The 144,179-nt window shown below is 41.9% G+C and overlaps 4 protein-coding genes across 20 annotated transcripts; 1 reads left to right on the plus strand and 3 right to left on the minus strand.

Annotated features, from left to right (window-relative positions):
- Nucleotides 1–17,810: 17,810 nt before the first annotated feature.
- On the minus strand, nt 17,811–38,601 carry LOC142055210 (mitochondrial amidoxime reducing component 2-like). The gene is made up of 7 exons (XM_075088817.1): nt 38,284–38,601; nt 37,874–38,047; nt 33,277–33,439; nt 28,554–28,694; nt 21,082–21,143; nt 20,925–20,996; nt 17,811–20,384 (listed from the first exon to the last, which is right to left on the minus strand). Exons 1-7 carry the CDS (start codon nt 38,562–38,564, stop codon nt 20,258–20,260), a joined length of 1,020 nt encoding a protein of 339 aa, XP_074944918.1. The 5' UTR covers nt 38,565–38,601; the 3' UTR covers nt 17,811–20,257.
- Nucleotides 38,602–38,778: 177 nt separating this feature from the next.
- LOC142055211 (profilin-3-like) lies at nt 38,779–40,473 on the plus strand. Its single transcript, XM_075088818.1, is given in 2 exon segments — nt 38,779–38,869; nt 39,831–40,473. A coding segment is annotated over 1 exon segment (471 nt). The 5' UTR covers nt 38,779–38,869; nt 39,831–39,907; the 3' UTR covers nt 40,379–40,473.
- Nucleotides 40,474–48,987: 8,514 nt separating this feature from the next.
- C3H1orf115 (chromosome 3 C1orf115 homolog) lies at nt 48,988–53,194 on the minus strand. Its single transcript, XM_075088820.1, has 2 exons — nt 52,817–53,194; nt 48,988–50,498 (listed from the first exon to the last, which is right to left on the minus strand). Exons 1-2 carry the CDS (start codon nt 53,114–53,116, stop codon nt 50,379–50,381), a joined length of 420 nt encoding a protein of 139 aa, XP_074944921.1. The 5' UTR covers nt 53,117–53,194; the 3' UTR covers nt 48,988–50,378.
- A 2,470-nt stretch (nt 53,195–55,664) lies between these two features.
- MARK1 (microtubule affinity regulating kinase 1) lies at nt 55,665–116,232 on the minus strand. Of its 17 annotated transcripts, none has more exons than XM_075088828.1 (18): nt 116,048–116,232; nt 93,263–93,466; nt 92,511–92,564; nt 84,894–84,942; nt 83,692–83,757; nt 82,647–82,717; nt 81,594–81,650; nt 77,574–77,810; nt 77,365–77,484; nt 73,127–73,226; nt 72,436–72,548; nt 71,005–71,158; nt 69,649–69,842; nt 66,946–67,046; nt 63,738–63,896; nt 62,673–62,882; nt 59,896–59,940; nt 55,665–57,761 (listed from the first exon to the last, which is right to left on the minus strand). In XM_075088828.1, exons 1-18 carry the CDS (start codon nt 116,096–116,098, stop codon nt 57,407–57,409), a joined length of 2,340 nt encoding a protein of 779 aa, XP_074944929.1. In that variant the 5' UTR covers nt 116,099–116,232; the 3' UTR covers nt 55,665–57,406. The 17 variants fall into 17 exon arrangements, 15 of the variants coding, with proteins under 15 accessions (XP_074944929.1, XP_074944925.1, XP_074944924.1 ...); XM_075088824.1 differs by having other exon boundaries at nt 62,673–62,924; XM_075088823.1 differs by having other exon boundaries at nt 62,673–62,927.
- Nucleotides 116,233–144,179: the final 27,947 nt, after the last annotated feature.

Consider the following 144,179-nt stretch of genomic DNA (forward strand, 5'->3'; position numbering starts at 1 on the left):
TGTTTTTTTTCCAGACTGAATGCAAAAAATATGTGGATACTTTAGGAAACATTTCACCCTTTATATTGATCTGCATCTATTTCTAGAATAAGGGCAGTAAAAACTACAGCTTTAACAGCATACCTTTAAAAAACTCATTATGTTTCTAGGGTTTGTACTAAGAATTCAGATTCTGGCAAGAAGAGAGTCCAACAGGATTTGAGAGGTGGCATGGCACCACTGTGAAATACGCCCACTGTAAAAAGAAAGACCTCACTTTTTGCATGCTTTTTTAGCACTTTTAAAGAGGCTTTACTTACCCAGCCTATGCATGGTTATTGACCCCACCATCCCTCCTCCACTGTTTATAAAAACAACCAAATAAAACCAGCAAAGCCTAGCACTTACTGGAAGAACAGCTGGGATTGCTAGAGTGCCTCACTAGCCAGGGAAAGGCTTGGAGGGGACCCAGGAGTCCTACTTTTACTTCTTCCCCTGATTATGCCTAGCAATACTGACACTTCAGATAGTTTATTACTAAGTACAGCTCCATCATTCTACTTTATGAGCAAAGCAAGCAATCCACCCATGTCAGAGATAAAATACAGGAGGCTCGGAAAGGCAGCACAGGGTCACTTTAGGCAGAGCTAGGAACAGAATCCCTGTCTAAACAAGTCTCATCCATTTCGCTCCACCACTCTCCTCTAAATGATCGTATCAGTCCTGTAAGCTATAGGCTGACTATAGGTAAAATCCCACCTGTCTGCTTTCACTAACAGACGAATGAAGGAATAACCATTAACAAAACAAAAAATGAATGAAAGTATCGTCTCTTCTGCATTAGCCACTGCAAAGAGGAAATTATGGGGAAATCCTGATTCCCATCGTGCAGCTACAGCCAGAAGAGAGATGGATAAAATGTTCATCACCACTCTTCTAACACATTTACCTCTCTTACCATGAGCTGTTTCTCAAGATCTAATACAAAATAGAAATCAGGAGCTGATCTAAATGAAAACCCCTAACATGAAGTCATGTATTTCTAGACTCTTTTTTTTTTTAAAAAATAATCTGATTTAAACAAACTTTTTAGCATTTCAGTTGATTTGAGCTTTTATACATGAAATGCACTGTAAATATACACCTTTATTGGAAACACTGTTCATTTACACAAGGTCTGAGCTGCTTATTCAGATCAAAGAATGAAGCAGTCATGAGTAAAAAGTGAGAGCTATCACTCACAAAATGTTGAACCTTCCCAAGATCACGTATCCTCAGAATAGTCTCCACCTTTTGAATATCTGACTTCCAGTCCCATCTGCAACAGATGGTATACCATTTTATGCAGTTAGGTGGAAAATTGATCCCATATATTAATTAATTTTCAATTAATTTGTGAATTTCATGAATTTCAACGAATGACTGAAAAATATTATTTCTAATATAATTCTAATAAGTTAATGGAACCCAATAATGCTACAGTAACGTAGCTAATGTAGTAATGTAATGTAGCATGAAGGTAAAATTGCTGCCTTCACTTTCTTTTCCTAAAAAGTCTGACTGGGATAACATAAATTAAATCTTCTTTTGATTTATTTCATCTTGCCATACCCATTTTTGTCACAGATTATTAAACCTCTCTGGTACTCTGACCGCTTTCTTTTCAAGCAGCCCAGTTCAAGAAAGGGCTGACTATATGTGGCACATCAGCAATACAGTGGTAGGCAATTGCTGCCCCAAGATATTCTTTATTTCTGGAAACTGGCACTGACACTCACATCTGCTACCATGCTGTGTGCTTGTTCTGATTTCGGGAGATCCTAAGTGTGTGGCCTCAGTGTGAAGCCTAATTTTGAATTTCTTTCTCAGAACAGTTTCCAGCCCCTGTTTTGATAAAAGCTGATCCTGTAGCAGAATCACTAGATTTCTAACACTGATATAGCATTTCTTGTTTAAATATCCTGTTGCTAAATCACAGTGCCTTTTCCCTCCTTTCTCCTGCACGTGGTTGTGCTCACAGACAGAGCCACATTTGTTGCTTTAGGGTCTTACAAACAGGCAGCGATGAGCATGTGCAGAGGCACAGCAAGCCTCAGCTCACCAAGGCCCTGCCCAAGGATCTGCTTGGTACCGCTAGGAGGGCAGCAGAGCCCAGTGCAGTGACACTTGCTCTCCATCACCTTAGCACTTACAACAGAATCTGCCCCTTTAGGAAACACATAGAAACGAGGTCTAGTTGAAGTCAACAGAAGCCTGAGCAAGAATAATCCATTACATATCCTGGGTGTTATTAGGAAGGAGAGCAAGGGCAGGGAACAATCACATGAACACCGGTGAGCAAGGATGAAATAAAACCACAAGGACAGATTAGCATAGGGAGAGCAGACAGGTGGTGAGGGAAGCAAATTAATAAATACTACTGCAATACAGATAGCGATGCTCATGACAAAATTATTTGCCACAGCCATTTTACAGCATTCCTCCTGCCTGGCGATATTTTTTCAGGACATTGTCCAAGCTATAATAGCATAGAAAAGAAAGCAAAGCCATCCCATTCCTCTCATCTAACCTAACCATGTTTAGTTACATTGGTCTGCTAGAAAAAGTACAGTAAACCATTCATATGGTTTTGCCTGTCATATTCCTTCTGTCTCATTTCTCTGCTGATCAGATAAAACAGATCATCTAAAATATACTTCATTTCAGGACTGTTGTTCTACTAGAAGGACTAAGCTCATGCTGTAAAGAAAACTTGAAGACTGAACGTCAGTATATCACCTGTGACATGACAGGAAAGAATAAATAAAGTTTGGCAAGTCATGAAATCCATATAGGGATAATATTTTTTCCAGAGGTCTATGTGATGCAAACCCCAAATCAGAAGGGAATATGGTAGTTATTTCAGAAACATGGATTCAGAAAAAAAATATTGTCAGATAGCTGAAAAGGAAAGCGGTCAGTTTGTAAGTGGCAGCCTGGATTCCTCCCACCCAACTCCAGGTACGAGATTGTCTTTGTTTTCTTTGTAGTTAGGAGAAAGACAGAGGCACCTATTGAGGGTGGTTTGGCCCAGCTAACACCAGACTCCTCTACTGGACCCTGCAGCTAAGTGGGGAGTTTTCAGGAAGGCCTCTCCACACTGAAATGCATCTCCAAGCAGCCAACGCCTTAAGAAAGACCCTCTCTGGAAGTGAAGCCAGTTTGCTGAGATGTTTCAGAGAAGGATGAAGTTGTACCTCAAGTACCAGTAAAAATTAAACTCACTCAGAAAAAGCAAAAATGCTGTTTCTAAAGTACAGTTCTAAGACTTTTCTTCACCCAGGAATGAAAGAGGGCAAAATATATTGCAATAGAATCATAGAATGTCCTGAGTTGGAAGGGACCCACAAGGATCATTGAGGCCAATTCCTGTCCCTGTGCAGGACAACCCCAAAATTCACACCATGTGTCTGAGGGCGTTGTCCAGGTGCTGCTTGAATATTGCCAGGCTTGGTGCTGTGACTGCCTCCCTGGGGAGCCTGTTCCAGGGCTCCACCACCCTCTGGGTGAAAAGCCTTTTCCTAATACCCAACTTAAACCTCCCCTGGCACATCTTCCTGACATTCCCTCAGGTCCTGTCATTGGTCACCAGAGAGAAGAGATCAGCGCCCTGTGAGGAAGCTGCAGCCCACGATGAGTTCTCTCCTCAGTCTTCTCTTCTCCAGGCTGAACAAACCAAGTGACTTTAGCCAATTCTCACAGGGCTTCCCTCTAAACCCTTCACCAACTTTGTGGCCCTCCTCTGAACACTCTCTAGTAGCTTTATATCCTTAACATATTGTGGTGCATCAAACTGTACACAGTACTTGAGGTGAGGCCACACCAGCACAGAGTAGAGCAGGACAAGAACTTCCCTCGACTGGCTAGCAATGCAGTGCTTGATGCACCCCAGGACACGGTTGGCCCTCTTGGCTGCCATGCTATAGGCTCCTGTTCAATTTGCCATCAACCAGAACCCCCAGGTCCCTCCCTGCAGAGCTGCTTTCCAGCCTTTCATTCCCCAGTCTGTATGTATACCCGGAAGTGAGACTGACAGGCCTGTAGGTACCAAGGTCATCCCTGTTGCCCTTCTTGAAGATTAGGACAACATTTTCCAGCTTCCCACCAACAGGGACCTCTCCAGATTCCCAAGAGCATTGAAAAATCATTGAGAGAGGTCTCGCTATGACATCAGCCAGCTCTTTAAGTACCCTTGGATGAATCTCATCAGGCGCCATCAACTTACAGGCATCCAACTGGAACAGACAGTCCTGCACAAGTTCAGAGCTAATTGGGAGTTTATCATTCCCACAGTCACGGGTCTGTAGCCCAGGGCTCTGGAGGTCCCAGAGCCCATCATCAGTGTTGAAGATGGAGGCAAAGAAAGCATTAAACATCTTTGTTTTGTCTACGTCCCTCTTTGTGAGGTGACCGTGTTCATCAAGTAATGGGCCAATGTTATTTCTGGCCTGTGTTTTGCCATTAATGTATTTTTAAAAAGCCCTTTTTATTGTCCCTCATGGTACTGGCCAGCTTCAACTCTAATTGAGCTTTGGCTGCACAAATTTCCTCCCTACAGTGGTGAACAGCATGTCTGTAGTCTTCCCATGTTGCCTGACCTTGCTTCCATTGGCCATATACTTTATTTTTTTGTGCCTTATTTCAAGAAGAATATCCCTGGTCAGCCAAGCCGGCCTTCTGCATCACCTGCTTGACTCTCTACACTTTGGAATTGCCTGCTCCTGTGCTCTTAGGAGGTGGTACTTAAAAAGTGACCAGCACTGATGGGTCCCAGCACCTTCAAAAGCTTTTCCCCAGGGGACCTTACTAAGTAGTTCCCCGAGCAACCTGAAGTCTGCTCTCCTCATATCCAGAGTTGAGGTCTTGCTGGCAGTTTTCCACCTGTTACCATAGATTTTAAACTTGACAGCTTCATGGTCACTGTGGCCAAGGCAGCCACCAGTCTCCACTTCATCCACAAGACCCTCTCTGTTAATGAGCAACAAATCGAGGAAGGCACTCTTACTGGTCTGTTCCCTTAGTACCTGTACTAAGAAGTTATTTTCCAGACAGTTTAGGAATTTTATGGACCTATTTGTACCAGCTGTGTGGTATTCCCAGTTGACGTCTCGCAAGTGGAAGACCCCATAAGGACAAGGGCAGATGACTTAGAGGCATCCCTTAGTTCCTTAAAGAATAACTCATCAGTGTCATCATCCTGGCTGGGTGGCCTATAGTAGACTCCCATGACATCATCTGCTTTATTTGCCTGTCCCTTAATCCTTACCCAGAGGCTCTCAGCTGTGCCATCTCCAACTGCAAGTTCCATGTTCCATGCATTCCAGCTCCTCCACTACATACAATGCCACCACCACCCCTTGCCTGTTCTGCCTATGCCTCCTGAAACGCTTGTAACCATCTGTCAAGGCACATCAGTCACAGGACTCGTCCCACCAGATTTCACTTATGCCAGTGATGTCATATCTCTGGAACTGGGCCAAGGCTTCCAGCTCCTCTTACTTGTTCTTCACACTGTGCGCATTTCTGTAGAAACACTTCAAGTGTGGTTCATGGTGCTCATTGCCACGTGGAGCACTCTGAATAATCTCAATAGCATGCAGCTCCTCAAACTCTGGCGTGCCATCCTATTGCTCATCACTGACCACCCTGATATTGTCCCTTTCCCCCTTCCAATATAGTTTAAAGCTCTATTAATCAGCCCTGCTAGCTCCTGAGCAAAAACCCTTTTCCCCTTCAGAGAAAGGTGCATCCCATTGGATGCCAGTAGACATGGTGTTGAATAGACCATCTCATGATCAAAAAACCCAAAGTTCTGCCAGTGACACCAGCCTCGGAGCCACGTGTTGATCAGCTGGGTCTATGTGTTCCGTTCAATATTCTTCCCTGCTACTGAAAAGATTGAAGAAAATACTACTTGAGCACTTGATCCTTCAGCCAACCGCCCCAAGGCTCTGAAATCCCTTTTGATTGCCTTTGGACTTCTCTTTGCCACCTCTTCCCTGCCAACATGAAGAACCAATAGTGGGTAATAGTCTGAGGACCTTACTAGATGAGGGAGTTTTCTAGTGACATCTCTTACCCTGGCCGCAGGGAGGCAGCAGACCTCTGCTTTCTCTCCCAGCTCATCATTAGAAACCCTCCAACTGGTAGCGAAAGAGCTGGATGCTTTCTGGATTTGCAAGGAGCAGAGAAGTGTATTTGGGAGAATTTGTAAGGCTACAGGTTGCCTAATATGGTGTCCTCTTTCACCAGTTTTATTATACATTTTTCTTGGGGTTCAATAAGTGAAATGAAAATGCTGTAAATTAAGGAAAGAACATAAAATCTTAAACTGGTAAAGGCCTGATCCGCTTTCTATTGAAAACAATGGTAAAATTTCTGCTGATATGTGGGCCAGGCAATTCCACAGCAAAACAATCAGTGGTGTGCTTGTGGACACACCACAAGCAGCACATGGGAGAGTGAGATCTCTCCCAAGATCCCAGCTGAAAGAATTGCATTTTCAGTAATACCAAAACACCTAAATAGTAAGGGGAGCAAAGCAAAGCTCTTGTAAACATTCAGCCAAGGGTGATCTGAGCTCCAGTAATACCAACAGAGCCCTAACAGGTGAGCAACAGCAACTCTGTTCAAATGTGGTTTTAAAGTGTTTTTATACTTTATCAGTAATTTAAGATCTTAACATTTGTATTTATTTAAAAAGCAGCAGCACTGTCAAACAGCTGACAGTAAGAGTAAAATGCAGCTTTACTTCTTAAACATCTGGAAAAGGATAGGAGTGGAATAGTTTGCTGACAACTGTAGAGCCAGCACAGATTTAGGACCCAGTACTGCCAAATGCAAAGCCTCTCCAGGCAAGAGTTAGGATCCTCAGCTGGATCTGTCCTCTGGGATGCAGCAAAGGACATCGGTCCCTCAAATTAATGATTCCCTTTCCTGGAAGCCTACACTTTGTTATATTTATGGGAGCTTAAAGTTCATGAACAGTCCTAAGCCAGGCTAGAAAGCCCATGCTGAATTCTTTGATTTGGGAGAAGTTTGAGTTTTGTAAGATGGTTGAAAATGGACAGAGTTCAGTTTGTTTGCATCGAAGTCCCTTTAGACACAGTTGTCACTTATCCACAGACAACCTAGCGAGCAGGAACATGGCAGGGGACCACACTGGGACTTCACTTCTTGGATGTAGACTTCAGCTGGAACAGGTCTTGCAACAAAAGTACTATGTTTCCAGTGCTGCATTTTTGTATATAAATAACACGGTAACAAAACCAGGGATGCTTCTGTGTGGAAAGTTTATCAGGCTAAACAGCTCACATAAAAAAATGGAACTCTGAAGCAGCAGCACAAATCCCTGCAGTATTTTTCAACAAAAGCCCCCTGAAGAAAGGAGAAAGGCAAAGATCATCTGTAGCACACTGAGATCTCAAGTCAAATCCTACTCACCTTATTCAGGTGAAATTATTCTTCAATTTCAGGTCTAATTCTCGGAGATGCTGGATGTATGGCTTCTTAGGGCTTACAAGCCCTAACTTTAACAGTTCAAAGAAGATAACTACAAACGCCAGCAATTAAGGCTGTGTGTATTCAAATGAAGAGCTACTGAAATGTGGAACACATCAGAAACCACAGAAAGAACACAAATAAAGAATGAGTCACTCTGAAAGCAATTTCCAGTAGAAATTGAGGGTGAAAATGTACCATATTGCACTGTGAGTTTTGACAAATATAAATGAAAACTCAAGTGAAACCATGCAGTTTCGTTGTGCTCTCTGGATATGAGAGGCTAATTCAGCTTTTCATGGTGTCCACAGATTATATATGCCCTTGGTTGGATTTTTGGTTTGTTTTGTTTTTCCCAGAAGATGCAAAGAGAGTTCAATAACATTCTAAATCACTTTTAGTCTGTCTATTCTTTGTACAGAGTTTTCCATCCAAAAATTATTTATTTCAGCATAAGCAGGAATTAGCATTTGTTTTTAATGACTTAAAATGCCAGATCTATGATGTAAGTGGTTGAACCCATAGGCTACAATGTTTTAAATACTTTTCCAGGCCCTGCCCGCTGTGCTGTACCTATGCATACATTTTACTTACATCCCCCAAACACCATTTCTATTTGGGAGAGTGCATCAGCACAGGCTAACATGTTTTTATCAGCAGGGAAGAGGGAGGTCATAACACATCTATGCTGTCAGCACCCTTGGGAGAAGAGATCAGTACCGTAGGTACTGCATTGGCACATGTAGGAAGAATTTACAGACTAAAGTAGCAATGGAAAAAAAAGCAGAACAAGGGGGTGGAAAGGACTGTGGTAAATTATCCAAGTTAATCCCTTCCATAAGGCAGGATCGGCTACTATGTTATTTCTGGGCAAGGTTTGTCCAATTTGTCTTTAAAGATCTCCAATAGCAAAGCCTCTCCCCATGCCTGCACAATCCAGTCTAACTTCTCCCTCTCTTTGCCACTCAGAAAGGTTTTCCCAGTGCCTAACCCAGATGAGCTCTGCTGCTCAGCTACCCACACACTGAGGGCTGCTGCATGTATCGGTCTGCTTAAATCCTACCCGTTTATGAGGGCAGACTTCCTGGGTGGCAGTAAAGTTAGGAAGATAGGATGCCTTTCAGAGAAGCCATTCCTGTTCCTGTTCAAGCAGGCAGCATTAAATCCGGGATGAGCCTGCTGTCTTCATCCTCGAAGGAGCAAAATGCAATTTTGCCTCCAATGCAGAGAAGCCGTGGATCAGCCCCAGCTGCCCATGACAATAACACACCATTATCACCAGCCTTTGCTTCAGAAAAGTAGTCAACTGCACCCCATACCTCGAGGGAAGAGGAGCCAAAGGTGTCCTCCCCACAAAGCCAAGACGACAAAAATACTTCCCTCTAGTACCAACCCAATCTCCTCAGAGCACAGCTGAGCACCAAGCAGAGCTAGTCCTCAGCAGGATTCACATGTTACCTCCATTCTGGATTCAACCTAGCAAAGCCCTGGGTGTCAGCCTTCACCCATTGCTGCCTTGGAGTTCCTTGGCCTGCCACACCATGGGGCTTCCAGACCCAGATTACATGTGAGCTGCCTGGCCAGAGGCTCCTAGATGCTGCAGGCTCACTGCACATGCCCCGCAGGGCACGCACAGGCTCCTGCCTGTCTCTCAGAAATGCCTGGCAGCCCTCCAGGAGCCACCACTTTCTGACTGCGAAATGCTGGCAGGAGCTGACTGTCATTACCAGTGCATTTCACCTCTTGTGTTTCACTCTGCTCCTCTCTAAGAAAAAGACAGCAATTATTCATTACCCTTGGGGTTTGTAAGAAGCCCAAAGCCTGCCAGGTGCTGAATTAACATGCCTGAGGTGCTGCAAGCCCTTCACAGGGTGGCCACAGGAGTATTTTACAAGTGACTCCTGGCTCTAATTCAGAAGTGGTTTCCTGCTCTTCCAGTTGGCTGCAGAAACAACGCTCAACAACATTTTCGCAAGCTTGTAACCACTGAGATAAAAACAAAGAGAGGCTGGAGACTCCCAGTGCCCTCCACCACCCATTCGGGCCACCTCCATTGCATGCAGCTGATGCAGCACAGCAGGGCAGCAATGTGAAGCAAGCTGGTGCCTGGGGCTGAGCCACAGCACGCTGGTGCTCAGAGGACAGATTTCCCTAGTGGTCTTCCAAAATGTAGTGGAAGTGCACCTGGGTTTTTAGTAACACATGAAGAGTGCTTTTTTCCATTTGTTCTGATCCATCAAAAGGGTGTTAAAAGAATTATGTTAAAAATACTAAACTTCTGGCCAAAAGGAAGGCATATGAGAAGGAAAATCCTTTCCAAGAAGCCATGTTCTGGAAAACAGGAGCCCCCTCTCCCTCCCTCTCCAGTACCACACACCCCAGGAACACCATTATTGCAGCACCCTCACTCAGGGGGTGTTGCCCAGTCATTACACGCCCATGTGTTCACCGATAGCTTCTTGGTTATTTCAACTATTCACATGCCAGTTCAGCAATTGTAGGTTATTACAGATAAATCCTGCCCTGACTTTAGAAAAGACTCCCTGAAGGAACTGTTTTGTTGAATGAAGCATCATTTCTGCGATGCCACTTATGTCTGCCTTGAAAGCAGCTCCCAGAGATTTCCCTTCTAGATGATTATTTTCCCACTTGTTTAGTCCCTGTTGCAGAATTTGCGAGGGCATCTTAACGCAGAGAATCAGCTTGCAAGATTTTGCCTAATGTAATTATTCCTTCTCAGAGGCTGATGATGTGCACAGCATTTTGAAGAAGCTGATTTAAGTGAAACCTTCATGTGTTTGTTGTCACCCTTGTGTTCCTGCCCGGCTTGGGCTTGTCCCATGCAACTGATGGAAGGCTCCTTAAAGCACAGACTGCTGTTCAGCCATGCCACTGGCAGGGACTGGTTCCAGTCACAGATGCAACTGAAACAAAAATAATCATGCACAAAACTTCACTTGGGACAGGTTTGAAAAGAAAATCTCAGTCAATTATTTATTTATTGGCACTACTGATTGCCAAGACCTTTAATTTCAATATGGGGTGAAGATCCAAAGCAGAGAAGCAGAACTCCTAACACCAATGGGATTAGACATAAATACATTCACTCTAACCCAATAAGCCTGGGATGTCCTATATCCCAAACTGATTTTGCATCTTTCTTTTTCAGTGTATCATCTTCAAGAGGTTAGATATTTGGCACGCATCTACAGAAAAGCCAGGTGATACATTAATCAAAAGCTTCTGCAACAGTACAGGCACAATCAACATACAGGAAAGCATATTGCACTGGAAAACCCCACATGTCCCAGCACAGTGCACCTAAGAGAACACTTGGAAAAGATAGTTAGTGAAAGATTTACTGAAGTTGCAAAACCAAGATAAGCAACCTCATTCTCCAGAGAAGGCCAGAAGACAGCCTTCAGCAGAGAGTACCTACCTCCCACTCACAGCAAAAGCTAAAGCAGACTACATGCTGCAGCTGGTCACTAATACACAAGGCTGGATTCCAATTCCACTGGATACCTCAGGGGATGCCACTGATGCCATCCAGCACACAGAGCCTTATTTTATAAGGGTGCACAGATGCACACACAGCAGAGCTACCGTCTGGGTCTGCGGCATGGTGGGGGCTGCAGGGTCAGTTCCACACCTCCCTGCATACTTCCCTTGCAGACGCTGCTGGTGCAGTTGATGGAAACCCTGGCTCATCCCAGTCTTACAGACACTCTATAAAGTGCATATACCTGTGATGCAGCCAGGTGCACCCCACCATGTGCTGGAAGTTAGTGTTTTCTGCACAGGGCTGCATTTATGACCATGCACTGGTCTCTTTAGGAACCTACTGAGCACGCTGGGGTAAAATGTGGAAGCCTGAAAGCAACAGCAAGGGTCCTACGTTCTCACAGGACTTGCCCTTATGCAACAGAAACACATTATACCCTGGGCCTTGGCAAACAAAAATCCCATTTTTTTTTACCATTCTGATGAATTATGATAGCTGCTGTTCTCCCTTTCCTTTCCCAGACCTCACTACCCAGTAAGACTAGCAGAGTCCCGATGCCATCCCATCGTCCACTTCCCATGCTATTTCCCGCTACACCCCAAAGAGCTACGCAAACAACTGGGCTAAGAGCCACTGTAGGTCTAGGAAAGGTGCTCAACCTGCAGAAAACGTGACCAAGTACTCAAATACACTAAAAGATGCACCATCTGTATGGCAGAGAGGGACTTAAAGTGCATCAGGGAGCACTGAGGCTGGACATCTAGAAAATGTCCCTTCAAGGTGCCTTACATTAAGTAATTTTCCAGTCACTAAAGATGGAGAAAGAAAGGAGAAAGAAAACTAAGCCAAGAAGAAAAATAAATAAAGACAAGTTTTAAAGGTTCAGAAGCTAGTTCTCACAACTTCATCCAGGGCTGGGACACTACGTACCATCTTGCTTTATTTCACTGATGCCAGAAGACTTTTAGTCCAGAGGATGCACCAAAAGTGATGCCTCCACTTTTTGGTGGAAATCTGCCAGGGAGAACAAAAAGTCCATGCATGCAGCTGTAATAGGTTGTGGTGAGCATGAAACAAGAACAGCAAGCCAGGGAGCCTTCACATTTTGCAGGAATGGAGCTTCCATTCCCTTACACAAGTTAAATATGTCATTCAAAAAGATTTTCTCATGGGAAAAAGTAAGCAATCAGGAATGGAAATAAAGTGGTCAGAGCTGATTATCTTGCCAACTTGAGATGCCTTCAGACATTTGTTTGGGGCAGGGGAGCCTGACAAAAAGTATTTGAGTATAAATGCAAACCACGCCATTTTGAAACAAAGGTTGATTTCTTATGCATGCAAGGATAAATATGCATACATACATACATATATATACACATAGACACCCACACTCTATAAGCTGACCCCAGTACAAGTTTAAGGAAATTCAATGTCCATATTGCACTACCCAGTAACGGAAATGAGAAAGGACAGGAGGAATTGAATTGATTTTTTGAAAACACATTTGTATTGTGTGAGTTTTGTGGAGAATTTCAGGACTTTGTAATTTTGGGGACAAGGTGCAGGCTAAACATTGACACTCCACAAATAAACCTTAAACAGAACCAAAAGCATTATCTGAAGTCTATTATAAATACTGTACAATCAAATTTTATTTTTTTGAAGAATAAACTTAGTGCATGGTTGTATTCAGACTCACCTGTGGGCTTGCTTCTCTTTCCGCTTTTAAATTTACATAACTTCATGTCTTCTAATCCAGCTCCAAATCCACTTTGACAGCTCACTCTAGATGAATAGATAAAATACAGTGATCTCTCCTACTCAGATTAACAGAGGGTGTATATCAAATAGCATCTGTGGGAGACCCCTTCAGAATGGGCATGCCAGAGGCACATACTTCACCAAACCTACTCCATTTGAAAAGGGCAAACAACCCCAGGGGGACTGGGGTGGGCAGGAACTATCTGTGATGCCAACTAGTAGCTTTAAATATAGTCTATTTTCTTCAAATATAGCTGGCATCAAATGTATTTATGTACATAGAAAGTTCAGTGGGGTAGGCACAGCTATTTTGGGGTTGCAGAAAGGTCAGAGAAATGCAAGACAAGCATTGGTGTTCCAAGGCCTTTGTAAGGATGCTAAACTTGACAGGGCTTTTTAGGAAAATGCATTTTTAGGAGAGAGATGCTGGTAGATGGCTCCATAATGACTGCATGTATTAAGTAAAGGACTGCAGTTGTTGATAAGCAATCCAACTTTTCTACTGCTTGGAGCTGAGGTGTTGGGAATCTTCTTCAAAACAAAAAAAAAAATCCCAGGGGTTTTTGGTTTGGGTTTTTTTTGTTTGGGTTTTTTTTGCATTTTTGGGGGGAGAGGGGGTTGTTTGGGTATTTTTTAAAGTTAAATGAAATAATATTTTAATATACCTGTGCAAATAAAGAAGTGGTAATTTTATGTTACCCTCTTGAAAAGCAAATTTTAAAAAAAAAAGCTTTAATGGCAGTGAATTACATTGTCAAGCTAAGTAACTAAGGCTTTGCATGGAAATAAGATACCATGGGAAGAGGGTGTACCAGGCTGCCCCTTTTTAGTTCAGAGTACAGCTGGAGTTCAGCCTCCTGCCACTCTCGAGGAAACCCGCTGTACTGAAAGCATCCAAAGAAGTCCAGTCCAAAGAAGCCCCAGCCGGGGCTCATATGCACCCTGCCTGCAGGTCCTGTGGCGTTTGGGTCTTAGAAGCTCTCAGCCAGGGCCACAGACACTGAGGCTCCAGAGTATTTCCAGCAGCACCAGAGTTGCAGGCATGCTTTGGAAGCAGAGTGTTTGAGACACACGGCTACCTCTAATCTCTCTGAGTGCAGGAGCTAACTTTTTCTGCTCAGCACGCAAGGAGAATATTTAGCCATGCCATCCATATTTGTGGTTTCTCTACAGTTAGTTAAGTGCAACAGAATAAAGAGGGGAAAAGCAAGCTAATCTTTCTATTTACTCTAGCAGCTTTCCCTTGTCTGCTGCACTGCCTGCCTTCCTTCATGTCCAGCTGCGTGTTCAGATTAAAGAAATCAGATAGACTTTACTCTTGCTAGAAATCTTAAAATAAGTATATATCACTTACCTCTTCATGGATGCGCAACACTGACTCCAGCACTGCCACCACCGCTTCCAAAGATAGACTCCACAAGGCTGAGCTGAGTCCAGAAGAGAAACCAAGCCAGGTTCTCAGCAGCGCCATAGAAGTCCTAGCAAGCTGTTCAGATTGCATCTGTTCTCAGCATCCACCAAGGGGCTGATAAATCACAGTGGCTTCCTGGAGCACAGCAGCTCCCAGAAGAGGTCCTCCCAGAAGGCACAGCCAACATTGCTACCCTACTTAGCCGATGAAGAGTCTTACAATGAGGGAGATCCCAGCTGACCGTTTACACAGATGTTTTGGTCACACGACATGCTACGGTTTGCCCAGTTAGAGAGCAGTTACACATAGGGTTGCATAAAAGTGAGGTTCAGCATAGATCTGCTCCATCAGACACAATGCCCAAGAGCCTCTGTTTTGAATTGGTTGTTGAAGGACTCAATTTGTGTGCCCTTGCATTTCAAGTAAGCTCAGCCTTTTCCTACAGCCACTTCCAGGGCTCAGCAAATAGTTTCCATGGAAGTCTGAAAGGATGAGGTATTTTCCCAGACTTTTTACAACTAAGTTTAGATTGATGGATCTATTTGGCTTCTTGGTGCCCTTCCAGAATTAATTACATAGTCATCCTCACACCCCCAATTAGGATGTTTGTGGCTCACATTCCTGAACACACAAACATGAGTTGGAAGAGAGTTAGTCCTGCTAAAGGCCACACAGCCTGGGATGCAGCAAACCATTATTGGACAGCTTTCGGTCTGTTAAGCAGAAATAAAGGAGTAACGGCGAGCTGAGGGAAACAAAACTTCGTGTCACCTATCTGTTGAGCTAATTGGAAAGAGGTTGATATTCTGCTCTACCTTACATAAATCCAAGGAACAGAGAGTTAATATTGACCACCAAACCACATAACTGTAACCACAGTGGAAGATTAAGATTTTGAGGAGCTCAGTCTTTACCTTCGAAAGGATCTAGGCACTCTTCACCTCTCCCATTATGTTCTTGTAGTCCAACTATCACTGTGGCTTTTGATCTGTTACTAAAAATCTAAAGTTTTCAAAGTGAACAGGAAGCGCCCTGTGGGCCATGTAAGTGAAGACAGATGAAGCAGGTATTCTCCAAATCTGAATTTGATGTCTATAGCTTTGTTTTCTGCAGTTAGAGAAGACTGCACTCTGTGACCCAGCTGGTTTCTTTCAGTCCTACACTTCTATGACTGAAATCTTGATAAAATGAAGAGACTTAGCCATCACCTTTTACTTATGCCAGGGGGATATAAGTAGGTCTGTTGAAAATAACTGTCCATGAGTCAGTGCATATAATCATGCCTCCTACAACTGAAGAATCATCATCCTTCATAATCTCTGGAAGACAAACCTCAGTTAACAGTGAATGCAGTTGGGTTTTGGAGTTGAACAGCAAAGAGGGTATGAGGGTTAGTGCATCAATGAAGCACGATAATTGTTTCACTGTGCTTATTATCCAGCCCCAAGAGAAAGTGAGGTCAGCTGGTAAACATGCAGCAATCAGCCGTCAGAGCAATTCTGTGCACTAGAGGAGAACAACTCTTCTCTACAATACTGAAATTTCCTTTTCCTCCGGGATCAGTCAGCTAGGTGCCTAGTGCTTAATGGTCCAAGAGCAAAGGGGAGATACTTCAGCCTTACATAGGGTCAGAAAAATGCAAGGCTCCCACCCAAACGCTTCACAACAAGGTACCACAGCCTCCTCTGTGTCTACAGTTTGCACAGGTGGAAGATAGTCCCTACCTGCTGTTTAGCTCAGGCTACAATTACTTGTGTTTTGACTTCCTGAAGTCAAAATGAGTTGCTGCCCATTGGGGACCATGGCATTCCTCGGGCCAGGCTACAGGTGGCTGTGACAAATATTGGAAGTTGATGCTACCCCACAACTAAGGCTCATTCTCAATCCATCTGCACAGAAATACCTTCAGGGTGTGCGATCACCCAGTTCTCTGCCTTGATTCACAGCTACATCTCTTGCAGTCCCAGCCCTGACACACACCCCCTACACACCTGAGCCTCACTCACCTCCTCTCCCTTCCAACCATTCCCGTTCCCTGGTCTGCCTGGCCAAGCAAACTGCTACTTGCCATGCTGACACCATCCTTCCCTTTGCTGTAGACGGGCACCTCTTCAGTTCTCTCTGCTTCACGGCTTCGTGCCAGTCTCAGCTGTGGCAGATGATATCCACCATCACCAAAAAGGTCGGTCCAAGCTTCATTGCTATGCTCGACTTCCCACATCCTCCTTGTTCTAACAATACCAGACATGCATTTACCAGCTGAGGAGCCAAGAGGTATTAGCCCCTGCTTCACCAGCACTGACCAGTATTGCATGTTCCCACGCAACATGATGCAGTCACACAGCAGCATCCAGCATTCCCCTCTCCACTGCGGGCATCATCTTCGTAACGCTGTCCACGAAGCAGCCTGGCTAGCAGGCAGGCATGGCACTGTTTCAAGATACTTGGAAAGGAACACTGATAAATAAACTAAAAGGACATCTATAGGTGAAAACCCTTGTCCCACACCAGGTGAGTCAATACAAGTGAAGATTCTGGCTCCAGAATCCAAATATTGTCATGCTGAGCAAGCAGATTTGTTTCAGAAGATGCCCAGTGTATGAAACCCTTACTGACTTCACTAGGGTCTCTGTGTAAAATGCAAAAACAATTACTGGTACCAGTGACATTTTAAGTAGAGATTGTTAACATTAACATGATGGCTATGTAGAATATGTAAAAATAGGAACCTTTATGAGGTATGAATGCTGCCTCTCTTCCAGCTGAAGACTGATACACACGTGGTTTTGATGCCTGCATTATTTTTTAAGAACCTTCTGTCCTAAAGAAAAAAAAAAAAAGACTTCGCAGGTGCTGTCCTCAACCCTGCAGCTGCCCAGTACAGGGAATTTCTTATGGATCTCAAAATGAGAATAAGATATTTTAAAGCGCTAGAATAGACCTGAAATGAACACCCTGTGGCAGCCCTTTTTGAAACCTTAGCCATTTGGAGTGGCAAGGGCCAGGAATCTCTTTTCTTCTTATGAAGAAGTGGAGCAAAACCTGTGGAAGGCTTTTTTTCTCCTTAAGATGCAGAAGCACAGACCTTTTTTTTGGGGAGGGCAGTCTTATCTGAAGGTTTACCCACTTCAAATCTTAAGTAACCAAGAAATTTCTGCCTGCAAGGACTGTTCTTTCACACAATCTTCTGCAAGAGTTATGTCGGTGCAGTAAGTGCTGTAAGTATAAAGCCAAAACTTGTTTTAGAGACCCGAAATAGGAAACGTGACCTTGCGTTGACTTGAGTGTACTAAACTTTCCTACTTTCAAACTCATTTTTTCCTATTTTGATATGTCTGTGGAAAAAAGAAGACAGCCTGTGAACACCTTTTTCATCATCTAGATCATGAGGGTTGTAAAACTCAGTGTGAAGACCACTTCTATCTGATGGTTCTGCTCTCTTACGCATATAGCTTCCTCTGGTTAACTGCAGATTTTCCTGAACTTAGAGATAAGATTTAAAGAAAATAATAATCACTGTTAATTATATATGAGGTCCTGGAAACAGCAGAAGCAGCTTAATGCCGAAACAAAAAACAAAGAAAGAAGATTCACAAATTTTACAGCATACAAGAGTTTGGTCAAAAGAAGTTTATGCTTTTGTTTTCTTCCCCTAGAGTTAAGAAAAGCAATTAACATTTTTAAGTACACAATTTTAAAGAGTGTTTTACGATTGACACATTTTCAGTCAATTTCCTAAATGGCTTTAGCAAAATCAAACACAATTCCTACAGTTACAGCAGTTCAACATTTATAGGAAGATATTTATATTGTAACATTCGTAAGTTATGCTCTCCACTTCCGAGAATGGCCCTTTTTCATCACATAATTGATTTAAGTGTCATTTGTGAGATGTATTGTACTCAGGTGCATACATGTTTTAGGATCCTAGCCAAATTCTTCTAAGCGGCTTTAACAGGGATAAATCAGGATTTTAGATCTATGGCATTTTCTTAACAGGAATGTAGATGCAGTTTCTCATTGGAAAGACAGCCCCATTTCCAAATTAGCCAAATCGATGATAGCCTAACAAGAAGCAACATGACCTATACCACACGATTTGTGTTACGTAAATCTTAATGTGGTGTTAAAGAAACAATGAAAAAATATGTTTGGCTAGAGGCAAAAATTCAGCTCTCTTTCATTCCGCTTCTCTGACTTAATGAAGAGGCACACGCTTAACTAATTGCTTGGGCAGGCCAGCAGGCTGTCTTTGCTTAATAATACCATTAGGAATTCCACCAGGTTTCAGCTTCTAATATTGAGGATCTTCAACATATGCTTTTCAAAAGTGAACCTCAGGATTACTTTCCTTTTAGAAAGATGCTTTTTCTCTCACTTCCTCCTACCAGTAGCTGCATCAGGCATAACAATGCACAAATATGCAACGTGCAGTCCAAACTGGGCGCTTTCTGTCACAGGAAAACTTAATACTCACAGAGCACTCTGCTAATGAAAGGGTATTTGGAGCAACTCTGAGTTCACAAAAAATAGAAAACTACCTTCCCCATGTGCCTGCTTCAGGCTTGCCACACACATCTGTCTGAATTTGCTCAAAGGCACAGCGGCTCTTCATTTTACAGGTCTGAGTTGTGAACATGCAGCAAAACTCCAGTGTCATATTCACAACTGAAAACAAAGAATCTGAACACCAAATTGGGTCATGATTTGTCCTTCGTCACACTTAGACTCCTCTTTTTGGCTAGTTCAACATTCATTCTAGATCTAGTAATCCATAACAAAGCAAGAGGCAGCCAAGCATTTGAAAGATGGCTAGATTTTGTCTTGGAGTCCACTTACTTTTAAAAACAGAAAAATCATATAATATTTAAAGCAAAGATAGTACTGCCAACATGCAACTAGCTTCTTTCCCTGTTTTATACAGTAACAAATATAGCAGAAAATATAATTATCAGCATCATATAAATGGCTGACATTTTGATTAGAATAGAAACAAGGGTGGAGGGCAACCAGAGATCCAAATGTGCAACCAGTAGGATGTTAACATGCTTAGTCTAAAACTGCAGCTTCCGAAACACCTGCTTAGCAGCCTAACTTTCTATAGTAAGAGATTCACTGAGCCAGAGAGGAACTACACATGAACACAGAGCCCTACAATATTGGCCTGGACACCAGCTGGAACAAGGCAGGCTCAGAATCCGATCACTCCCAACAGCTTTTCTTCCCCTCCAGTGTGCATGAAGTCTCTGATCCAGTGAACACCTAATCCTTTTAGTCAAACTGGAAGCTCTACTGATACGTTAGCAAATGCATCACTACTCTACAACCTAGCTGTTACGGTATGCTTCGCGGGAGGAAAAATTGATGGTTCAAACTCTATCAAACAGAGGTCATAAACCAAATGAACCCCTGAGTCTTACACATTGTTAGCCAGTGTTCCCACCTCTAGATTAGAGTAGCATTTAGTCAGCTTGCAACCCTTCTCCTGATATTGCTCCAATCTCGAAAGACAGTAGCAATCTTCAGGAAACAACTGCAGGATAAGAAACATTGCAAGAAAGTACCTCCAGACATAGACAGGGTAAGATGCTTAGGACCAAAGAAGGGTGGAATTTCAGGCAGAGCTTTGCCATCTGCCATCCCTGTTCACCTTTAAAGGCAGCTCTATTACCAACATACTTTACACTTGGCATGACTGTTTTTGCGGTTCTTTATAGGCACTGAATGTACCTAATACACGAGGCAAAGCCCTTGTATGTAATTTTGGATTATGATATCAAGCTTGACATAAAACTTTAGGAGGTGTGAAGTCTGTCTTGGATTAGAGTTTCTTCTATCACAGTCTGCAGAAAACCTAAAGACATGGTTGCTACAGACATGCTAGCAGATGACATGATCTGAAATGACTGGCACTTCATAGCCTCAAAGACCCCCCCCTGCACCTTACAAAGGAACACAGCACAAAAGATATTGCAAGGAATAAGAAAAACTTATGCTGGTGATTCATTGAAAAACAATTTGCATATCAAAGTGAAGATATCTGCTGATCAAAATCCCTCTCATTATTTGACCATCTTGTACACAGGGTCTCCAACTTCAATTGTTCCAGTTTTGTCAATAGCAAAGTATCTTCCAAAGAGCGGGCTGGATTTGTGTATGTGTCGCTCAGACGGATCACATAAGCGGTAACTGCAGAGAGAGAGAGCACTTCTTTAGAATCAGGGGTAGCAAATTCTAAACACTAAGATATCAGTGATGAGAGAGAACACATATGAACAGTGATGGCCTGTTTTGATCACCATATTAGACTAAAACTAAATAAACACTACAATTAAGAGAACCAAGCAGTTGAAATAGAGAAAAAAAGCCTGACTGTATTCACACATCCGTATATAATACACATACGAAAGACTATATAAAAAGAAACGCCAAAGTTGCAAAGTTAGACCTTTAAATACTTTAAATACCTGTTACCGCAGGCATTCACCCTAGCACAGATGAAAGAGACAGGGAATGTAAAGTTTACAAGAAAGAAGGGAGAACTTCCTGAATTTTCTTACCATATAGAATTGCAGAAAGTAGAATGGAAGCCAATATACACAGACCTTTACACTGCATTATTATGTCCCACACATACTACAAACCACTTTTAAAACACTAGTCTAACATCTGTTGGGATCTAGCCTAAATCCACTCTCACAGCCTCAGCAGCACTGGTATTTTTACAACCTTTTCAAGGTTTCCAGGGGCTCCTTCCTGTCCAGGACCCCAGTGTCTGGGTTAACAGTTGTTAAAATACACCTGCAATGACAGACAACACCAAATTAACAAGGGCTTATTATAAATCTCTATACATCTATATAAAATAACTGTCTCAAATGCTTACCTGGCACAACACACTGTCCCTTTCATCTCCGCATCACCAATAAGAATCTCCTCCCAGGTGTCCTGAGGAAAGGTAAACATTATGCACAGATTAGACATATCAACTTGCAATCATTTTTCCATGAGTGGCACAGTCATTCCTAAAAGAAGCAGCGCCATTCCAGATGATCACCTTTACTTGTATCTTCAAAATAAGTACAATTATATTATGGTACTATTTTAACGAAAATTCTATGTCACTGCATTCTTCCAATTCACGACCTACTATATCTGGAAAGAAAGATACGCAAGTAATAAACCCCGTTCCACAGCCTGTGCTTGTCTGAACCTAAAGCAAGTTTATTTTTACTGTATGTGTGATAGTCTGATCTGACCTCTGGTAAGTAACCGTTTTTGCAGAAAGAAAATTTTTAGGGGAAGTAAGTTTTTGCTTCTTGTCTACACAAGCTTCCTATTGCAATCCTTCTTGGAAGACAAAAACCCATTCCCATTTTAGGAATTTCTTAGAAATTATCAGATCTATCCAGAGCAAGTTCTTTGGAAAAATGGCAACATGACTTAAAAGCACTTAAAAGCCACTATCACCAGGTCACTTCACCACCAGATACGTTCCTAGATACTGTTTTTTGAACTACCAGAATATTGTCAGAGATGCAGTGATAGACTGCAATATTGCAAGGGTCAGTTTTACTCTTATGCCAAAGGCTATAAAATATCACACTGACAATTTACAAATTGTTCATTTGTATCATTAATTGATCAGTAATAGCATGCATAGTTGTGCTGGTTTTGGCTGAGAAGGGGTTAATTCTCCTCACTGTGGGGGTCGGCTACCTTTCCAGCTTCCCGCACTCTGCCGCATGGTGGGGTCTGGAAGGGGCAGGGCCATGGTGGGGGCGGCTGACCCCGACTGGCCAATGGCAGGTTCATTCCATACCACGTGACACCATGGCCAATATATTGAGGGGGGGCAGTGGCAGCGGGGATGCGTCGGGTCGGCGGGCGGCGAGCGGCTGCGGCGCGTGCGGTTTGTTTCGGCGGTTCGTTCCCCCTCTCCCCTCCCTTCCCCCTCCCCCGGGGCTTTGTGCCTCTCGTTGTTCTCCTTTACATTGCATTTCTACTGTTGTTTCTTTTAATTTTAATTATTAAACTGTTCTTATCCCAACCCACGAGCGTTACCCTTCTGATTCTCTCCCCCATCTACCGGTGGGGAGTGAGCGAGCGGCTGTGTGGGGCTGAGCTGCCGCTAAACCACGACAGTCTTTTTGGCGCCCAACGTGGGGCACAAGGGTTGGAGATAACAACAGCTGCTGGTCACAGCACCATGTTGTCCTTTTTGCAGTTGGTGTTAAAAATCGGTGTTGGTTGTTTGAGTCTGCTGTGTTCTGCTGTGATTAGTAATGTTTTGCCTACAAGATTTGTTATACAAACACTCGTTTTCAGCTTTATCTGGTATTTGGGGTTTTTGCTGAAACCGTTAATGTACTTCGGATACCACCTTGTTGAGGCGATTAGCAATTATACCTCCTCCTCTGAGAGATTTTATATGGAGGAAATACAGAATAATACCTTTGCAACTTTGTTCTATGATGTCTGTGCCTTTGTTACAACAACGTTTTTGTATCTTGAACATCCTTGGGTGGTTAAGGTGCACTTATTGTTAGTTTTTGGGCATGTTGTTTTGGTTTTGACTAAGCAATTCAAGAATATCACCCAGAAATCTGCCCCGAGGCTTGATAGTTACGAGTGGCAGGGCATGTGGGATAGCATGGGCAAATACCTAGGGCAGTGGGCACCCCCAGTGTTTTGGAGTTTCACCCCCGAACACGTGCAGAATCCTAAAAAACTAGTAGAATATTTGGAGAAAGTATGTTGTTACGCTGGGAACTCCAGAGAGACACAGATAACTGCAACATGCTGGGGTCTGGCCCATGCATACTGAGCCCTGCTCAACAGTATTCAGTGCCCCCAGGGGGAAGAGAAAGTCTCTGGATTGAAATGCAAAGTGACTGGCACTGTAGACAATCCAGTCCTGACAACAGGCACTGCAGCTACTCAAACCCCCACAACAAGTACCGGAGCTAGCTCAGAAAATAAACCCGTACCAGTATCGGTTGCCCCCATACACAAGACAAAATATTGGAAGCGGACATCAACTCGTTTAGAACGGGATGATGAAGAACCAGGGCCATCGCGGGGAGAGGAGGGAGAAGTAATAAATGAAATAGAGACCACCCGATCCCTGTCCTTAAGTGAGTTGCGAGATACGCGAAAAGATTATAGCCGTCGTTCAGGTGAGCACATTGCCACCTGGCTGCTCCGATGCTGGGATAATGGGGCCAGTAGCCTGGAACTAGAGGGAAAAGAAGCCAAACAATTGGGATCCCTTTCTGGGGAAGGGGGCGTTGACAAAGCAATTGGAAAAAAACCACAAGCCCTCAGCCTCTGGAGGCGACTCCTGTCTGGAGTGAAGGAAAGGTATCCCTTTAAAGAAGATGTTACATATCGCCCAGGAAAATGGACAACTATGGAGAAAGGCATCCAGTATCTAAGGGAATTAGCTGTGTTTGAGGTGATTTATGGTGACCTGGACAATCAATGGTCATCCAAAGATCCAGATGAAGCCGAGTGCACACGACCCATGTGGCGGAAGTTTGTACGGAGCGCACCATCTTCGCATGCAAACTCATTGGCAGTGATGTCCTGGAAAGATGACGAGACACCAACGGTGGCAGAGGTGATAGATAGACTCCGGGATTACGACACAAATATCTCTTCCTCGCTTGTCTCTGCTGTGGAGAAACTATCCCAAGAGGTCCAGCAACTCAAAGAAGATCTGTCCTACTCCCCACCTCGACAGAGCAGTGTCTCAGCTGTTAGGAATAAGCGTCCTTTGGCTCAAAGAAGGGGATACACACCACGGGCCACCCTATGGTTCTACCTGCGTGACCACGGAGAGGACATGATGAGGTGGGATGGCAAGCCTACTTCGACCCTACAGGCACGAGTACATGAACTGCAAGGAAGAACAGTCACTCAGGGAGGCTCTTCCAGGAAAGCTGCTGCTCCAGTTTCCAGCGAGCAAGTCCCCAGACAGAGGAGTAGAAGCGCAGATTTTATTTCTAAGTGTAATAGAGGGACTCCTGATTCACATTTACAGGAAGTGAGTTGTGACTGCCATGATCAGGACTAGAGGGGCCCTGCCTCCAGCCGGGTGGAGGAAAGGGATAACCGGGCTTACTGGACTGTGTGGATCCGATGGCCTGGCACGTCCGACCCACAGGAGTATAAAGCTTTAGTGGACACCAGCGCACAGTGCACCTTAATGCCATCAAACTATATAGGGGCAGAACCCATCAGCATTGCTGGAGTGACAGGGGGATCTCAAGAGCTAACTGTATTGGAGGCCGAAGTGAGCCTAACTGGCAATGAGTGGCAGAAGCACCCCATTGTGACTGGCCCAGAGGCTCCGTGCATCCTTGGCATAGACTACCTCAGGAGAGGGTATTTCAAGGACCCAAAAGGTTACAAGTGGGCTTTTGGTGTAGCTGCCTTGGAGACGGAGGAAACTGAACAGCTGTCTACCTTGCCCGGTCTCTCAAAGGACCCTTCTGTGGTGGGGTTGCTGAAGATCAAAGAACAACAGGTGCCAATCGCCACCACAACAGTGCACCGGCGGCAATATCGCACCAACAGAGACTCTCTGATCCCCATCCATAAACTCATTCACCAACTGAGGAGCCAAGGAGTCATCAGTAAGACCCACTCACCCTTTAACAGTCCCATATGGCCAGTCCGGAAGTCTAATGGAGAGTGGAGACTAACAGTAGACTATCGTGGCCTGAATGAAGTCACTCCACCGTTGAGTGCTGCTGTGCCAGACATGCTAGAACTTCAATACAAACTGGAGTCAAAGGCGGCCAAGTGGTATGCCACAATTGATATTGCTAATGCATTCTTCTCAATCCCTCTGGCAGCAGAGTGCAGGCCACAGTTTGCTTTCACATGGAGGGGCGTCCAGTACACCTGGAATCGACTGCCCCAGGGGTGGAAACACAGCCCTACCATTTGCCATGGACTGATTCAGACTGTACTGGAACAGGGAGAAGCTCCAGAACACCTTCAATACATTGATGACATCATTGTGTGGGGCAACACAGCGGAAGAAGTTTTTGAGAAAGGTGAGAAAATAGTCCAAATCCTTCTGAAAGCTGGTTTTGCCATAAAACAAAGTAAGGTGAAGGGACCTGCACGAGAAATCCAGTTCTTAGGAATCAAATGGCAAGATGGTCGTCGTCAGATTCCAATGGATGTGACCAACAAAATAGCAGCCATGTCTCCACCAACTAGCAAAAAAGAAACACAAGCTTTCTTGGGCGTTGTGGGTTTTTGGAGAATGCATATTCCAAATTACAGTCTGATCGTGAGCCCTCTCTATCAAGTGACCCGGAAAAAGAATGATTTCAAATGGGGCCCTGAGCAACGACAAGCCTTTGAACAGATTAAACGAGAAATAGTCCATGCAGTAGCTCTTGGGCCAGTCCGGGCAGGACAAGATGTAAAAAATGTGCTCTACACTGCAGCCGGGGAGAACGGCCCTACCTGGAGCCTCTGGCAGAAAGCACCAGGGGAGACCCGGGGTCGACCCCTAGGGTTTTGGAGTCGGGGATACAGAGGGTCTGAAGCCCGCTATACTCCAACTGAAAAAGAGATATTGGCAGCATATGAAGGGGTTCGAGCTGCTTCAGAAGTGGTTGGTACTGAAGCACAGTTGCTTCTGGCACCCCGACTGCCAGTGATGGGCTGGATGTTCAAAGGAAACATCCCCTCTACATACCATGCAACTGATGCTACGTGGAGTAAATGGGTTGCACTGATCACCCAGCGGGCTCGAGTAGGAAACCCCAGTCGCCCAGGAATCTTGGAATTGATCATGGACTGGCCAGAAGGCAAAGATTTTGGATTATCACCAGAGGAGGAGGTGACACGTGCTGAAGAAGCCCCACTGTATAACAAACTGCCAGAAGATGAGAAGCAATATGCCCTGTTCACTGATGGGTCCTGTCGCCTTGTGGGAAAGCACCGGAGATGGAAGGCTGCTGTATGGAGCCCTACACGACAAGTCGCAGAAACTGCTGAAGGAGAAGGTGAATCGAGCCAGTTTGCAGAGGTAAAGGCCATCCAGCTGGCCTTAGACATCGCTGAATGGGAAAAGTGGCCAGTGCTCTATCTCTATACTGACTCCTGGATGGTGGCAAATGCCTCGTGGGGCTGGCTGCAGCAATGGAAGCAAAGCAACTGGCAGCGCAGAGGCAAACCCATCTGGGCTGCCACATTGTGGCAAGATATTGCTGCCTGGGTAGAGAAACTAGTTGTAAAGGTACGGCATGTGGATGTCACGTCCCCAAGAGTCGGGCCACTGAAGAACATCGAAACAACCAGCAGGTAGATCAGGCTGCCAAGATTGAAGTGGCTGAGGTGGATCTGGACTGGCAGCATAAGGGTGAACTATTTCTAGCTCGGTGGGCCCATGACACCTCAGGCCATCAAGGGAGAGATGCAACATACAGGTGGGCTCGTGATCAAGGGGTGGACTTGACCATGGATATTATTGCACAGGTTATCCACGAATGTGACACATGCGCTGCAATCAAGCAAGCGAAGAGGGTAAAGCCTCTGTGGTATGGGGGACGATGGCTGAAATATAAATACAGGGAGGCCTGGCAAATTGACTATATCACACTCCCACAGACCCGCCAAGGCAAGCGCCATGTGCTTACAATGGTAGAAACAACGACTGGCTGGCTGGAAACATATCCTGTCCCCCACGCCACTGCCCGGAACACTATCCTGGGTCTTGAGAAACAAGTCCTGTGGCGACATGGCACCCCAGAGAGAATTGAGTCAGACAACGGGACTCATTTCCAAAATAGCCTCATAGACACCTGGGCCAAAGAGCACGGCATTGAGTGGGTGTAGGATACACATTTAGCAAAAGCCACGTGGTTAGTCAACACGAGGGGATCTGCCAACCGAGCTGGCCCTGCCCAGTCAGAAATCCTACATACTGTGGAAGGGGATAGAGTCCCTGTAGTGCACACAAAAAGTATGCTGGGCAAAACAGTCTGGGTTCTTCCTGCCTCCGGCAAAGGCAAACCCATTCGTGGGATTGCTTTTGCTCGAGGACCTGGGTGCACTTGGTGGGTGATGCGGGAGGATGGAGAAATCCGATGTGTGCCTCAAGGGGATTTGATTTTGGGTGAAAACAGTCAATGAACTGAATGGCACAATGTGAACTGCTATATAATCCTGTGTGTCACCTCTGTGTTGTATCAATGATATCAGAGTACGAGCCTCCCAACCCATGGAAGATCAACTATGAAACAAGCCGTGCAGCAGTGATGGAACGATGACTGACTCGGTATGCAGCAACCCAACACCACACACCATCTCTCCCACCCAGAAAGACTGATACAACAGATGGAGCCCAGAGTCATGGACTGGGTGAACTCAATGGACATTTTAATGGACATTTTACAGGGAAGGTCCATGAACTAAGGGAATGATGTCTGTGTATTATGTTAAAGGATGGGAAGGGGAGGGGTGGTGGTTGGTACGGTTGTATTGCATCATATGGGACCTGGGCATGGTGTAAATGGTATGGAATAAGGGGTGGAGAATGTGCTGGTTTTGGCTGAGAAGGGGTTAATTCTCCTCACTGTGGGGGTCGGCTACCTTTCCAGCTTCCCGCACTCTGCCGCGTGGCGTGGCGGGGGGGCTGGGAGGGGCAGGGTCATGGTGGGGGCGGCTGACCCCGACTGGCCAATGACAGGTTCATTCCATACCATGTGACACCATGACCAATATATTGAGGGGGGGCAGTGGCAGCGGGGAGGCGGCACGGCGTCGGGTCGGCGGGCGGCGAGCGGCTGCGGCGCGTGCGGTTTGTTTCGGCGGTTCGTTGCCCCTCTCCCCTCCCTTCCCCCTCCCCCGGGGCTTTGCGCCTCTCGTTGTTCTCCTTTACATTGCATTTCTACTGTTGTTTCTTTTAATTTTAATTATTAAACTGTTCTTATCCCAACCCACGAGCGTTACCCTTCTGATTCTCTCCCCCATCTACCAGTGGGGAGTGAGCGAGCGGCTGTGTGGGGCTGAGCTGCCGCTAAACCACGACAATAGTTTTCCCTACTTTACACTTAAAGATGAGCTTTCAGTAGCATCCTGTCATTGAAATGCACTTACTTTATCCTTTGCCAAGCTAAATAAGCATTTACAGACCTGTCTCCCCGCTCAACGTTTCACATGCACTGGTGTGAGCAGAAACTGTATCTCTGGAATCCAGGTGGGAAAAAAAAAAATCAAATCACTGAATTGCAGCTTTCTTGATCCTTGTAGGCACCATCACACAGGGAAATTGAGTTACAAAGAAATATAAACAAGCCTTCAAAAAGACATTTAAGACAGTTATTTTACCTCCTCAAAAGCACTGCAATCTGTCACAAGAATATTTGGCCTGAAGTTCTGTATCTTAACTTTCTGCTCCAGCCTGCTATTTAGATCTTCCAGTGAAGCTTCCGAGAGGATCAAGACTGGGCTACAGTCAGGATAGGCAACCTACATAAACAAACACAAACAAATCCTAAGGCCGCTGTAACAGCACGGAAGCAAAGTTACTGAATGGCAAAACGACAGATGTTGAAACCAGTGGCCACATATTAGCCTGACTGTTAGGCTGCTGCATTCAGGTATTAATTTTCCTGGAAGTAGGTTAACAAGTAAAATAGTGTGCCCTGTCTTATTTCAGTAACCACGGCAAGTTTCATTTGCTTAGATTGTAAAAATAAACTTCTCTTTATAGAATTAAACCAAAATTATGTATAAGCCACCACAACTTCTTACAACATAATACCGTATGCATGGCCCAGACACTTATTCTAGGTGTTACAGACAGGACTAAACTTAACATGTTTTACTACGTTATGAAAGGTACTTAAGATGTTTATGGACCTGCTGAACTTACCTGGTTGACCACGATCAACTAACTGGATCTGTCTATATAATTAACCAGTCTTAACACAACACCAGAGGGAGTTTCACATACAGAATAGCAACACTAAATTGCAACTGTCCATTCATCAGCTTAAGTTTGCTTGGAAGTGGGAGGGCTGCCATTTTAGTAAACCAGGCCAATGAACAGTATTAAAAGAAAACTCCTATACAAAGAAAACTCCTATACATGGTGGTTCCACAGAGAAAAATCTCAAGAGAAATTTTGGCAAGAATTTTAGTGTATAGCCCCCCTCCTCTCTTTCTATTATCCTTTCTGCGTTGAAGTAACTATACAAGCAATTCTGTCCTCTTTTCATGCTACGATTCCTGAATGCCACCCCGTCTAATCCAACATACCTTTTGCTGAAACCTAGTCTTCTGTATTGGTCTCAGTGCCATACATAATAAATGCCTATGTATAAAAGCCCATAATCGTATTTACCACCTTCTTGTTGTGCAACAACAAGCAAAACACTAATGCCCTATAGATAATAACATCACATCAGTTAGGCAAGGTACTCATAACTTGCACTCACTTAAAAAGCTTATGTTCACCAGGTACAGTTCAAATCATCTTCATGTGAGACAGTTGTTCAGACGAAAAGAAGGGCATCAGCGGCTCCAATGATATCAGGATGTCTGAGCACAGCATCTCCTTTCCCTACCTGCATTAGCTTTCCCTAATATCACGCCTTCAAGCCTCTTCCCACAGAAAGAGAGAGAGAGATGAAACCGCTGTAACTGTTTAGAAGGGGGAGGGGAATCTTTGGCAGCAGGCTGGCCAACTTGGTGAGGCAGGCTTTAAACTGAAGGACTTGGTGGGTGGGGTCCAAAGTGCCAATGCTAATGCCATCACATCCAATGGCAGAATAAGCTAGGCCAACCAGAGCAGCGACAAAGGTGCCTTAGCTGCCTCACAAGATGACAGTCAGAAGACCAACCACCTCAAGGGTGTGCATGGCTATACGGGTCCTCGCTGCACCCTACCGTGTGCTCTGAACCTCTCTGAAAAGCCTGCACACCGACACATGCAGGATGGGGAATAAACAGGAGGAACTAGAGATCTGTGTGCAGTCGCAGGGCCAGGACCTCTTTGCGATCACAGAGACACGGTGGGATAGCTTGCATGACTGGAATTCTATCATGGATGGCTAAATACATTTAGGAAAGACAGGCCAACAAGGCGAGGTGGGGGAGTTGCTCTTTATGTGAGGGAGCAGCTGGAATGTAGCAAGCTCTGTTTAGGGGTAGAAGAAGAATGAGTAGAGAGGTTATGGGTAAAAATTAAGGGGCAGGCAAATATGGGTGACACTGTTGTGGGCGTTTGCTACAGGCCATCTGATCAGGAAGAGGAAGTTAACAAGGCCTTCTACAGACAGCTGGAAGTAGCCTCACAATCGCAGGGCCTGGTTCTCATGGGGACTTCAACCACCCTGATATTTGCTGGAAAAGCAACATGGCGAGGCACGTGCAATCCAGGAGGTTCCCACAGAGCATCGAGGATAACTTTTTGACACCGGTGGTGGAAGAGCCAATGAGACAAGATGTGCTGCTGGACAGCACATCTCTAAATAATAACAACAACAACAGTAATAATTAATAATATATAACAATAATACTAACAAACAAAGAAGGTCTGGTTGAGGATGTGAGGGTTGGGGGTAGCCTTGGCTGCAGAGACCATGAGATGGTGGAGTTCAGGATCCTGCATGGTACAAGCAAGGCAACAATTAGGATTACCACCTTGCACTTCAGCAGAGACAACTTTGGCGTCTTTAAAGATCTGCTTGGAGGAATCCCATGGACTAGGGCTATAGAAAGTACAGGGGTCCAAGAGAGCTGGTCAATATTCAAGCCCCACTTCCTCCAAGCTCAAGACTGATGAGGAAGAAGTCAGGCAAAGGAGCCAGGACACCCACATGGATGAGCAAAGTGCTTCCAGAAAAACTCAAATGGAAGAAGGAGGTTTACCGTATGTGGGAAAAAGGACCGGCCACTTGGGAGGAATACAAGAACATTGTCAGGGTATGCAGAGATGCGATGAGGAAGGCCAAGGCCCACTTGGAACTAAATCTGGCAAGGGATGTCAAGGATAACAAGAAGGGCTTCTTCAAATACATCTTCAGTAAAGGAAGACTGGGGAAACTGTAAGCCTGCTGCTGAACGAGGTGGGTGACTTGGTGATGCAGGATGCAAAGAAGGCTGAGTTACTGAATGCCTTCTTTGCTTCAGTCTTTACTGCTTAGGCTGGCCCTCAGGCATCTCAGCCCCCCAAGGTGAGAGAGAAAGTCTGGGAAAGGAAGACTTACCCTTGGTTGAGGAGGATTGGGTCAGAGATCATTCAGGCAAACTGGATCCTCACAAACCCATGGGCCCTGATGGGATTCACCCACATGTGCTGAGGGAGCTGGCGGATGCTGTGACTAAGCCACTCTCCATCATCTTTGAAAGGTCATGGAGGACAGGAGAGATGCCTGAGGACTGGAGGGTAGTAAGTGTCAATCTAGTCTTCAAAAAGGGCAAGGAGGAGGACCCAGGGAACTACAGGACAGTCACTCTCACCTCTACTCCCAGAAAGGTGATGGAACAGCTCATTCTGGAGGTCACCTCCAGGCATGTAGAGGAAAAGAAGATTATCAGAAGTAGTCAACATGGATTCACCAAGGGGAGATTATGCCTTCTATGATGGCATAACTGGCTGGGTAGATGGAGAGCAGTGGAGGCTGTTTACCTCAAGGCTTTTGACACTGTCTCCTGTAACATCCTCATAGGTAAGCTTAGGAAGTGTGGGTTAGATGAGTGGGCAGTGAGGTGGACACAGAACTGGCTGAACGGCAGAGCTCAGAGCATTGTAATCAATGGCGTAGAGTCTGGTTGGAGGCCTGTAACTAGCAGTGTTCCCCAGGGGTCTGTACTGGGTCCAGTCCTGTTCAATATATTCATCAATGGCCTGGACAAAAGGACAGAGTGTACCCTCAGCAAGTTTGCTGATGACACCAAGCTGGGACGAGTGGCTGATATACCAGAAGGCTGTGCTGCTATTCAGCGAAACCTGGACAGGCTGGAGAGCTGGGCCAAGGGAAACCTCATGAAATTCAACAAAAGTAAATGTAGGGTCATGCACCTGGGGAGGAACAACCCCATACACCCTTACAGGTTGGGGGTTGACCTGCTGGAAAGCGGCTCTGTTGAGAAGGACCTGGGAGCGCTGGTGGACAACAAGCTGACCCTGAGCCAGCACTGTGCCCTTGTGGCCAAGAAGACCAACGGTATCCTGGGCTGCATTAAAAGGAGCGTGGCCAGCAGGTAGAGGGAAGTTATCCTCCCCCTCTACTCTGCCCTAGTGAGGCCACATCTGGAGTACTGTGTCCAGTTCTGGGCTTCCCGGTTCAAGAAAGACAGGGAACTACTGGAAAGAGTCCAGCGGAGAGCTATGAAGGTGACCAGGCAACTGGAGCACCTCTCTTATGAGGAAAGGCTGAGAGACTTGGGTTTGTTCAGCCTGGAGAAGACTGAGGGGGAATTTCATCAATGCTTATAAACATCTAAAGGGTGGGTGTCTAGAGGATAGGGCCAGACTCTTTTCAGTGGTGCCCAACAACAGGACAGGGGGCAATGGGCACAAACTGGAACACAGGAAGTTCCACCTGAATATAAGGAAAAACTTGTCTGATTCTTTGGATTTTAATTCCTAGGCCCACAACTATAGAGCCCTGGGTTAAGCATTGTTCCTCTAAGCAAAATACAAGCTACACAACTCATATCAGTACACTCCTAGACCTAACAGGGATAGGGAATGGAGGTTTTCTATGCAACACAGATTCACCATCAAAACATCTTTAAAAATGTAACTTTTTTCTATTCACTGAGGCACAAAAGGAATGCTGCTCTGCAATGTAATAGTTCCTCTTCAAATATTGGTATCAGGCTCTAGCTGTGAATAGTCAATAGCTTAGAACAGATTTAAAGTAAATTTTAAGCAAGTCACCTCATCATAGAAGAGGAGAATATTCACGTGGTTTAAGTACATGACTAGACACCTTGCTAAACTGGGCTCATTCACCAGTGTTGGAACGGGGAGGTTTTTGGTGGATGGGTGGGAAATGGTTAAAAGAAAACTCTTCTGAGAAAAAGAACATTCATTTACCTCATCTGTGGTTCGGAAAAGGCTTATTATGTCCTTTGACTTTCTTGGCAGCATGGAGGGTTCAAAGTGCACCAGTCGATATGGCTCTGAATTTAGGAAGGTGGTGATCCACTGAGCCACTTCATCTCCACAGTCCCTGCCTTGGATATCCAGTCCAAACACTCTGAAGGATCACAAAACACATCAGCAAGTTAGTTGGAAAGCTGGAGGCTCAAGCATGCTTATTATTCAACGGCAAACATCTTGCTTTGAAGCACTACTGTGCTGGTTTTGGCTGGGATAAAGTTAATTTTCTTTACAGTAGCTACTATGGCACTATGTTTTGATTTGTGCTGAGAACAGTGCTGAATAATACAGGGATGTTTTTGTTACTGCTGAGCAGTGGTTACACAAAATCAAGGCCTTTTCTGTTTCTCACCCCACCCCACCAGCGAGCAGGTTGGGGGTGCACAAGAAGCTGGGAGGAGACACAGCTGGGACAGCTGACCCAAACTGACCAGAGGGATATCCACACCATATGATGTCATGCTCAGGATACAAAGCTGGGGGAAGCAGAGGGAAGGGGGGGACGTTTGGAGTTATGGCATTTGTCTTCCCGAGTAACGGCTATGTCTGATGGAGCCCTGCTTTCCTGGAGATGGCTGAACACCTGCCTGCTGAGAGGAAGGAGTGAATGAATTCCTTGTTATGCTTTGCTTGCATGCCGGGCTTTTGATTTACCTGTCTTTTTCTCAACCCACAAGCTTTCTCATTTTCACTCTTCTGAATTTTCTCCGCCATCCCACCAGGGCGGAGTGAGAGAGCACCTGTGGTGTGCTTAGTTGCTGGCTGGGGTTAAACCACGACAAGTAGCAAGATAAGTAAACAAACCACCTGAATTATAACAAGGTGGAATTTGGTTTCTGAATTTGGCGAAGGATCAGTCCCAGTGCACAATCTCCTTATGGTCACCTTGTTTTGGAAGTGCAGTAACATGGACATGGCCTGACAATACCAGCTGGTGAAAGAATGAGCCATGAAACAGCCTTTAGGTGCCCAGAGCTAACCATCACATCAATGACCAGTAACAAACCTCCCTGTTTGCCGTACTTTTAAGCCAAAAAAAAGGGTCTACTCTTGCATTTGCATGCAACTGCTACACCAAAAGATTTGCCCAGAAATCAACTGAAAGGTAATTAATTTCAGAAAATGAATGATAGTTTGAAAGGATGTGGTTAGTTACTGTAATTGACAGTTACAAATGTTATTAATTATAAGTGCCACTGATTGTTAAGTGAAGCTTGCCTTCAGATTTTAGTGCTGTAAAATTTTAGTCAGAGCTGAGTGAAACTCTTAAGCTCTAACTTAAATACTAAGCTATTCTATATGCTAAGAGAGGTTAAAGATTTATAATGGAAGCAAAGTCCATAGGGCAGAAAGAGCCACTAGCAGCAGAATACAAACAAGTTTACACAAGGAACACTTTCCTGGCAAGAAAAGGTAAACCTCAACCCAATATTCCAATAAACTTCAACACCAGTCATAAACAGTTTTATCACTCTCTTCAAAGCAGCGATTTTGACCCAAATGGACTGCAGTTTCCTCTGCCTCTGCAATCACACCTGGGACAGTTTAGAGCCTGGAGATGCCCAGGTAGTTCACCTCACCTAGCCCAGCTCCCAGGAGCCCTCCTTTACTCATCTGGGGGAGAGGTGAATGATCAGGGTGCTGTCAGCAATACTCCTATTCTGTTTGCTGGGATCTCTGTGTCAACCCTGTGGCACAGGTTGGGACTAAATGCCATTGCCCCATACAGCATTCAACTGCCTTTCTCTGCCCTCCATCCTCTCAGTCCCTGTGTGCCTTCTGGCTGGCGTAACAGAGGTGAGGCTCTTACAGCTTCCAACACTACTGTTTTACACCCACAAAGAGGACTGTCCTAAGCACTGGGTGGTATAGGGATCCATGGGAATACATCATGCAATTTAAGTATCACAACACACACAGACAAATGGCACAAATGAAGAACACAGAGGCTTCTTAACCAGAGGGCTGTGAAAACCTTCTAGCATATTATCTGCACAAATAGAAAATGTGGCTGCGCAATGGCTTCGGTCCTACATTTGGCTCCCCAAAACACAGGATTTTTAAATATCCAAGTAAAATCTGCAACCAGACTTACCAGTTTTAAAGATTCGCATCTGCACAGCCTCTTGCAGCCAGATGCATTATTGCACTGCCTTAGCTCCAAACTACTGGGCACAATCCAGCACCAATCTGAAGGCATTGTGCCCAGTGCCAGAACAAATCCAAGCCCGTGCAGAGGGCCTTGCTGGCAGAGCGCACTGTGCAGTAAGACAGCCACTCCCACGCACAAGCTGGAAGGATAGAATCTCAGAGCAAAAGCCAAATCTTCATTTGCCTGAATACAGCACTATTCCCAAATCTCATTCTTACGAATAGCTGAATGAATCAAAAAGAGTCAGCCTTGAGCTGACAAATGGCAAATTGTTTAAGCAGAGCAGTCATGCAAAACCTTGGGATTCTTCCTGAGAAGTACAAGGCAACATTTAACTGTTGGTATTGCTAATCTAACACCCTGGGACACCACCTGCAATAGCAGACAACTTGGTAATTTTTAAAGTCCATTTACACGTATCTAACTTTTGCTTATTTGCATTCCCAAATTCTAGCAATTTTAAAGTATGCAACAGTTTATTACGGTAAAGAAAGGAAAGAATCAAGATAACACATCACTGAGATTCAAAACTGGAAAATCCAAGATAATTTTTCATTACTGAAATGTATTTAGTCTATTTAAGTATTTTTCTAATGGCACAACAAATTTGAGAAAAATAACATCTTGAAAACCACATGCTTTTTTAGTGTATGTGTCATTGGCTAACATATACACATTACAGACAGATTTTTAAAAGACTGTCCTATTTCTCCAAGAGAAATACTATCATTTGTAACTTGCACCTGCCTTGTATAAACAGAGATACCGAGCTATGCTGATGAAGGGTTTCCACAGCAACAGATTTATGCTAAAAGCTAGTGAATGCAGTTCCTCTCCAGCACTGTTTTAGCTTTAATTATGGCAGCTGGTACATTAGTCTTCTCTGCTATCCAAAGGAAAAGCACTTATCAGTATTTCTGTAGGGGCTAACACCGTTTACAGTTACTAAATAGTCTTACATCTTCATTGACATTTTAGCAGAGAAAAGGTTTTCTGCTTCCCCCTCACAATTTTCCAGCATGGATTTCAATACATGGATAAAATAACTAGGCCTGCATTCATACAAAAGAACTCTAGGCACACAGTTAAATGACTATGTAACTGTAACTATGTAACAAAGGAGTCTCACTCCTTTGAGGTAGCACCTACAGGGAATGACTTGCTCTCTGGGGATGCCCATTTTTCCCCGTGACCACAAGGTGAGCCTCAGGCAACCAAGTTTTCAGTTTAGGCACCTCAGTCAAATGTCTACAGACAGGGTTGAGGGAATCTAAACTCCAATATCTGACCAATTCTAAATGGTCAGTGTGTATCAAAAAATGTTGATGCATATACTAGTGGTGACCAAGAAATACCAGTATGCGTGACTGAGGCTCTAAGATGCAATTGCTCACCCAAGCAACAGTGAAAACACTAGAAGCAAACACAAATGAGTAAACATAGCAGTCTATGAAGAATTAAGATCACCGTTCATTTGGCAGATGTACAATGTCTGGTTTTTGACTATTACATCATCGTTTCCTGAGATTTGTTTTCACCAGTGATTAGCAGATTAAAACTAGACCTTTCGTTATGACAGTCAACCCTGGCCTCCTGTATAATACATGGCAGAAAATTTCACAGAATGGTTTGGATTGGAAGGGACCTTTAAAGATCATCTAGTCCAACCCCCCTGCCACGGGCAGGGGCATCTTTCACTAAATCAGGTTGTTCAAAGCCCCATCCAACTTGGCTTCAAACACTTGCAACGATGGGGCATCCACAACTTCTCTGGACAACCTGTACCAGTGTCTCACCACCCTCACCGTAAAAAATTTGTTCCTTATGTGTTACCTAAATCTACCCTCTTTTAGTTTAAAACCATTGCCCCTTGTCCTGTCACTACAGGCGCCAGTCTGAAGCCTCTCTCCGTTATCATAGAATGGTTTGGGTTGGAAGGGACCTTTAGAGGCCATCTAAACCTCATCATGATGGCAGACGCCATCAACCCCTCTGCAGTTAGCAGGGACGTCTTCAACTAGATCAGGTTGGTCAGAGCCCCGTCCAACCTGTTCTTGCATATTTTCAGGGATGGGGCCTCCACAATCTCTCCGGGCAACCTGTTCCAGCGCTTCACCACCCTCATTGTAAAAAATTTCTTTCCTATATCCACTCTCCTCTAGTTTAAAACCATTACCCCTTGTTCTATCACAACAGGCCTTGCTAAAGTTATGCAGACAGGGAGACAGACCCCCACCGAAAAGCAAGAGACCCCCAATTTTCCCCCTCCAATTTCTGCATCAGAAAAACACAAACCGTCACACAGTCTTGAAACGCAAAACATGTATGTGAGAGACAGTATTTAGAGAGAAGGGAGGGAAACCCCCCCTTCTTCAGTACCTGCAGTTGTGCACAGGATTTTTCCTGGGGAGCTTTAAGGGCAAGCACACCTTCTTCATTTCTGGGGCATCCAAGGTCAAGTGCCCATTTTCACAGCTGACAGAGATGAGGACCAGCCGTGGCTCCTGGCGAGCTGTAACCATGTGCCCATCTTCCTTGGTCACAAGCCAAAACCTGTGGAGTGACAGGGAACAACGTCGAGGGCCGATGGCGGGCACAGCGTGCTCCCGCACCTCCGCAGCGTGCTGGCCACGGCAGGACCAGCACAAGTCCCTTTACAGAGATGGTGAGGAAAACATCTCCCAGACGCGGAGCCGGGACGCCAGGGAGGCCTGGCAGCTCCCTGCTCCGCAGCCCGCCCCGCCATGCCCGTCCCGCAGCTCCCCGCTCCGCAGCCCGTCCCGCCATACCTGTCCCGCAGCTCCCCGCTCCGCAGCCCCATCGGCGTCACCTGCGCCCGCCGCACCGACACCCCCCGGCACGACTTCACCGGGTACACGAAGAGACTCGACACCGTCCCGACCCGCTGCAAGCGGCGGCGGCGGCGTCCCTCCGCCGCCCGCCACCGCCCGCCGGCCCAGCGCCAGGCTCCCAGCAGGGCGCCCAGCGCCAGCAGTGCCGCCGCCCCCCACAGCCAGCCCGGCCGCGCCGCCCGCAGCGACATCCCCAGCGGCCCCCGCGCCCCGCTCATGGCGACTGGGCCCCGCCGGCAGCGGCGCGGCGCCTGACGGGGCCGGGACTGGGGCCGGGGCAGGGGCCGGGGGTGGGGGCGGGCCGAGGGCCGGCGGCCGCCCCCGTCAGGCCACGCCGCCCCTGGCGCTTCACGGACCCGGCTGCTGGCGGCCTGCGGGGCTTTACACCGGCACCTGCCCCCGTCCCAGGCCGAGGCCGCTGCGGGTCCAAGGGCTTTGTTGGAAGAACCGTATCCTGGGCTGCATCAAAAGCAGCGTGGCCAGCAGGTCGAGGGGGGTGATTCTACCCCTCTGCTCCGCTCTGGTGAGACCCCACCTACAGTGCTGCGTCCAGCTCTGGGGCCCTCGGCACAGGAAGGACACAGAGCTGTTGGAGCGGGTCCAGGGGAGGGCCACAGAAATGGTCCGAGGGCTGGAGCACCTCTCCTACGAGGACAGGCTGAGAGAGTTGGGGTGGTTCAGGCTGGAGAAGAGAAGGCTGCGGGGAGACCTTATTGTGGCCTTTCAGTGCTTAAAGGGGGACTATGGGAAGGATGGGGGCAATCTCTTTAGCAGGGCCTGTTGTGACAGGACAAGGGGTAATGGTTTTAAATGGAAGGAGGGTAGATTCAGAGTGGATGTAGGAAAGAAATGTTTACAATGAGGGTGGTGAAGCGCTGGAACAGGTTGCCCGGAGAGGTTGTGGAGGCCCCATCCTCAGAGACATTCAAGGTCATGTTGGACAGGGCTCTGAGCAACCTGATCTAGTTGAAGACGTCCCTGCTCGCTGGAGAGGGTTTGGATTAGATGGCCTTTAAAGGTCAGCATCCAGCTCAACAAAATACAGGCAGCAAATGCATTTCTTTTAATATCTGGGCTTTTATCAAAAGCAATGTTGCAGGAAAAGTACAAACTGTATAGAAACACATGAGTACATGAAATTCAGCTGTTGGGTTGACTCAGAGAAGAAGAGGGAAAGAGGTTGCTGGTGGCCAAGAGCTGGTGTGAGGGGTGGCAAATGGCAGTGCCTGAGGTTGGGGTGGGGGGGTCCCATGCATTTGGCTGCCTTGGGGTGTCTGCCCGTGCCACCTACCTGGTACCAAACTCATAAGACCCCCTCCGAGAACTTCCCTCTTGTTGTCAGGGTTGCAGGGAAGTCACTTTGTGGGACACCTGGCTGCGAGGCAAATATGACATTATAGAACAGGCTAGAGTGGCAAACGGCAGTATTGTCAAAGGTTTCTCCTACAGGCAAATCAAGAGCCTTGGCTGTTGATTTCTTCCAGCTCCCCCATTCAGGCTGGCATGGATCTGAAGGCTGGACTTACAAACTGAAATTTCTAGGATCAGCGTGTCAAGACCAATGTCCCAGCAGGCAGAGGATGGGGAAGCTCAGTGTTGGGCATTTCTGAGAGATTCAGGCAGCCTGGCCATGATGGATGACTACTACATCAACAGCATCCTGGTGGACAGGAACACTGAAGTTGTGGCTACCGTGGGCCTCTCTGACAACAAGTGCATGTGGGAGGCCAAGCCAGGAAGACTCCTCACAGCCATCTTGCCTCAAGAAGCAGCCTTGATCACGGGCCAGGACTGGTAAACGTTCCTGCTAACAAGAATCACCGTAACTGGCAAAAAGTGCAGTGTGATTTGTGACAACCTGCTGGTAGATGAAGACAACATGATGAATGTCAGAAGCAACGGCAGTGACAGCAGATTCATCTGTATTGGCAAGACCCCCAATGCCCTGATCTTCCTCATAGGCAAGAAGGGAGTCCATGGAGGAGCCCTCAACCAAAAGGTCCATGATATGATTGCAGGCATGAAAGTGTGAAGCAAACAGTGCCAAAGACACAGACATCTGCCTGAGCACAGGGGCACAGTCGTTGCTGAAGCAGAGAAGGGAAGTAAACCTGATTTTGTTGCACATGTCTTTGCCTGCTTCTTTCAGGTGGGGGGTTGCTGGGCAGGCAGCAGTGCTGGGACACAGTCTACCTGACCAGCTGTGGTGCGGAAAGGAGTAACACCTACATTCCTCATCAGGACGCTCAGCATTATTTGCGTGCTCTCCTGGCTGCCTTGGGTAGTTGCTCCCTGTTACTCTCATTTTACTGACTGATTTTGGGGTGAAGGTCTCTTGACAACTTTAGCTTTGGGAAAGGGCAGGAGGGAGGGCAATCCCTTTGCCCTCTTGTTCACCACTTTGCTGTTTAAATCATGCCCTAATGGGCATGGATTTTGAGACTTTCCTCCTACAAGTAGGCCACAACACCAGAAATAAGCAGGACTTACTGTTTGTTTTGAATTTGCCCCTGGAACAAGCCTGGTTCATTCTGGAGATCAACTATTGATCAGCAGAGCCTTGTGCTGCAGTTGCACTGTGTGGGAGGCACGTGCAGAGAGAGTCTGCCACCTGCTCACCTTCTACATCACCTGAAACCCTTTCTTGTGTTACTTTACTGTGCAAATTGGGTTTTTTACGAGATAAGTTACCTGTCTTGCATCTGTGGCATGGGAATCTTCTGAAGGTTGCTTCCTTTCCATCCTGCTCAGTCACTCTGTCTAGCTTCAAGATCACAGGAGACCCTGTAAGCCCCCCAGGACATGGGGGAGGACATGGAGTAGTGCTGAATATTGTGGATTTCCTCCTCCATTCACCAGTACAGCCCTCCCCTCCTGCTGCTCCTTGTAACCCTAAATGGCCAGTCTGAAATGAGGCAGAACTGGTGCGCTTGAGATGGGACCAATGCAGGGAAGACTCGAGGGCTATCTCCGTCAGGGCTGATCATCTCACACACAGGCTTTCTTTGCTCCTGGCAGCTGTGGCAGCTGCTTGGCAACAAGCCTGAATCCACCACATGCTGTCCTGCTGCAGCACAGGCAGGCTGTGACCACCCACCCATGGTGAGACACCCGAACCTCCATACCCCTGGGATCCCCTCACTGCACCAGGTAAATCACAGGCACTAAACTGCTTGGTCTGGTTTGACCAGACCTCCGCCATCACCTTCAAATCGCTGACCCACTGAGTCAAAATTAATTACTTGTGATGGCTTTTGTGACACTGCCACAGACAAGAGAGGAGAGCCAGCCCTGCTAAGCAGACTGAGAGCACTTGTGTTGTCTCAGTTAATCTCATTTAACATGGAGCCAATATTTTGTAATTTAACTGAATTCATACAGAGATCTTTAATTTGCAACCACATCCACAGGAGCAGAAAACCGCTGTAAGGGGAACCAGACATCTAGTGTATTAGCAAATATTCAACAAAACTGCAATGACTGGCTAATTAGTAAGCGCTGTTTGATAAGCAGTGCTTACAAGCATGAATCAAACAAATTAACCTAAGTACTAAAGAGAAAAAAACCACAAAAACGCAAACTGGTTTTCAAATCTAACAATAAAAGATATGCATCAAATGAAATAAATAAATGGAAAAAAGTTAATATGTGTGCTGGCCACAAGCTTTTAAAAAAAGCAAAGGCGTTCCTACTGAACATTGCTGCTTATTTTCACAAGCATAAGGCAGAAATGAGTAACTATCTTCCGTGATTTCTTGAGCACTGGTAGTACTCTCCACTGTGCAAATCACAAAATACATAAAGCTTTTGACTCTCTGGACTTCAGTCTAAGAGGCATCAAAATGACAGGACTTGGAATAAGAGAAAATAATTTTTTATTATTTACTCCTGGTCCCTTCTTCAGGGAGCGATACATACATACACATGCATATACAGACACTTTCAGAGTGTATATATATACTTTACCAGCATGAGAATTTGGGGAAATATGGACCTATATAGTGTGATGGCATTGTGAATAGCTACAGCTCCTCCCTAGCTGCAGATTTTGGGGAGCGCAGGGGTGTACAAACGCAGTATCTTTCAGTTTGAAGGATTTGTTAACCAAATTCAGAAATAAATAGCCTTTGCTAGTGATTACTTATTAATTTAGAGACAAAATTATTTCTAAATCCAAGAAGGGTCTTGAACTTTCATTCCCAAATCTACCAGGCTAGAGCCTGAGGAGATTTTGTTCAGACCAGCCCTGAAACACAACTCTTACATTCAGCCCTGACTCTTCTTGAAGACTACAGCATGAAGGAGCTTAAAGAGGCAGCAGCATCTGCATAACCTCTCCTCTTCTGCTGTGATACAAGGAATGTAAAATCAGGAATAGCTGCAGAGAATATGGTTGTGGCTTAATATTTCAGGTCTAAGACTGCAGCCTTTGAGAAAAGCCTTCTTCACCCATACACCAGGCACCTCTCAGAAAGCTTCCAGTAAATAGCTTGACCGGCAGGTTTGTTTAATCCTCCATCCCAGGCGTACCTGTGCTTTCTTAGGAGCCACCAGCTCCTGCTATAAAGCACTGTGAACAGAGTCATTCAGACAAAATGTAGGTACTTCTTTTGTTACAATCCACAGCCTCTTGTGCAATGGCGTTGTATTTGTGGTAGCTAGAGCATGCATGGTAAACCTGCACTTAAAACTGAATTACAGTGTTTTCAATTGCTTGTATCTTCATCAAACTTCAAGGCAGTTGCACTGAAATTCTCTGCACTGGGTTCTTGCCTCAGGCTCCTTAAAATGTGTCTGATCAGATGAAGGATTTGCAGTGTCAATCCCACAGCAAACTGGGGCCAGGCTGTCTTGGTCATGAAAGCACACAATGCTGGCGTATCTGGAAAAAGCACGGTGTCAGCTCAGAAGCATCCACATGACACATTTTCAGGAGGACCAAATTTTATGGAAAAAGTAATAATGTATCTGCCTTCAGATGCAGTGGATAATTGGAGATAATTCTGCTAGAGTGTCGTGGTTCAGCCCCAGTCAGCAACCAAGCACCATGCAGCCGCTCGCTAAGACAGTTTAACAGGTAAAGCAAAAGCTGCGCATGAAAGCAAAGCAAAACAAGGAATTAATTCACTACTTCCCACGGGCAGGCAGGTGTTCAGCCATCTCCAGGAAAGCAGGGCTCCATCACGCGTAATGGTTACTTGGGAAGACAAACACCATCACTCCAAACATGTTGTCCCCAACTCTTCCTTCTTCTTCCCCCAGCTTTATATACTGAGCATGACATCATATGGTATGGAATATCCCTTTGGTCAGTTTGGGTCAGCTGTCCTGGCTGTGCCCCCTCCCAGCTTCTTGTGCGCCCGGCAGAGCACGGGGAGCTGAAAAAATCCTTGACCAGTGTATGCGCTACTTAGCAACAACTAAAACATCTCCACATTATCACCGCTGTTTCCAGCAAAAATCCAAAACATAGCCCCATACTAGCTACTATGAAGAAATATAACTCTACCCCAGCTGAAACCAGGACATAGAGGAAAACCTAGACTCTGTTGTAGCAGCAGCTCAATCAGAGGTCTAGGATGAATGACAAGGAAAGAGTTGAAGAATTTTACTTGTTTCCACTAAAAAATCCAAGTGACTGGGGATCCTGTAGGTCTTCAACATGTGCACAGTGCTGCACTTTGGAAAGGCATAAAATACTGCACTGAGGAGGTGATTTGGATGGACATTAGAAAAAAAAATCCCAGCGACACAGCAGAACACTGGCCTAGATTAAGTGACAGGGTGTTAGGATGGAATTAAACATAGGCTGGTCTTGTCTCAGTGAAGGAATGGGGTTAAATGCCCGCACCAGAGATATGCCAGTTATTTTTCCAGCGACTCTGATAATTCAGCGAAAGGCAGGGATGAGGAGATGACACAGCCGAGTATGCAGTCATCCTATGCTGATTTCAACAAGAGATTATAAAAATTATATTACACTCCCACACACATACAAATTATATCCTTCTTCCAAAGTTAGAACAAACAATAAATTCAAAAGATTCCTTCATAGAGAGGAGGGGAGGATAAAAGCACTGCTGTTTCCTCTTACAATCTTCAAGGAAATCAGAGTTCAGTGAGTCATGCACTAGAAATGAGCTCAGTGAAATTCATGTAGGGAAAAATCTCAGGCAAATAATTGGTGATGATAGAATCAAAAATAGAGACATTAATGGTAGACAGTTTTTGATGGAGCCAGAGCAATGAGATAAATGTATCTTTTTTGTGGGGCTTTTCCCACATAAGGAATCATAAATACATAAAAGCTGGGCAGGTCGGTAGGCTACTTTGTTCACTGTCATACAGGAAAAAGAACTGAAAATTGTCTTTTTCCTTCAGTCAAATGTTGAACTTCAGTCTCTTCAAATTCACCAGGACAGTACAGAAATGGTTGTTCCAGGCCAATGTTTGGCCCAGTATTAACTAATACAGGCTAATGGTGCTACAAGTTCTCCCTGTGTTCCATAATTCCAATTCTTCAGGTGAGGATGATATCAGTCAGGCAGCTTTAGGAATTTGAATAGTCAGGGTGGGGCTGCATGTCATCTGGGAGAGCAGGTAAGGACTGAAAGAGAAGCTTTGCTGGGGAGCAGTGAATTTGTTCTCCAGCATAAGGACTAACACTTCTGCAGCCATCATGTGGGAGGATGGGGTTCACCAAGGACAGGAAAGTCCCCACCCTAATTCAGGCACAGCTGAAAAAGCAATCTGATGCTAGCTTAGCGTCCTAGGAAAGAGCAACGGTTGCTCTATGGGCAGCGGAAATAGGGGAATACAGAAGGCATCAGGAGGCAAGCACAGACGGCGTGCTGGAGCTGGGGTTCAAGGCAGCTCCTGGGGGAGTCATTCCAGTCTGCTGACCTCTGTTCCTACTGCACTGAATTACATGTCCTGTTGTTGTGATCTCTCCAATGGAGGATGAGATTCAGAAATAAGAAGTGGCTGTGGCTCGACCCCTTTTCTCCAGTGAAGCATCCCTAATGAATGTTTTTAAGGCACGGCAAGAACCTCAGGGCAAAGTGTAATGCATTTTTAGGAGTTGAAGGAAAAAAAAACAACCAACAAAACAATGATCCTATGGCCTTACATTTGAGACGCTTGCAAACGGGAGGCTCAGGATTCACCTGGGTAGAGAACACTGGTATGCAGAGACACACATTACACTGTTGGGACCCAGCATCCTGAAGGTAGATCTGGAAAAACCAAAAGGCCAGCCTAGGGGAGGGCAGGAAATCCCTGCAGGAGAAGAGAAAGAAAACGAGGCAGGCTGACAAGGCTGGAAATCTGATTTTTTCCCAGGAGATGGCACTAAAGGACAATGGCCTTTCAGCCGGCATTGTGCAATGCAGTGGAAATTTCACTGGGGGCCAAACTGTTCCTCAAGCAGTTTGCAGTGCCATCTTCAAGAGTCGCTCCTGTTACCAGAAGCAAAGATTTATTCTTAGCATCTGTGTTTTTAGCAAGGGTGAGGATAACTGTATTTTACATCTCCATACAGTTGGTAAATATAAGCTTTCTGCTTATTGTGGCAGGATCCCACCCATAGCCTCAGAGAGTCACCCAGGCTGGAAGGACCTAGGAGGTGTCTCCTCCAGCCTCCTGCTCACAGCAGGGTCGACACTGAATTTGCACCGGGTTGCTCTGCACTTTGTACAGTCATGCCTTGAAAGTCTTCACACACAGAGACTCCCCAGCCTCCTAAGGCAACCTCTTCTCATCCTTAATTATCATATTAGTGATTTTTCCCCCCTTATATCCAGCTCTAACTTCCCGGTTTTGATTTATGACCATTGCCCCTTGCTGCCTGGCTGTGGTCCTCAGTAGCCTGACTCCATCTTGTTGTCAACCCGTTTTTAGAATATTAAAGGTGCTGTCAGGTCCCTCCTAAGTCTTCCTTCCTTAGGGAAGCCTCTCCTTGTAGGTGACCGCAGGATTCAGGAAGGAGCACCACCCTCTCTGAGCTCAGGCTAGACTTCACCCCAAAACAGGCCTGGCATCCTGATAACTTCTTCCTACAAGGAGAAGGAAGGGGAGAATTTTATTCCTTTATTTACATTGAATTATCTCCTTACTCTACAAGCTCTTTAGGCCACTACTGCTCCTTGAAGAAAAAGAGATTTCCAAAGCACACTCTGTACAGGTAACTGCAGCAACTTGATACACATTTTAGGACCAGTTTTGTCTCAGAAGAGGCCAATGTCTAGCTAACAAGGGACTCGGGATACAGAAGAAGAGACAACTCATTTTATAGCAACTCAACACAAAACCTGCCCCCTTGACAGTGTTACAGACAGGCCAAGGACAGAAAAGTGTTCAGCCCTGAAGTGAACCTCAGCCTGGGACTGGCAAAGCCCTGGGAGTGGTGTGGTAAGGTTCCCCTCAGTTACAGCACTTCAACAGCAAGCTGAGCAAGAGTGCTTCCTTGTTGCTGAAGTTGCAGGACAAAGGACAATAGCTGTGAGTCCCCTGTCATTTCCTCAGAGCCTACAGTAAGCCAGAGTAGTAATTAAATGCTCTGGCAAAACCAGCAGAAATAAGCTTTATTCTGCTCTGTGACTCACTGAGCAGGCACTAGGAATAGCCAGGGATTTAAGTGACTTGCCAGGCTGTCAGGTTAGTGGAGTTCATTCCTAAGAGTAGCTTAGATGAGTTGACTACTTCTTGCCACTCTTGCACATATTGAACTTCCCACACTTATCTATCCTGCTGTTTGTTATAAAACATGGTGAAAGGCAGGTAGAAATCTGAAGGGAACCAGACAGCACAGTGCCATATCACTGAAAACAAAAACCCGTGAGGTGAAATGATGGGTAGACGTGCCAAGCAAGTGCCTGAAGGGAGGAACGCATTTTGTCCAGCTCAAACATCAAATCAAATCTTCCCCATGTACCCACTGTACTGTAATATCCACCAGATCCCACATTTCTCTAGGAGAGGGTCAAATCTCTGTCTTGTTCTTTGAAGGAACCAGGAGATAAACTATAGGCAAGCCCATTTTAAATAAAAGCCTGCCTGCGCCCACAGGTTGAAAGCTCTTCCTGCTGGGGTGGCTTCTCTAAGGCCAGCCTCGCCAGGAACACATAAAGCCTGTGCAGAAGCCAAGAGATAATCCTGGACTGCCCTCCTGGCTTGGTATGCTGTCGGGGCTGCCCAGCCTCCCTCACCGCCACTGATATCTCACTCTCCTACGAGTCCCTTGCAGACTTCCAACACAACAGCTCTGCTTCCGATGGAAGTTGGCATTTCTTGTCAGCTGAGCAGACAGCCTTCCACCCAATGCTGAGCAAGCTGGGGAATATTTCCTCTTGTCTCATGCCACTGAGACAACATTTAGCAACAGCATTGCAGGATCTGCCCTGTCCCACCTGTTTGCATCGTAGACGTGCCATAGCAGGGATGCTGCCGTGATTGACAAGAACTACAGCCCTCTGCCATTCCCCACTGAAAAATGAACCTCACTCCCCAGATTCTGATTTTCTAGATACTGCTGTGTCAGCTGGGCTAGTGAAGAGAGTAGCAAGCCCTCAAGCCAAGGCTTGGCCTCACAAATTTGTTCCACCAGCTGAGGAGTGAATTACTGCTGAAGAACTGATAAAGAGCACTAATTGTTAGCCTCGTGAGAACCATCAGTTCATTTTGAGGAAGGAAAACGGGCTGGCATGAATCACCAGCTGTTTTACAGCAACAGCATAGGTTACATGCTTACTTTTTCTTTCTTTGTTTTTGGTCTATTTTAGGAACACCATTCAGCAGAAGCTGACTGCCAATAGGCATAAAGCTTTTCTTTCCCCAGGCTCGCACAGAAACAGCATTTACATACCATTCTGGTTCTTATGGAGGCAATCAGGCTGTTCCCTTAGAAGTTGGACCAGGTGAGCAGAGACCGTAGGTCAACAGGCAAGTGTCAGTGGTAATCATTGTACTGAGTGGTTCCACAAGCTAAAGTTCATGTTTATCTTTGTGGAAAGTCCCCGCACTGAATAGGTTGGATCCTGGGTGTTGCAATGAGGGAGCAATCTTGCTATTCAGAGGACATAGGGATGAATAGATAGACACTCATTTCACACAGGAAAATGGAGACACAAATCCCCACTGCATTGCTTTAGTCATTAAAAAAAAAAAAGCTGTAATGATTCATGCTGTAAAAGCACTGTAAAGCATAGAGTGGTGTAACAAAATTTTGAAGTTAATCCCAAAATATGCAAGCTGGTGTGGCATGTAGGTGTTAGGACAGCTCTGTTCTTGGTGCAGAAGACAAAACAGTTATCAAGACCATCTGGCATGCTGGTGGGGCAGCTTAGAGGGACAGGTCTGTCCCCACAAGGAAGCTCAAGAGAAACAACTGAAGGCATGAAATCAATGAGTGAAATCCCTTTGTGGCTATTCCTGCCCCAACTCCTGCAGCCTGAGATCCTCTGCAGCCTCATTTCCACACCTTGCCTTTCCTGAACATTTCCATGCAGCCTGGGCTACAACCGTGTCCTTCCAGAAGACAGCTGAGGCCACGGGGAAGTTTACGTTGCTGTTTCCCCTCGCTGCTTTAGTCACCACTGAGAAACGCCTCCTTTGTGCACTTATTTATGTGTGTAGGTGAACATGTTACAGAGATCGCATTACTTTTATTTACAGTCCAGTTAGAAAAGAGCATTAAAAAAAAAATCCGTCTTTGTTTCATCTGCTACATTTAAGAGAAATAGTGTGGTTTGCTAAGACGAGCAAACCCCTTCAATCAAAAGAAGGCAAAGAAAGCAAATCAACAGCATTTTTTTCCAGAACGTATCAGCTCCTTGATTCCATAACCACTATCAACACTAGAAAAGATCTATAATACAGAGAAAGTGCGAGGAGGGGAAATCCTTTACTGCTGCCACAAAAGACTGATAGATAAAACCCAAACAAAACCAAAATGCACAGAATTTTGAAGGTTCATAAACCCCCTTATTCCTGTGCCATCAATACAAGATGTAAATCCCTAGAAGTGCGACACAGAAGCTGCTCCATCCACATGACTTGAGCTGAGCCATCTGATGTTGACGTTCTCTAGCTGCAGCTTCCACATACGGAAATGAAGATGGAGCTGGCAGGTTATTTGGCTGCATTCCTGTACAAATGGTTGTACATTCTTACACTGAATGCTGTATGCAGTTTTTTCAGATGCAGCTGGTAATCCGTCGTCTTCTCCGGCAAACACCACGGAACTGGGTGTTCTTATAGCTCCAGCTTCCAGAATCAGGTATATCAGATATGAACACTGTTCTCAATAAGAGAAGTGTATGCAGGTTTCACCGCAGCAGAGGAAAAGTTTCTAATATTAATCACAGTGAACCTTTAATGCCCCAAAATCAGAAGACAAACACACCTCATTTTCCTTCTGCTTTTTTACATCAGTCTTAAGATTTAAAGGCCCATGATTTCCAGTGTTTGAGATGAACAACAGGGATGCAGCAAATCTCACCATGTCTCAGACCACAGTCCATTTATACCTGAGTATATTTTTATGTATACTCATAATCTTAACCTTCTCAGGGTGGAAGGGAGGCAATCAGAAAACCAAAGCCTACCTTTTCCTGATCCCTTGTTATCTGTTTCCTCCAATGCTTTGACAATTACTCTCAGTAGCCTGACTCAGATCTCCACCTCTCTAGCTGCTCCCCCATCCTCTACTTCCCTTCATTCCTCTCTCCCTCATCTACTTGCTTTTCCATTCATCCTTGGCTCCCTTCCACACATAGCCCAAAGCTTCAGAAAACCAACCCATGTCTGAGAACAAACCTCAGCTCAATTACTCAAAGATTATTTCCTCATCCTTGCATTTCTTCAACCAGATCTCATTTGATAAAGCGCTGGAAGTTTTTGCAGAGAAGAGCACTCAGTCCAGGGGAAAGGGCTGGGACCGTCTGTCCAGGAAGTTTCTCAGATGTGGGTCTCATTTAATCCTAAGAAAGCAGCAACGGCCTTGCGTCCTCCCCGGTGGGGTGCGTGGAGCTGTGCTAGCGGACAAAGGACGCCACCTGAGCTGCCACCCCAAAGGGAGCGGAATAGGCCATTGCTAATCCTTGCAGGCCAACCACCAAGTAGCGGCATCCCTTCTGCAAAGCTTTGCTGACATTCTGTGGAGAGACAGGAGAAGGGGATAAAAAAAAAAAAGGTAATAGAAAATACCTTGACATAAAATCATTCCGACAGCCAATGTCACTGACCCAGAAAATGAACTTCTCCCACAGCTAATGAGGGTTTGAGCATGGAACAACATTTGACCATCTATTTTTATACAGAAATACATACCTACAGAGTATAGTTAAACCGAATGGATGCAGCCTCCACAGGAAGCCAGGCTTTTACGTGGGCTTCTATTCAAGAATAAAATTAGTTTACATGCACACCTAGTTTGTAGAGGTATGTTTCCCCTCCCCCCCACCCCCCATGTTCTAAGTATGTTTTAGTAACTCTTGAAAGCACAGAAGCGGTTAAAACTGGTGCTGAACAAGAAGGCAGTAAATCACTGAGAATAATTTTATGGAAATTTCATTGCTTTTTGTCAAAACAAGATTTTTTGGGTCAAAATAAGAATGTTTTGACCCCTTTCATTTCTGTACATGTTTAAGAACTCACCTGTGTACTGCATTAGAGATAATTTACTACAGATTATTTAAACTAAAAACTTTAATCCAATACAACGTGGTCAGTTTGGGAGGAATATCAGCATTAACTGTTAGCAACGCTTCATGGTTGTGTGGGACTGGATCAAAATAATCTCTTGTAATATGGAAAACACTGAAACAGAGGGTATCTTTTTAAATATAATGAAATCAATGAAATTCAGTCAATATCTATTATATGCCTAGGATTTCTTAAAGCTGGATTACAGTGGTACTGGCACAAAAAAACCCTTGGCTGACACGATGCCACCGTGTAGCTGATTTTTGCTGTATTTACCCCTATGGAAACTTACTTGAAGGGAGTTAAGACTGCAAAATAAAAAGTCAGCTCAAACCCAGAGGTAGAGCCTGGGGACAGAGGAGACACAGGGCCTTCCTGTCCCACATCTGCCCGTCTTGTTGTGTCGCACTGGTGACTTCTTTCCTCCTTCCTGCACCGCATACAATTTACCTACCTGGACGTCACCAACACTTCCACGAGTGGTCTTTAGTGCCAAAGCTAAACTGGCAAACCTTCCCCGTGGGGACGCTGTCTGACCAACGCAAAAGGGAATATGCAGTGTTCTAGAACTACCCTGTGCTCTGAAAGCTATTATAAGCACCCTTATACCAACAGCATATATAGTAATAGCACATCAGCAAATCTATGAACTGCTGTGGCATAACCAGGCTTATAGAACTGCTCTGTATAAACCAAGCCTACGCTGGAAGCTCTTCGGGCTTGAGACTGCTTCGTACTACATGTGTTTGGAAATCACAGCGTTGGAAACTCAAAGTTTCGAACCCATCATGGAAGAATGAAATATTCTATTCACCTCTTTATGAAACAGTAGCATTTGAGAGTCAGCTCGTGGCTAATGCCATCATCTGTAAATTCTGTGAATGTCAAAATCATGTAACTATGCCAAGGTAACTGGCATTTTCTGGATGTCCGACATCGCTAGCATACCTTTAACAAAATCATCATTTTTTAAAGAATGCAATAGAAAGTCAGGTCTCATACTGAAACTGGTAATCTCTCCAAGAAAAGCCTCCAGGCAGCTTCTTCCTCCTGACAGAGAAACTAGTTTTTGCTACAAATATACAAGACATACCTAAGCTGTATTTAAGTGACATGAACGACAGAAAAAACAATGAAAGTCTTCCAAATAGCACTTTTGTAATTAAAGGCACCCGCCCTCCAGGGGAAATAAAAATAACCACCAGACTGCAGGACTTGTAACTTTCCTCACAGGAAAGCAAAAGAACAATTTGAGTCAAAACAGTAATTACCCAATGAAGAACATGTTGCATTTTTTTCATTAACTCGTACCAGTGCTTTTCAGGGGACACCGAGAAGGCAAACCGGCAAAGGAGTGCACGGGAGGTATTTTAGCACCCTTTCTTTGGGTCACTTAAGGGGGGGGAGGGGACGTGGGAAGCAGGCTAATTTACTGGAAGTTTTAAGAAACGGTATCAAAACAATGACGCCGAAGGAAACGGAGAACAAAGAAAGGCAAAGTACCCGTCACACGGACCAGTTTAGTGTCATTTTCACTCCAGACCGGCGGATTTTCTGCTCTTTGATGCAGGCGAGGGTCGGTGCCGTGCCTCCCCGGCAGGAGGAAGCCAGGGGCTGACACCCCACCCCACCCCCCCAGCACCTAAGGGCGCCTAGGCGCCTCGCAGCTAAACCGCCTGAAGGGCGAGGGGCGGCTTCCGAGAGCCCCTCGGGGGAGCCGGTGCCGAGCCCCGCAAGGTCCCCGCTCCGGCGGCGCCCCCGCCCTCACCTTGCCGTACTTCTTCAGCCGCTTCCCGTAGGGCCGCTTCCCGGCGGCCCGCGGCGGCCGCAGCGGCTCGTACGAGTCGGGCAGGAGGGCGAAGCACACCTTCCGGGAGGCAGCTCCCTCCTCCTCTGCCTCCTCCAGCGCCGCCGGCCGCGGGGCCGCCGCCTCCTCCTCCTCCTCCTCCCCCCCCTCCTCCTGCTGCTGCTGCTGCTCGCCGGGCAGGATGGAGACCTGGTCGTCGCCGGGCCCGCGGCGGGAGTACCTGCCCCTCACCTTGGCGCCCAGCCGCGCACCCACCGTCATGGTGCCGCCGGGCGCCCGCCTGCCGCTTCCTCCGCCGCCGCTGCGCCACAGGTGTGGCCGGAGGCGGCCGCTGCCCCCTCCCCGGGGCGGGACGGCCAAGGGAAGAGGCGCCCCGGTCCCCGCCGCCCTGTGGGCCCTTCCCGCGGGAGCCGCCCCGGGGCACCCGGGGGTGCCTGGAGGGGAGCCCCGGTACCCCCGGCAAACCGCGTCTCGCCTTGCTGGAGCAAGACGGGGATTGCTGGGGGAAGCCCGGGAGCGGCCCCCCGCCAGCCCCGGAGAGTGGACACCCCCCAGTCGCTAGCGGTGGGACGGGGGGGGGACACGGCAGCCCCCGCAGCCCCCGCACTGCACCCGGGCAGCTCCGGCCTCCGCGCCGGGACCCCCGGCGGAGCACGGGGATGGTTCCGGCCGCGGCACCGCCCGCACCGCTCCACTTAGGGGATCGCACTTTTCTACCGTCCCCCCCAAAAAGCCAGACGCCCTGGTAATCCCCCTATTACAGGTGTTCCTACCTACAGCCTCGGGTGAACAGCACCTGCGGCGTGCAGGGCTCCCTTCGGCCGTCCTCGGCCGAGGGGAAAGTACCCAAGCCCTGATTTGAAGGCGAACTTTCTCAGTGGTTTTCGCCCAGTTGCAGGGGGAGGCTGGTCGCCTCTGCGGCTGGGTGGGTTGCGGGTTCATGGTCGTGCTTCCCAAGCACTGTTCGTGTAGCTGGGGTAGATCAAGAAAAGCAAGATTGTAGAGGGATGATTGGTATTATTTATTAAACCAGTTGATCTATTTATCAACGTTCAATAGGTATACAAATACTTTGGACGAAAAGATGTTATCAGGGGACAGACTAATCATTTACTGCAGATTTTTCTTACTGAGGAACAAAGCCTTGAACCCGTGTCTCCCCAAAATGCATCCTCAGCGTTCAGCAAGTAAATCCTGCACGTAGCATAGTGCTCTGCCCCAGGGATGTTGTCTCACCATCGTCACAGCTCCAGCCAGAAAGCTGTGTAATGGATGGCTTGGCCAGTCCTCTGAACAGTGGAAGATGTGAACTAAGCCTCAGGTCTGTTGCTGTGGGAAAAGCACTCTGTTCTTCCCCCTATTTTATATTAAAGGCATCATCACTCCCTCTACCATCGTCAGGTTTCTGATTTAATTCTCCAGAAGGCTGAGATGGAGATCTAAACCCAGGACAGGATTTCATGCTCTGAGTACCAGTCAAAAAACCCAACCCCAATCCAAATGAGCAGAACCATGTGGGAGTCTAACTGGTCACCCCCCACCCCCCTGAAACACCCTCTAGCAATGCTACCAAGATATTACACTCAAATGCGTAAGCCCTCTGAAGATCCAAGACATCCCTAGCCCATCCTGGAGCTGTGGAACATGTGGCGGCATTTAACTGTCTTTAGGCTTTCTCGAGTTAAGGCTGTGCTGATAAAATGCTCCACTGATCCCCTCCCACATGAATGTCAAGCTGCATTTCAGATCCAAGCGTTCTTATCCCACTCTTACCCAAGGAGTAACTTAATATGTAACAGGTATGTAGCAAGGCAGCTGTTGAGGGACTCAAAAACAGGCACTGAGGATTCAGTATGCAACATCTTACCGATTTTCACACTAAGTACACTCCGCTTGCCAATAAAACCAGCAGTTCTGAAAGTCTTTCTCTGATCTTCCCATTTTATTCCTGCCAGGACCAGGATATTTGGAAAGCCAGATGATGTGTTTGGGTGCAGTTTGATTTCACACTCAGATCGTGCCCTCACTGAAGCACTGGGTGTATTCGCTACAGGGAGCGTAAGGTGGCTCACAGCTCATCTTCCAAGCAGGCAAAAGGAGGAAAGAAGTCAGAAGGGTTTGGGAATCAGGGAAATTTGACACTGCTGGCAGTTGCTGGAAATACCACCATTTGCAAACTGGCCGTATACTGAAACATTAAATTGGCACTTTGGGGTGCCGTGTTTCATGGGAGAGCTGAACTAAAATTTGTAACCTCACTCCCCTTGCGAGGATGTCTGTGTTTTGTGGAACAGTAATTCATCTCTGGTTACATGAGGCGCTGAAAAGCAGCAGCAATCTAGGGCAAAGTTAGCTGTGTAAAAACAGGGCCCGTAAAGCGGGAAGCTAGCTTAAGTACTTAACCTACCATCTCACAGCATGACCTATATTTTTCCCACCGCATTCCGAAAAGGCAAAGGGCTTTGTTTCATGACTAAGTTAATCCAAGACCATGTATTAACGTCACAGTTACGTTCCACTGGTGTATTTTCAGGGATAATTGAACATTCACAGGTAAATTGAGCAGGCCCACAAACCCCTCCTGAGGCTGATTTTTTTTAATTTCTGGAAAAGCTCCTGGACATCCATTTTCAATTAGTGATAAGCCACTGACACTTTCTGGACAGCGCGGGACCACAGAGCCAATGCAATGCCAATCCTGAATTCACACAACGTTGAAGATAAAGTCTGAACACCTTTAGACTATTTTGCTACCTGCAGTAGCGACTGTGCTTTTATGAAGGGCAAACAACAAGTATTTTAGTATGAGAACTGTTCAAGTAAGTTTTAATAGAGTGCACCAGTGAATCAAGATGACTTGCATCAGATTTTGTTTCAATGAACATCAGGTAAAAAAAAAAAAAAAAAAAAGAAAAGGGGCTACAGTTCTTTCTCTCCAAACACCACCCTTTTTCTAAGGCAACAATACACGTCCATTTCCGAACATAACTGTTACAGAGGAAAGCTACATCACAGTACAGTATGTAAAGTCCATCTCGGTCAAGAAGCCATTAGAGAATGGCACATTTACTACACTTACAGCCTTCTAACTTAGGGTTACAGAGTTTACCACAGCTTTTTTTTTTATTTTTATTTTTTAAAGTGACAATTTCTTAATGAACTTTCTATTCTTCACAAGAGTGTGCAGATGGGGCCCATATGTTGATATTACAGTAATTACGACATTAAATAACATTGCACAACCAACCTCTATGGTTAATTCAGTACAAAATAACAAGTATTAAAATGTACCAGTACTAGTGGTTTTACATAGTTTATAATCATTAATTATGAAGGAAAAAAATGTGGTTTTTTTTTTTTCTTTTCTGTAGGCAAGTGCCTAATTACAAAGCTGCACATTACAGGCATAATGATGTGGAATAAATACAAGAAATCTGGTAAAATATTAAACACAAACAGGTTACATGGGAACAAACTGTACAACCACAAAAGCATAAATCAACAATTTCTCATTATAAACAATGTATGTTTAGCTGTAAAATATTATGTGGAATTGCATGTACTCTTTGGAGGCACATGTTCCAAAAGCCAAGCTAATTCCTGAGGTGGTATTATTAACTTATACAGTTGGTCAACACTTCAGATTATCTTGTGCTATTAAACAGTCCCACTATTAATATACTTCCATAAAATGGAATTTATAGTATTCTGAAGGCAGCAAACAAGTGATATTTTACACCATGATATTAAAATGAAATAATTACGGTTCTCCATTTTGGTGCTACATTTGTTAATGGGCCACGGGAGTAAGCACTGTAATTTGCAGACAGAACATCACTTACGCCTGGTTTCTGTTCCCCCACAGCTCTGAGCCAGCCCAAGGCAGAACAAAAAGTTTTCAAACTGTAAGTGCCAACACTGTAAACATGTCTGTATTTCTTTTTTTCTCAACTAAACACTGTCCAATAACAAGGATAAGAGCCAAAGATAAGCAGGAACAGTCTCATGTAGAACAAAAGCCGATTATTCATAACTTTTGGTTCAAATCATGAACAATCTTTAAATAATTAAGAATGGTCATGCTACAGTTGTGAAAACTATTTTTGTGCATTTGACTCAGGACACAAGTTTTTTAAAAAACGCATGATAGAGGTAAGACTTATAAAACCCACCAAAAATGTAAATGATAGGGAAGAACTTTTCCAACTGAAAGCATCAAACATACATTTCTGTGCAGGAATCTAGACAACTATACAAGATCTGAATTTAAGCAGTCATCTTTTTATTATACAACTCTATGAACATAAAATGAACAGAATGCTCTATATACTTACCTGTACATGTGAACATAACTTCTTTAGCTACAGTTATTTAATATAGGTCATACTGGATTTAACTTTACAATTCTGAATAACTATGTATAACCTTATTGCAATAAGGACAATTTCTACATGGGGAGTTTCACAGGCCAATCACATTAGGCGTAACCAGTACATTCAAAGTGTAGATCATGTATGAATCTTCCCTGATCCCAAAAAATGTAGGTTCTCTTTACAGCTTAAGCTCGTTTGCTATCTTGGATGCAATGTTCTTAAATGCGATAGAAGTCCCAGATATTCTCTTGAATCGAACTCCATTGAGTGACAATCGTGGCAGTTTGCAGACTTCCATCTCCCACTGAACAAGGCTATCTTGTCGTGCATCACCGTGAACACAGAAGAGCAAAAACCTCTCTTTTTGTTCGTAATCACAGTTATTAGCGTCTAACACTTTCCGAATCTCTCTCATCATATCGTTTGGGTCCATAGAACTAGTGGTCTTCATACTCCACGTGAACCGCAAGGAACGTGGCTTCGAATCTTTGCTATCCTCCTTCTCTCTGTCTTTTGGCTCCCCAGAAGCACTCCTGGAAGAAGTGACACACGGAACAGTCAAAAATAAAAGCAGGATAGCCAAGAGACAGAAGATAAATACAGTTCTAGAACAGGGGTTCCTAAACTGCAACTGACACACTGCTAAACACACGCAAGCTAACTCGCAGAGTTCGATGGATACTGTTGGAACAGTTGTGCACCATCTCCTACACTCCCACACGCTTCGGCACAGCACTGGGAGCTGCTACCAGCACCGGTGCAGCTCCCAGCGGTGCCACACAAGCCAAGCAAGTTTGGAAACCCCTGCTCTAAAATGTTCTGATGACAACATGTGCAATGGTAACCGCAGCAGACACACGTTACTCCATACTGCTCCCAAGAAAGTGGAATCTATGTAAAAGCATGACTGAAGTTCTGCTGATTTCATGATCTGGAGCATGCCATACACCAACAAAGCTGAAGTTGAGGGACACAATCCTGAAGCATAAACCATACTGTAAAGCAGCAGAGGAAGAAATCCCACCCTGCGATTCACACGTCTTCAGTTAATTCCCTCCTCTCTTTTCCACCCTTCCCCTCTTTTGCCTTTATTAAGTATTTTTGACCTCTCTCTGTGTAAGACCACCTTATAACAACATGCTTTATTTTAACTGACAAAGCAGAATTTTGTGCTGTAATTTGGTCATAAACAGCTTGTTTTTCAACCAGTGGAGTACACAGCCAGCAGCTTTTTCACAGAAGAAAGTGACATGTAGACACAAAGTATTTTAGTTGATAAAATGACCTGGACAAAATTTCAAGGGAGTAGTTTCCAATGAATGTTCTTATTCTGATGCTTCCTTACCGAACAGATTACTTATTCCGTTGTAGAAAACATTTTGAGAAACAGCACTAATTATTTTAAAGTAATTCCACAGCCAACTATTTCTGTTCTTGTCCCAGGTACTTAAGATGCCTGATGCCTCCCCATCCATCACTGCAGAAAGGTGCTGTTCTCATTTTGATAGTCTATAAATTGTCACTATTCAGAGAGGAGTCAAAACAAGCTTTTTTTTTTTTTTTTAATTTAACTTTCGGTGTGATCCCCAGAGAACCACATCAATATTGAGGGATAGAGTATGGCAGGGATAAGATCTCAAATGACTTTTAGCCCAAAACAGACACTGTAGGATGACAAAAAGTAGAGGAAGCTAGAGAATGAAAGCAAGAGTTGAAAGCAACTTCACACTTCATTTCATTTGAACATTTAATTAATCTCTTTTCCCTTTCCACGTCAAGAATTTGACAGCTAATAGACTTTGAATTGAAAAAGGCTAACATAGATAAAATGCATTGTGTATTAAACAACGTTTCCTGTTAAGAATGTGCTGGTTTTTTTTTTAAATAAAGGCTTTCTGTTTTGAAAACTAAGTCGATACTTTCTGTACGTGACCAGTTTAGAATGCAAACTACAATGCCTGTTCATTAGAAAGCATAAAAATAAAAAGTTATGCACTGTGCTAAGCACACCAAAAATGCAGAACCAAATGCTGAAACATGGCAAAAGAGCAGATATACTGGAAAATGAGCATATGAAGGAATGCTTTATTACTAACAAAGCATCTACAGATTTGTGTACAGCGGTTGCCATACAAATTCAATATTTAGCGGTCTCCACCCTTTTCCATTGAATGTCACTTATTTTATTTCTCAGTGCAAAGTGACATTCATTTCTCAGGGACTATAAGGTGCTTACTTATGGCAAACAGCAGCTTTAGTAATGAACACAGTATGTAACTAGTAAAATTTTAATATATACATATATACACAGAGACACACACAAAGTATACTACATTTTCCACTGAAACCAGAAGTAAACACCATTAAATATTTATAAGCCAAAACATGATTTTAAGTGCCTAAATGATTTGTTAACTCCTACAGGGGTCTTTATTATTCAAAGGAATATGCTTAAATAAAGTTTTATATTAAATACTTCGCAAGAAAGCAAGAGTGAAGGATAAAGGACCTCACCAAAACCCCCTCCCCCCCAAATAAAAAAAACATTTTAAAAATGCAGATTACTTAAGCACTATTCTATTTTACATCTGATTAAAAGTCTTTAAGAAATCACTTAAACCTTGATGCGAAAGACCTAGGAGCGAAGTATTAATAGTGGCTCCTCACCTTGAGGTGTCAGTTCTGCCACTGGCTTCGCCTTCACTTGGATCCCTCAAAACAAAGTTAAGGTTGAGATTCAATGATAAAGGTGAAAAATAAAAGTTAAGAAAACCTACATCTAGAACATTGTTAAATAGCTACTGAACAAAAAAAAAAAAAGAAAATAAATCAGTATAGTCATGTCAAGCCTAATACTATTTAATACTATTTTTTCACAGCGGTAATTTTAATTTCCCTTAACTTCTTTCAGCTCTGACATGTAATTAATTTTTTTTTAAACTGATGGTAAAATTAACATGATGTTCTCAACCTACTGCAGACAGAGCAATGGCCACATGTAATTCCAGCAAGCACAGAGGAGTAGCTGATCAAGGTGGTCCAGGGGGGCTCCGCTCTGGCCTTCTGGGCCAGGCCTTTAGACCTTAGTCCTGAAAGCACTTAAGTACATGCCCATGCTTAAGCACACTCAAGTAATTAAAGATCAGAGGTGCCTAGAGTTTGCGAGACCAAGTGTTTGGAGCCCAGTTCAGAAAGGTTACTTCAACATCTGCTTAACTTTAAGCGAATCAGCTGTTACATGGAGTTTGGTAAGATTACTGGTGAGCTTGAGGTTAAACATATCTTTTTTTATCTTGTTGAATTAGAGCTGTACTTTACCAAGGAACTGTTTTATACTATGCCTTTTTAGTCTGAAGCAACTTGAAACATATCCATAGATGGTATAAGCCACCTAGGTATGTTCCTAGTGCTGCTGTACAAACATTTTAGAACCCAATTTCAATTAACCAATTAATTTAATAACTTTGAAACACAAATACTTTAGTAACTAACATCAGAAGTATCACTTGACATAAACCATTGATTAAAAAAATACTTCAATACCCTATACATTAAGCATTCTCATTATGCATTTATTTTATATACTTACCAGAAAAGGCATTTACCTTTCCCAAAAGATAGTCAAAAAAGTCTTTCATGACACCATCTAATCAAAGTATGCTTTAAACTATTATCTCCTGAACAGTACAGAAGTTAAAAGGCATGCAAGTTATGTGATCCAACTAAAGAACAGCAAAAAATTTAGTCCCAGCCACTAAAAGTCTCAAACAACCCAAAGGTAAAAGAAATAAACACACAATAAAACACCAGCAACCCCCTCCCCACCCCACCAGCAACAAAGCAAGCAAACAAAAACCTACAAGGTCTTCACTATCGGAAAAAGTATTTTTAGCGGTATAAAACATAATAGGAAATTGTATTAAAATGTTCTATAGTAAAAATATTTTTAAAAGATTAGAGTATGTTAATTCTAAATACATAGTTTACATTTACAATATTATTTTTATATTATTGCTTAACATAATGAAAGTAGGAATTCTTGGATCCGACTCTTCAAAAAAATTCAAGATACTATTCCTTGCAAAAAACAATGAGTTATAGTGCTAAAAACCAGCCTGTGCTCTTGAAATTGGCTGACAACAGTTGACTAACTTTGCTAAACTTTTTTTTTTTTTTTTTTTCCTTTTAAAACCAGAGAACAAACTCTCTTCCCGCAAGTAGGTAAGTGCTGGAGATACCAATAATGGAATATCGTAGTCCTGTATCTGCAGGTTTCTGAAAAAAGAAAGTCATTCACATACTTTTTTTGGTTTTTTTTTGGTCATTGCAGGAGGTATTACTTAAGACACACGCTATCAGCTCACCAGGTTAAATCAATTTTATAAGGAACATCATTGCACTTTTTCTTCTTTTTACTTGTAATATCACTTTATGCAATTCATGATGTTTTACTTACAAATTTGCAACTACTAGCTTAACCTAGCTTTGTTTTTTTTTTTTAAAACACAGAAATGATAGAATTCTGTACATAACAGCATGATTCTGCAAAGGAAACAGAGGTTTCCAAGATATAATTCTGTTGTAAAACCGACAATAATGCAGTATGGACACATCCATAAGTAGGCTTAAGAATTATAGGTAAATCACTGTTGATTTTCAGTTTGCCTCTAAGTCCATTTTTGGGAAAGCTATTGTGACCGCTAAGTCAACAGTCACTTGATATTAAACAGTGCGTTTGAAAATCTTTCCCAACACCTCTCCTAACAGTATTAGTACTGTTAGCATCATCACAAGAATGAATGGTGGCCCAGGATGTGGAGATTTTCTTCTTTCAGAATCCTGAGCTTACACATTTGAAGAAGCTGGTAACATGATATGAGAGGCTGCACAATACTGAAATATTAGTATTCCCAGACGTCCAGACTTCTGCTCACTTCTAAACTTCTCACTTATTCACAGGTTTTAGAATTCTTTGAAATACTTTGTTAATACCTGTCCCTGTAAGCACGGCAATGAAATTGTTGTAAATATAGCCCTTGCAACAAAACTGCACCCAGTTAAAAAAGTAAAATATTGTTAACATTAAATAATGACTCATTTTTAAGTCACTGCTTTCAGTATTTAAGTTAATTTGATTTTAACTTAATTGTAGCATCTTTGTATTTTAGCTGTAAAGTGTGAGCAAAAAACCTTTTGAGTAGCATTCTCTTGTTCCTTTAAGATAAAGAAGCAGAACAGCTTTTCAATCATAACGGTTACAATATACACAGAGAAGTAAAACAAGGCAGGTTCTGGAAGGAACACACAAAACAAGCAGCATTCTAACTAAATTTACATTTACTTCAGACTTAAGCTGGAAATTCTCAATGACTTTGCAATTATGGCCCTAGTTATAGGCTGGGCTCTTTTTTTTTTTTTTTTTTCTTAAAAATCGAGGTACTAACCTGCGAACAAACTTGGAAGTTATCTTGCTTATTATACCAGTTGATGTCCCTCTTCTAGCATGTGCAAAAGCACCGGTTTCATGTGATGGTGAGGCGGGCGGTCCATTGTAAGTGGCATTACGCCGCTCCCTTAGCTGCTCACCATGGAAAGTGCTTCGACTTGAACTCCCCCGAGGAAAGCGGGTTCGGTCTGGAGTGGTAGTGCTAATACTATGAGCAGACGGGGAAGCAGCAGGCACTCTTTGAGTTGCACTGCTGGGAAAACAGAAGCATAAATAAAGAGAAAGACTATGCTAGAAACCCTCCTACATGACAACCATTTCTCAAAGATAGGAAAAAACCCCCTGCTCATGGTTCTGTTTTTTAAAACCTGAATCTGCTACTGATTTGCTGTTATGATTCATACTTAGAAATAATCAAGAGATACTTTCAGTGTAAAGTCAAATCATCTCAAGCATTAAGAGCAGTTAAAAAAAAGTACACACAGATGATAGGACAAAGGAAAAAGGTAGAAAAGCCTGTAGTAAGATCTGAAAGTGTTCCCAGCCGTCTTCTGGAAAAATATGTTCATCAAAACTTTTAACCCACAAGCACTCCAAAAACTTAACAGGTATTTCTTAAGAAGCAATCAACCATCCGGCACAAATCATAAATAAAGCTATTTGGGCAGTTAATAGTAAGAACAACTATACTATGGTGCTTTTAGACAGAAATGAGCCTAGCAATCTACAAAACCAAGAGGTTAACATTTCAGTATTTCATTTGAATTTACATTGGCCTGTGCTGTACGGTCCTGTCTAAATTAAATTTTTAACTACTTTAATTTTCCCAAAGCTTCCAGAGGGAGGCAGTCAAGGAACTTTTTAAACTGTATACAAACACATGCGATGAACAAAATCAGGCTTAAATCATCTGTTATACCCACACTACTTGAGTAAGCTATTGTTTTGAAACAGAATGCACCGTGACCGTTTCTAATAGATTACGAACATATTGAAGCATATAATGAACTGAACAACATTTCTATAGTGCACAGCATTAAAGAAATAATAAAAAATTTATTACCTTGGTCGGTAAGCTTCAGTGCCATCTTTGATGGTTGGCAGTGTAATTTTTATAGGGTGTCCAGAGGCAGACATGGACTTCTGATGTCGAGGCCGTGTTGATACAGAAGCTACTGTAGAGCCAGCAGAAGATGTGCTACTTGCAGACATTTCTGTTAGGCTTTTACCACAGCAGCAAGGCAGGAGGGACGGACAAATGAAAAGGGAAGATAAAAGTTAGTGTAAAACCCCATAGAAAACAGGGAAAATAAGAACTATCTTTTTTCTTTTATAACATAGTAAGTGCTGTTTAAATAACCAGAACACTGAGTGACCAGGCTGCCTTAGTCAGCTAAAGTAAAGAATACAGAATTCTGAGAAAACTGTGTTCACCCATAAATCAAATTACCATAGATGTTAAATTAGGTCTTTTCATTCTTCCCAAGATTAAAGCTTACACACACATTATTTAAAGTAATGAAGGAAGACTACAAAGAGTACGTAGAAAGAGTAAAAAATACTGAAAAAGCAATTTGCAAAAGATTGATTAAATACACTCTCTTTTTGTGAAGTGAATACCCTTATTTTCAGTTAAAATTCAAACACCTAAAACTTGAAACATTTGGAACTGCTGTCAAATTATCATTTGGAAGTGACTGTGTTTTTAAAGGACCAAGTTATGCTTCTCCTCTGGACTTTTCCATAGTGTTTTAAGGGAAAGGTAGTTCCCTCAGAAAGCCCCAACCTATGGAAGAGAAGGTCCAAGGCAGCAACCACTCAGCAACCACAAAAGCAATTCTGCATTATTTTTTTCCCCTTATTTACAAAAAAGTTACCAATTTTGAACTTTAGGTAAGTGGTCAACATATTCTTAGGAGAGGAAAAAAAAAATCCCTTCCATTCTGATTAAGTTCTTCCAAATATCATCAGCCATTAAACAGTTAGGGGTGTTATATCAGTAAGGAACAATGGAAGACACACAAACCATAGGTAGCCTCACATCTATATTTCTAATCACTTTGTTCTCTATCATGGTAACACCTTGAAATGTTACATATGTGGAATTACTTGCACCTTATTACATGGCTGCCAGACGACTTTAGCAAGACAAAATTGTATTAATTTCTGAAAGACATCTTCAATACCTTTGAGAATGTCAATATGCCGTAAAATGCCTCTGACAGTGACAGCACTGCAATCTGAAAAATCCTCTGGTTATCAGTACCTGGGGCTGCCATGCTGGATGTTTTCCAAAAGATAAAATCCCTACGGGCACATGATAACCAAAACCCCTCAACCTGCCTTCAAATAAGCACTGAAAGTGAAATAAAATTTTGGAAAGCTGTAAAAGCTCAGTCAGGAACTTACTTCTCGACAGAGACATGATGTAAAGTCTGCCCACAACCCCAGGAAGGCGGCAGTGCTCCCCCCAGGCGAGGGAAGGCTCGTTCCTGAGCCTCGCAGAGCAGCACCTGCGCTGCTTGCCAAGGGGAACAAGATGGCCCGCTCTGCTTCAAGCAAAAACATTCTGTCTGTACCAGCTCCCTACCCCAGCCACTGCTAGGCTGAGCCAACCCATTCAAGATACAGTTCCCTCCACCAGTACTTATATTTCTGCTTCCCTTAAGTGGCAAGGAAGGGATGAAAGCAGGGGCAAAACTACTGTGTTATTAATTTTTAAAACACAAGTCAAATGACTTAAGCCAAACTAAAGGTTTGCCTCTACAAGCATAAACTAAATTGCATTAATAAAATATTAGCAACAACAGTCCCAAAGCAAAATAATATCTGTAGCAAAGAGGTAAAGATTTTGGATTAATAATCCAATGACACAAGATGTTCAGCTACACCAAATCCAGACTGAACTGCAACACAGTGTACGGTAGGAGAGGCAAAAATAGAACTGAAAAGAAAATTCTTGTCTTTCATTTTTCAGGACATGCCCGAAGAACTGAGCATTCATTGAACTGATGAAAGGAACAGGGATTAAGAGTCAGCTGCCTTTTCAATACTATAGAAAAATAAAAAATTGTAAAATGAGAAACTTCTAAATAAAATCCCTTCTCATTATAATGGTTTTACATCTACTGAAAGAAAAGCTTTATCAATCATTGCAAGATCAGAAAAAACTATTTTAGTGTATATTTTAACCCGCATTCTAAACAACATGTGTTATCTTTCTTTATAAAAAAGGATTGTTATAGAAGTTGTTCAAATATTTTAAACAGCATAAAAATTTGGAAAGATGCTTTTGAAAACACCCACCTAATAATTTGAAATTAATATTGAAAATTAGTTTTGTGCTTTTTAACATACCTCCTCCTTAAAGCAATTTAAATAGCTGTACTTTACAAATTCCATAGCTCCTAATTTTAATATAGGTCAACAGCCCTATACTTTTCCTATTTCCAAAATTAACATAATCTAGCAGTGATGCATTTATTTCATTCTAGGGATTTTTTGGTTCATTTTACCTTTAACTGTTTTATTTAAATAGCTTAAAAAAACCACAAACAAACAGTCAGAGCAGACTCTATTGCTTTAAACTAAAAGAAAACCAAACAAACAAAACCAACCCCAAAACCAACCAACCAAAAAGGCAGCAGTTTTTATTACTCTCCATTAAAGCCAATGTTTTATTTTTCAGTCAGGTACAGGGGTTAACTGACACCAAAGATGAACAAAGAACATATTTCCAAAAAAGTAATTGTGGCACTGTTAAATACAAAAATATTTAACAAAACATACTAAACTGAGTGTAATTATCATCCCACATATAGATACAAATTGGTTACCATCACTACTAAAATATTACTGAGGCCAAAAAAATGATATTGAAAAGGATCAACAAGTCATAACAATTCAAACTTTTTGAGTGATTACTAGGAGAAATGGAAAAGGCTTAGGCTACAACGGTAGGGCAATCCATCTGAAGCTCTCCACAGCAGAACTGCCTACTTAGCTGTGGGCATAGTTATTTTGTGTTGTGGAACAACCCCTGCAATAAATGTGATTCCATAAAAAGAGGCAAAGGCAGATCTACACATTTAGCTATAAATTTCATCACAAACGTAGAAACTGCAGTGGAAGACAAGATGAAAACATACAGTCAGACTTCATGTATGTCACACCGTGCTTCATAATGGTAGTGATTAATTGCATAACCTACTACTACTACTAAGCCTGAGTTCTTGTACCCAAATTAATAAGCAAGAAAAATTGAAGAATACCTGTTGTCCTTCCCATTCTGTATTGCAGAATAGCGATCTGAAGAACGTTCACAGACATAAGTGTTCCTCCTTGTCATTCCACTACCAGAAAATACATTACTCTAGAAGAAAATGAAGACTAAAATTAAATACTTTTTTCTACTATATATTATGTTGTACAAAAATGTAAGCATTGGAGGCAAATCAAAAGTTTCAGCTATTTATGTATATTCTTAATGTCTTCAAATGAACTAGATTAATCTATTAACACAAACCATTTATATCGTCAGCTATATTTTCCAAAAGCTCATTCACCACCTCATTACTGTACCATTGAGAGTACGCTAGAAGAAAACATAGAGAAATTTAATTTTGCTGACACTTGCTTTATTAAGTGTTATTATCGTCTAATTCCCACGTACTGAGTTACTGAATTATTTCTCTCTGGGATCAAAGGAACAAACTGGAATCCCAGAGAATAGATCTATCTGGCTGTTTGAAAGGCTTCCCTGCGCAGACTAAGATGCCAACTACAGCTCCAGCCCTACAGTTTGTTGCCCCCAGTCAAAAGAATTTTCAAGATAAAAATTAAAAGATTATTGATCTGTGTCAGTCAACCCAGAAATTATGATGCAGATAACATGGCAAATAGCACAGAAAGACAGACCCGTTGATATTTATTGCTACAAGACCTAATTTCAGTTTGCATATGCTTCATAAAGTACCTACAAATGTTCTCCTCCCCCTGCCATGCACAGATGAGCTGCCAAAGACTTACTTTCAGTACCTGACGTACAAGTCTCAGTTTTTAATACAGTACATATTGAATTTGGGGTGTGAGAGGTTCGCAGAGTGCTAACATTACATACTGACGCATGCTGGCAAAAGATTTCAAATACACTAATTGGGTACTGTAGGACATTGTGAACACTGCAAGATTTACTGTGTGTTTAGGTCTCCCTCACCTACAGCTTTTCAGTGTTACTATCACCCTGCAGAGAGTACTGAATAAACTGTTTCAAAGCCAATTCTTAAGGAAGATTAACAACTGCAGTAACTGTTTTTGAAAGTAAACTCTCCTAAGAAAGACTAATATGACTGAAGGTGATAAATATGTTTGTGAGAAATCCTGCCTTCCTTAGTATCATGTTATTCTCAGTGTTACACAAAAGTATTTTTAAGTTAAGCACATTAAATTAGCTTTGTTTAAGTGTTTGAGTTTTAAAAAACAAACTCACTTTTTTCTGTGTAAGCTGCTCAACCTTAAGTACTGGTGCAACATCAAGACACCATTATTCTTTAATCGTGCCCACCACAAAGCCTTTCAAAGTCCCCAAAACAGTAACTGGGCTAAAAGTGTACAAATAGTGAAGTGCCATTAGCAAGTAAATCAATTTCTCATTCTTCGTAGCAAGGATGCTCTATTTAATTAGTTCTCACAAAGCAGAGAAATGCTTTCGACATATCAGCTTGTACCATACATGACTGTAATCAGCTTTGGGGCGATATAGTTTTGGGAAAGCTCAGATACGAAATCTCATCTTAGAAGACTTGAAGTTCCTGCATGCAATCCACACAGCCATAATTTCAAAGACTTTGTCGGGGGGGGGGGGAATTTTAAGATTTGAAAAAAATGTTTAAAACGTGGATGTATTGCAGTCACAGCCTGCAGAACATGAAGAGTTAAACAAACTTAGCATTTATTTTGTTTAAAGAGAATTCTAGCATAAATGCATATCATCTTCCCAGCATATCAAAGATGGGAGCCAGCACACAGAATGTCAAAGGACAATAAGAATTCCTGCTGCTCATCTACTGTACTAAAAGATGGCCAGAATTTTTTGTATTTAATACAGTGTGTCTATTAAATAGCAAAAAACGTACTTGAATTTTCAATTATGATTCATGCATATTTCTTACTTTTTTTCCCTCATGTGAACTCTTAAGTAGCTGTTTATACACTATGCAATATTTTTTGATTGTGTGTCCTGAACACTGATACAACTGCACATGAACTTACACACAGCAAAGCAGATGCTTTCACATTAGGAGAGACAGACTCTTCTCTTTGGAACAAAGATGTCTGATGCAGTAATATGATAGCGGTTTGCAAAACTCCAAATTATATCTTAACAGAAGAACTAGCAAATTCATTTCTTACTACAAGAACCAGGTCACAACTCAACATCAACAGGCACACACACTAGGGAACATGTGGGTTGCTCCCCTCACCTCACCCCATTTCTGAAGTCCAAAATGAAGTGGTTTCAGAAAGCCAGACAGACAGATTCACAGAGAAAAAAGTTCACAAGGGGTATCATGTAGGATCATTCTGGATATTTCATCTGTTCAGGAAGACCCTCGACTTCCTTGTAGATATACAAGAGTCAGAAACCAGAAAAAGAGCACTCCGTATTGGCTCTGTTCTTACATTCTTTCCCTAAATAGCCACTGTTTGTCTTCACAGATCTTCAGTTTGCCCATATGCAGACATTCTTGCACTTACTGTTATGTTAGTGTTCGAAAAAGTAAAGTTGTGGGGGGAAGGGAAAGGTTAATTTTAGAAGACATCCACTGTAGCCTATTTCTGTCTGCCAGTAAGAGTTACCAGAAATAGACTTAGTGGCTTATTCAGTAACCATTATGTCTACAGTAACCTTATGCTACAGATTTTGTTTAAATAGGGAAAAATAAATATAACCAGCCAAAAACGCACACACTCACACTGGGAACTGTAGTTGATTTCTTTCTTTCTGGACCCACAAGTGGACTTGCAGCCATCTCTCCTTTGGATCCCACTGTAGTGCTGCTAAGTTTGCGTGAGACATCTTTGTCCCAGTCTTCTTTCTGTTCACTTTCCACGCTATTTGCCTGAGCCCTTTTTGTGTATGACACAGCAGGAGGAATTGAGGGACCAACTGCCAAATAAAAACAGTATTAATAATACCTAAAAATAATCACTGCATTTTTCTTGGCCAAAATAGTCTAAACAAAATTCCCCAAGTCCAAAAGAAAAAAGCATTTGATCAACTATGACTGCAAACTCAGCACATATACCAAACTATTAAACTGAGCTTTGACAGCCTACGTTCTTTTACCCACTTTCTCTTCATTACCAATTTGCAGTTCAGAATTAGTATCCATTTCATATCAATATGTAAAACCTCAAAGAGTATTTTAATTCTCATTTTAAACCCATGTAATTTGTGCAATATTATAAAAAAAGGAATTAAAGAATACTTTTAAAATTTTTTTAGTACCTTTTGCTGCATATCTCTTCCTCTAAACACTATGAAAGATGTTATTCCCCTGAAAACCCTAGAATTACTTAGTTTAAAAGCATGTTTATACTTGGAAAAATTACAGTTCTTTCCCCCTCATCATTCTTTGAAATGTTTTGGGGCAAATCCTCCATCAGTAGAATTTTACATTCCCTTAAAATAAAATTACATCAGTTGATGATCTGCACAATATTGGTTACTTTTTTTGAAAAAACACCACCACAATAACACAGAGGGAGAATACTACTAGGAAAAAAATTGGAAAGAACAACGTACATTAGGCAGAGAAAAGGGCCAAATATTTTAGAAATATTTTTAGTGAATTGATAGGTCCCTTTGAGGAGAAAAAAAGAAATTACCTTTTGTTTAATGTTTTAAACATGCACTCCTTTTTGATGTAACCACTTTCACCTGAAAATGTTTCCTGATTATTTGGTAAAAATGTTGTCTCTTGGAAACAAACAATTTGGCCCCAACTCCGAATCTACTGATCAGCATAACAGTTTGCAGCCTTCTGAGTTTATCCAGACCAGTATTTTGCTATCACTTCCTAAACAGGAAACATCCTCAAGCTCTTATTTAGTGAGTCAACCAAGTAACAAGCCCCAAAAATTAAATCTGCAAATTACATTGACCCAGATTTACCATAGAAGCGTTGATACAAATAAAAGCATCACAGCAGAGCATGATGAGATACACAACAAATGCACAGAGTGGTGGACCTGCCAGGTTCACAAAACACTGCACATTCAGACTTAAATTGTGTATGTTACTTTACTTGTTGGAATGTCATCCCCACCATGATCACTGAACCGCCGTTGCTTCTGGTTAGTTGATATACTCCGCTGGACCTTCAGGTGAGCGGGAGACTGCACAGAACTGTTGTTGAGGTCACTGCTAGGACGAGACCTTTGACCCAAGTTGCTGCTGGACAAGGACTCGCCTCCTTCAAACTACAAGAAAAACAGTTTTTCAAAGCATAAGCAAAATTCAACATTACTAGTATGTGTTTTTATGGGATAATAAAGTGGCAAGTTCCAATCAAAGGCCTTTTTTTAAAATTTTAGATTGTATCCAGAGTTTAATTTTCTTCAAGATTAATTTTATCACTTCATCTGTGTTTAATGTGCTTTAAAAACACACAGCTAAAGCTAAGAAGTTAATGAATACTTAAAATAAAATTAGAATAATCTTGACAGTAATGAAAACTGTGCTATTTTAAAACCTAAGCCAACAAATGGCTCCCCCTGCCTTTTTTTTTTTTAAAGCTTGAAGAGCATTTATAGCTTCAGAACTGTTTCAAAATGCATCAGATTGAGTCAGAAGAACTAAAAAAGCAAGTACTACTGATTCAAGGATTCTTTACGGCCTTCAACACATCTTTATAAGGTATGTAACTCAGCCACTCGTTGAAATCTAAGAAGCATAAGTTGTAAGAGCAGTGGAAAAGACAAATATCCTTTTCCAAGCAGTTTGAGTCAGAATCATTTTATACATATTCCCTCCATGCTCAGCCATCACAAGGGAATTCTGTTTCAGAGATGTTGTGGGAAAATGCACTCAAGGATGCACATATCAGATCTACACTATCTTAAAAATGAAGGAAGGCCAATGAAGTAGCAGGAAAAATATTCCTTCGAAAAGAAAGCCTTGATCTTGGCTCGATTTCTTGAAAATCCCTGTGGTCCCAAAAGATCTACAGAACCCTCCAATTCCAAAACAGTCAAAGGATTTTCTGTTACAAATTTATTAATGACTACAATTAATGACAGCAATTATTTGTTCAATAATAAAATATACTATAATAGAGTATACAAGTGAGGAAGGATGAGTATACTTCTGAGAAATAAAGGATGTCACGTATTAGTTGGTAGATTAATAATTGCTCTAGTCAAATTAACTATTCCAGATTTTAACTGTAAACACATACCAGAAGATGACTAGAGCACTTAAAAATCATGCCACTATAGATTAAAAGCTAGCTTTAAAAAAAAAAAACACTACTCAACATATTTACAAGCAAATGTGGAGATGCTATATTCAATGTTACTTCATATGGGCACTAACAAGATATCAAGGAAGATATGAAAAGGAAAAAGACATTAAGTTATCAACTACAAATTTTAAAAATTATATTAGAAAATAGTTCATAAAAAACATTGACAACCAGCCATTCAACCTAGCCAGATGTAAAGGGCAAAACAGAAGATATAAATTAGGTAGCACTTACTTCAGGTGGTTTTCTACCTAGAAGCAGGTAAGTAGCCATGACTTCATCGTACTTCTGGTTTACTAAAGATTCATGGATTTCTTCTCTTGAAAAGCCCATTGTGACCATAATGTCTAAAAGTAAGAAGAGCTAGATACATTAGCAGAATAAGTGCTTGGATTTACTGAGAACTTAAGAACAATGAAAACAGAAAAAAACCTTATGATTTGAATCCTAGTTGCCTGTTAACTCAAGCCGCATCATCTTTGCTGTACAAAAATCAAAAAGGCTACAACTCCGCTCTTTTATTGTTATTTTCTTCTTGAAAACTCTCAACTATGTTATTCAACATAGTTTGTTATTCAACAAACAAATAAAACACTGGCAAGCAGAAACTACAAATGGCTACAGGGCCAACAGTGTCTTTCTCTGACCATGGTGGATAAAAATTCTTGCCCTCATAACAAAATCTGTTTCCTTCTGCCTGCTGAATTCTGTAATCTCATTTATCTTTTGCTGTGCTTGTAGATTCATGTCAGCTCAGTGAAGTCACAAGAGTAGTTATAATGAGAGCATTGTCATGAAATTTCTCATTTAAATAAAAATAAAACATTTTACTTCTATGACAAGATTGTATCTCAAATTCGTTAGAAGAGTTTGGTTTGATTTACAAGATAAAATTGCCTATGTACATCAGATGCATCAGTCTTACCTATTCTCTTGGTGTCATTAAAATCTGGTTCAGGCTCAGTATATGGCTTTAGTTCTTCTTCTTCATGGCCAACATTCATCCACCGATCCCTCATAATTTGCTAAGAAAAGAAATCAGCTGAAGGTCAATATGCCATTTACCGTACCTGATGAAATCTGTGTTAGCTGGTCTGAGGAAAAGCAACTTAAAATTCATAATAATCTGAATGCTGCTCTTTCCCTCCCACCTTTTTCCCTCCATCTTACAGTTTTTTCTTTCATCTTTCACATCCATTTGCTTCCATTAGTTCATTCCCCCCCCACTATTTACCCTTTACAATGCATGTCCCCTGCCCAAAATAGCAGAAAAGCTACCAAGAAAAAAACTGCTCTTCCAATGCACAAAAACCTTTCATTTTCTATCTTTCATTTCCACTGTCTCTGAATCTCACCTTGCTGAGTGCCTGACACTCATGCCCTAATCTTGGTTAAGATGCCTAGATGTTACTACAGTACCAACTCTATCACAACAAACAACTCCTCTACTACACACAAAGGAAGTGTTTAGAAACTAAGGAGTATTTCAGGAGCATGCCGATGCTTCCTACAGTCATTTGTTTCAAGATCGTGATGCCAACTGGTCATTTTTTCCTATGGATCTTCTCACTGCACTTGACCTAAATATGTTCACAGTTTGGCTGGAGGGAGAAATACCTCTTAACTCTCTCTATGCCATGCAGATATTTAAAGATCTTTCCTGCATTCCTTGCGTGGCCTGAATCTTTCATATGCCTGCAAGATTGATCAGCTATCGATCGATCCCTAACCACCACAAATTCTCCTTAAGGACACATTAATCTTTTTTAAAACAGCTAAAACAATATTCCCTCCTGCAGCAACAAGCACACATGCCTCTTTAGGGACAGATGCTAATATTGCTCACTAGGTTGACAGAAGAGTGAAACAAGTGCCAGCAAGTCAAGTTTCCCACAGGCTCCAAATCTGCCTTGCAAACACCAAATTAAGTTATTTCTCACAAAGAGCAAAAGACTCAATTTTCCATTGATATAACCAAATTCTTTGTATGTAGTGCTGCTGCCAAATTACAGACCTAAGTAGCTGTATCCTTACAAGAACAATACTGAACTTTGTACTTTGGCCAGTTAACATTTTGTTGACAGTAAGACTTAAAGAGTTGTTCAAAGTTCTGCCCCAGAATTGATTTTATAGCTTTTGAGGGGGATAAAGAGGGTGAGATTGTGAACACATACTATTATATTGCATTCTGGCACACAGACTCGAGTCTATTTGACAAGAGACTTTGGTTACGTATTTGTAGCCTCGCAGTAACATGGTAGATTCCCCACAGTACTGTGCAGTATCTGCAAGTAAATTTTTTTTAATTAAGTCTAAAGTTTAAGCATGATGAGGTGTTTGGATGACAGGAATCACACTGCTCAAATCCTACCTCCCTTTCGTGATCCTTCTTGAATTAACAGGCAAACGCAACAATTCCCACTTAGAGTTTTTCACGTCTCTTCAGTAGGTGGATCTATAGTTCAACGTAATCTGTTCTAGGTTTCCATCTGTTAAACATCCAAACTTTTGGTAGCTTCTGCCTTTTAAATACATGATCTCACAGGCGTACTGAGTTATTGTACAACTCAAAGCAGGGTCATACAATCAAGCATTTTGAAGTGACACCAATTATCCAATTCCAGGATCAATATTACGTCTGTGCAAGTTCAGCTGGGCTTGGAGTCAGCTGATTAGAGAGCAGCAGCCTTGATCAGGGTATTTAAAGATCTGACCCGAACTGTATTTTTTAAAGATCAACCCAAACTGAATTTCAACCAACTAGATATTATTGATGAGGTTTCCCTCAATTTTCAGGAAAGCTACCTAATAAAAATCTGACCTGGCTCAAGACTTGTCTGTCTCAAAGTTATTTGCTTTATTAGTCTTTGTAAGCATAAATCTGCTCTGTGGGAATTTCAAATAGTGTTGCTTTGCAAAGAATTGAAGACTGGGACAGGAGGAGGAATTTGTTGAAATCCTGATAGTTAAGAGATATCCACCTATTTTCTGACAATGAGTTTTTCTCATCTCTTCCTGAGATGATTTACTCTTTTACAACAACATTCTCTTGCTTCTGAAGTTTTTCCTCTCTGCTGCAACCATCAAAAAGTCTAGGTGAACTCTTTTAACAAAAATTTGCCTGGTCTTTACCAGAGGAAAAGTGCTCAGCCTAACCCATATGGTGCTGATCCCATGTCAGTCTCAGCTTTGATGCTAATGTAACTGACAGCTGTCCTATTGCAGGGGAACTAAGCGGGTGCATGGCTGGGACTGAGCAAATAATTAACAGACAAAGCACAAGCAAAGATCCTCCCCACCTAAGATGACATTGTCTTTCCACTTCTAGAAACTTCTAATAAATATATACTTTCGTTCTAAATATGCATTTTTAGAAGTGCTCAGCTTTCTAATTCAATAAACATGATTTCAGGAACATTAATTTAAAAAAAGTTTGTGATGTCTCTATCCCACGATAGGATACTGATCAATGCCTGTTATCATCAGTATTCTGGTAGTGGCTCAAGACCCCTTGTCACACGTAACATTTACTCTCTCTCTTCCATACAATCTGACAACTACGCTGTTCCAGCGAGGCTGCTGTCCAACACCTCTCTCCAGGGACAAGAATTTTAGAACAGGATAACACTACAATATCTGGAATTAAAGTGAAATTAGATCTGAAGAGAAACTGCTGAAAATCCAGAGGAAAGTTCAATAAATGGGAAATCTATTTTCCTAAAACTTAAACATGACAGGAAAAAAGCACGACCTTTTACCATCTTCGAGTGACTGCACTCTATCACTATATCCTCTAGACAGTAACAAATACAACATAATTAATGAATATCAGCAAAGTAGAAGCCACCATTCTCTATTCTCTTCAGCACAGGTTTTATCCGAGTTAAAACTATTCATACCAAGTCACAAACCAGTATCAGCTTGAAATCAGTTGCATGCAGACAGAGCTCAGTACATGCATCCTTCCTTGCACAGGTAGCATCCGTGCAGGAAGCCTAAGTCATGCCACTACAAATAAAAAGCTGCTTAAATGGGATTTATTCTCTGGAACACCATCCACTGCTGCACAAGTACGCACAGAAAGATGAAACAAAGGTCGCTGGTGATTAACTCATGCAAATACTATTTTAAAATGATTCTATTTATCTTCTGCTCTACTTTCATCTCTATGGTAAGTAATTGTTATTTTAAAGAGTCTCCCTTTGTTAAAGACTTCGCAAAATAGAACAGAGCACCTTTTGGAGTGAACCCTTCACAAAATATTTGTTAAATATCAGCTTCAGAGTTACCCAGCAAGTACATGCCAATACAGCAAATGTGAACAAAACAGCCCCTTAAAAATACTGAGCCTTTTAGACACCTTACAAATTATGCACAGATCTTCTCTGCATCCCACGAAGACAATGTAATTTACTAACCAAACAAAAAAACAAACCAAAAATACCACCAACAAACCCAAAACAAAACAAATAAACCCAAACCATAACTCAGTAGAAATCATCAAAACAGATTTTAGCTGATGGACACAGCAGATTTTATTATACATATTAATTTTCCAGCTATTAAGAAACAGAGGTACCAGAAGGAGGAAAACAAAAGACTGTACAGAAATGACTAGCAATTATTAGCTTATCATTCAAAGGGTTCTTAGCGTTTATCTGTGTTATGGCACTAAAATAAAGAGAAAACCCACATAGTTTTCTATCACAGTTATTCTTCCTGTCTCTATCCTTTTTAAGAAGTCATGCTAGAAACAGTAAGTTACGTCAAAAATGGTTATGGTACTGCCTGCTGTTGTTTTTGTTTTTCTGAAAAACTCCAAGCAGAAGGTATTCACAATCTTGTCCTGCTTTCCACGCATTTTGAACTAGCTCCATTCTCTGACCAAAACAAGTGGGAGCAGTTTGCACTTTGACATGCTCTTAAATGATAGTCTTTAGTCAGCTACAATTAAGGTTAGACTGTCATTAACACTGTATTTTCAAGGCTGCACTGTTTCTGGGACATTTTCTCTTTTTTTTTTTAAAAAAACATGTCTTTTGGGCCCTTAAAACAGGAAGAAAGTACCTATCACAAAAAATAGAGAAGTCTTAAGCAATTATTGTATTGTATTCTTTCTTAATCTGAAAACTCTTTTTTTTATCCCAAGATAAAATAACTTACTTCCAAGCTGCCTCGTTTTATTGGGTTCAGTACTAGTAGCTTCTTAAGTAGATTTTCACAGTCTGTGGACATATAGAATGGAATGCGGTACTTCCCCCTCAGTACTCGCTCCCTCAGTTCCTTTAAAACAAAGTTTTAAAAAGTAAGCCTACCAATGACATAGAAGATTTAAAGAGAGTAAAAGCCAAGCTTTCGTATTATAATTGTACCTTTAGATTCTGGCCATCAAACGGCAATGATCCGCTTACTAATGTGTACAAAATCACCCCAAGGCTCCACACATCCACTTCGGGACCATCGTATTTTTTTCCTTGGAAAAGTTCAGGAGCAGCATAAGGCGGGCTTCCACAAAATGTGTCCAGTTTATTACCAACTGTAAATTCATTACTAAAACCAAAGTCTGCAATTTTAATGTTCATGTCTGCATCAAGTAGAAGGTTTTCTGCCTAAGAGAAATAGAAGAGGAAAAGGACAATTTATGTATCAGAATAAGATCAATATATTACGGTGTATCATTTATCAATAAATGCAGAAACATTTCTTTTTCTACAATCGTTCCCCATCTGTATCTTTCTTGAAGATCAAAAGAAACTAACCCCCCTGAATATATTAGAAAGATTGAAAATGATCTATGCTTACTCAGGAAAGTACCACTGTTAAAAGCAGCTAAACTGACCTGAAAGTCAGCTAGTGAATTAACTACGAAGATTTTTCTTTTCTGGAAGAAATAACTTAGTTCAACTTTAGACTGAAGCATCTAGACATCTCAGGATAGCAGTTTCAGCTTTTGACAAGGTTCATGCCAACTTCTGATGCCGACGGGTGTAAATATAATTCCAGATAGCATATACCATTTTGGTGGGGTAAATGATAGGAAGGATTTAAGACTTTAAAAGAAGATCTCTTCCGCTTACAAGATGAAACAGTTCAAGCTATGTGCTGTATCTTAGCATTCTGTACCAAAAAATTCTCTCCCCCTTATTATCAGTGTTTGCTTCAGCAGTAACACCACCAAGGTGTTTAACACTCATTGTGTATAAAAAAATGCATGTATATATACATCTAATATTATTAATGCCTGTACAGCGATCATCATGTGGACGCAGTGCATCACATACATAGATGCAAGTATTCAGGAACCTGAAGAGTCAGTAAACATATCTTATACTTAGTATCACAGGTAGGTCAGAAGATTAAGAGTGAGATTAGAGAAATACTATTACATTACTGGAAAAAAATAAAGTGCATTTCTCAAAATGCAAGGTTGCTGTGCAAGGAGTGCAGCAGAACTGGGCAATGTCTACTCATATAAGAGCACCCTGTCTCCTGATCTGCGTATCAGCAACACAGGAGCAGCACTGAGCAGTGTAGGAATCTTTTTTCAACAGGAGGACAGATGTTAGCCAGAGCTAGATTCACCTAATTGCCAAACATCAGTCTTATAAGCGAACACAGACACCTCTTATTGGATGCTGTGCTCAGAACTGAGTCCAGAAAATAAAAGTCTTAGTTTAGGATCTGAGAAGCAGCAATCAATTTGTTAGTTGCTTTGATTAAACGGGATTTTGTTTGGGCTTGTGTGTTGGTTTTATTTTATTTTTAATAATTTCACTTACACTCAATGAACAGGAGACAATTAGCTACCAGTATATCAAGCAATCGCCATGTGACAGAATTTAGCCTGTATCAGTAGTAAAATACAGCCCGTTTTTACAAACTAACTATCCTGGAAAATATTTTATTTTCCCGATTCATGACCTGTAATCTCAGCTGGTTCCAGCTGATGTGCCTGCAGACTGACTCGCAGAGATGTTTTCCAGATCTGACAGCCTTCTACATTACCACACAAAGACTTCATTTTCCTTGTGGTGAAAACATTACTGTCACTGCAGCTGCTCTGCAATTACAATAGTCCTCCTAGCTCAACAGTACTCTGTAACCCAAGTACCCCATGCTTTTAGGTTCCTTACTTCAAACAGAAACAACCGAAAAAAAACCCTTTCAAATATGCCAAACAGAAAGACTACGCTTTTGTTGGTTACATGTTCAGAGCAAAAAGTATTAACAGTCACTGAAAAGTTAAGGTATGTTTTGTGCATCACAGGATGAGCAAAGTTGGAACTGGTTATAGCCCTTTCTATGCAAGCTGTTTATAATCACAGAAAATTAAAAGGAGACCGTTTAAGTACCCACGGGCCTTGCACTCCCTCCTCTTCTGCCAGAACAGCCTGGACAAACTTGCACGTTTTCTTACACGTCTTCCTAGTCTAGTCTGAAGTAACTGATATTTGATGGAATTTACCCTTTCTGTTATTAAAGCCACAAAGGTTTACCAAAAACCTCCAAAGTGGTGCTAGACCTCTGCCTCGCGGTGCTAATGTCAGTTGGCTAGCGTGTTGATACCACAGAGAAAGTCAATAGAAGCAGATGTGAATGCAGACACAACTTTAAAGCGGCTTCTTCCTTCTCTGCAGCTCTGTGAGAAGAGTTTTATGTGAGACGGAGATGACACATAACATTTGGAAAGGAGAGATGAAGTGAGAACACCTCCTTAAAGTCACCTTTAGCCCTTTTTTCTTTGGGGAATGTATTTTTCATCGGCTAGGCTGAGTGGCTCTCAACCACACATAACACTGAACTTTTCACATGAGTCTAGTGTAACTTCATCCAAGAGAAGACAGAGAGAGAAAAAACAAACATTATTTTGCAGCCTGCCTGCCTGCCTTGCAGACAGGAAGGAGATCAGCAGCAGAGTACTTGTGACAGATGGTGAAAGGGATTGCACATAAATGCTGCAAAGCAGTTTTGGATAGTCCTGTGAGCAATGCAGTGAGCTGTATGTGTGCTATGGAACTAAGAAATGAATGAGGGGTGGAAGCTGTAAGGGGGTCTAGGAGAAAGAGTGAGATGCAGGATGCTAAATAACTGCAGGGGTTAATGCAGTAAGACTCAATAATATTGCTGGGCTGATCAAGTCAGTGCCAGATAAGCATGAGGAGATGGCTGGCTCCCTGCTCCAAGCCAAGTATAGGGCTGAGACGACCAGTGAGGGTGGCTTGTCCAGCCAAGCCAATAGATCCCTAGGTGCAGCCTTCTAGAAAACTCAACAGTGGACGCAGTAAGCTCCAGGGAGCTTGATGAAACATTCAGAGGCTCCAAACCACCATGCAAGATAGGAGAAATTTTTTTTAATCACTATTTTGATGAGATCTAACCCTTTCCTTCCTTGCATTCTGACTTCAGAGTACTGGCCAGGCACCTCCATCATCAGGTGACGATGGTCCTGGGGCAGGGAGGACTCAGCAGAAAAGGATGTATTATCCAGCACCATATGCACATGCAGGAGCTGGCAGATGGACAGGTATTAGGGAACAGATTTGTAAGGAAGAGGTTGACAGCATGCTGCAGTGTATTATAAGAAAGCTAAGACAAAAGATACTGGTGAAAAAAAAAGCCTTAGGAATTATTCAACCTCAGCTTTTCACAAGTATTAGATACATTAGTAAAAAGGAACCTACACCAGTGCTTTCTTTGTAAACGTACAAAGACATCACAGCAAGAGCACAAGCCAAATTTTAAGCGGGTGAAGATCTTGTGTCCAAGTCTCATGATATCTAAACTTGGCATGAAGACGCTTCAGACAGAAGGCTTCGATTGTACCTGCAACTGCTGAACTCTAACATGATCTGTTATGTTTACACAGATATATTACTGAAAGCATCAAAAAAAGACAATTCAACTAATTTCTGTTTACCTTCAATTTACTTTTCTGCCTGAATGAAACACTAGAGTATAAACCAGAAGTTCAAATGGATTAAAAACCTAACATATTTCTTATGAATCACCAAGGAAAGACCATTTTATATATCTTGCAATATATTTTAATGGAAAAGATTTTAATTAAGTAGTGCTGAGTGGTATCATCGAACTTCTGCAGCTTCTGTGGGTAGGTATCTGCACGCCAGCAGGTATAGTTCTTTGGAGAGCATGTGTTACTTTCATTCCTGTTTTGGCTTGAAGAGAAACACATGCTCTATTCTTGTCTCTCCTCTGTTCCAACAGGCAAGCTACATTATTTTTGTGCTTCAGAAAAGTGAGAATAAAATACAAGTGATAGTTCTCTCATTTGCATGTTTGAGGTATTCAGAAACAGTGGCAAGGACAAGCATATAAAATGAAATTAAGTCTATACTGTCAGCCAGCAAAATGGAAAACAAGTAACAGCCTACCTTAAGATCACGATGAACTATGCATTTCTGATGACAGTACTGCACAGCAGATACAATCTGAAACACGAAGATTATCAGTGAGATGTTTTATTTCAGTCTCAGTCTAAGTTTTCATATATAATTTAGTAGTTTGGCTCCTGATATGATCCAGTAAAACAAAAGAAATCAATAAATAAAGCTTTCATTTTAGAAAATATTCATGTAAGTTTCATTAAAGCTCAAATACTGAAACTAAAAAGTTTCAGTCCCTAAAAGCAGCTCATCTTCTTACTAAAAAAAAGTTTAGTATGTACCCCTCAAGGTAATAGGAGAAACATCTGTTTTAAATGCAGATCACCCAACAACAGTAACTATAAAAGGAAAAAATTCCATCCCTCAACCCAATAGCTGGATGTACCATCTCAAATTTTATCTTCTGAAATATTTGCAGCATATCTCTGCAATTCATCCCTAACAGAATAGTTAATTAAACATTTTCATATACATAACAAAAAACAAGTCTGAAGCAGCAAGTTAGAACCATTTTCTTTACATGTTAATTATATACCTTAATTCTGAAAAATACCAGATTTTTTTTATTTATCTAATTAAAGCTTTTAAAAAAAATAATCACTAAAAACAGGGTAAGAAAAAGATCAAGATGAGAAAGTTTGTAATAAGACTATAAAAACCTGTTACAGAATACCCTTCATACAAAACAATGTGACATGACACAGCAGTATATGTCACCGTATCAACATCTCCAGATAGAACATCTGTTTAATCCTTTTCTGAATATTTTAGACTTTAAATCTCAAGTGAGTCACAATAAAAAACCGTGGCTCTTTCTTAGGAACATCCACTAAAAAAGAATGTAAAGCAGTCTTACTATTTTTAGACAGTACGTAGGAAGCAGATATTTTTCTCTTCAGAGATTTTTTTCCACTCCAGCTTTAATAAACATTATCACACCAATGAATATTTTTTTAACGTAAAAGAAATATGCTCACATTCATGTCTATCTGAAAACACCATAAACAGAAACAAAAGAAAGAGTGAATGTTAATTTCATACCTGCCTGAATTTTGCACGAGCCTCTTTCTCTTTCATTCTTCCATGTGCAACTAGGTAGTCAAATACTTCTCCTGACACGACAAGGACAAAACATCAGTCCTATTGCCCAGGTTTTATTCTTGACTGTCATGCACAATCAAATCATGCTTGAAAACAACCCCCTCACCCCCGTTCTTGAAGGGAAAGGAAATAGAAGCAGCCAGGAAAAATTCATTTTTACTGTTTGCATTGGATTTAATTTTTCAAATATATAATAGTCAAGAAATATAAAATGGAACCCTTCATACTGCAGCTTCTTCAATTTTAAAAATAAATTTACTTAAAAACACTGAAACAAAAGAAAATTTACTTCAATCATGGAAAATATTCACATTGCATATAAGACACAGTGGGAAACAGCTAGCGTCTTATGTACCAAATTTGTTTTGCATATCTCTAGTGGCTTCACTTAACAGTATCTGTATTGTCTTTCCCTTCTTGTTCTTTTTCTAATAGAGCTGCTCAAATGCCTTTCAGATCCTCATCTTTGCACTGTCTGATGAGCAGCCTGTCCTAGCTGGTTGCTAGCCCTGCGCTGGATTCCCCATTGACATGCTAAGGAGCTTCTCAAGCAGGTACCCACTATCGCTCATGCTCTTTATGACCCAGCAGGTGCCCTTTCCCGTGTTCCTTACTCCCATCCCCTGGCCCTGCCTCTCCCTGTGCTTTGGCACACATTTTCAAGATAAAGTGAGGGGCACCAGTGCTTGCCTAAATATAGCCAATAAATACCAAGTCAAGTTTTTGCCAGAATCAGAAGCAGATTATCTCCTGATATTCCAGCAGAAACCTCAGAACAGAAACTACCCTTAAGCACAAACCTAATAGTTTACAGAATGTGATGCAAGCAAGAATATCTGCCCTGGGAGGTCTGCTAGGACTGTTGCAAAGGCCGGATTGGAATAACCCATTAACCATAAAATCCTTAAATTGTTCATAGGCATGCAACTGGCATGGCTTTCCATATTTCAGTTTACCCTTAAAGCAGAAATAAGAATCCACTTACCCCCACTGGCATATTCCATTACCAAATACAATGTCTTTTCAGTTTCAATAACTTCAAATAATTTTACTGCAAGAAAAATGAATAAGGGAGAGATTGCAGCAGGGAGCAAAAGCACAGCACAAACAAAGATTATACTCACAAAGCGAGTATCATTTATGGCTAGTGATAACACTAAACCATACAAAAACTTTACATCCCTTAGGTTAGCAATCTTTTGAGGGAAAAAAAGCAAAATTAATTTCTTTATCATGTTTTATAAATAAAGCATATTAATTCACAATTTCCTCAGAAGTTTATGCACACTGTACAAACACGTTCATGCTGAAATTAGTGTTTAATTTGACACAGACAACTTTGAGACCATACAAACCTTCCCTGTTTCGCTAGTAAACTGCTCCCAGTTAGAAATCTGAAATTCTGACCAACTGAAAACTGAGTGGACACCAGTTAAGTCTGGAAGACTTTCCTCAGACTGTAATAGTAACCACTCATTTAAAACAAACATACCCCCCCACCACCACCCCCAAGAAAACAAAAAACAGCAGAAGGTAGGAATGCTGGAAAAGCAACAAACAATTCAAGGGATGAGAAGGGAGTGCCTAGCATGTAATAACTTGTATGCCTCGTCCATACCTTGTATGCAACAAGCCCTCTGGCCAATTCAGGACCATAAACTGTCTCTGGAACAAGACTGTCCAGCCCTCCTCAGCCAGAAGAATTGTCATCACAAAGTAGGGCCCTGAAGCTGTGGGGTAGGTGAAAGAACTAAAGCAGAAAGGGAAAATTACATACTTCGTAATTCTAATTTTCTGGAAATATCAGTCGGCGGGAGTCTTTCCTAGACTGAACTAATCGAGTTTTGCTACCTTCACCTAAGAAATTCATGCTTTTTGGCCTCAAAAGTAATTTCAATGGACAGAGGAGAGTTGGGGCCCACAACAGACCAGAGCGCTCAGCATCTCCTACTTTGTGTTAAGGCTTTCCTGAGGAGATACATGCTCAGTCCAGAGCAAAATTCTTGTTTCAAGCAGAGTCAATAAAGGAGGTTGGACAATGATGCATTTACTGAACACTCATTGTCCTATTATCTCAAAAAATTTTAACGAACAAAAGCATAGCTGTAAAGTATGTTCAAATAAAGCCAAAGAGTAAAATGTAAACAGTATAATAAAAAAAAGTTTGCAGAAATGCAGGGCTCCTACCAATATTGGGATGATTCAGTATCTTCATTATTCGTACTTCTCGAAACAACTGTCAAGGAAGCAAGACAATTTTCTTAAAGTGTGCTTATTAAGGAAAAGTTATTAAAAATATGCAATTTTAGATGGCAAAATGGAACAGCATAAGCCACAGAAAATAGCATTAGCATAAAATACAGATAAATATGGTGCAGTGAATGCCAGAAAATGTAATCTACATCTTACACATTATATAACAATAACCACTACGAACTACATATCAAAAAACAGACTAATTTTTAAGCTTTATACAAACAGACACAGATAACTTTTATAGCCCTTTCCAGAGTTTCACATTGACCAAAACCAACAGATTATTCACACAAGTTTTATCTCTTTGCTCTGATTTCTCTGGTGACACTGGCAAGTTCCGCTAACTACCCTGAATACATATAGAACTGTGGGTGCAAACAGAAGCTGTAGTACAACAAAAAAAGTTGAACACACAAATGTTAAAATGGAATTAGATACCAGGAATCCTGATGTCCCCCAGTCTTGCCACCACATAGAGGTGAACTGGGCAAGTTCACTTTTCTCACAACAGCGTATCCCCATTGCCAGATCTATTTACTGTGCTGCATGCTCTTTAGTCCCATACTGGACTGAAGTAGGATGCTGAAATGAAGGAAGAAAAGCTCCCTGGCTTCAGCATAATGCTTAGCATTTTGGAAACCTTGTAGTGCTATATCCTCCTTATAGAGAAACTTGGCTCAACACAGAAGTGTGTTGGTGCTGTTCTGCTTGTCTGATGCCTCAGAGGACATCACTCCCTCCATTTTCAAAATTAGTCCCATTTGTTCAGATGCTACCTTTGCAAAAGGGTACAACAACGCAAGCCAGAGACCGAACACCACCTCAAAGAGTAGCACTCTCATTTCTATTTTATGACAGCTGAGGCTACAAGCTAAGAGAAATTAAAATTCTTTTGCTTAGACACCACTGATTTTTTTTACTCCATTTGTGAAACCTAGTCATAACATTTCTGAAATTCTACATTTATTCTACAAGTTAAGGCTATAGAGCAACATATTTTTGAAATTCAGCTTTTGATCAAGTAATAGTATCGCAGTTCTACATTTACATTACTTAACTATTTCGAGCTAGTTACTATCCACTTGCCTTCTAATTGCCACTAAAACCATTTCAGAAGGAAGCAAAGACTAAAAAAGCATTTCTTTGAGAAAACATGAACAGTATGATGCAGTTTGGTTGTGTTCAAAATGTAACACGTGGGTATGTAATACTATGTACTAGAATTAACTTTAGCAAATATTCTCTTTTCCTCATAAAGCCAGTTATTCCCATGAAAAAAGCAACACAGCAGGCTGTTCTTTGTGCATTTTTTTTGCTTTTCTAAGTATTTGAATTTGTTGCACAAGAAGTTTCTCAACTAAATCAGTAACAGACAGAAGCTAAACCAATAGATGGTACAGCTTCAAACGAGCTTCTAAGCAGGTATGTGGAAAACCGCAATTCCTGCCAGAATATTGGAAAGATATTTCATCAACTTCACAGTATTAATCCTGGTATAAGAGTTACAGCAGTGAACGCACGTCTTCATAGCAGGATTAAAATATTAACACTTCTGTAAATAAGGTAATTTCAGATATAGAAAAAAGATCATTAAGAAACACAATTTTATATGTAATGTGAAGCGCATAGTAATGCGGGTGAAAGATGTGCATTACTCTATTCAATATTCTCACAGGACTTAGAAGTTCACTAATTGGTTTAAGATTCAAATTGATTTCAGTGACATAAAATTTTGTTCCACATAGTATGTAATTATTCCTTCCATAAAGGAAAAAACCTATCAGGAAATGGACATAAAAGTCTATTTTCCTCCAGACAGAACATTACTGACCTCTAGCCTGATGCAGATACTTTGTCATAAGAACGAAACATTTACTGGCTCCGGTTCTGAATAGAAGACACCACCAGGACCCAAAATATGGGCTTAGGTTTATCCCATACAAATGCCAATAAATTTTTTTGCAACATCTTGTACTATATATATCCTTTTGAATAGACATTTTTCAGAAAAGTGAAGCATATGTTCTCATACAAAAGCAGGTATGCAGTCTTGGTAGTCACCATGAGTATCTCAAGAGGAAGTAGTTAGTCTTGACCTTTTGAAAGAGAGCAGCTATTCTAAGGCAAATTCTAAATGAACTCAAAGTCACAAGGTGAATCTGGATATTTTCTTGCTGGTTAGTGGCTCTGAGGTGGTTATATTGTTTGTTTGGGGATTTTTACTCAAAGATACTTTTAATGTTGGTTGAAATGCGTTTGCATGCTTAGAGCAAGAACTGGACAAGGCCGAAGCAGCCAAAGTTATCTTAGGTAATGCTCATCCACACAAATCACATCAAGCATAAGTTGAATGGAAACTGGCTAGTTTATTTTACAGCAGAATGGTGCCAGCCTCCCTATAAACATATGAAAGCAGGAAAAAAGAGAAACCAGCACAGTAAGAACTAAAATAGTTGAAATCTTGGAATCTACCAGCAGGTACCTGCTGACTAAATGGCTTGCTCTGAGAAAAAGGTTAAAAAACCCTAAGTGGTTGTACTCCCTACAAAACTCCTCTCCCAACTGCCTACCCACTACTGAAACTCAAGCACAAAGGTTGCCTTCTTCATCAGGAGATCGGCATTCCCCTGAAAGTCTATGTTTTGCAGTTGTTATTGGCTTCTGACAGGTTTCTAGCAGTTGTTTACTGGGAAACTGATGTTTTCAGGCCTTTTTCTGAAATAACTCAGGTACAGGCATCTTGCAAATTAGGCAGATGTAACTTACATATTTTATAATACTGCTACATAACTAAGTCAAGCAGCTTTGCTAAAGCTGCTTGGCATGACAGGTATCTTCCAGCCCAGGAAGGCTGGAAGAAAGAAATTGTTTGAAAGACTGGAAGAACTTAAATAATTGAACAGCACTGTGTAGAGACCACAAACACAGCCAAGCTTTGTGGCTACACCTTGTGTAGTTCCTGGCCCGTACAGTCCCAGGGAACACTTATGGGTCTCTCAAATGCAGAGCGGGGAGAAAGAGCAGGCAACCTTATTTTAATACAGACGTTCAAAACAGCAGAGAGGGATGGCATGGAAGTTGGGCAAATAAACTGTTCTCTGGAGTCCTGGTGTATATTCAGGATTTTATCTGGTCCAGTGTAAATGCATATTTATACAAATTAAGAAAATGCCATTGTTCACTCCTCCAATTTTCTCTCACAAGAGAGGAACAATCTAGAAAATCTCTGAACAATGGATAACACTTGACTAAAAAAGCATTAACAGTATTCAGGTATCAGGGTGCATTATTTTACATTGCAAGTCTGCATTCCATGAAGCACTACTTTGAAATATATCTCCCCCCTCATCCCCATTTCCCCTTGCAGAAGTTTGCTGGTCATTAACACTACTTATGTCAATGTGTTTATAAATAGATATTTGTAAACAATAGCCACTACACCCCCTCAACAACACCCAGAATACCTCTATATGCAAAGGACGAGATGTATTAAAGCAACAAGGCCATAATTATTTCCCACAAAGCCAATTTTGTTAATTTTATAGAAGTTTGGAGAGAACAGAGAGATCAGTTCTCCTTTTGCGACAAGGCGAGCTTCAGGATTATATAATGCTCTGTTTTACTGATAAAAAATAGCGCCTTCAGAATTCACGCACATCTCTCTTTTCTTGAGCAGCAGTGTACTGCTCTCTCAGAAGGTGTAAGTGCTCCCTGACTTCTCTCCCCCCACCCCACCGCTCTTCTTAACAAAGTGCTACCATCCAAAAAAGCTCCTGAACAAGTATCTCCTTGTTGCAAACAGCTCACAGCCTGTAAGCTTTAAGTTTACTGTAGCTACTGTACTGTAACTTCACTTACAGTGGACACCCAGCACCATACTCAATTTGTGGACCTTGTACCTATGGAAATGGCACAAGGCTTGAAAATTCGACCCCTGCTTTTCCAGTTCATTTTTCAGGGCAGACTGCAGAAAGTGCAAATATCTTCCCTCATGCCATTGCTAACACTTCTACTTGCTGTCAGGTTAACATCTACGTTTAAGATTTACTACTTTAAGTCACTACAATCAAACTAAAAATCTTCAGTTAACCAACGATTTTTCTTGCTTTAAAATGTGTTTGAATGCTTCTCTAGTTTCTAAATCATTACTGAAAAGGGATATTGCAAAAAAGCATAGCTTTCAACAGGTAACACATTGAAATCTTCTACTACCTCTTTACCTCTGTTCTGCTTTTCTTAACAACAGAGAGAACCTGAGTTTGAGGCTTTAGATATATTTAAAGAATAAAAAGAAGCCCACTGACCTCTAAAACAGGAAAATCTGAAATGCCACTTACTAATCAAAACTATTAAAGAAGTACCTTCTGCTCCACTAGCAGTTTGCAGAAGAGCAGGAGAATGCTATTTCAGAAACATCCTAGTGAAGCCAGTACAAGACGACATTTCCAGTGTAGCAGACATGCAGAAAATAGAACGGCTATTTTGAAAGAAATTATAGTTATGATGAAACCCAAATACTTATATTTGGGAACAAATTACAATCATGACAGTGGAAAAAGCTAAGTCAGTACAGCATGTTACTATCAAGACAGCAAGTTCACAAAAAAAGCCAGCCCCGTCTTCTAAACAGGTGCTCACTAAGGTGGGAACCACGTACTGAACAAACTGAAAACAAAAGGCAGAGCCCTTAATTCAACATTGCTTATCTATTTGAAGAGGTAGAGGTCCTGAAGCAAGAAGTATATTATAAAACTTAAGACCATCACATCACATGCACAAGGATGCAAAATAAAAAATTCACAAGGTCAGCTTACTTCTGTCATCTCTCCCAGCTTAAGTTAAAATAACTATGCCTGCAGAGTACCCTGCCCATACAATATGGCATAAATAACACTGGAGAGTGGCAAAAAACAAACTAAACACTTTCTCTGCTTTCATACCTGTGACTAACTACAGACCCAGCTTGTATGACGCTTCCAGCAACTGAAGTACAAGCTCAAATATTTCTGTCTGCAAAACAGAACAGTGCCTAAGAAGAGCTATGATGCCTCAGTTATTTTTACTTAAACTAGGTCAGTACTAAATATTAAAGCGAAACCTACTTGCACTTGGTATCCTTTATATTACACTGAGTGAAAAAGGAAAAAGACAAGGTCATTCACAAGACCAGAGATCGCTACATATTTCTCTTATTTGATTAATAATGTATGTAAAAAATGATTGAAGGCCTAAAAGTTTTGCTGATCTGCATACAGTCTAGCAGCTTTGAAGTTCCAGAGACTGACCTCTCTACTCTGCTCATTTAGATGGGTTCAAACTCAGGAGTGGTATTTTTGTTGCAGAAACTTACTATAGTATTTCTCTAAAAGCATTAATTAGAAAAGTGCCTGTTCCTATTAAGGCAGTACTACTATCACCACTTCCCTTTCCCAACATCACCTCTTGAAGAAAAATTGACTGAACAGTCCTACGGTACAACCCTAATGATAAAATTACAAAAATTCACATTACAATCACACTATATAGTAAAGAATCACAAACTCATATAAGAGTTCAGTGCAAAAATTAAAATAAAGATGACTGTGAAGCATAGAGATTTCATAGAACAAGATTTTAAAAAAATTATTTACAATACACAAATGACATATCAAAATAGTAACAGAACGAATTCTAAGCATGCTGATGAACTACCCTCCCACTCCTATTTGCTTTAAAAACCTACAGTCGCTTCAGTGACTGTGCAAAAACTGTGGTTAAGCTTACTTAAAGCTTTCAGGGAATCAATATTCTGTTTCACTCAAAATTCTCAGAAAATTGGAGGAAGCTGAAGACCTTTAGAGCTTCAGAACAAAGATTCCCACCCCCCCACCCCCCGAACGTGACAATCAAGATGTTAGAAGGAAAATTTTATGCCAACAAATTATGACACTTCCCAGTATAAACAGAAGATGCATGGGATAAATATTTCTAGAAGTTATTGTGGCTAAATCACTAAATCCAACTTCAGTCTTTAATTCTGCTATAAACTGCTTCTAACTGTATCTAAAAATGTTTCTCTTGTTATTAGCTTCCCCCTCAGAAAAGACAAGTAACTGCAGCAATGTTCTATTATATAAATATATTGTGTGCTACTTGTGCAGTGTGACAGCATCTTGTGTAGGCTATAAAAATTTCATTTACACTTGGAATGATTTTTTTTAATCGATTATGGAATATTTTTGTGTGAAACACAACTTACATATCATTAAAGCAATGATCCCAGAATAAGTTTCTCATGCTTAGTTTTCTAGGAAGTTTTTTACCCTCCCATTGCTCAACAATGAGACAAACTCACCTAGCTCTCCTAGCATACCAAGCTAGGTAGGAAACAAGCTATGTGAGCAGCACAGGATTTCCCCAATATGCTCTGTCATGTACTGCCTCTGTAGGTCTCTCTTTGCTAGCTCAAATATTAGCAAAGAGATTTCCTTAATACAGAATATAGGACTTATGGATAGCACAGCTTTTGCATGGACTCTGCACAGGAGTTTGAATTAAAAAAAAAAAAATCACAAAGAACCCATACTCAAACAAAAATACTACAGAAGAGAAATTAAAGCAAATAAATAAGAGTTAAAAGAAATAAAGAAAAAAGAAATTAGAGCAAAGTTGTTTATAACTCCCCATAACAAAAGTTACACAATAAAATAAATGTAACAGCATCCACAGATAAAAGAACAGCAGTAAGCCTTTGCCTCTTTCTCTCATTCCTACAGATACAGACAGCAGCAGTCTAGTATTTATAAACAAAAAATATCCCAAATTTTTATAATGGACAACCTCCATTATGACAAATCAACATTTCTGTGCTTCAGCCAAAACCAAACGTATGTACAAATAGTGAAAAACCCCAAACCAAACAAAAACCCCCAGGGGTTTGTTAAAACACTTATCACAATGGTTATGAGGGACTTCTGAATTTCTATCTACAGGCACAAGCACACACGAATGTTCTGATTACATTCAGTCATTTCGTCAGTTCTATACATAAAAAGTAATTGCCAAAGGTCCCTTATGTTTAAGAAATTTTATTAAAGTTGAAACAATGTTAAAACAAAGGTAACCCCCCGCCCAACCATTAAAGCCATAAAAATTGGCACTCTTATAAATCCACAAAACCCACTTCCTACATTAAAGAGAAAATCCAAGAAAAATACTGTCCTTTACAGCATTACATCTCAGTTTATTAGATTGACAAATTATTTGTGTACCTAATTAGATATAAATTTTATCATCAGCAATGGATAAGGAGAAGGAAGAGCAAATGGATAAGGAAGACGAAAGAGCAAGTAAGCAATGTTTATATAGGAACTACATAGAGTAACTACCCTCAGCCAAATGGCACATGCACATTATAGCAAAGACAGCAGGATACCACTGTCTGCCAAGGTCATACATACACAAAGGTGTTTGTTTAGCAAGATAACGGGACCAGATATTTTTGTCAAGTAAATAAGAGATCACAGTTCAACTATTTATAGAATTTCAGATGTTATGGTATATTCTTACCTTTTGCAGACTAGTAGGGTTTAGCTGGGTTTTATCTATTATTTTCACAGCAACCTTGGGAAAAAACAACCAACCGTGGATTATTAAACTCAAAAATGTTTGAACAAAAACATATTGCACCTCTGTGAGCAAAAGCGTAGATTTGCCTGTAAGACATGCATATGTGTCTGCTTTTGTGCATTTCATCAAGCAAAATTTCTCACCTATTAAGACCTACCAGCAGAATTTTGCCACCAGATGGTACCACCACAGAGTCAGTTTTGTACTTCTGTCAGTGTTTGGACAGAGCAATGTGATTCCGTCCACTGTAAAACCAGGCCCTCCAAACATGAGATCTATCTATCAATAGATTTCAATATCAAGGATCTATGAATACATTATCAACATCAATAAAATCTATATATCAATAGATTTCTCTTTGGTTTTGGAAAATGCTTGGGGATGAATGCACCCCCCTCCCAGCCCCCAAAAACCCCTGAATGCGCAACAAACTTTTTGATCTCTTCACCAAAAGGTTACATTTTTAAAAAAACAGGGTTAGCGGTTAGAGGGAAAGAGCCTGGGCACCTCAGGTAACTTTTCTTATATCCTGAAACAGCCTCTCTGCGTCTTCCTTTATGATGACAAAAAAAGCGTTTTTTTTTTTTTCTATTCAGGAGAGAAAGGTAAAAGAATAGCAGAAATACTTATTATAAAGATAGTCAAAGAGAATATAAAACACTGTCGGCCTTTTTTTCTTTTTAAAGGCTTACCTCTCTTCCAGTAAGCACATGCCTTGCCAGTTTCACTTTGGCAAAATTTCCTTTTCCTATTGTTTTCAGTAAGCGATAATTTCCAATGTGAGGATGCTCTTCATTGGTAGATGTAATGGAGTTTCTACATCGGGGGATGTTTTGTCTGCTACTTGACTTGATAGGCTGGACATGTGGTTCAGTGTATCCATCCACAGAGGTATGCTGGAAAGCAGATAAAATAGTTGGGAATTTAGCTACTTGGATTTTACACAGTTGCAGCAGAATAGACTAAAAGCGTAAAAAGGTGTAGAGGGGAGTAATTTATTTCCTTTGCAAGTATAACTGATAACTTTGGATGGTAGCTTAAGCAGAACATGCTGTCTTTTGGAAGAGTTTGATGCATGTCTCAAGAAAAAAGTCTGCAGGAAGATTTTACCAGCTCCAAAAGTAAAACTAGAGACACCTAGGCAGTAACCAACAAACCATTACAGACTTTTTTAAAAATACAAAAGTATGACTAACTACACACGACATCACTACGCTGCAAATAAACTTGCCTAATCGTAACAACATTTAGTCTTTTAAAAATACATAGTAAAAAAAAAAATTTGTGTTTTGGCATACTTGGAAACAAGGTTTCAATTATTTTTTTCTTAACTTTCTTCATCTCAAATAACATTATGACAAAAATATTTTTGAAGTAAGCTTTGTTTCCCAAGCCTGTTTGCATCTTTTAAAGTGAGAACTTCTATGACTTACAAGTAACGAGCAATATTATTTCTAAAAAAATGATGTAGAATCTATTCTTAAAAAGAAAACTCCATGGTACCTCATAAATATATTTTAAATCTCAGAAAGTCTCAAGAACTAAAAGGATGTTATTTTTAATGCATGCCAACACATCATCCCACATTAAATGTTAGTCACTGAAATCTGCGTGCTTCTGTACTCTCTAACTTCCAAGTATATAAGGGGCAAGATACAGATGGGGCTTGGAAACGTTCCAAGGAGAAACCAAACTAACAGATGATGTCCAAGGGGTGTTAAGCATTTCAGTATTTCTAACACTTTCTAACATTACCTGTTAAACATTTGTATCCATTTGCCACTAAAATTTAGCCTCTAATCTTTTAAGTTACAGATTTTAAGGCAGGCAAATACTGTAGGTAGAAACAGTGTTTTCTCAGACCAGTTTTCAGATTTTGCAACAGAAAGGCATGCTTACTCCCTGCTTACTCAGTTTCTGCTAAGCATAAAGCACAAACAGAACTCGAGACACCTTAATATTTTCTCATTATTCACTGCTTCAATCAAAAAGTCTTTACAGACCAAAGTTTTCTACATCTTTGACCTTAAGCTGAAAGCAGAGTCAGAATGCAGCAGGAAGCTTCACTGTTTCTCCCAATACCCAACCTAACATTGGCCTATGCTAATCTCACCTGTCATTCCTTATACAAGTAATTATTTTCTTATTCAAAATGGAATTTAAAAAAGTGCTTCCAGCTTCAGTGTGTGCATTTATTATAGACTGGAATCAAACCCCTCCTGTGTAAACACCCAGGCTTACAATTAGTCCCATTGAGCCAAGCAGAGTTATTTGGGGACATAAGTACTAGTAAAATTGGGAAAACTAGCAAACAGCTGCAACGCAACCGGAAAAAACAAGGAGTATACCACAACCAGAATGTTCTTTCCAAATGTAGCACAACTCTGCTTACATCACCTCCAGCATTATTAATTATTCACTATGGCCAGGAGAATGGTCCTAAATATAATTTTCTGTTTGTCTTCTCATTAACTGAGTCTCTCTGCAAAATACTACTATATCACCACTGCTAAACTTTTTTCCAAATTACTGCAGAACCAAGCAGGCCAGGCGTGTTTAGATTCTGTATATCAGACAAATTTATTCAACCATGAAATAACATGTTAGCAATAGTATTTATCCTTTAGAAGCACGTAATTAAAATACTTTCTGTGGACTTGGGAAGAGAGGATCAGAAGGACAGCTCCAGGCAAAGAGGCCTTGAAACATTCCTTCAACATCGGACACTAGTCCTACAAGCAATAAACCACAGCCCAAATAAAAGTCTTGCTTAAGAAAACACCCCGCAAGAACAGTATTTGTATGGTGCTAGTAATGAATATTATAGCCATACCTAGAACTCTGTCCAGAGCTACAGCACTATGCTATACAAGCAATTTTTAAAAGTCTTCGAGCCTGTTTATGCACACAATTAGATCTTCACTACTTGAAATACAATGCCTACCAGAAGCATTAGCAACCCTAGTATCAGTTGCCAATTTCACGTGTTTCATAGGATTAGGCTGCTTCCAGTAGGTACTTGAAGGGATCTTTTAGACAAGCAGCTGGATAGGCAAGCAAAACCAATGCCACAGGCAAAGCGAAAGATGGCTTCAGAGGACAGATCATTTTAATGCAGATTTAACATGGAAATCATAATGACAATATGACAACCCAGAACCAAATCTGAAGAGGCCAAAAAAACCACCACAACAAAACAACCAAAAAACAAGTAACAAGGTTCATGGTCATGACGATTCTGGATTTTTGTGACAGAAACACTGAGCTCCTCCAGATAGTTTCTTAATTATTCCCTCGTAGACAGATTATTTTCAGAGTCAACCCTTCACCCCAGCTATGCCCAACGGTTACAGAAAACATGCGTGAAGAAGGTCGAATTTCTTTCTTTGTGAGCCACATTATATATATATGTGTGTAATTTTTTATTTGAACAGCACTGGATAAAATTCATATTAAGTCTTGCAATAGGCTTCTCTCTTGCACATTAACAGCTTGCTATTGTTGGAAAGTACAGAAGAATTTAAACTAGTAACTCATCAACTTCTAGAAATCAGCATTCAAGGAAATCAAAACATAACAAGGTTAAGATGTTGGAAAAAAACCCCAAAGAAACCTCAAACAATCAAGTTAAGTCAAATAACATCAACTCAGAGATTATTTCCAAACAATGCTAAAGCTGAATTCTTCAGCAGCAATGCAATATCCACACACTGTCTAGAAAGACTGGCTATGTAGTTTTACGATCTTTCTGGTCCATTAGAATACGTTCATTCATTATGCATCAGCTATTATGTGGCTGTTTAAAAATGCCATTTCAGAAGAACAATCTCTAAATTCTGAGAAATTTTTCCGGGTACTGGTAACAAGGGGACTGTCAAAAACCACCACTACCCTTGAAGTTCACTGCCATCTAAAAAACAATTCCAGCTAACAAGCTGCATTTCCTACATAGGATTTTAATTAGGATTCTGATAATTCTCTAGATACCTTGATAATATATCCTTTTTATATATATATATATATACACACACACATCTATGTCTCTCTCTAAAATGTAGTGGGAAACACTACCTTATAGTACATCATAAACATGACTCCCTTTATGTTCAGTTTATGTCAGTGTTAAATAAAATGTTTAGAAGTCAACACAAAATTAGATGTTTCTTAAAATAAAACACAATGTTAAACACAAAAGATGCAGCAGTAACAAAAGTTTAGAGCTGAAACAGTGTATTAGAGCAGCCATTTAGGTATTTTGCACATTAGTCAAGCCTTTAAAACAAACAAGAAAAAAACCCATGCAAACCAAAACCCACCACCTTTTCAGAAATCTCAAACTCTAGAATTCAATTTTAGATTGCAACTGAAGAGAGCTCAATTAACACTTATTACTCCTAACTAGATTTGTTTCATGACACGTTGCATTAAAATTATTACAGAAAGTCAATGGCACTAAAAATCACAAGAGTTAACCTGACCCATCACTTCCCCAAGACTCAAAACTATTCTTTTCCTAGTTTACCCATGGCAGCTTTGCAAAAGCAAGATGACACGACCAGACACATTTATCTTTGAGAAAGTGCAGAAGAACTGACCCCACCAAGTAGATACAAAGCGTGTACTCCAGTACTTTACTTATTCAGCATCCTTTAGCCACTTAGCTTGCCACTGGGGTAGTGTTGTCATGGCTTATATGCTGTAAATAAACTTACATCACTGCATATATTAACTGCGCTTACAGCTTAGTCTTAAAAAGTCCCCAAAACTACTCCAGCCACCAAACCACAGTGTCTTTCTCAATCAAACACTACAGGCCTCTAGAGCCCTTCTGAGTGACAGGGTAACTTCCACACATTGGTCTCCCTACAAATACACCTCACTTGATTAAGCAAACATCTTGGACCTGAATTTTCCTCTTCTTGAATTACTGCAAGGCAAATTCCTTGGTACAGTCAGACCATGGAAGCAAAGTACGCACACGTGATGCTAGAGAAGGCACATCATCACATTTCCTCTATCAATATTATCTCCTGTTCTGAATTTAGGTTTCTTGCAGCCAATTTTTATATTCATAACTCCAAACATTTTCAAGCATGTGCCATACACATGAGCATTTGTAACAGCTGTCATATTTTGCAAGGTAATCAAAATAGCTAGCCCAGACAGAGTGAGTCTGAAGGGTTTAGAAGACCATCTTCTAAGCAGCTCTGATCTGCCACAACTTTGATTCACAATACAGGGGAAGAAAAGGGGAGAAAGATGAAAAGTAGTGTCCTAGATATCCAGCTGCTTTTGTGTTTTAACTGCTTGCTGTCTATAACTATTCCTTCAGGACTTATGAGCTGCTAGCAAACCATCTCAAGCAAGTCTCTTTTGATGAAACAACAAAGAAACCAAACTAGAAGAGTCCAGTTTTTTGAAAGATCTTGGTAAACCTCAATGTAGAAACCAGAGATGTTCAGATCAGCTTCTTCTACATCACATATCAAGAGGTCCAGATTTACAGGTATTAAGTGTGCTGCAACTCTGAACTGCACAAGATGATAGTACCTGATCCATCAGCTACTGCCAGAACAAGGGGATTCACTCCTCTTGCAGGTAAACCTCACATTTGCACAAAATCACAGCTTACTCTTGCCATGTGCACCAGTCACATCATACTGCAATTACTAAAGCACCTCTGATCTCAATCAAAGCATTAATATAGCACTATATACTCCGATTTTTCATACCTTTTGGACATATATGAAAGTGCTTTGGAGGGGACAATTAAAAAGACTGAATGTGTGTATATGCACACAATTCTTTCCATAATTTCTTATCAGCAATTAAATGCATACTAGATTGGGAATGCATGATAGTATTAAAAACAAACAAACAAAAAACACAAAAAAAAAGAAACCAAAAAAGCCCCAAACCAACAATCCCAAAGCAGTCAACCTACACCACCAAAACAGGATAACAGAAAAACTCAGAAAAGCTCAGAAAAACCCAAGAAACAAATAAACAAAACACAATAAGAGAAAAAGTATATACAAATTTAAAATCAGATACCAAGGTCAATGCATGGCAAAGACAGGAGAGAATCAGACAAAATTGTCAAAAGTTTGTCTTTAACTTGTACCCAATACCCTGAGCTGGCTCCCATAGGCTTTCCAGAGTGCACAAAGAAAATAATCAAACACATGCATCTGCATCTTTCTGTTTCTATCAGATTTACATAATATGTAGGAATTCCAGGCATGAACTTTTGAAAGAGCTTGAAGCTATTAGCAATAAGAAACAATGATTTTGAATAAAGCTGGCCTCAGTCAAGCATATGGAAACATTTCGTTAACTGATGCTGTAACTCTGAAAAGCATTTTAGATGAACCTTTTTTTAAAAAAAATCCAAACTACAAGCATAGAGTACAGTCTAATGTACCAAGTAAGATACTAAATAAAATAACTTCCCCTTATTCTTTGTGTCTCTTTCCTTTTCTTTCCAACTGTAATATTCCGTATTTCAAAAAAAACAACTTCAAATCTAATAGTAAAATCTTTCTATTGCAAGGTGAAGTACAATCCCTTAATGTCGTTACACAATAAAGATTCCTTCCCAAAAGCATATATATATGCTGGTGATAGGTAAACTTATGCTGAGCATTGAATAAATTTTATCCTGTGCTTGTTACTATGGTATCTAAGCCCCTTAGAAGTTTTGGTAGGTTTTTTTGTTTTGTTTGATTGTTTTTTCAAGTGCTCAATGTATCTTTGTGAGACACATCAGAAATAAGCTTGCCAACTTCCAGACAGAATTGTTTTTCTAATCACAAACTATACAGGACACAATGTTTATAAATCTGTACTTGAAGCCACTCAGGATAGAAAACAGCCCACCATCCACCAGTGCGCTGCATACGCAGCTAACTGACGGATTTTAGCAGTTCGTACACAAGGTTCTTCAGAATACTGGTAATTTTCATATGGTGATGCTAACCTGTCATAAATCCTGTCCATGTTATCATAAGCTTGCTCCCAGTTTGTTTTTTTTTTTTTTTATTTTTTAAACAGTGTCATATGGAAGGGTGGAGTTCATTATCACATGGAATCATTTTTTATTTAAAGGATTAAAAAAAAAAAAAAAAAGCACCAGTCCTCCCCTGGGAAGTCAGTCAAAACATTTTAGAAAAACAAGTACCTTCACAGCATTAAATCAGGTCTTGTAACCTGAACTCAGCTAACACGTTTCCTCCTCGCCCTGGGCCTAAAGCCTCAGCCCGGCCAGGCGCGCAGGTGCAGAAGAACAGGACCTTCCTGTCTTTGTTCCATTTCGCTCAGAATTGGCGCAGTTATTTCAACCTGGCACTTTCCCTCCTGACTCATCCCTAACATACAAACAATATTTTCCAGGGCTAATTCAGGACAGTCAGCCCATATCATCTCCATTAATTGCTACAACAAAATTGAACCCTCCCCATAGCCCCAGTGAATATTGAGACAAGCCAGCTAGAAGCTGCTGCAGTAAACCACAGGTAGAACCGAGGCAGACGGAGAGTTTTTCCTAAAATCCTTCTACATTTACATATTTTTATTTGTCATTTGGTATAGTACCATAAGCTACAGCCAACCCTACCAAGCAAAAGAGTAAAACATTTCCTATCCTGTCAAAACAAAGTGGTTAATATCCCTCACCTGTAAAACCTAACATGAACCCATGTTTTTGAAGAAAACCACTTATGGGAGGGGGAAGGAAGGAGAAAGGCTATTCCTGCTGCAGCCTCCCGAACACATTTAAACACTGCCCGACACACAGAGAGCTCTTTCAACATTCCTTGCCAGCCATTGCTCTTTCTTCAGGAGCTGATCAATTTGACCTCACCGGTCTTTTTTGACTTATTTCATGAGATCTTCAAACCTGCTGGCACAGAGCTCCTGGGGAGGGTTCCCAGCTCACCCAGGACATCTTGCCAGCACCTGGAGACGCAGGCAGCTACAGGGCACTGCTGCTGAATGCCACGGCACTCACAGTTTGCTCAAAAACCCTCAGTAAAACAAAAAGAAAATGAAATGCTCATGTTGATTGTTAACTGAACTAACCAAACAAGAACAGGAACACACCCAGAAAGCGAAACTTCTGGCAAAGGAAACTGGCAGCAGTTTTTATTGCCCTTATAAATGATGCAGCCAGGTCACTTTTCAAGCGGCCTGATGAAAGGCAGGAGAAGAGAGACATGAAACAACTTACAGTTCAGGATCATGTCAGGCACATGGAGCTTCTCAAGTGTTTGCAGGACTACAAGAAGTGGAAAATGCTTTAATATTGAACTTCAAAACCGAGGGGAAAGGGCTACAGCCCGGAGGCTACAATCTGGAAGACTGAGGCTTTTCTCCAGATGAGAAGAATGGCAGCAAGAGGCAAGGTTTACTCACAAAAGAGCGACTAGATTATAGAGCTAAGTGTCTCTCATACTCATGATCAAACAAGCAGTCTTCTGGGCCAGCTGAGGTTTCTTCTACAGAAGGAAAACATACATGCAGCTAATTGGGACCAGGCTCTGAATCCTAACTCATTCTTTCTCTCAAAGGTTATGAAATAGGAAATTTTTCCTTGCCCATTGCATACCTAAAACAGCTCTGGAAGAGTCCACATGTGGCACATTGGCTGCTGAAGCTGACCCAACACTCCTTACATGCCTTCACCCACTTACAACCGCACTACCACTGGTGCAGCGGGATGGAGAGCCAACACAGGGAGCCAAGGCCGACAAAACCTAGCAACTCTCTCCCTGAGTGCATGCACACCCAGATGGTTTCTCAAGTGTCAGCACAGGCCCAAGGAGAAAGCGGAACGCCCAGCCTGGGGAAGATCAGGCCACAGCAGCTCCGTGTTAAGCTCTTGTGGAACTACACCATCAGGACAGGAACAACAGCAAAAAGAAAATTGATCACACCACTTTTCTTGATAATCCAGAGGCAAATCAACACCAGTAGTGAAACTTTACCTAGGAGATACTTGCTCCCACTCTACAACAAGGTAGAAAACCAGAACTGTGGAAAAAAAACCACACCCCCAAAAAAACCCAGCCCCCAAACAAATAAGTTGACTTGCTTATTTCTGTTGTTTACCTGCACTGGCTGTGTAAGACAGAAGAGCAGCTTACGAAGCTACCATTTAGGAGTGACATGCATGGGCAAAGCGCCCTTAACATTTCTTTAGCAAGCTGGACAGCATTTCTAAAGTCTTCCATCCCCATTACTGGATTCATCCAATAGATCCAGTGACAAATCCATCAAGAGAGATCACCATCTTATTTTGAAGACTATTTTACCTCAAGGTCTTATTAGCTTTCTGAAGTAAAGCCTGCTTCTAAAAAGTGATGAGATGACCAATTAAAATATCCAACCTGATGGCAATACATACTAATTGATGCACACATGTCCTAGAAAATAAATTGGAGGGCAACGCAGGCCTCTGATGTTTCAGGATTGCATCAAGTTATGTTTCAAATGAAATTACCCAATATTCAGAAGGATTTTTGTGATATTCTTTTGAGACATACCTTTTAGGGATCTTAAAAACCTAATTTAAAGGGTACAGAGACTCATCTTAAATGTTTCCCTTCATACAATACAGTATACAACACAAATGCATCTAGAAGTAGTTGGGGAGCCAGTTCACCTTGAGAATTAGAAGAGGAAAAAATTGCATGGACCTACAGGAGATTAACAGGGCCTATTTCATGCCCTTCCACAGCAGCTGCAGCCTTCCAGGGAGGAGCAGGGAATCCTTCCCGACCTGGAGAGCACTTTCATGGCCTCTTGCACTAGAGCATAATAGCTTAGTTTCTTCAGTTTCAAGGCCTGATAGTATTTTCTGGTCCCTCTCTCTGCAGCAAGGCCTTCTGATGTCATTAACAAGTCTTGCCTCAGAGGACTTAAGTGCAGAGTGCCTACTGGACCCCATCTGCCAAGGAGACGTAGTTTTATTAAGCCAGGGTTTAATCAGAGTAAGCATTCTGCAGACATATTTTTTTCATAAGCATGGATACAAAGGTTAACTTTCTGATGAGTAATGCATATTTTGGCACAGGATAACCAGCTGCCTTCCTAAGAGGAGGAAGCACCTCAGATGGCATAGGACACTTCTACCAACGAGCCTGCACTCGAGCAGCATTCAGCTACAATGATTTTGTCTACCAAGAAGAATCTAGCAGAGTCTGATCTGATGGTAGGAGCTGCAGATGAAGTTATAAGGACACAACTAAACTTAGTTGGTCTTCTGAAAGAGTAAAGCATGTTTTACATATAGAGCAAGATTATGATGATGTGTCAAAGCCAGCGGGTGTAGAGGTACACAGTGAACTCAAACAAAAAAAAAAAAACAAAGCAAAATGAAGACAGTCTTCTGCTGAGGGTGCTCTGCCCCATTTTTTATAAGTGTTAATTAACAGATCAAATAAAATGTCCTCAGTTGGGCTGTAGTAACTATTTACTTTTATGTGGATAATGCTACACCACATTTCAACTTAGCAAATACACTCCCAACCTTGCACAGATTTATGCTTGACTTAAAGCTGTCCAAATACTGTATGCCCCTTGGACCAGCTCATATCTTATGATCAAAGAGTGCGCTCTATACAGAGCTTAGACTACAATCTCCTCAGAGCCCCTCATTTCTAAACACATGCAACCACCTATTTTAACCTTTGGGCTTCAATTCTTTATTTACGATCACAATCTATGTATGATAATTTATGATCACAAACTATCACAGTATAGCATTTCACAAATATATGCAACTAGGAAGCTATATTGAAAAAAAGGAACAACAAAAAAAAAAGGCAAACAGCAGCAATATTCCTTTGCAAAATCTTTGAGGAATACAACTAGAAAAAAAAATTTCTTTATGTTTTAAACAGGCAGATATAGTAATACAGTAGATTATGAATACTGATAATTACACGTATACCACAGAAATGTCAATGTACTCAATTCAAACCATGAAAAGAAATCATGTGAGAGTATAGACGAGATGTAAAAGCCAAGCACAAGAAAAAGAATGAGCAAAAATGAAATAGTCCATTTTACATATGTCAGCAAAGGAAGTGAAAGAAAAAAATGATGCAAAGAAGATATTTAAAATAATAGATGCTGGATTTAACCAGCCCATTAAAATAAAGTGTTAAGAAAATGTGGAAGAAATAATGTACACACATATATATATGGATAAAGCTTAAGAATACAAACCAAAGAATCTATTATTAAAGGGTTGAACAAAAACTACTATGTATTCAAAATGAATACAGTCATTAAAACAAAAAAAACAATCCAACAGTAAGAAAAAAATAATTTTAAAAAAAATATTACTTTCTCTCTCCAGTCCTTGACAATCAGTGGGTGAGAAATCCCAGATCCCCAGCTATGATCTTTTAGACAGTACCCCAGCATGCAAACTGTCAAAGTCAGGCATTTCCAGTCATCTTTATCTAGACAGTGAGGTACAGCAACTAATCAGTATCAGCAATGGTTGCCTTCAGCTCACCATTAGCAGTGGCAACTCTTGGTTCTGTCCTGAGCTGGACATTGAAATGCTTTGGGTAACACTAGAGCAACATGTCTTACACCAGCTGAGGTGGCTTACCTAATCAGATGCTGTCTCATATTAAAAACAGGAGTTAATTTGATTCAGTCTTAAGGAAGGGAAAGTCCGGAAAGCAGAAGTCATGGGAATCTGAGGGTAATGTCAGCAGGTGACAGGAACTATCAATCCTGTTACCAGCAATTGGGAACCCATCCTCAAAACCTTATAGGAGAGTCATCCTATGAAGTTTTCAAATGGACATCACCAAATTATTCCAAGTCCTAGGATGAGTCAGACTGCAATGTCATGTTCTCTCTTCCACCACCAGCCTGCCAAGGGTCCCTCTCCTACCCACAGTCCTAAGATGCTCCCTGCCTCTTTGGAGTTGAGGAAAGCCACAGCACTGTAGAGGGATGATCACAGATCCCCTTACGCAATGTTGCAATCCCTAAATTTTCACAGTCTCACTGAGAACTCCCATCTGTAATTTTTTTCCCTAATTTACCAAACTAACTAGAACCCTTCCAGTCCCAGGGGATGAGAGCTATTGTGTTAAATATCTGACTCATTTCACCAAGTGGCTATTCATTTTCTACCATCTTCCAACCACCCAACAGCTGAACTGAAATCAGGCACAGCTGTCTACCCTTTCTCAAAAACGATCTGGAGGTAAACTTAACTCCATTATATAACTGTACTACCTGCCAATATACTTGACAGTCTCCCAGTTTACTGCCTTCTTTTTTCTGTTTTTCAGTCACTGAGCTAGCCTTAGAAATATCTGCAGTTAAATCAGGACAAAATTAGGAAAATGGCTCATGTGCCAGTAACATTTCACTTCATCATAACTTTAGTCTAATAGTCAATTGCTATATTTAATTCAGCTTTTTCGGGTTAGTAATTATTATGCGAAGGGAATAAAAACAAACTGATTAGTCCAGTTTGTCTCTTCTGTGCTACTCCAGAAGGCCTGACACCATTCACTTTGAAAATAGTTCTGTTTAAACAAAATATTACACACCACTAGGAAATGGATTTAACGAGTAACCGTGAGAAAGCTTGTACACAATACCAAAATAAAAAGTTTTACAAAAGGACACCCAAACAAAACAACAACAATAATAATATTTAGAAAACCTCAAATTTGATTTTGATATGAGCACTATACTTCTGCAATCACTGGCTAAGCAAGAATAGCTTTTTCGAAAAGGACCTTTAAATGCAGTTTTTATTTTATGAGTCTACTTTGCTTTGCACAGGTTCAGGGATTAGACTTCCCTTAGCCTTTGAACATGGCTGTAGGCATACATTCTCTAATAATAGTTATGTCTTCCATTGACTAATTCCAGCATCTATATTAGATCAACTCTCATTGCTCATACCAACTTTCTGTAGATAAGATTTCCCTGGACTATGCAGTAGATGGAGCAAGAGTTTCATCGTGAAGTGCTTTCATAAATTTTCTTTGTTCATGTGCATCTTATGACCATCACTAGAAGAACTCTAAAAAGCAGCCAGCCTTGTTCATATAATATCAAATCAAGAAGAGCAAATTTGAAAAGCTTTTACACACAGGTACGCCTGGTAAAGACTACTCAGAGACAGTATTATTAATATTTTCTATATACAACTCATTGTACTGAATGATTACAACTGTTGTTCCTTCTGGAGTCTGATCTTAAGGGGAAAACACTATTTTAGTCCTTCACCAAATAATACATTTTCCTGATTTTTTTTTGATCACTGGTAGACAGTCCTTACTGTCATAATTGCAGGGGGAAGAAAATCTGATTACTGTTGGAAAAAAATTACTAAATAAAACCCAAAATGCTTTAAAGAATTATATTACCTTCAATCAATAATATTATCTGGAATAGAGATATGAGTAAATACATTACACATGTAATCCATTTGCGGAAAACAACCATATCCTCTGTAAGAGCTCAGTGCAGCATTTAACAGCCTAAGGTAATTTCCACGGCAAAAATCAGACTCTCCTTAATGCATGAGATTCTCTGAATTTTTGAGCTATGCCTCTGCTTATTTTAAGTAATGACAGAAACATCTAAGAATTAGAAAGATACTTATATACAACTGAAGCCAAGCATGTACTCTCAAAAAGAATTTCAGATATTTACTGTTTAAGCACAAGTAATTTACACTGCTGCTACATGTACGCCCTACACTTTGCTTCCCTCTGCAACTCTTTAAATTCCTCACGTAGCTGCTGAATTTATGAAGAAAATCTCTCTCTACAAGTGACATTAAAAAATTGTACGTCCTTTCTAACTACTCACTATAAAGCTTTGGTTACTTTCTGCTGTTATCTGGAAGAAGAAAGCACAGTAACTTTACAAGGTGGGGAGAGAAGGAAATACAGAGTGAGGAAAATGTAGTCTAACCGATGAGTATTAAAGTTGTAACAATCCTTTTTACTAATAATTTCAAGAAGAAACCCCAAACCAGAAACAATTCCCCCCAACCCACCCACAGCAAAGCATTTCTTGACTCCCTTTAGCTTTACAGTTCTGATTATCCCCATACTGAAGTGCTCCTTGGGATTCACGCAAAAGGGTATTACTTGAAGGATGAACAGGAGCTACAACTATGCAGCTTTAGTACAGCTTTGTATTGGTTTTGCTTAAGTCATTAAATGAGCAAAACTGGAAAAGGTCCCAGAAAGAGCGAGAAGCATAAGGAAGTTGGCAACAAGTATGCAAGCTCAAGCACAAAAGCACATTAGTAAGCAAAATGTGGGGGAAAACAAGGTGGGGGGGGAAGAATGTGATAAGATAGGAAATTACAGGTATTAAATGGCCAGCAACTTAATGAACATGGGTAAATGGAATCTCAGAAAGATGGATATTGGGAAGTATGTAAGGATAATGTGACTATCACCAGGCTTAAAATGAAACTGGCCAAATATTTGAGGGATTAAATACGAAAAACGGTCTATGCAATGATGTCTAACATTAAGATTACAAATAAATAGCCTTTTTCCCCTCTGAAGAAGGGGGCTGCTTGGAGACAAGTAAAAGATGTTTTATTTCATTATTCTTTTACTTTCTTCCTAAGTATTGAGTTAAGATGGAAAAGATACAAACCAACAGTGGGGAAAGGAGGAATCCAGGATGAAAGCTTCCAAGAGAGCCGAAAATAGCACTCTACTGTAGTGACTCTGTGCCTCCACTTACAAGAAGGTGTGTATTTTACTGCATCATGAGCAAGGCATGGGTCCTCCTACAGAAGTGCGGCAGAGCAGAGGCACTACAGGTTTTACCACGAGGTTAGCCTTGGGCAGGAGCCTTTACAGCAAGCCCTGCTAGAGCCTAATCTATCCAAATCTAATCTATTCTTTCCAACCACATCTATCTAATGGAAGATATCACTTCTTCCTAACAACCTCACCTAATTTTGTCTCTGCTTGAGATTTTAAAAGTTATCACGCACTACTATTACTTTATAATACAAAAACAATTAGACTTTGTCACCAGTAACATCATCATTATCTGCTCTTGCAAAAGACTGCCATGGGCTATCCGGCAACTCTGTATGTTCAGGTACGCTAACATCGATGTACTATACAAGTGCTTTCATCAGAGGTGAAATAAAGTTGTGTCTTATTAGTCAAGCTGTCCATATCACAACTATGTGTGTTTAAAATACAATTCTACAACACAACTGGACAAAGCTCCTCATGTTGAATCAATTAAAATATATTGTAAGTTTGGATATCATTCTCTGCTCTAAGATCTCTCATTTTGCTACTTTTGTGAATTCTACATGCCACAAGTTTAAATGTAAAACAGGATTATTTTCCTACTTGCTGCCAACACACCATTAGGGTCATGATGGACAAGGCAGACACTGATCTGAAGTCATAAACATGTTTCATTCCCTCCTCAGTGTAACTCAACTATGTTTATCAGTCCTTACCTAAGAAATTATTAGGACTATGAACACACATATCACATTTTATACTTATCCAGAATTCAAAATTACTGAAAAATTTAAAGAATGTTTTACTGCTCTTTTTTTTTTCACGTGCTTCTTTAGATTTTGTACACAGCTTAGAAATTAAAACAATGGAACTGGCTAAAGCTTATTGTAACCAACAGTCCTCTTACTGATATGTTACCAGATTTCTGAAGAATGCAAGTGTGAAGAAAAAATAATTTTTTTCAAAACACGCTGTATTATTGTATTATGAATGTAGGTTTCTATAAAATGTCTTACATTTTTATGAAATGTAGCAAGCTTGAAAGAGTTTGCACACAAAGGGCCAGGACTCATTGGTACTGAGCACTTAAAAACTGAACAGCTCAGCAGGAGTCTTTACAAAAGTCATCTTGATCGTAAACCACGTTAATGCCAACCAAATACGTGGAGTGCACACCACTTCTCATTGTGACACCCATAGCCTACACCTAAGGTGTCCCACAAGCGTAGGAATGGCAAGATAAAAGAAGGAAAATTACTCTTTCCTGAATCCATATACAAACAACAGAATACGAGAGCTTGAAAACAGACAGACAGTGCATTTATTCCATCAGAAGACAGCCTGCTTTCCATGACGATTTAAGTGATGTAAAGGGACTGTCAATCATCTGTCCTGGTAAGATGGAGAATTTTAGAATAACAATGATCTTCCATTCTAGAGATGCACAGAAAACCTGCGCTTTTGGGTTTTACATAAATACACTCTATTGATAAACCATTACAGCCTAAGCCGTGGCACTGCTCCATGGGTATGTCTGGTTCATTGCTTTAAAGGTTAATTGTAGCCCAGCTGAATTTAACTGTGCAGACACCTTACTACAACTGTGAACATGTGTCTTGCAGCATAAGTTGGTGTTTTCTTTGAAAGCATACATAAGAAATCCCTAACAGAAAGCTCATCTGAAAAAAAACGAACCCTAAAAAACAAAACTTCTTTTTCAACTGCCATCTCAGTTCAAAAAGAAGCAGGATTATGATAAGCACAGAGAGTACTTCCCAGTGCTTCTGCCTTAAACTATTTTACCATGACAGCTACAGTGTGTTTGGTCACTACTTAGCAAAAATAAGATGAAACAAGCACAGAGATCCCTGCCTTAAGAACAAACACCATCTTATCCTTCTTGGAATTTTTAATCTTCGATTCGCTAAGATGCTAACCAAAAACTGTCTAAGCTGCATCATCACATACAGCTATGAAGTCTTAAACTGACCTCAAGATCTCAGCAATCCTTTGATTTTACTATTTTACCAAGTTATTCACAGAAATACAAAAAATTGGAAAAATTTTCTTTCTTAGTTGAAATACAACTGGCCCAATTTAAAGCTCAGTTCAGCACTGAGCAGAGAGAACACACACACAAAAAATGTTCATTTATAGCGTGAAGAAAGTAGAAAAATGTTAACAATTAAAAAAGGCTTGGTAGTTGATGCGGAGAAAGAGCTTATTATTAAAACCCAGATTCAGCTGCATTATATTCATTACACTGAATGATGTAAATGTTTCAACGGAACTTTCCTGCTTTCACAGTTGTTTTCAGAAAGATTCAACTGTGAAGAAGATTTCTTCTTAATTTACCACTACTTAATTTCTTCTTAATTTACCACTACTTAGAGGGGAGTAAACATCTGAGAATGAAGACCGAGAAAAAATGTGAAGTCATAAAAAAACAATTTTTTGGCAATTCTGAAATTCCAGAAAGATTAAAAAAAAAAAAACACAAAACAACAAAACCCCAACCACAAAAAGCAAGCATTGTGTTACCAACAACAATAAAAAATTAATACATCATGTCATGACCACAACACAAATAAGTGAAGTTTGAAACACGTCACTGGCTGCAGCAACTTACAAGTATTATATTTAACCTGGAGGGCAGCACAGAGCATAAATGTATATTAAAAAAAAAAGAAAGGTTGAAGCTACTAAAAGATAATATCTAAACAGAAGCGATAAAATGCTCTCTCTCTGATATCACATTTGAAAAGTTTGCTCAAACTCTCAAGCTGTTAGTAGGCCAATTTCTAAGAAATCTGTAAGTTCTCTCTCAAACATCAGTAAGATATTAAGGCTAGGTCTATATTAAATTCTGAGAACAAGAAAGAAAAAACTATGCAACTGCAAATACAAATCACTGATCAAGAACATAATTCTACAGAAATCACTGTATCGGCACTTAAAAGAAAAGTGAAATTACTATTTTTTGTGTTTGAACTATTGTTATCAATTAGAAGTTAGCAGGAGCTGCCTCTCCTAAACAGCAGCAATTGTGATGGTAGAAGCTTACCACATTTATAGTAGAAATATTAATTTCCAAATATGATTGGGTGCCATGAGAAAAAAAAAAAATCCTGTCTTTACTGATGATTAAAACTTTTCAAGTGTACAATTAAAAAAAGCTATATTAATATAAAGAGTAAGTCTGTGTGATCAGAAAAGTATGATGGTAGAGACCCCACCAGCAACAAGGCTCCATGGAACACAATCTTCTTGTTCTAGTTCAGCGTTTAACTCCACTGACCACACCAAGTAGTTTTCACAACACCAACCACAAACAATGTGTAATTTCATACTTCATAGGTAAACATAAAGTTACAAGTAGTATAAACTGCACCAACTCTTTCTGAACTTTATGTACTCTTTCACAATGCCTAGATAGAACACTGAAGTGTGAAGCTACATTTTCACTTGTTTGTTCCAAACTATTTCTTTACAGAAGGAAAATGAAACTAAACATCTATGTCACCTGTCCCATGACTCTCTACAATTAGGTTAACCTCAAGATGGATAACATACTTCGTAACAAAATGAACCTTGCTCTCTCCGTGCAAAATGCTCTAGCTAAACATATGTTTTACCGCACAACATAAGAGCTTGCCCAAGACCTGAACCAAAACAAAAAAAGTCTGTATAAAGGACAAACCTTTAAAATACGATTAGGAGAACATGCCCTCTTCTTACCATTGAAACAAACATATGACCTAATGGTGTATTTATGATCAAGGAAAATAATCTTACACGGAAAAAACACAGGCATTCTCCACTTTGCTAAAGCCCATCTCCTGCGGATAAGAGAGATACAGCTGTACTCTTGAACCCGTAAGGCTTGGAAACTAGGCCATTCTTCTGCTTAAGGCACTGAACGAGAATTCTTGTCAGATACTTTCTCCCACGCCCCCTCGGTCCAAATCAAAACCATGTGTCGTTATTGTGCAAAAGCAAATCCAGAAGGAGAAAAAAAAACAACAAAAAAACCCAAAATAAAAACCACCAACAACCAGAAAGAAATTAAACATGGTATAATTATTATTATTACCCGAACCAGACCACTCCATTCCATCCTATCTCTTGCCCTGTTCAGTTTTTTTCCCCTCTTGAAAATGCAGCTGGCTACTTGCCTTCACTATCAGAAAGTCATCCTTAACCACACCCACTCTAGCTGGCATCTGAGACATCATCCTTCTCTTGCTAGCCTCCAAATGGGTATGAGTGTTAAAATTATAATTATTTGCATGATAATGAAGCAAATCACACGATCACAGGTCACTGTATCACCCCTCCTTAAAACTCCCTCTGCTGCGACATCTCTTAATCATTCTTATATGGCACAGGCTAGGTAAGACAAACCACAATGGCCACATTCCTCCTTGACTCTAGCCAGTGTTATCATCCAGAACTCCTGCCTTGTTTGTTCCTTCCGCCACCATAAACATGCAAGATCTCTGCAGCAGAATTAACCAACTTTTATGTGTCTGAAAAGTACAAAGCAAAAAATACCTTAAAACTTAGCTAGATGGGTAACACCACTACGCAAATAATAGTAATGCCTTCACAAATAATAGTAATACCTCCAAAAGATTAAATTACACTTACTATAGGGAGAATAAAAAAGTATTCTCATGCCAGACTAAGAGGTCCTCATGTCAGAAAAAGCAAACTACAGCATTTTCCTTTTTATTAATTTTACTAAAGCAAGTAGTATACAGCCAACTGTTGAACCTCTATGAATCTTTTCTTGTACAAAGCTCCCCAAAAACATTTAAGAGACTATATTACCAACATATTTCTTTCCTTTTGCCTTAATTCAGGGAAACCATTCCCCAACTTAATGACATGATGCAATACAATATAATATGAAGGGAAAGACATAAAAGTCCCTCTTTTCTCAGTTAATACCAACTCAAATTGAAGCAAAAGAGCTACTCTAGCTCAAAGCTTTTGATTCCTGTCCCTCTCCTCCTCCAGCCTCAGCAGAGATGGGAAGCGCAGTTCACCCAAACTAACCCCAACTGCAAGGGTTCGAATGCCCTGAAACATTACCTACCACAGCCTACATAAAATCTATCATGGGAAGCTGTAAATAGTTACGCATATAAGAATCAAAACACAGAAGAATTATTATTTTGAAAACTACTCTTGCCCCTCACTTGAAAAAAATAGATCTGGTAATAGGCATGAAAATAATCTTTACTGTACCACCTCCACCCATTAATTTCCCCAAGTTTCCCAATAAACTGTTCAATAGGACTAAGTGTTTGACAATCATATTCTATTCTGTTTCCTTAAACACAGCTTTCATTCAAGAAAAATAACATTTCCAATGAAAAATATTTACAGACATATACTAGCAAAGTTAAACATAGCCGTGGGAGACCTAAAGAATAGCAAGAAGGAAAAGAAAGAGAAAAAAGGGTGTGAATTTCTAGAACACAGACCTGTCAGTTATACACATACTGTTTCACAACCACAGCTTCCCTCCACCTGTTGTTTGTCCATTGTCGGCAGCCCCTGTACCTTTCACTCCAGCTTTCTGATAAGACCTTATCAAGTAATCTGCTACATGATCTTATCCCTTCTAGACTATTTTCAAATGGCGCTGTGGGATAAAAGGCACAAAGAATTACAGAAATATGCATGTTTTTTACTCATCCCACCAGGAAATCCCATAATTCCTCAAGGAACATATATTCTTATGGCAGGTGCTATATCCAATTAGTACAGTATTTTTTTTTTTTTTTTCAAATGACAGAACACACACTTGCATACTCACTGAGAAAAGCATACATTGACTTTTTATTTATTTCCTATTTTAAAGAGCACTGAAAGCAGCTGCCAAGAGACAGGGGGTGGCAGTGGTAGGGTAGTTCCCCATGATTTCATGCAATGACCTCACGCCATGTACAAAGCACAGCTGGACGCGTATGTAGGTTTGTACTCAGAACCATCAATCAGCTCTCTCCAGGATACAGAGCTACAGTCTGTCCCTTGAGAGTCACACAATGGAGCAGCATGGCTGAGATGGCCACGCACATGAGACCGAAGAAAAGAGTGCTCTCCTGAAGATCACCATTAGCTGCAGAACACAGGAGCACTTTGCTAATATACGTACTCAGGAATTGGAAATATGCACTACAAAGATGGATTTATTTACCAGGCCAAAACCACTCCTACTTATGCTGCTCTTTAACTCCTCACTCTTTCCAATAACTTCTCCCTTCACCACTCACCGCCCCAGTTACCCAGAGATTACCAGCTAAACTTTGTGCATCAAGACCCGTCAGCACAAATGCTTCGCCAGTCCATTAGTGTTTATTAGCAGAAGGAAGAACATTAAAAGTAAATTAAGAGTCTCACCTCCCCCTGACAGCATCCATTTTAAACCAAGGAACGCTGCTCAGGAAATCAGCAACGGACCATCTCCTTCTTCATCCCACATTTGCCACTTCAGCAAAAGGTCTCACATAAGGGAGACCATGGGTACCAGACAGGGCTTCCCAAGGCTCCACAGAGGGCAGCCGTGACAACCTCAAGATCTCTGCTCCAAAACCCAGACAATGCCATACTAATGACAACACTAGAATTACTTTCTGCAGATTTGGGAACTTACTACTACAGGGCTTTTTACTGTTTAGCTGACTGGAGGATTATATTAATTAGTATTAGGTTACAGACTTATACCAAGATTTTCAGGACCAAATGTGCAAGTTTGAGTATTTTGATATCCTATGCAAACCTGTTTCTTTTGGATACCCTAGATCCAGATACCTGGAGATTAGGACAGTATAATAAAAAATAATTCCTACCTATCTCTAGATGTCAAAACAGAGCATTCAAAAGTAGCATGATATTTTCTAGATGAACTACTAACACTTTAATTGAAGTTTTCATTCTATAAAAGTTGATGACGTTTGAGAATATTTCCATTTACCTTGTGTAAATGTACTTTGCAAGTCTCATGTAGTATATTACTGGACCTATGCATAAATATTTCTTATCTCTTCCTGTCATCTATCCCTCATCTACATTCCTATATACGTTTGAAATGGAGACTCATAAGTAACATGTATCACTCAAACCTGGACTTTGTCATTTAATTAAATCTAAACTTTAATTTTCAGCTCAAGGACTTGCTTTCATTCCGACACTAATAGAGGACTCATCAGCCCATGAAGAGTTAGGACTGACCAAATGCATCTACTCGCTTTAAGCTTTAACTAGTAACCACACTGATATTGCTATGTCAATTAAACTTCCATTGAGCAACAGATACTAAAAGCTCGTTATAATAAGACACCAAGCTACGGTTTCACGTCTTTACCTATATTATCTCATTTCTGTTTTCTTTGTCTTCCAAATCCTCTTCTCATTTCATATATCTCACTAACCTATTCAGCAGACACTGCTGCTTTGGCTTGTACAGTAACAAACATCGTAAGTTCCTACTGTTGGCCAGAACCTCTATGGATTGATGCAATACAAACAAGCATCTTCTTCAACCCATTTCATCCCACCAGGCCATCTTCCTTCATTCTTACTAATCACTGTCCACCCAACGAGAAGTTGAGTGTGACTGCATGCATTAAATTTCGTATGACTTTTTCCCTCCCACACCTTCTCCCACTTTCCCAAAGGCAACTAACGATACCTAGCACACATTCCAAACATACCTCTTTTAATAATGGTCCCCTTACCCAAGATGAAAATTCCACACCTCCCATACTACTGCCTATTTAAATAATCACCAGTGATGGACAGGACCAGACACGGCCCAGGATTTCCAGATTTCTCATGTACTCTGTCTACCGTAACCGAGACTGGTTGTTTTCTGTGGGAAGACCACCACAATGGAGAACAACCTTATGCTTCTACTCGATCAAGTCCGGGCGGAGCAGAGGAAGAGCGCAAAGATGTTTAAACAGAGCACAAAGAAAGATACAATCAATCAATTCGGGAGGTACCAAGGCTGCGACAACAGCCCCTCTCAGGCACAACACAAAGCACAACGGCGGAAGGAATATAGCAACGCCGGGGACCGGCTTCGAGGTGCAAACCAAACAAAGAATCCCAGAAGGCGAGACCGGGCCGAGCGCCAAGCAATTAGAAGGAGCACGAGTGGGTGCCGTGGCCCAGGGCGGGGGTGCCCGGCGCAGGGGACGCGTGAAGGCAGGGCAGCCCGGCCGGCGGGGGCTGGAGGCCTCTCCCCGCCGGGGGACCGAAGCCAAGCGCCTGTGCACGCCCGCAGCCGCCGGCTCCAGCCGAGTACATATAAGGGCTGCCCGGCCCGGCAACGCGCGGCAGGGGTTGCCCGGCCTCCGTGCGGGGCGACAGCAGCCCTCCGAGCCTGCGGGAGGCCCGCGGCCGGGGGCGGGCTGGGGCGACGTGGAGCCCAGGGCGCCGGACCCACCCCGGCAGCGCCGCATGGAGGAGCCGGAGCCGCGGGCAGGCGGCGGTGCCGGGCCGGCGCCGGGGAGCGCCCGGCCCGCCGGGCGAGGGGACGGACGGCCGCGGCCCGCCGGGTACCCGGCCCGGGCGACAGGCCAGGCCCGGCCGGCGCCAGGTGCCGGGGAGCGGCGGCCGCGGAGGGAGCGCCGAGCGGGGGAAGGGGCTCGGTGGAGGGGAGCCCGGCGAGGCACTCACGTTCTCCGTGTCCCGCTCGTTGACGGTGGGCAGCGGCGTCCGAGTGGACATCTTGTGGGCCGCGGCGGCGGCGCCGCACCCGGCGCGCTGAGGGGAAGGCCGCCCGCTCTCCTAGGCCGCGGCGGAGGCCGCCGACCGACCCTGCCGGCAGCCGGGCGCAGACGGCGGGACGCGGGCCTCCTGCCGCGCTGCCGGCCCCGCTAGGCGCCCGGCGCCATGGCCTCGCCCGGCCGGCCGACCCTCCGCCCGCCGTGCTCCCGCCCGCCTCGCCGCCGCTGCCGGGCTCCGCGCAGCTCGGCCGCCGGCTCCTCCTCCTCCCCGCTCAGGTGAGCAGCCGGCAGCTTAGGGGGACCGCGGCGCCTCCTCGCAGCATCCGGCGGCAGCACCGACTCCTCCTCCTCCTCCTCCCGCCGCTGCCCCGCGCTCCCTTCCCCGTCTCCCTCCTCCTCCCCGCCCCCGCCCCGACGGCCAGGCTCCGCCGCCCCGCGCCGCAGGAAGCGCCGGGCGGTGGGGGCGGGCGCGGCAAACGCGGGCGGGCGGCCTCCGCCGGCACCACCGTCCCTCCCGTCACGGGTGGGGCCGCGCCGGGCCCCGCCGGGGTAGAGAGCGGAGCGGGAGGGAGGCTGGGCCCGGCCCCGAGGTGAATTGGGCCGAGGGCAGGTGTGCTGCTTCGTGAGGGAGGCCTAGGGGCCGGACCCTTCCTTCAGAGGCCGGCGGAGCTCGGGGAGTCAGTGCTCTGGGGAGCCCCCGGACCCCCGGGAGGGACGGGGCCCACGGGGGTGTCGGGCCTCGCCGCAGCCTGGCGAGTGGGTCGCCACAGGGACTCTCCTATTACTACGAGTCGGCCTTGGGAAGGGCGATGGGGCAGCCCTGCCCGCCTCCCGCACGGCTCCGAGTCCGCAAGTCACAGACTGTCTGGAGGCTCCTAAAACCCTATGTCAGCATCTGTGTAAATCAAGCCCTTTATGTGTGTGCCTGAGCCAGCCGGCCTCCTTAACCCACTTGAAGCTGAAATCGGATCAACAAGAGTCTCTGCACTGCATCTATCTGCTCGTGTCTGACCGGCACACAGTCCTCAAACACTTAACCGATGACCTCATGTACTTAAAATTAGAACCATACACACATTTTTGTCTTTGAGAAGTTACTAGTATTTACATGACAGCAGCTTTTGCTATAAAACCAGCCAAACCCTTCACCAAATGCTAAAAATAATCTGTTAAAAAAAAAACACCTCCCCTGCACCAAAAGAAAGACAATGTGCCTGAATTTCCGTTGCGCTATTTTAACAGATTTTTATAGCTGAGGCTGTAAACATGTTCGTAAATGCTGTAAATGCAATCCTTGTTCTGAAAAACCTGATGAAAAAGAATTTGGAAGGCACTTGATGGGTTGTATGTCTACCTCCAGGAAGCCCTCGTGCTTGTGAAAGGTCATGGATTGTTCTTTATATATATATTAATAGGTTATATATATCTGTGTGTGCCTATATTTATAGGTAAACACACTAGACAGAGTATATTTAGTCCTGGCTGTGTTAGTTCTGGTGTGATTCAAGAGGTGCCCCCAGCTGCTCAGCACTAGTCAGCCGACAGTGGAGTTTTCCAGATGCAGGCACAGGCGGAGAACATCATTGCATTGTACGAGCGGTGTGACTGGACTTGCTCTTTGCACATTCAGCACCATGTTGCTCTGAGCATGCATGATTTGTCTGTCTGGAATGATAGAGGTTCCCAGCTAGTCCTCAGCCCAAAGCCTCTCAAATACTTGAGAGGGCCTCTGTGAGCTCCTAGCTCTCTCCTCACATAGCTGGCACTACCAGTTGCAAGGAAAATTTCAGGGTCCTTCAATTTTCTGGGAACAAAATAATCCAAGACTGGGTTTACTCAGGGTAGACAGTCAGGGTCTACCCAGCATGCCAAAACAAGTTTGTTGACAAACTGGATATTAACCCAGTTTGGTTGCTTAGCTCATCAAAATGCATTCACTTTTATCCTAAATAAGAACAAGGCTGTGTCTAGGGCTCTGCATGGGGCCTGACTCTGCAACCCTTACTTGGTCAAAACTCCCACTGATACAAGCCCATTGTGGTATGGATTTGTGTATGTGCTTGTGGTTGGAGAAGAAAGGAGTGTAAACTCAAATGTCTTCTAAATGTGTTTAATGGCACCACTGACTAAGGGAAAGCTTAGAAAGACTTCCTGCCTTAGAATTTGAATACGTTTTGGTCAGTAATTCATAGGAAAATGTTGGTTCATTAGAAATTAAAAGTGTAGTAATGTAATAATTGTTTTTTCTGAAGATCTGCTTTACAGTTGTTTTGGCCATGGTTGTTCTGTTATCTTTTTCATATTAATAAGGTCACTCATCCATTTAATAGCTTGGTTTAATTTTGATTCTTATTACTACAGGCCTGTTGTCACCCCCGAGAGAGAAGATGCAGGGACTGAGGAGCTCCGCGGAGGAGAAGGTGACCACAGAGACGGTCCTGTTGTCCACCAGCTGCTCTCCAAAGAGACAAAATAGAAGATCGGCAATGGGCTGAGCGTGAAAATGGCCTGAAAAAAGGATGCTGCATGCTGTCTGACACCTGCGGTACTGCAGTAAAACATGCAGAAACTTGTTGTCACATCAAAAGGCATTAAGTCCTGCTTGGTGCCCAGCGTGAGCCACAGAGCACAGACAGGGCTCAGATAGTGGCAGCAGCATAGCCTCTGCAGCTGCAGAAGGGTGCAAACAGCAGGTAGCGAGGGGAAGGCTGTCATTTTGGGAAGCCTTCTCCTTTGGGAAGCCTTTGGGAGCCAGCAGGAGTGTCTTGCTTGGATCCATGTTTTGAGGGGCTGGAGGAAGTCTTGGCTCCTCACATCAGAAGTGAAAAAGAACAGACTCTTGTCAACAGAAAGCTCTGGGTAGTGGTTGTGATCTTTTACCCTGAGCCCTGAGAAACGTGCACAGGCCCCTGCTCAAGCCTGGGTGAGCACCCGGTTGTTTTATTCCTGGCTGGTTGTTCAGGCAAAGGGAAAGGATACAGAATGCAAGACTTAAGCTCTTACACCATTATTATTCTGAAATGCACTCATTCTCTGCATTTTTGCCAGAAGTGACATGTTTGTTTATGACTAGACAACTTCATTTAGTGAGGAAACTGAGGTGTCAGTCAGCTTTGTAGGCATTTGTCCCTCCCAAGGGGAGCTCCAGCATGAGTCAGCTGCAGCTTCCCAGCACACAGGCAGAACAGACTCGTTGCTTTGTGCCTTGTAGAAGCCAAGCCCATGTGCCTCCTCCTTCACAAAGCCAGCTGGCTTGTGCTTAGGCCAGCTTTTCTTGTTTGCAGGGATGTGCTGGTTGGTAGCAAGGCAGCGAGGTGAGCACAGAAACCCCAGTCCCTCCAGCTGCACACAAGGTCGGCTTCCCGGCTCCAGTGCTCCCCCAGACCCACCACGGATGGTCTGCAGTTCATTTAGTGACTGACTTGAACTTCAGCACTGGAAGAGTGGATGTTCCACCACCTTAACAGTAACTGAATCCCATCCACAACTGTAGTTGCGATTTCAGACACTAACTTGAATGAAACCTTTTCCCACAATTTTCAAATTTAATTCTCAACAGCAAAAGGGTGAGAGGTTCAGAAATAATGCAGGAATAGGTGACCACTGAGATGTGAACAAAATAGAGCAAAATCTTGGGTCTTTATTACCTTTCATTGCACCAGAACATCTACTATACTGTGGAAAACTAAACAAAAGACCTGGCAAATAGGTAAGATTAATATACCTCCAGCTGCATGTAATAGACTGCGATAGCATTAAGGACTCCTGAGGTCATTACAAACTACAGATACAGGGTTCCATGGATTATTTACTTTCATGAGGGACACAGGACAAAACTATGTACTCTGATCATATGCAAATTTTGTAATGATATTATTAGCTACAGTCAAAATTCTAATTTTGCCATAAGAATCATTGGGAAGTACAGTCTTGGTGAAAAGTTAAATAATATATAAATTGCCCCAAGTATTTTAAGCCTCAGAAAAATGAGCTTTTTGTTATTATTATTTTAATAGGAACACATACCTCTTGTGAATGCTCTTACCATGTATATGCAAACAAAGGTTTAAATACATTTAACAGACAGAATTTATCTTAAGGTCAGTTGTACTGACATTTGTCCCTAAATGTAGTTAAATGTGTGTCTTAACATTTTCTGGGTAACTGAAGATTTTTATCATTTCAATGCCATTATGAGGAACTGCCATAAGAATGCCCATGTAAGAACTTATTATGAAAATAGTAAATAAGTCAGCATTTGTCACTGATCAGCCTGGATCTCTGGGAGCAATATAATAAAACCATAATACAACTTTGTAGTTACAGAGCCTTCTTGCACATCACCAAGGCCTCTAAAATGGTACCAGCAAATCTATTTCACAGAAGGAAAACCACCCAAAGAAGACCTGTGCCTTTCAGGACTGAGCCGTGGTGGCATGTCTAAAATACATGGGTTGTCAATGGTCTGAAGAAGCTAATAAGGACATTCGCTCTGTCCCTAGGCATGCTATACATCGGTCATACATTGCTTAAGATCCCCGCACTGGCTCTTAATAATCATCGCTAAAAATAACTAGTTTCAATCGTTTCCTTTGGCTTTGATATCTCATCTTTCTTTTGACACCCCCAGTCTCTACAGCCACAGCCAACTTCTTCCCACATCTGAGGAGTTTTGAAAAGGAAACTAGCAAGCCACCGTAGTTCTGAGGTGGAACCACAATGAAACCTGGGGCAATGGCAACTGCATGAATTTCAGCCCTTGTTTTCATTTGCTGCAGTCTTTTTTTGACTGTTGTGGCTTTCTATAGTGGTTTCAAACTTGCTTTTTAAAAATCTCATTTTCTTTCTTTCTTTTTCATAGCCTGAGTTTAGCTTAAGTATATTGGCAGAGGAGGTAAGGCTTGAATCATTTGCATTGCATCAGCACTGACAATATCTTTTTTGATGTTTGTTTTTTTTTTAAAATACTAACATTCTTAGAAAAGACTACTTATCAGAGAGTAATAACAATGAAAACATAGTGTAGCATATTGGAAATATCTGTAACATAATGCAATATCTTGGTATTCCTTTTATCTGAAAATACCTATTTGTTATGAAAGCATGTTAAAGAATAAAATAACTATTTAAAGCAGGTACTCACATGATTCCTATCACAGCTGTATCTGAGCCTATCACATCAGATATAACACACCATTGCATTAGACCCATGAAGCTGGGAAGCTTCCCTAGCTGTTGCTCAGCTGTAGATCTGAGGAACAGAGGGACTAAATGGTCTGTCCAGGAATAGAGAGGAAGCTAGGGACAAAGGAGACAGCAGACTCTCTGTAAATAGTCCTTTGGGAGCCTCTGGGTACAGATTTAAAACCAGCTTTAGATAACCCCAGGAGATGGGGCAGGATGGCAGAAAGCCTGCAACAAGATGCCTGGTGATCTGACATTGATCTTCAGAGGGCCATCGGAGACCAGAAGTGGGGGAAGAGTTGGGAAAGGCAATTAACCTAAGTGGTCACAGATGTTCTTACTCTACATCTGCCCTCTGCAGACTTCAGTGGTGTGGTTTCTGTGGAAACAGAAACTCAGTGCTAAATGGAGCTGCTACCTCTGGCAGGATCTAATTTTTCCAAAGATGTATTCTACAGTAGCACAAGAGCTTGCTGACGCAGAAAGGTGCGAAGCTATCCTGCAGCAGCATTGCATATTCTAAACCAAGCTAGAACACCTTTTGATCCAGGAATACTTTCAGGTTTTGATATGAGTTATTCCAGTAAATGATTTAATAACAGGGAAATCTCTAACTGTTGCAGAGGCCCTATGTAATCCTCATTGAGTGTAGGGTCAGTTCCAGTATTCTTTCTTCTCCCCCATTTTAAGGTGATGAAGGAAAGAAAGATTTGAGCTGAACTCCCAGCTGCAAGATTTAAGCATGTGTGTGTGTCTGTGTGAGCAAAGCATTTTTTTACTTATTTAGGACAAGTTTTATTTCATATTTTTATAATATCTTATTTGGTTAAGATACCTTGTGGAGCAGACTGGGTTTCATTTTTTACTGAGTCATTCTACCACTTTAGAAGCTTAAAATGGCTTGGGATGTTGAATACTTTTTTTTTTTTTTTTTTTAATCTCCCCCCAACAGCCCCACCCCCCCCCCACCCCCGAAGAAAAAAAAAACAGTCTCCCTGTTTTGTTTTCTGCTGACTGCACTGAACTGGCAGGATAACCTTAAGATAATTGACAAAATGACAGGATAGAATAAAATGTTGGAAAGGAAGATCTGACACAGGCATTCCTGGACTTTTCAGCAGTTAAACCACAATGGCCTGTTCAAATGAACGTGTTACTCCCACAAGAGAAAGTAAATTTTATTCCTCACAGAATTTGTACACAGAACAAAATGGCAAACAACCGCTTACTGCCATGAGTTGTACTGACCACGTCTTACTGATTGAAGACTAAGCTGAATCTGTCCCACCTTCTCTGAGGTTATCAGGAGCAAAGAAAGGCCATCTGGACCTCCTGTAACAGCTGCTGAGCTGGAGATGGCAATAACCTTGGCTACAATAGCCTGGATTTAAAAGATGGATTTAAAAGAGGATGGATTCTAGAGGTCTCCTTTAAAGAGTCCTAAGAGGTTGTAAAATGGCCAGATGAGAATGATAGGCAGCAGGGTTCATTTTGTATTGACTAAATGACTGCAAAAAACCAACACACCGAAGTCAGGCACAGAGAGAAGGAAGAGGACCTTACTCTGGGTCACCTGGTTGCCTTGAGATGTGATAACTGACATATGGGGCCATAGTCTGCCAGCAGTACCATCATCTTGCAAAAGCACAGCATCTTGCTTTCCCAGCCTGTGAAAGGGGGTTTCCTGGAAACAGGACAACACGGCAAACAAGAAAAGCAGCATGTTGTTGGTTTTTACTTGTTAAGTTAGCCAGAGAAGTAAGAAACAATGTCAACCCAATTTCCAGAATGAACTAAAAATAAACCAAAGGGTTTATTTTAAGATGTACCGAGCTATCTAATTACAGCTCAGCTTTACGGCATGTAGGAATAGGATCCAGATTCTGATTTTGGTTATATTGCTGGAAATTTACCATTGGCTTCAAAGATAATTAGTAGTTTCACCAAAGTAATTTGATCAGAAATTGGCCATAGATCTATTGTTCCTTGGTGTGATATGCTTACACATAAGTTTTAGTGGAAAAATAATTATTAAAAAAGAATAGAAGCACAAATATACTGATATACCTCACAGCTTTTTTTGAGATTTAAATAATTTTAAGTGTTTTGAGAATGAACAGTGCAATAGGTGTGCTAAGCATTATTATGTATTATATAAATGCATAATATCAAGCACGCTATTTTCATCTTTACCCACAGCACAATGATGATGTATCTGCAATGGGATGAAATGCAACACTATATTTAATAAAGGTTATGGATTATGTTTGTATTTCATATTGTTTGGTGATACGCTGCTTCTGATATCTGGGTCACTGTCCAAATCCATCAGGGGTTACCCATGGCCAATCATTCCTATCTGACACCTGGTATGCTTCTGCTGCTAGAGGAAAAGTTGTTTCCCTCTATAACTCATCAACTTAGTTTGGAGCCAGTAAAAATGCTCTGTGATGATGCCAATGCTTACAGGGTTGGAAAAAAATGCTAGTCTTTATTCTGAGATAACCCATTCAAAACTCAGCTAAGCAATGTTGGTGATAGAGATGCAAAATGAATTAAGGACATATAGCTAAAATACCGTGAAGTCCAGCACCTTTTAGGAGAACTAAAAAGCTAACTAAAATAGCTGAGGATAAGTTTGGCAAGCTAATTGCTTTCTTAAGAAAATAGTTCCTTTCTTTACAGAGTTCTGTTATGGTCGCAATGAAGTATGGGACAGAATTTCTCACTGGAGTACCAAAACATCTTCCAGTAAGCTTTCCAAGTCCAACTTTGTGAATACCAAAGATTACTTAAGTTGCAAAAGAGGCATAAAAATTTTTCAGGTTAGATTTGTGTCTCAAGCCTAACTTTTGGCACACTTCCTGCATTGCCAGTATTTGCCCTATGGAAATACACTGAAAATCCACTGGATCAGATCTTAAGGCCTTCTGTTCAGTTTTTATTGAGCTTTTACTAGAAACAGAACTTGCAGTAGTTCAACTCCTGGCAGATAAAAAGCAGCTAAGCATGCATCCTTCCCTCTGATTTCCATAGCAATTGTTGCTGAGTAAGGCCTGGATGCGGCTCCTGCTCCTGCATCAGGACTGCTGACATGAACAAGTGGGAGGAAGATCAAGCTCCAGCGAGATCGGACTTCAGGAGCTGGTCCATTCTTCTTTCACACAGATGGGAGTGTCACAGCGCGCTTTCCTGCCTAATCAGTCTCAACACATCCTTGCACAACCCAGCCTGTTTTGAGCTTTTAACCAGGGAGTAGGAGTTCAGAAAAAAAAAACAACTGAAATCACCTCCCTTCCCTGAAGACAAATGTAATTGCAAAGATTTGTTTTGATGTAGCATGTACAGTAAACTTGAATCACTGAAAGTGAACCACACACTTGTGCAAGTATTTTTTCTTTCCCTAATTTTCATTCCTAGTTAGCTATTCATTTTATTTACCTCCTGGAAAGATCATCCTAGAGACTGTATCCAACTCCCAGTGAGGCTCATGGTGGAGCTCCCAGGGCCATAATCCCCGGGGCTGTAAGACAGTTCCTCTCTGTTGACCCCGCTGGGGCAATCCCAGTATATACCAGCAGACAATCTGGTCCCCATCATCGTTAATGCAGACAGTCCTTTGTGTGACTCACCTTATGGGCCAAAGCAAACATTAATGCATAGTAATATCAAAATAGTACATGGTGATAGGTTCTACTCTCATTGTAATTGTGTCACTAATTTAAAAGTGCTACTTATTCTTTATAACACTCATTTCTTTTAATACTCTGAGAGAGATCAGGAACCTTGTATATTTCAGGCTTCATACAAACAAAAGCCTTGATGTTACAACATGATCTGCACTAAAAGCCATGCATATATGCAACGTCAGTGGCAGGATCATGGTCCTTGCAAGCTCTCTAGACCTCTGCTGAAGCCAACCCAGAAGCTTCAAATTTATTCTTCTGTTAACAGGCTCAGAGTATAGAGCTTGGTTATTACCATTACCAGTACATAGCATGCCAAGATGTGGAGGACAAATGGGAGAGCAGCCTAAAATCCAAATGATGCAATAAATGGGCATAGTAAATAGCAGGGCGAGAATGGAACACCTAGGGACAAAGCTGAGAAAATGATTGTTCAGTTTAGGGAAGACAGTCCAACAAAACTGACTAATATTTAACAATCATGTACTCACTGTAGGGTCATTTATTGTGACCAGCAATAAGAAAAACAGTAATGAATGGCCAGAGAAATGTACTGATCGGGCCCCTTAATATAGGTTCAAAACAATGCCATCAATGAATATGGGAATTCCTTGACAAGATGAAAAGGGATATAATCCTATCTCCAGTACTTATACAGCCTCTTTTACCATGGCATCTGACCATCTTTCTCATAACAGCCTCACATCCCATGCAACTGGGAAGCTTTAGTGCAGGTCCACAGCAGCAGGCATCCCTGAGAGGGGAGCAGCCTACCAGGGACGGCATAGCCAGGATGGGTTGTCCTAGCCTGATCCTGACTTCCTACTAGCACAGCTTCTGGTACCATCACCTAGTGGCAGTTCTTCAAGCCTCCCCCATCCCATCCCACCCTGTCTCATGCCATGCCATGCCATGTGATCCCATTGCTCTCTTCACCTTTGCTCTTGGTTTCCCTGCAGCAGGACTATGCCACACTCCAGCCTTCTTTCCCTCTATTCCCAGCAGCATGGGAGATACAGGAGGACAGGCTGGGACTGCTGTTCCTCAGGGGAAAGGGAAGAGCTGTTGCTTTTTGGAGAGGGAAAGAAAATAAACTCTTATTCTTCTTATCCCTATCTGCATTTCACTGATCTTACCAGTCCTCCTCCCTTCAGACATGCTTAGTGCAACTACAAAATTCACTTTCACCCATCTGTTTTGGGATTCTTGTTAAGGGATCTTATGCTCTTCATACTAATAGGAACTGAAGCATGGAAAGAATAAACAAGGCTATCCAGAAAGTCTACAGTAGAGAGAGACCCAAAAAATGAATCTTCCCACATGCAGGCTGTACCCTAGCTACTGAGACTTTCGTGGAGCTGTATTTTCTACCTGTTAATCCAGGCTCCTCCTCTTTTCGTCACACTTTTGGGTCTTGAGTTCAGTAACAATGTGGTTTTGCTTCTTCTGACAATGTTGATCAACAGAATTTCACTTGCAAGCATATCTAGGTAGTGAGAAAGTTTTGCAAATATTTGTGCAAATGTTCATCCAGTTCATAAACTGCATGATTTGACCATCTTGAAACCTTCCTATGGTTTAGGGAGTCATGCAGACAGGGATTAAAAATGGTGCCATCTGACAAATCAGGCCAAACCATAGGCAGCTGGTATTCTAAGCAATTGTCCTAATGCATAGTTCATGAGCGACCCATTGGCTGCAATATATTTGTGTTAGTAATTTATCAAATAATAATGAGCACCGAAGGCTAGATCCTGTAAATGGATGAATGGGGCCAATTCCTGCACCTTGGTATGAGGAATGTGTCTCGAGGCCCATGTTTATGGAGCTACAAATTTGTTCTTTGATCTCTTACCAATAGTAAGACTAAAGGAATGCAATTTTTATTGTTAATATTTTGCTTAACATTAGTCTAGGGAAAGGTCGTTAGTATTCTATAGCTATCTCGTCAGTCTACAGGGACACTTCATATACATTAAAGGGCACAAATCAATAATTAACATAAACCCCTCGTAAACCTAAAGTAAAATATTAACATTCTCCCTTACTTTTTTCTTTACTTCTTTTTTTTTTTTTTTTGCTTCTGGCAAATTCCTAAAGAACCCAAGGCTGAGAGTGGTAGAATATAGCCCAGAGATGGCAAAAATAATGAGACAGACATGTGCCTGCCTGTCTGTGCCAGATTTCAAGCATATAAGTCCCCAGTAAGCTCAAAAGTTAAGTATGGAAGGAAGTGCTTTACGATGTGCTGGAATTCTGCATGATGCTCTAATCAAAAGAGGTTCGATACCTGGTACCTATAAAACAAGAAATTTTGGGGACAAAAGGTATTCTTCTAAAAGTCTGTAAAAAACCCTGCCATTTATAGAAATAATTCCATTGATATAATCCTTAAAATATGTTTAATTATTTTCAAAATTAAATATTGCTAAATGTTTCCACAACTGGGTTATGAAACTGTACGTAAATCCTTGTAGTAAAAGCTCTGTTTTAATCTCACAGCATTAACATCTAAAGCATTTTTAAAAGTGCAATAGTGCCACATGTTCAAAGTCATTCCAAATTCCAACTAAAGAGTGACATCAGGTTAAACCATTATAAAGGTAAATATATGTGCATAATTTATTAGATATAGGCACAACATTTTTTCAAATGTCTACGCACATCTGAAAATGGTACCTATCACTATATATTTATACCTGTATACTTAATAAACCGCACACACATAGATACACTAGGTACAGGCATATAGATAGTTCAGATACCTTCCCAAGGCATCTTCAATTACTAATATTTCTGTCAGTGGGAAGGAATGTGATCTTTCATAACAATGAAGTAATTGTTTGTTTTCTCCTTGGCATTTTGTTGCAGGAATTACACATTTTGGGTTACTTATTACCATGAGATAATTCCTGCTGGTCTGCTGAAGGCACAAGCAAGGCAAAGTGTTTCCTAATTCCCAGAAGGCATGTGTTATCTCATGGTAACACACACATGCATTGCAGTGTGACATTGCTTCTTGATACAGGTAAATGGACCATACTGTAGCCAGGATACAGCTTTGTGCTTTCATTAAAATCTTACTTGTATTCCCCTGCTTGCAAAATACTTTACCAAGCTGTACAGTACAGAATAAAAATTTCGTGGAGCGCTTGTACCACTGCGATTTTAATAAAATCCAGAGAAAGGCTAAACAGAAACATACATCTGCTGAAAAGCTAAAGGGCTGACATTTAGGTGAAAGTTGCTGTCATTAGTGCTGCCTTTGTGGGAAAGTATATTGATAATCACACACTACTGATGGGCAACAGTGTGTGGATACTGTCTTAAAACATACTGTGAATATAATGGAAACATATTATTGCTAAGTGTTTTCATGATATTGCTATCAGGGCCTGACTACAACAAGGTTTCATAACTTCAGTCAGCAAATCAGACAAAGAGTCTTCTGCAAGCCTTCTCCTCCCTGGCTGTTCATATTTCTCAATATTCTCAGTCAGGAACACATCCAGGATGCATCCCAACTTTCAGATGGCTCCTTGTGCTGGCAGTTCTGCAGTCAGTTGCTTAGAAAGATGGACAAGTCTCTTGCATCATGTCAACTGTGCCCCGGGCCAGCTCTGACTTATTTTTCCGCACATTGGTTTACTCTGAGCAAGAGATTCTTCATGCTGCTAATGTCTGCTCAAGGGAGATGTAAAATCTCCCATTTAGGAGACATAGGGGAAGACATCTGTCTGTGAGAAGCCCCCAAATCCATTATTAATTTCTGATTGCCACATATTTTTCTCAGTTCCCTATAGCAGAGTCTCATTCCACTACTCTCAGCTCTTCATTTGAGTTTAAAGTCCACTGAGATCAATATACAGTGAATGTGGACATGAAAGGACAGATTAATGGTAGAACAGAGAGAGGACAGTGAAAACAGCCTACTAATTATTACACTTGGGGATTTCCTCCAGAAACGAAGGTCCTTTCAGATTCACTCTAGAAAGGAAATTTCAGCCACTGGGCATATAATGTTTGTGTCAATAATTTACTGTATACTGCCAATGAGGCAATACAGCCCTTTCTTTACGTGCAGCTAGCTATTACACTTGCAAATAGTCATGTGTATCATACTATAAACGTGATCTTTAAATCCCAAGTTTTCCTGTGTTATAGAATCATCAACAGAGGAATCACTTTGTTCTATTAAACGGGGACTTGGATATGGGAAAATTCTCTACAGGCAACTCCCATGTACCATAAAAATGATCATTAACCTGGCTATCTTCTAAATATGGTCATAAATAATCTTTTCCTTTTTATTAGTAAAAATCCCCCAATTAGTTTGGGACATTAACAGGCAATTTTTTGGCAATAGCTTTTGGTGCTTCAAATGCTTTCCTTCAAGGAAAAGGTGGAAAAGGCATTTGTATTGGAGGGAACTGGAAAGGCACGCTGACTCGAACACAGTTAGCTGCAGTAGCAAGTCCAACATGAAAAATAGATTTTTTTGCTTGTGGTTTTTCTTTCTCCCCGCAGTTGTCTGTGGGACTAGCTCCCCTATGGATGTATTTCTCCAGATGACAGCCTCTGCTTTGTGTCTGTTACATAGAGTTGAACATGTGCTCTGAAGTTTGAAACTGGATTTCCAGTCAGTCAGAGTTCAAGGAAGACTTAGGATTTTGGCTTGGTTTCATAGCTAATTGCATGGGGTGAAATCCCAGCTGTTTTGAAGTCAATGGCACAAATCCCACTGATTTCAGTGGGGCAAGAGTGTCACCCCTTGCAGTTTAGATGTCAACTACATATAAAAAAAGAACTATGATTCTGACCATACAGTAATGATATAATTTTTATTTATGCCCATGCTTGTCATGCTTTTAGTCTGTTTCCCTTACTATATATTTATAAAGGTTTCTCTGCCTGCCTCTTTCTGGAGTTCCTGTGATCTGTTCCAAGCGGTTTGATCTTCAAATCCAAGAAACAGAAAGACCACTAGGAAGTGCATAAACTTGTGATAAATGCTGATAGCATTCTTAAATTCCAAATTCCAATGGAGTCACAAGGCAGATTCCATTTATTTTAATTGTCTGTACATCAGTTCTTTTTAGTGCTTGAGGAGTACTGGACACCATCAGATGAGACATGCCAAAAGTGTTCGTCAGAACAAATTGGCAATAATCTTCTGTGTAGCTATAATCTTTATTTATTTTTTTTTATCAGCATGTCTTCCTCAAATATTTCTGGCCATATATGGTATGAACTTTTTGCCTTTATTCAGGAATTTCCTTTTTAATTTCTTTTTCTTAAGGCAGCCTGTACTAGGACAACATGAAAAAGTTCTGGAGTGTGATCCAGTCCCTTGCATTCATATCTGATAAACAGATGGTTCTGTGAGCCTCAGGCAGTGGAGGAATATCATCACATAGAGTTTTAGTGATAACTCAGATAGTTACTCCAAAACATCATATGTTACACCAATATTTTGCACCAACTGAGTAATGTGGAGTGTTCTGCCAAGGCTCCTTGGTGTGCTTTTTCACAGCTGTGATGCTGTCAGCCCAAAGACAATGCTTGTAGTGAGAAGCCCAGTGCTCCCACAGACGCTCAGCTGTCTTGAGGCTGGATCTCAGCCAAAAGGCTCCTGAAACATTCTCCGGGGGCTACATCCTAATGTATATTGCCTGTGCATTCATATAAGTCTTTCTAATGGGAGTATGGTTTGCAGGATAGCTGCTGGACTGGCTTATAATCCACTCTGGAAGTGCGTAAGGCAGAGGTGCCCTCTGTAGAACTAACATTGCATTATTTTCTATGACAGCTATGAGTTTGCACATAGATATTGCATTGCATTATTTTGTTTGCTCAAACCTCATTAAACTATGTGGAGTTTAAATATACCCAAGTCACAATGCTGGTTTATAACATCCTCCTTTGTTGACCACTGTGCTGATGTAGCTATGACCTTGCTTGACTGAACGGCATGGCGTGCTGGGAAGACAGCCCCTGGTGTGATGATACACCCCTTGGTTCTGTACCTGGTGGTTTCTCTGGCAGTACACCATGGGATGGCCATCACAAAGGATAAGGGCTGGGGGCTTGGAAATTAATGTCCCTGCTTCTTCAGTAGGTATTGGTTATGACAAACCTGGGCAAGTACTTCAGCAAAGCATTCATCTTCAACAGCTCTACTCAGTGCAGTGCCATTTTGGGTGCAGTGGTGGGTGCAGCGGGGTACAGATGCCATGCTGGGATCACCAGCAAGAGCGACTATTCCACAGGAGAGCTAAAAGTTCCACTCATGCCTGCACCAGTAACAGGCACATGCACAGAGCTCCTCTCCAATTGTCACTGCAGACTGCTAATGGCTGTGGCAAGCCAGTTTTGCAATGACTGATCAACTGTGGAGGTTGTTGTTCTATGGAGGTTGCTGCTGTATCACTTAATAAGACACCAAAGATCATAGGAGTTTATTAGTGGCACTGCATTTCAAACACTTTAGAAAAAGTCCTTCTCGACAGACAAATGGGCTTTATCGAATACCTTTAGCAGGTAACACATTAATCCTTTCATTACTAATAATAACATAAAAATAAGGTGAGCACAGTAAATTAAATAACAGACCCCAAGTCACAGGTTCCTTCTTTGGTGAACTCTTTATTTATGCAACCCTAGATTGCTTTCACACCCTTCATGCAATGACATCATCAGTTATTTCTTAGTGGGTTTTGACATATGCCAGTTCAGTGCCCCATATCATGACAGAAAAGACACCTTGCCTTATGCTTCTCTGCTTTCTAGAAGTTTTTACCTGTCGGTTGGAAAGGAGAAAAGAGTGATCTAATTCTGAACTATGTGGTTGCAGACTGCTATGTATATGCTCTGAAATAGCTGAAGTTTGTAGCAATGTCTGTGTAAAAGCTGATGTTTCTTTGCATCATGAGTTTATCAGGTTAAGTGCCTGATGAGTTTTGCACATTTGTGAGTGCAAGAGAAAGATGCTGAAGGACTGTGGAGAACAGGAGGTCAAGACACCCACTGGACGTATGTAAGCCAAAGAGGGTATGTTGGCAAGCTGCCTCATGTGGTCAGGGAAACAGGATCAGGGAGGCATTATGCTCTCATTTAGAGACCAGAAAATGGAGGGAAGGAATGTTGTGTAACCAAGAATATGTGTTTGCATTTACTCATACTTGGAGTTAACAGCATGGAAGGATATTATGCTATTTATAGGTGGTACTGCAAGGAAATTTTTGCAACTGAGTGGTATCAGAATAAGTTTATTTTGCAATAAATAATGACAGAAAATAAATATAAAGATATAGGTAGCACATTGTTTCTTGTTTCAGCAAGCCCCTGGTGAACTAATTTTTGGTAGTTAGGTGGGTAAGTAATAAAGCAAGCAGATGGTGTAAGTTCATTGAATACAAATCAGGACCTCCACTGGAAAAGTGCTAGAGGTCTGCAAAACACAGACCACAGGTTAAGAATGACCAATATAGGTAAAGCATTTGTTCTCATCCATCTTCTGAGGGGTGGGATTGCACATTGCATGCTGTGGGAGGGCTCACCAATTACCCCTGAATGGTCTGTCTTCTCCGGAGTGCAGTACTCTGGGATGCAGTCATTAGCGCCAATCATAAAAGAAGTTAATCCATGACATTCCTCCCCTGCAATGTCTGTGTCAGGGCTCTTTCCAGGGCAATGAGCTCCATTTCAGTCCCCTGAGCATTCTCTGGGAAATGCTTTAGGGCCTTCTGTTGGGTTAGGTCCAGTAGTTTCTGGAACATATCCCTCCCTCACTCCTTTTCTTTTTGTTGGCCAATCCATCTATGTGCACTGCTTACTGCTTTGCGGGAGCCGTGGCATCAAAAAGCCTAAAGCAGATTTTAAAAGAAGAGGAAGGGGCTTAAAATTATATTTTCTTAATATCAGTCCTCATGCTAAATGCCACAAAACAACTCCCTTAAGACTACACCATCGTCAGTTCACACTCTGGAGTCCAGATGGGGCAGTAAGGCGTAATCCAAATTGCTTTTGCTTGTTGTAGATTTTCATGTAGCAAAGATGAGATGCTATGGAATATGGCAAGACAGGGAGCAATTAGCTGGGTGGGGCTGTGGTGGCTCATGTAAATAGAGGACATCAGTCAGCAGGTTAGCAATTCTGTTGTACACACACCACCCCCACCACACCACCCCCACCCCCCACCCCTGTTCTCTTTGTACAGGAGGATATTACAGCCTCAGGAGTCAGAAAGAGCTTTGCAAGGTCTTGTGCAAGACCAAGGACTTTGTCACGACAGTGGCCCAGTGGCTTCAGTATTCCTCCCTGTGCTGGACTCTTGTGCAATTTTCAGCCCTGCTGGTTTGTGCAGTGTTGGCTGCTCTCATAAATCTCCTGATTGAATCCCAATGCATACACAAGATCAAAGGAGCCTGCAGTGGGTTTTATGCTGTTTGTTTGGCTGTCTCCAGTGCCTGTGCTGCAGCCTTGGGTGCTTTGCAAATAGATAACCACAACGTAACATTCAGAGCCTCTGCCTGCAATACTCACAAAAAGGTGGTCCAGCTTGTCCCTGGGTCATTTGCCTGTAGCTTTCTAGCTTTGCTTTGGTAGAGCAGCCAGCACAGTGTATTTGTTATTCTCTATTTGTCTTGAAAGTGTTCTCTAAAGGTGTCTGCATTCTGGTGGGTCTTCTGAGGGAGACCACAAAGGTCTGAATGAGTGCCAGTAAAATCTTATCTCTCAGAAAAGGCACACTGTGGCATAGTTGCTACAGTGCTGGTGGTTACTCTTCTTTAAAATATCAAATAGTAGCAAATTCACACATAATATTCTAATGTAGGGTCTTTATAGACCCCCAAACCAGCCCCATATGACATGCTGACCCCAAATCCTCCAGCTCCTAATCTAAGCCTAGCCTGGGAAACTTGGAAAGTCCCAGCCCTAACCGCAGCTTGCCAACTCTTACATACCATGGAGCTGCATGGTGGCAGTGACCGTGCCCACGACCTGCAGCAACAGTTGTAGGAACAGAGGTATGGAGGATGTGGTTTAAGTATAGAAATTCTGCAAGATCATTTAAGATCTGCAGCACAGGCAACAACAGGAGGAGCTGAGAGCCACTGTGCAGCAGGAAAACTATGATGTGGTTGCTGTCATGGAATCATGGTGGGATGACTTGCACAACTCGAGTGCTGCAATGGATGGCTATAAACTCTTCAGAAGGGATAGGCAAAGAAGGAGAGGCGGTAGGGTAGCCCTCTACGTAAGGGAGGGTTTTGATTGTTGAGACCTTAATGATGGTGATGAAAGGGTTGAGTGTTTATGGGTAAGAATCAGGGGGAAGGCCAACAAGGCAGATATCATCGTGGGAGTCTGTTATAGACCACCCAACCAGGATGAAGAGGCAGATGAAATATTCTCTAAACAGCTGGAATAAGTCTCACAATCACTAGCCCTTATTCTCAAGGGGGACTTCAATTTACCAGATGTCTGCTGGAAATACAATACAGTGGAGAGGAAACAGTCTAGAAGGTTCCTGGAGTGTGTGGAAGATAACTTTCACACAGCTGGTGAGTGAGCCAACTAGGGAAGGTGCCCTGCTGGACCTGTTGTTTGCAAACAGAGAAGGACTTGTGGGTGATGTGATGGTTGGAGGCTGTCTTGGGCATAGCCACCACAAAACGATAGTTTTCGATTCTTGGAGAAGGAGGGGGGTCAGCAGAACTGCCACCTTGGACTTTCAGAGGGCAGACTTTGACCTGTTTAGGTGCCTGGTTGACAGAGTCCCTTTGGGAGGCAGTCCTGAGGGGCAATGGAGCCCAGGAAGGCTGGACATTCTTCAGGAAGGAAATCTTAAAGGTGCAGAAGCAGGCTGTCCCCATGTGCTGAAAGATGAGCCGGAGGGGAAGAAGACCTGCCTAGCTGAACAGGGACCTTTGGCTGGGACTCTGGGGGAAAAAAAAAAAGAATTTATGACCTTTGGAAGAAGGGACAGGCAACTCAGGAGGACTACAAGGATGTTGTGAGGTTATGCAGGGAGAAAATCAGAAGGGCCAACACCCAACTAGAAGTTAATCTGGCTACTACTGTAAAAGACAATAAAAATATGTTTCTATAAATACATTAACAACAAAAGGAGGGCTAAGGAGAATTTCCATCCTTTATTGAATGTGGGAGAAAACATAGTGACAAAAGATGAGGAGAAGGCTGATGCCTTCTTTGGCTCAGTCTTTAATAGTAAAACCAGTTGTTCTCTGGGTACCCAGCCCCCTGAGCTGGAAGACAGGGATGAGGAGCAGAATGAAGCCCCCATAATCCAAGGGGAAATGGTTAGTGACCTGCTACACCACCTAGACACACACACAAGTCTATGGGGCCAGATGGGATCCACCCAAGGGTACTGAGGGAGCTGGTGGAAGTGCTCACCAGGCCACTTTCAATCCTTTATCAGCAGTCCTGGCTAACTGGGGAGGTCCCAGTTGACTGGAGGTGAGCAAATGTGATGCCATACACAAAAAGAGCCAGAAGGAGGATCCCGGGAACTACAGGCCACTCAGCCTGACCTCGGTGCCAGGGAAGGTTATGGAGCAGATTATCTTGAGTGCCATCATGCAGCACGTACAGGACAACCAATTGATCAGGCCCAGTCAGCATGGGCTCATGAAAGGCCGGTCCTGCCTGACCAACCTGATCTCCTTCTATGACCAGGTGACCCACCTAGTGGATAAGGAAAAGGCTGTGAATGTTGTCTAACTAGACTTTAGTAAAGCCTTTGACACTGTTTCCCACAGTATCCTCCCGGAGAAACTGGGTGCTCATGGCTTGGACAGGCATACTTTTTGCTGTGTAAAAAACTGGCTGGATGGCTGAGCCCAGAGAGTTGTGGTGAATAGGGTGGAATCCAGTTGGCAGCCGGTCACAAGTAGTGTTCCCCAGGGCTCAGTATTGGGGCCAGTTCTGTTTGATTTCTTTATCAATGATCTGGACAAGAGGATTGAGTGCATTTGCAGATGACACCAAGTTGAGCGGGAGTGTTGATCTGCATGAGAGAGGTTCTACAGAGGGATCTGCACAGGCTGGATCAACGGGCCAAGGCCAACTGTATGGGTTTCAACAAGGCTAAATGTGGGGTCCTGCACTTTTGTCATGACAACCCTATGCAATGCTACAGGCTTGGGCAAGAGTGGCTGGAGAGCTGCCTGGCGGAGAAGGACCTGGGGGTGTTGGCCAACAGCCACCTGAACATGTCTGGCAATGTGCCCAGGTGGCCTTCTTAGGCCAACAGCATTCTGGCTTGTGTCAGGAACAGAGTGGCCAGCAGGAGTAGGGAAGTGATAGTGCCCCTGTACTTGGCACTGCTGAAGCCGCACCTCAAATACTGTGTGCTGTTTTGGGCCCCTCAGTACAAGGACATTGAGGTGCTGGAGCGTGTCCAGAGAAGGGCAACAAAGCTAGAGAAGAGTCTAGAGCACAAGTCTTATGAGGAGCGGCTGAGAGAACTGGGGTTGTTTAGTGTGGAGAAGAGAAGGCTGAGGGGAGACCTTATTGCTCTCTACAACTCCCTGAAAGGAGGTTGTAGCAAGGTGGGTGTTGGTCTCTTCTCCCAAGTAGCAAGAGAGGACAAGAGAGGACAAGGCCTCAGGTTGCATCAGGGGAGGTTTAGGCTGGATATTAGGAAAAATTTCTTCACTGAAGGCATTGTCAAGCATTGGAACAAGATACCCAGGGAAGTGGTGGAGTTACCACCCCTGGAAGTATTTAAAAATGTGTAGATGTGGTGCTTAGGGACATAGTTTAGTGGTGGACTTGGCAGTGCTAGGTTAATGGTTGGACTTGATGATCTTAGAAGTATTTTTGAACCTAAACGATTCTATGATTCTATGATCCTATGATCCTAATACAGTGGAAGAGATTTAATTAGGAAGTTGAAAAAACCATCACTGAAATATATCATACAAACATAATTTTCAAGTGTTTTTGATCTAACAGTATTGTGTAGACAATTTTAACAGAAGGAATTAAGACAAATATAAGCAGTTACTGCTAAAGGTGGCCAACATATCAATCTCTTAAAAATACCACTAACTGACTTCACATTCCAGAGACTCCACATAGATCATTCCCTGGATAGTGTTATGAATCATTTGCCCATCCCAATGTTTTGTTTGAACAACAACTTTTCTAGTCATCTCATTTGTCAGACAACTGGATGATGTCAAATTTCTCCTGTGTGCCTCACTTCGTGCCTCCAGGGCTGAGAAAATGGATTGGTTTTAAAATGAGACCTATTGTGCCAAATTTCCTGAGCACTGCAAATGAATACTCTCGCTTGGTCATGACTAATGCCTTCTCAGATTCTGAGAACATGTCCATGGCTTGCATGCTCTCCTTTTGGTTAATAACAAAAAGCCTCCATTTATAAAGACATCTTTCAAGAAAATTCTTGTAAATCAATCACTGACAACTGCATAGTCAGTATTCTTGGTCTTGTCAGTTTTTAATTAAAAAGTTACGCCAACAAGTGATGACAGACGTGAGCAGCACAGCTTTCTGTAAAATGTCCAAATACGTCTGAAGGTGAACATGCAGAACAAGTTACAGTGCCACTCACATAATACCAGCTGAAAATGACCTGCTATGTAATGTAGAAATAAAAAACAAATATTGAAAGACAGATTATGTTTTTTTAGTTCTTTGTGATCTATGAACACCTGAAATGTGCTTTCTAACTTACTGCCCTAATCCAGGCCTAGATGTAGCCTCAGAATAAACAAGGCGACTGTATTTACTCTTGTATCATTTGACTGCATGACATCAGCATTCATTTGGTGGTGCTAGCTTACAAGCAGTAGTGATGACTCTGTGTTTCCGTCCATATATTCTCCTAAAAAGCACTTTACTGTTTGGATTTTAAATTAATCAACATGTTGGAGGAAGGAAGCCGCTGTTACTAAGCTATCCAGCACTGGGCATATCTTTCCCTTCACATCACCTCCTCCTGGCCTTTTTAACTAATACGTTGAGAAATATTGACACACATCCTTACAGGATGCCAACAGATGTTAATGCAAAACTAGTGAAGACCCAGAATTGATAATCCAGACAATATGAGGTGAAAGGAAAGCAAGGCAATATGATTTAGAGGTTAAATCTTCTCAGGCTGCCTTTCAACATCATAAAGAGGGAAAGGGAGGGAGAAAGTACAACTCAGTTATTTCATTCAAGGTAGATAACCTTAAAAATAGAGAGAAGAAACCTACTGATTTGAGGCTTGTGAAATCTTCTGTCCCTAGACTCAAAACCCATGTAGTTTTCTGGTTGGTTAGGAAGCAGAGATTAAGGAAATCGGACCAGATTCACAAGAAAACTTGAGGCTCATGTGCAGACTTTTTTAATCTTTGACCCCAAATATGAAAGTTTACATTTTTATCATTCAGTTAGTCAACTCAGGATTACCTAAGATATAGGGAATTACTGAGGATTTGTAGAAGTCTTTTCAAAGGGCTTTTGTTTCTACACTATCAAGTAGTTCAGGCCACCAACTTCAGAATTCCCCACTGGTTTTGTTTTTGTTTTGTTTATGTCAAGAAGTGCTTCATACAGCTTTATAAAAATGCTATTATTTTTCTTTTCCATTAATAAGTCAATGTCTTAAGAAAATGCCATGGTTTTGTCTATTTTTATCCTTCCATTCTTTGTAGCAATGTCTGAGAGTAAAGTAACTGGAAAAGAGTGCAAGAAAAAAAGATCAGTTTTCTCAACTTTATTTTATCACAGCGCGCTACATAGCTTTTACTTTCCCGCTTTTCATGGTGTTTCACCTCCACTGCCAGCTAGGGCTCAGTTCTATATATGGATCCAGCAGTTCTGACTACTGCAGTTATGTGGTATTTTATTCTCTGAACACTGTTTTCCTTGCATTCTGAGTACACAAGGCAGATCATGACCTTAAAATTTAACTTTCTGCCTATTCTTTCATTACAAGAAGATCCTTTTAGACTGTGCAAGTTTCCTGCAGTGCTTGATGCTCAGCGCACCAAATGTATGCAGTGAATATATGCGAGGTATGTTACTTGCATGGCCCAGCACGTGTTATAGCTTATAGCATTTGAGAAATAATTTCATTGTAGGAAAGGCAGAACACATGTTAATCAGACAGGCAGAATTGCTAAGAAAGCAAAAGAAAATACTAACAAGAAAAAAAGAGTAGACAAAAGGTAAAAGACGAAATCAAGGCTATGTAGTTAACAACTCCATAATGATCAATAAAACCCCGCACTTCTCAGAGACAGGCAGGGCAACCACAAGAACATTTACAGAAAAAATTCAATAATTACACATCAAGAAATAACATGCTTATTCATAACTTTGTCATTACAAACAAATGATATATTTGTAGGAAGAAGCCAAACATATTCCCCTCTGCCCCTCTTTAAATAGCCAGTAACTTCCCAGCCAGAGAACTCATCCACATCTACCATACATTCTTTTCCTGAGGTTTGCATTGTTGCTTAAAAGAAAAAAAAGAAACACTTTGTCTTGACCCGTAGCTTCTAGACTTTTCTATAACTTCTCTCATTAAGTGGGAAGGATAGTATTGTGGTTAAGGTATGGCATTTGGGCTTAAAATGTAGGGGAGCAATCCCCTACAAATTATCTCTGGTCTCCTTTGGCAGAGAGCTGTAGGGCTTGTTTTCAAAACTGGCTTCTGATTTTTGTTGCATTTGGTTTTGTTTGCCCAGTTGGAAGCCTGGCCTTTAATGCCTCCAACTCCATCTGAAGTTTTTGGGACCTGCAGTTTTTACCATCTGGAAATCAAGCTGAAGATGCTCCCAGAACAACCAGAAATGGCATATCCCCATATTAGAAGCCATGCTTGAAAGTCAGGTTTTTAATCTCTTTGCTGTAATTCAGAATACCTAATTTAGGTGGCTGGGGACTTAACGGGCTCTATAAGGAGCCTAAGGATCCTATGTGCCAAGCCAGAAGCTTAAAGGTTGGCAGTGTGAATATGTAATCCTCTGTAAAATGGGATACCGTCCCATCGCACAAGGCCACTGTGAGGTTGAACCCCTGCATGCTTTTGAAGTGCTCAGACACTATCAGGTGTACATCAAAGACAATATGGAGAAAAAGTAGAATAAGGTTCTGATGAGCCTTCAGTTATGCCAACTGCAGGCACAGAGCAGTATGCTACCAATTTCCCTCCAACAAAATCCCTTGAGTAGGCCCCTGTTTAACTATATCCAGAAATCACACCAGCATCAATGTCTTTATGGCAGGGATAAGGAGCAATGGTGGGAAGCCAAGCAGAAGGTTAATATATTAATGTTAGGGGCCTGACTCTCCTCCTTTTTATACTTGCCCAAACGAAGAGCATCTCTCCTGAAACTAGTGGATTTGCCTCTGTGAAATTCCTTCAGTGGAACTGAAAAACCGGCTCTGACTGACAGAGACTCCTCTCCTCATTTTCAGATGCCAGTACGTAGGCAATAGATACTGACAGCGAGAAAGAGCTTAAGTTCGGTTTAATCCTCTTAATGACTTATTATATGTTCTAGTGAGCTTGATGTCATTTTGGGATATCATCCAAGACTAATAATAATTGTGATACTATCGCATAAGGATTGGCTTTTACCCTTACTGGAGCCCAGCGCAGCAGCAAGGAGGAGAGGAGAGAGAGACTCTTCACAGCTTTTCCCCATCCACGCTGTGCACAGGCATTCAGGGAAAACTCACTCTGTCTTTTGCAACACAAACATGCTTTGGATGAGGGTCAAAGAAAGAATAATGGCACCAGCAGCAGCTGTAACTCTGCCAAATCCCTTCCTGATGTGGGATTTACACAGGTTATCATGGACTGTGGAATAATTTCAAAGGGCTTCTTTATTGCTATGGCCTGAGGTCAGGGGAATAAACCTTCTGGAGCAGAGGAGGATTCCCTTTACCTTAGGCTATTCATTCTAGCTGTGCACACAGAGCAGAATTTGACCTAACAGTCTCTCCCCTCCAGAGGATCCCTAATGTCTCTTCTTGCAGCACCTAAAGAAAATCAGCTGCTTCTGGAGATGAAAAGATTAGAGCTGAATTTGCCACTACCCAAAGCACATTGAGTAACACTGTGGAGGGAAAGGCTGGGCCGATGTCAGGAGAAATACGTGCTCCTATAAAAGCAGCACCAGGAGAGAGAAGCCAGGAACTGATTTCCAAAGCTCCATGTGAAACTCCAAGGCAGGACTACAGAGATCTATGTATAAAATTTAGCAGATAAACCGAACAGTTAAAATGGGGACTTTTTAATTCTCCGGAGTCTGTGGTCTGAGGCAAACACCTCCTCAGCTCTTTTGAAAGTCCCAGACTTCATTTTTTAAAATGACTTCTTAACAGATGGTTATTACTCTAAGTCAGACATCATCTAAAGCTCAGGTGGGGCAGTTAAATACCAAATTTTCTCTTCCTAAGATCAAGATTTGAGCGCTTCAGAGTAGGCACAATTGTACTGAGGCAACAAATAGGAAACTTCTGGAGAGGGTGTCCAATGCTGGGAGATCACCCTTGCCAGCAGGACCTCTTCAAGGGTCCTGGCCTCCAGCACTCTGTTCCTCTTTTTTCCCCCAGCCACTTGTTTCATTGAACTCTCGAGACTGCTGGATCACTGTGTCTGGCAGAAGTCAATGTATGTATTTTTTTGCTTTCTAATGCAGATGTAAGCTTGTGTAAACTTTGCATCCTAGGCAGGTTGACATAGTTGTGGTTTGTAAATTAAAGAAGGCTGGAAACTTTATTTCTTTGCTGTTGTTAGTCAAAAGGCTATGGCACAGTCACCCTGTTTTGATTGTGCCTTACCTTACAATGTGGCAGAGGTGCAGAGAGACTGAATTCTGGTTTACTGTGAAAGATACTAAAGCCCCATTTTTTTCTCATATCCTTTATTCACTTTTCCGGTCTCTTCTTTCCATGACAATCACAAATGCCACGACTCTGCCTACAAAGAACCCCCATCCTGTCAGGAAACAGACTGAAATCCTGGGAGTGGCCATATGCCACTGTCAGTTTTAATGCACGTCCTTTTCATTGGCACTAGAGCTGGAGGTCACATGGAGATGATCATCACCAACCGAGGACAAGGTATGAATGTGCATGTGCATCGCAGGACTTATCCCTTAGTCAGTGGGGATGCAAAGCCCACCCCAGGCCATTATTAATTCAGAGTCCTGCCTTTTGATCAGTTAATTAGGACCTACTTTTGGATGATGTGAAGTACACCTAAACTCCAAGTAACTTCAATGGGAGCTAAGACCAAGGTTTCCAAGCACTGAGCACAAAAGAATAACAAGAAAACCTACCCCTGACCAGGTCTCTCTGCTTGGCTGGTTCCTGTAAGCTTGTTACACAGCCTCAGAGCAGATTGTCTTCTTGTCTTACATGGTAGGGCTGATGCAGAAGAGGGTTTCTGCTGCTGATTCCAGCCTGAGCAGCTCCTTCTTGGAACTGCTTCTGAAAATGAATTTACAGCTTCAAGACTACACCTGCACAGGAGATGCCTGTGGCAGTCAGTAGGGAATGTGGCTAATTAAATAAGAACAGATTTTCAAAGATTACTTCATCCAAGAAGCGAAAGCTAATAATTATATGGAACAAGATGATTACCTGGAACAAGATGATAAAACTGCTAATGTTCCTGTTTATAATATGACTGTGAAGCTTCTCTGTTAAAGCTGCGCTGCAATGCATTACAGTTTATTGTCAAATAATACAAGAAATAATGCTGCTGGTATTCTGTCAGAATTGTGCTTTTCTTCCAAATAGAATTCCACCTGGAACTGACCCATCCAAGTAACTCCCACGGTTTTCTGTGATTTATCCTCACCTGGGAGGAAGGAAGGCTTAAGAAGGCAGAACTCTGATTTTGCCTCATATATCAAATATATCCGGGAGCTTTGGTAGATGTTGAAGGATTGATTCCTTCTTTAGAGGAAAAATAAAAACAACCCACATTTCCACGAGATGCCAAGTTGTAGTCAGTGGGGTAGATCTGTGATCCCGTGTCTCCTCCTGACAAAAATGTGCTGATGCAATGGCCACAGCTACCCCTCTCTCCTGGATTTTATATTAAAAGGAGTGCTCTGCTACTGCATGCACATGGCTAAAAGCTACCAGAGATCTTTTGTTCACCATCAGCTGCGGGTGTGATTGCAGGGTGTGCCTGGTCCATGCATCCAGCCAGTAGGCAAGCAAATATAGCAGTTAAAATGTCGATATTTCATCTGTTGTTGCTAACTCCTCTGACCCTTCCATGGCAGAGTGCCAAGTTCTGTGCAGGCTCTGCTCTGCTCTCCAACCAGCCTCTATGCCTTTTTATTTATATACACATTTTTTCTACCTTTCTATGTTTCTTTTAAAGAAACCTGGGATTCTGGAGAATAAAATAACAGCTATAACAGCTTATGAGAGGTGCCACACCATGAGTATAGCTCAGTACAAGCACTGTCTAGACTAAACCACAGTACTCTGTATTTTACCAATGACCCTCTGCAGAACATTAAATTACTGCTTGTCTCAAAATCAACTCTTCCTCCTGCTTTACCGTCTCCCACATCTTCCCTGAAGCCATTTATAATGACCTCTGCAGGTTGGCTTCAAAAATTTGAAAGCATCTTGGCATCTGCCAGCCTAAATGGCCTTGTTTCTGTAGCTCCACACCCATGTGAAAGCCCCCCTGAAATGAATCTTGACAGTGGGGGTCAGCATCACTGGAGTTTCAATGCACCACTTAGGTTTTTGGAAATTTTTTAATTCTTCCAATTTCCATGAGACGGTACACATCTTGAGAGCTAAGTATGACTTGAAAAGGCTTGTTGGATCAGGACTTAAGTCTTCACCTGAGACAGTATCTCAGTATTGGGACTTGCATTTCTATATGGTCTTTAGCGTACCGGCGTAAAATCTTCCACAGGCAGGGATCCTGGAGTCTCTGCATTTATAGGGCTGAGCAGCCTATTTCAAGTGAAAAAAAACTTTGATAAATAATGGCTCTGTTTCATTTGCTGTTTATTTTTAACTGTTTGTGCAACACCTCAAACCAATTGGCAGGATTAGTAGGTTAAAAATGTTATATTAATTAATAGAATAAAATTGCTTTGAAGGAGGGAAGAGCTAATTAACTACAAAGCATTAATACTCCAAGCAAGAGAGAACCCAAGGGAAAAAGCCTAC

Source organism: Phalacrocorax aristotelis, chromosome 3 (genome assembly GCF_949628215.1).
Source record: "Phalacrocorax aristotelis chromosome 3, bGulAri2.1, whole genome shotgun sequence".
In the NCBI taxonomy this organism is placed as follows: Eukaryota; Metazoa; Chordata; class Aves; order Suliformes; family Phalacrocoracidae; genus Phalacrocorax; species Phalacrocorax aristotelis.

Bases quoted from the DNA above. Each gene is read 5' to 3' on its own strand.
- LOC142055210 (XM_075088817.1), bottom strand. From the start codon at position 38,564: ATGAGCGGGGCGCGGGGGCCGCTGGGGATGTCGCTGCGGGCGGCGCGG. The intron at 38,048-38,283 runs GTATGGCGGGAC...GTCACTCCACAG, and splicing joins AGCGGGGAGCTGCGGGACAG to GTTTTGGCTTGTGACCAAGG. The intron at 33,440-37,873 runs GTACTGAAGAAG...GTGATCCTTCAG, and splicing joins AATCCTGTGCACAACTGCAG to AGTGTTTGGACTGGATATCC.
- C3H1orf115 (XM_075088820.1), bottom strand. From the start codon at position 53,116: ATGACGGTGGGTGCGCGGCTGGGCGCCAAGGTGAGGGGCAGGTACTCC. The intron at 50,499-52,816 runs GTGAGGGCGGGG...GTCTCTCCACAG, and splicing joins GGCTGAAGAAGTACGGCAAG to AATGTCAGCAAAGCTTTGCA.
- MARK1 (XM_075088821.1), bottom strand. From the start codon at position 116,098: ATGTCCACTCGGACGCCGCTGCCCACCGTCAACGAGCGGGACACGGAG. The intron at 83,758-84,893 runs GTAGGAGCCCTG...TTTTTCTTGCAG, and splicing joins ACTGAATCATCCCAATATTG to TAAAATTATTTGAAGTTATT. The intron at 73,227-77,364 runs GTAAGTTATTTT...TTCTTTTCTTAG, and splicing joins TAAAACGAGGCAGCTTGGAA to CAAATTATGAGGGATCGGTG.